General features: G+C 34.2%; 1 protein-coding gene across 4 annotated transcripts; it reads left to right on the top strand.

The window, feature by feature from the left end:
- Positions 1-7,910: 7,910 nt before the first annotated feature.
- USP45 (ubiquitin specific peptidase 45) lies at positions 7,911-89,258 on the top strand. Of its 4 annotated transcripts, none has more exons than XM_074310224.1 (18): positions 7,911-8,026; positions 17,860-17,969; positions 34,402-34,571; positions 35,514-35,617; positions 36,336-36,436; positions 48,445-48,593; positions 49,259-49,354; positions 51,143-51,273; positions 65,721-65,808; positions 71,851-71,932; positions 74,238-74,329; positions 75,815-75,871; positions 76,142-76,285; positions 79,661-80,351; positions 83,706-83,803; positions 85,933-86,019; positions 86,733-86,883; positions 88,051-89,258. In XM_074310224.1, exons 2-18 carry the CDS (start codon positions 17,870-17,872, stop codon positions 88,179-88,181), a joined length of 2,472 nt encoding a protein of 823 aa, XP_074166325.1. In that variant the 5' UTR covers positions 7,911-8,026; positions 17,860-17,869; the 3' UTR covers positions 88,182-89,258. The 4 variants fall into 4 exon arrangements, with proteins under 4 accessions (XP_074166325.1, XP_074166326.1, XP_074166327.1 ...); XM_074310225.1 differs by having other exon boundaries at positions 34,405-34,571; XM_074310226.1 differs by lacking the exons at positions 7,911-8,026; positions 17,860-17,969; positions 34,402-34,571; ... (3 more) ...; positions 49,259-49,354; positions 51,143-51,273 and adding an exon at positions 59,847-59,928.
- The last annotated feature ends 39,933 nt before the right edge of the window (positions 89,259-129,191 follow it).

Genomic DNA, 129,191 nt, shown 5'->3' on the forward strand with positions numbered 1-129,191 from the left:
ACACACACACACACACACACATCTTGTTTGCACATATTTGTTGGCTGATTGTCTCCCCCATTAGATTATGAGCTCCTTTATTGTTGGGGATTGTCTTTTCCTTCTTTTCTTTACCACAGAGTTTAGCAGGGTACTTGGCACATAATAGGTGCTTAATAAAGTTTATTGACTGATTCCTTTTCTTCAGTCCCACAATTATCCAGTTTGTCCTTTCTACATTACAGTAGCTATGTTTCTGACTCCCTATCAAAGTCTTTGCTTTATGATGCATCTTCTCGACATCTAGCCTGGGAAATGGGCTCGTGGGAAAGTCATGGGATTTCTTCATGAGCAATGTTCTGTAGGCCCTAAATATCATGAAAAATGAAATCCTAGGGATGTCTCATCATATAAATTAACACCAGCATAAAATAATTCAGTCCTACAAAAAGGTGAACTTGTTAAGAAAAAAATCAACTATTTTCTTTTTCATTTTTTTCATTTTTTCATTTATTATCCTCAGTTATATGTTAAGCTACATTTTGGGGAGTTTATACATGTACATTCATTTTTTACATATTTCCATAGGAAAAACCATGAGAAGAAAAAAAAAAAAAGGAAAAAAGTGAAAAAGGCATGTGTTGATTTACATTCAGTTTCCATAGTTTTCTCTCTGGATGTGGATGATATTTTCCATTCAAAGTTTATTGAGATTGCTTTGGATCATTGAACCTCTGAGGAGAACCAAATCTATCATAGTTGATCATTCAGTAATCTTGCTGTTGCTCAAACACAACTTTCAAGAAAATATTAAAAACTAAATATGTTGCTAACTACAAAATTAACTGCAAAATAACTCTTAAATATAGAGATTCAGTGTGAACCAAACTCAATAAATATTCTATAGAAGAGTAAGAATCTAATAGTAGAGTTCATAAAATATACTATTCTAATCTTTAGTTTGGTCTTCCACAATCTTCTGCAGCTGTGAAATTTTGAGACTCAATAGTGGATGATTTGGGGCTTATGGAGAGTTTCTCAATGCATCAAAGACTAGAAAAGGATTTAGGAGAAACTTCTTATTAATTTTAAAGTCAACAGAATCCCAAGGCAATGTAGTTTAGTTGCAGAAGTTTATTTTCAAGACACTGCAAAGAGTGTTTAAGATTTATTGGAAGTATCCATGAACATTTTAATAGATGATAAAATTAATAACTCATAAATCAGTAGTTCTCAAACTTTTGTTCTCAGCATCTCTTTATATTAGTAAAAAATTATTGATCTGTCCAAACAGTTTTTGTTTATATGTGTTATAGTTACAGATATTTAATATATTAGAAAAAATTAATTTTGAATTTGTAGACCATCTGAAAGGGTTTCAGACATCCCCAGGATTCTCTGGACCATCACTATCAGAGGTAAATATGTGCATCATATGTTCAAATGTATGTAAGACCCCATCAAAAAAAACCCTCAAAAAAATAAGTGATGCATAGCATTCTACAGTTGTTTTAGAGTTAACAAATATTTAATTTTATTGACCTTTTTTTTTAAGTTGATTTTTTTTTTATAGTTTTTATTTACCAGATATATGCATGGGTAAATTTACAGCATTGACAATTGCCAAACCTTTTGTTCTAATTTTTCCCCTCCTTCCCCCCCCCCCCGTCCCAGATGGCAGGTTGATCAATACATGTTAAATATGTTAAAGTATAAATTAAATACAATATATGTCCGAACAGTTGTTTTGCTGTACAAAAAGAATTGAACTTTGAGATAGTGAAAAATTAGCCTGTGAGGGAAATCCAAAATGCAGGTGGACAAAAATAGAGGGATTGAGAATTCTGTGTAGTGGTTCATAGTCAACTCCCAGAGTTCTTTCGCTGGGTGTAGCTGGTTCAGTTCATTACTGCTCTATTGGAATTGATTTGGTTCATCTCATTGTTGAAGATGTCGATGTCCATCAGGATTGATCATCATATAGTATTGTTGTTGAAGTATATAATGATCTCCTGGTCCTGCTCATTTCACTCAGCATCAGTTCATGTAAGTCTCTCCAGGCCTTTCTGAAATCATCCTGCTGGTCATTTCTTACAGAACAATAATATTCCATAATAATTCATATACCACAATTTATTCAGCCATTCTCCAATTGATGGGCATTCTCTCAGTTTCCAGTTTCTGGCCACTACAAAGAGGGCTGCCACAAACATTCTTGCACATACAGGTCCCTTTCCCTTCTTTAAGATCTCTTTGGGATATAAGCCCAGTAATAACACTGTTAGGTCAAAGGGTATGCACAGTTGGATAACTTTTTGGGCATAGTTCCAAATTGCTCTCCAGAATGGCTGGATGTATTCACAATTCCACAAACAATGTATCAGTGTCCCTGTTTTCTCACATCCCCTCCAACATTCCGCATTATCTTTCCCTGTCATTCTAGCCAATCTGACAGGTGTGTAGTGGTATCTCAGAGTTGTCTTAATTTGCATTTCTCTGATTAATAATGACTTGGAGCATCTTTTCATATGGCTAGGCATACTTTCAATTTCTTCATATGAAAATTGTCTTTTCATATCCTTTGACCATTATCAATTGGAGAATGGCTTGATTTCTCATAAATTAGAGTCAATTCTCTATATATTTTGGAAATGATGCCTTTATCAAAACCTTTGATTGTAAAAATGTTTTCCCAGTTTATTGTTTCCCTTCTAATCTTATCTGCATTAGTTTTGTTTGTACAAAAACTTTTCAATTTGATATAATCAAAATTTTCTATTTTGTGATCAATAATGATCTCTAATTCTTCTTTGGTCATAAATTCATTCTTCTTCCATAGGTATGAGAGGTAAACTATCCTATGTCCCTCTAATTTATTTATAATCTCATTTTTTATTCCTAGATCATGAACCCATTTCAACCTGATCTTAACACTTAACAGTGTTAAGTGTGGGTCAATGCTTAGTTTCTGCCAAACTAATTTCCAATTTTCCCAGCAATTTTTGTCAAACATTGAGTTCTTATCCCAAAAGCTGGGGTCTTTGGGTTTGTCAAACACTAGATTATTGAAGTTATTGGCTATTTTTTCTTTTGAACCTAACCTATTCCACTGATCAACTCGTCCATTTCTTAGCCAATACCAAGTGGTTTGGTAATCACTGCTTTATAATATAATTTTAGATCAGGTACAGCTAGGCCACCTTCATTTGAATTTTTTTTCATTATTTCCCTTGAAATTCTTGACCTTTTTTTTTTCCATATGAACTTTGTTGTTATTTTTCCTAGGTCACTAAAATAGTTTTTGGGGACTCTGATTGGTATAGCACTAAATAAATAAATTAGTTTAGGTGGTATTGTATTGACCTTTTTTTTTAACCTTGATATTTCTTGACCTTTCTATAACATCTGACACTGTTGATTACTTCTAAGTTTTTAATGACTGCTTTCTTATTATTCCTATCTTTCCAATCACTCATTCTAGCTCTCCTTTGTTGATTCCTCATTATGTCACAGCCTCTAACTCAAGCTTGTGCCCTGGACCTCCATTTCTTTTCACTTAATACTTGAACTCATCAGCTCCTGTTGGTTCAAGTATCAAGGCCATGCAGATGATCCCCAGGTTTATAGATAGCCCTAGAATCTCTACAGTCATACATTCCCAGCTGTCTCTTAGGTATCTCAACTTGTATTACTGGCATCTTAAACGCCATATGTCCAAAACAGAACTTATCTTTCCTCCCAAACTACCTTTCTAAACTTCCCTTTATTGACAACATCACTACTTTCCCAGCCACCCCATGCCGAAAATCTCGTTGTCAATCTCAAGTCCTTCACTTTCACTTGGCCAACATTGCAAAACTGGCCCTCCATAGCATCTCTGGTGTATCTCCTCTTCTCTCCAGTCATGCAGGCATAATCCTGGTTCAAATGCTGGTAATGTCTCACTACTTCAATAGCCTTCTAATTGTTCTCCTTGCTTGTTTCTCTCCACTCAAATACATCTTTCACTCAAGTACCAAAGTGATATTTTTTCGTCTGACTATGACAGCTCCTTGTTCAAAGAACTTTAGTTGTTCCCTGTCACTTGAAGGATCAAATATAAACTCACCTGTTCAGTGTTTAAAGCTCTTTATCATTTGGCCCCTTCTTAACCTTTTTAGCCTTCTACCATACTCCCCTGCATGCACTGCGTTCCAGTTCCAGTAGCCTATTTGCAATGTTTGAAAATGGTACTCTATTTCCTCAATCCCGTCAACTTTGCCTTTTATTTTCCCTGGCTTCCCTTAAGAGTTGGTAAAATCCCACTTTCTACAGAAGGACCTTACTGGTCTCTGCCCCATCTCCCTCCAATTACTAATGCCCTTTTCAAATATTACCTTAATATATTCTGTATATATTTTCCATGTACTTGGAAATTTATACATTTTCCCCCCAGTAGAATGGGTTTTATGCAAAGACAAGAATCATTTTTTGGTGTGTATCCAGGACTTAGCTCAGTGCCTGGACTGAGAATTAAATATTTTTTTATCTAAATAAATAAATAATAATAAATAAATATTTATTAAGTATTAAATACTTAACAAATGCTGCTAACTGATTTAATTACTATTATATTTTCTATAATGGATGATATCTGTGGTTCTACTTTTTCTTACACACATAAGGATATGGTTTTACTTCTTAGAATTTTATAATTTAAGGTGCTAACTTGTAGTTTTTATCCTGAGTAATATAAATCAATCAATATTTCATTCTACAGAATAGATATATAGTATATAATATATTCTCTCTATCCATTATGGAAATACTGATGAAATTAATGTCTTATTTTCTATGAGTTAACATTACCAGGTAGGTGTGTACTAAACACTGAGTAAGCCACAGAATAATGCTGAAAAGGAGTCTGCAATAAGTCACAGTCTTGTTCACTCCCAGATATTTTTATTGATGTTTGCTGGCTGACATTGCTGAACTGTGGCTCCCACTTTTTTTTTTTTTTTAAAGCCATTTATTTATTTATTTAAAAACTTTTTTTATTATAGCTTTTTATTTACAAGATATATGCATGGGTAATTTTACAGCATAGACAATTGCCAAGTCTTTTGTTCCAATTTTTCCCCTACTTCTCCCCCACAACCGCCTCCAGATGGCAGGTTGACCCATACATGTTATATATTAAAGTATAAATTAAATTCAATATATGTATACATGTCCAAACAGTTGTTTTGCTGTACAATAAGAATCGGACTTTGAAATAGTGTACAATTAGCTTGTGAAGGAAATCAAAAATGCAGGCGGACAAAACTAAAGGGATTGGGAATTCTATGTAGTGGTTCAGTCATCTCCCAGAGTTCTTTTGCTGGGTGTAGCTGGTTCATTCATTACTGCTCTATTGGAAATGATTTGGTTCATCTCATTGTTGAAGATGTCGATGTCCATCAGAATTGATCATCATATAGTATTGTTGTTGAAGTATATAATGATCTCCTGGTCCTGCTCATTTCACTCAGCATCAGTTCATGTAAGTCTCTCCAGGCCTTTCTGAAATCATCCTGTTGGTCATTTCTTACAGAGCAATAATATGCCATAATATTCAAATATGTAGCTCCCACTTCTTACCCCTCCCTCCAAAAGAAGAAAAAAACCCAAACTTATCCTAAACCAGCTTTGTGCTCACCTATTCCTGCAAAACATTCTGTTTCTGTGTCTATCTGCTCTCAGGAAAGATTGTCCATTCGTTTCCCCAAGTTTTAACTGAACCTCCCTTTGTGGTTTCCAAATATATTCTTGGGCATTCCCTATACCTTGTCCTGAAAGCCTCGGCACTAGTATCTGATTTTCCTCCTAATAAAATTTTTCTTCTTTCAACCCAGCTTGGACTCCTTTACATTTTGAGGGGTGGGTTTCACTGGACTGACAATACATATATATATAATAGGAGTTAAAACATGCAAGGAATGGCTTTCACCTGGTTGACAATACATATATGTAATAGGAGTTGGAGCATGAAAGCAATGAAAGTTGATAGAACTATTGGTCAGCCATCTGGGAAGCAATTTGGAACTAGGTTTCAAAAATTTTTAAACTGTGAATATATATCCCTCTAATCTAGGCCTACATCCCTGAAGAAATCAAAGGAAACTAAAAGAACTCATATGTATAAAAGTGGCTACTCCCATATTTTGTACATACAGGCAAAGAATTTGAAATTAAGGGGGTACTCAATAAATTAGGAATGGTTGAACAAATTATGGTAAATTAATATAATACAATACTAGTGTACTATAAAGACAAATTATTTTTGCTGTTATATTAGTAATTATTAAATTGGGACCCAGACTTTTCCTTTTTAAAATTTAGAACCTAGCCCTTTTAGAAGGTCAATTTGTCTCTGAAGGACAGAGCTAACTGATGTGCTCTTGGTCCGGATCCCACTTACTTAGCAAGTCTTTATTCTTTCCAGTAGGAGATGGATTCCCCTGTCTAGATTGCTGAAGGCCACAAATTTCTTGATCAAGTTCTCAGCAGGAGTTGAATATTCCTAGCCTATAATTTCATTAAATATTCATTAATTAGAGTTGACTTTCACTTTTTATGGTCATTATCTTTTAAGGCATTTAAAACATTCAGTGTCTCCACTGGGGGCCTTTGGTTATCCACTAACTATCTATTTATTTTGTAGTTAGTCTAATCAATAAATTGTTAATTACCAAGAAACTGTCTCTCAGCTTTTTTATTCATAACAGTAAGCAATAATGAGGGATAAAATTTCAGAGACAACTGGAAACATCTGTAGAACTGATGAAAAGTGAAGCCAATAAAATCAGAAAAATTTGTACAATAACTTTGAAAAGATTTAATATTGCCAATTAATGCAAGGAGCAACTAGGATTGATGAGAAAGTATACTCCTCATCTCCTGAGAGGTGATGGAATCAAGATACAGAAAAAGACAAACATTTTTCATAGAGCTAATTTGGAAATCATCTCTCAAGTCCTTACCAAAGGGGAGGGAGTTACGTGGCTGGAAAGGAGAGAAGAAACGAGGATAGTGGCTGGGTGATCTTGGAAGAAGTTGGTCTTGAAGTGGACATTTGAAGGCAGTGTAGGCCTTAGATAAACAGAGCAGAACAGGAAAGGCATTCCAACATCCTGACTTGCTTTATAGTCTCATTGGTGGCTTATAATTTGGCCAAGACATAAGCAGTATAAAAGAATTTAGAAGGGAAAAAAAAGGCGGATCATTTTAAACTCATTTCAACTTTGAGTGGCAAGAAAAGAACTATTTAGAGAAGGAAAACATTTCGTGCCTGTAAAAGCTGTCTAAAAGTTGAATGCGATGATGGGAGGTTTGGGGCTCCCCAACATTGAGGGGTTTCCGTTCAAGACTGACTGTCTATTGCCAAGTATATTGTTGCAGGATTCTCTTAATATGAATTGGATTCTGAGAATCCTTCAAAACTTCGCCCAAGAAGCCGCTCCTGATCCCACGTGGGTAGTGCCTCCCCTGCAAATTGTCTCGAGTTTATCGTGCATATCCGTACATAGTTTCCTTTCCTCCTCTTTCCTCTTCCTCAAGTGTGTTCCAAATATGGGGATTAACAAAGGCCTGAGCAAAAGCGCGGAAGCTGGAAATGGACTGCCAAGTTCCAGGAACCGTAAAAGGGAGCAAGAAGAGGAATGGGAAGGAAGAGAAGTGGGCTAGAGGGCCTGACTGTGGGGGGAAAACCCAGCTCCATGCACCGCGAAGCCTAAAGCGATTCCGTCAAGATTCCATTCTCCCGTCCGGAACACCGCCGCCCTCCTCAGCTTCCGTAGGATTCCCGAGAGCTCAGCAGGATTTATCTTCCCAAGGAAACAAGATCCCTGGGGACGCGAGGACGCGGAGCAAGTCGTGTCTCCTCCCCCTCCTCGCTCTCGCCCCACCCCCTGCCCAATCCAGCCCCGGCGTGGCGACGTCGACGTCGTCCCGGTCTCGTGTTCCGAGGGGCTGCGGCGTCCGCGGAGGCTTGAAGGGCTTTGAGCTGCAGCGGGCTCGGCCGGCTCTGGTGAGTTCGTTACACGGTCACTGTTTGTCCAGACTTCCGAAGTCCGAGCCTTTCTCGGTCTCAGGCTGGCCTCCCCTGGGGCCGGTTCGGCAGGCCGGGCTGAAGAAACCGAGCGCGGCGGAGTCTGGGGCCTGACCCCGAGCCGGGGACAGAGAGGCCCCTGAGCCGGCCGCTGCCTACCCGCCTCCGGCTGCTCCGGGGTCGCGGTCCAACGACTTTGGGCGGCTGCCGGACCAGGCCACCCCCGGGATGGCAGACGGGGCTTCTGCCACCAGGTCAGCCCCTGGTTTGCCTGGAAGAGGCCGCGGGCCGCTGAGCCCAATCCTGCGCGGGGGCCGTCCTGCCGAGAGTCGGGGCTGAGGGGCTCGCTGCCGCCGGAGTTGGTTCGGAGGTTCCCTTGTCTTTCTGCGTAACATATAGAACCAGGATTCCTTAACCCGGGATCTCGGAAGGTGCTCATGAGTAGATTTCAAGGACTCTTTGAATTTCTTTTGGAAAAATGAAAAAACATTTTTATCAGTTTCTAATTGAAATGGAGCTTCTCCTACGCACATAAACGAAGAACTACCGTAGTATTAAGACTCCATGAGAATGTCAAATTTTAAGAACCCCCTTGTCATAGTGAAAAGGCGATATTCCGAGAGTCTTTTAGTTTGGGTTTTTATGACCTCTTTTAAGAAACGCAAAAGCAATCTGTATAGGCTGACTTTTTTTTTTTTTTTTTTTTTAATTTAGTGTGGAGGCAGAAAATCTTAGTTATCTGAAAAAAAAACTACCCGAAAAATTCAGGTAGAGAAATTAGAGGTTAAAAACTAACCGAATGCATGTTTGGAACTTTAATAAAAATCTGACAGGAATTTCTTAAGTTTATTTACCCTAGAGGGCAAACGGGGGGGGGGGGGAGGGAAGGGGAAGGTAAAAAAAAGCTAGATGGGAATCATCAGGCTTTTCCTAATAAATAACTCGGGTGATTGGCTGAATTTTTTATATTCACATTGCTTAATTAGAAAATTAGAGGAGAAATAGTTCTGCTTGGTCTATTTAAATTTCAGCATTGCATTTGTTTTTAAGTACTAGTATTCCTTTGTAGATAAAATATCGTCATCTTTTCTAATTCTTGTCAGTCTCATGTTCTTCCTGGTCGGTAGTCAGCTCTCTTCTCTTTTCATGTTATACCCTAATTCCACCTTATTCAGCTATCACATCTCCACAAATCTGAAATTTTCTGTCTTTAGCTATCCCTGAGCTTCAGACGTTGTCCTCTGGACATTATCCTTTGAAGGACCTGTGGTTCTCCAAACTGAACACTCTCTCTATCTCTAAATCCAACAATGTTGCCTGTGGCCCATGCTGCTTGTCCAAGTCCTGATGCTTAAGCTTAGAATTCTGGTCCTTTACTGAATATCCTGCCTTGTTAGCCTTACCTTAGATTTCTCTCCCAGTGAAATGTGCTCTCTTGCCTCTTAGAATGTCTCAGCTCAGGTTCTCTGCCCTCTGAGAATTACTCTTACTCTTCCTAGTTGTTCGTGAACTCTCTCAAATTACATTGTATTTATTAACTGTAAATACTAGGTTCCCCCTAGGAGAATATGAAGTTCTTGCAGGACAGGAACGTTCCTTAGCATGACATCTTGCACTTATGTTTGTTGAGCTCAGTTGTTGAACACTACTATACAGACAGTTCTTACTTTAAGTCAGTGGGCCATTCTTCATACCTCTTTGTACAGCAGTCTTTATTTTTAATGCTAGTTTGCTCACAGCCAAGGAATAGAGAAGTTGCCATGGAAAGGGGGCTAGCACAAGGTTCATGGACATATTGGACAGGGACTGGAAAGGGAAAGCTGAAGGAAAAAGAATGGAAAAGAATGAGGGGAACAGCCATATGGGGGCTTGATCTGAACAGAAAGGAAGAAGGGTGGGGAGGGAGACACATGGGGGCTGTACTTGGACACAGATGGGAGAGGAGAGGACAGACACGTGGTACCCTGGCATGTACTGTCTGAAGACAGGTGGGTGGAATGGGGCTGAGGTCTCCTCTCTCATTGGAGGCAGTGGTGGTCTCAGTCTCTGATCTTTGCCTTGACTTGGAGGGTCGTTGTTTTTTGTTAAGGTTTTTTTTTTTTTTTTTTGAGGGGGAGGGGGAGAGGGAGGAGAGGAAGCAGATTGAGAGGAGAGGGCTCTCTCATCCTAGCAGCAGGATGAGAGAGAGAAAAACAGAGAAAACAATTTTTTTTTTTTTTGAAATGTACGTTTCAGAATCTTTCTGTAATGTTGGATATGCATAATGCAAATTTATGTAAAGGAAGAACATCCATACATACTATACTCTAACCAAACTATACAATCTTATGCCTTCACTGTGCTATTTTGCCTGTGTATCTTTTCTTTTGCCTTTTCTGAACCCAGATCTTCTATAACTTAACTTTATACTTCCCTGGGTCAATAATGATCTCTCTTGGTCCTTACGGAGCATGAGTTTTACACCGCAAATCTGTTTTTATGTCCTTTCATGTAATAGTCTTGAATTGATCTTACCATCACCCTAAATGCATCACCTTGATCAAGAATTCCCGTATTCACTTATCTCACATAATCTATTCACTTTTCAACTCTCCCTCTGCGTTCCCTTATCAAACCCTGTTCTTTGTTCACACTGTACCCTTTTATTCCTAGACCCCACAATTCTTTCCCAGGCCATTACCCTTGCACTAGTTAGTCTAGTCTTTTCTCCCTAGTAAACCAATTCAACTATATATTCTTCTTTTGAGTCTGATCCCTTAATGTATTGACAGTTATTCTTCAACAAATCTTATCTTTGAATTACTCCCATCATCCACTGCCTTCTCTTACCCACGTGCTGCTGAATGAATATGGAGAAAATCACACAACTGTTCTGACTGGGTCCATTACAAATTTATATTATAAAACCCCAAGGTGGGATCTTTCTGCTTATCAACTCTTTCTACTTTGACTTCTAAACTCTGTCATTCTTCCTTAACCCTTGCCTGGATCCTCCTTCCCCCATCCTCTTAGGTGAGAACCTTGACTTATATTTTACAGAAAAGATTGAGAATCAGTCTTCCCTAGCTCCCTCTTTTTTCTTCCTAATCTTGATCACTCATATGCTTTCTGTTACTATATTCTCTTTCATCTTTGTGTTATGAAGAAATTTGTGTTATGATAATCCCTCTACCTGAAAAAGATGTCTCATTACATCCTAATTCCTCTATCAGATTGCTGCCTCTGTCATCCTATTCTGTCACTTTATTTTCAATCTTTCCCTGTCTCAGCTGCTAACCTCCTGCTTACAAACATATCAGTGTCTCCTTGTTCTGGGGGAAAATTTCACTTGATTCTTCCATCTCCAATAACTATCCTGTATCTTTTCTGCCCTTTTAAGCTAAACGCCTGAGAAGGCTATCTAAAATTGGTATCTCCACTTTCTTTTCTCTTTTTCTCTTTTTAACCCTTCATAGTCTATTTTCCTGTCATCATTTCACTGAAACTTTTTTCCAACATTACCAGTGATCTCTTCCCTTTTCTTGGAAAGCAGTTGGCTTTAAGTGACTTGCCTAGGATCACACAACTAATAATTGTCTGAGACTGGATTTGAATTCATGTCTTCCTGACTCTAGGACCCAGTGCTCTATTCACTTCATCACCTATGATATTCCTTCCAGTGATCTCTTAATTGCCAAATCCACTAGCCCTTTCTCAGCTCTTTTATCATTCTTGATCTCTCTCTAGACTTTGACACTGTTTATCACTCATTTTTACATGATACTCTCCTCTAGGTTTTGGAGCACCAATAGTTCCTGGTTCTCCTCCTGCCTATCTGACCACTCCTCTGGTCAGTGGATCTTCATCTTGTCAGATCTTTATCACACTCTCTAACTGTAGGCGGTTCACCAGATTCTGTCCTTTGTCCTCTTTTTCTATACTATTTCACTGATTCATCAGTTCCCTTGGGTTTAATTATGATCTCTGTGCCGATATTCTCAAATCTCCTTGTCTTGTTTGACCTACAGCATACATCTCTAACTGTTTCAGACAACTTAAATTAATATGTTTTATTATCTTTCTCCTTAAATTCTTTCCCTTCTTACCTTTCCTGTTATTAATGACAACAGCATCATTCTTCTAATCCCACAGGTTCACAACCTACTTATTATCTCACTCTTTCTCAATTGCCAGGGCCTTTTGATTTCAACTTTGCAATGTATATTACTTCCTCTTTTCTCCCTGCTACTATTGTTAATTTGGTGCTAGCCCTCATCACCACATATCTAGACTATTGGAATAAATTTATGTTTGCTTATGTAAAATCTTCTCCTACTCCAGTTCATCCTCCTTTTTGCCACCAAAGTGATTTTCCTAAAGACAGATCAGGCCATTTTATCCCTTCTGCTCAATAAATCCCAGTGGCTACCCATTGCTTCTAGGATCAGATACAAAATGCTCTGTTTGACATTCAAAGACCTTTATAAACCTAACCCCATCTAGCTTTCCAGTGTTCATACAACTTGCACCCCATCATGCACTCTTCAGTCTAGTGACACTGGCCTCCTGGCTGTTCCATAAACCAGTATTGGAAGGAAAATGACAAGGAAATATTAAAGAAAATTGTTGAATTATTATCAAAGGAAGCAATTATTATTAGTGTAGTACTTAGGAATTTCAGCTTTCTAGAATATTGCTTAAAAACAATTTATGCTTCTGAATGGCAGAAATAGAGATCTCACAATCCATGAACTAAAAATTCATTTACTGTCTTAAAAGAAGCAACCTACTGGTCCTTTCTTAGAAACCTATTTTCAAGATAGTTGTAACAAGCTTAGTTTTTTGGTCTCTGCCCTCAGATTAAAAGTAGCACATTAGAAGAGAAGAGGAAGTGCAGTAAAGTGAAGATGCAGTGAGAGCAATAAGAAATGACCTTTACAGTGAACAAAAACAAGTTGTTAAAAAAAAAAAATATATATATATATATATATATATATACACAACACACAAGGGTAAAATAGTTAAGCCTTTTAGTGGTAGGGATAAAACAGTACAGCTAAAAAACATGAGACTACTTCTATGTGACAGGACAATGAAATATTTAAGTACATAATGAGAGTCATCATAATAAGTTGAAAAGGCAGTTTTGGTGTTATGTCAATATGGGGCACTCAGGAATTCCTTTCTTTTTGAGCTCATCTGTCTTAGAACAGAATAATATTCTATCATTTATATACCATAGCATGTTTTTCCATTCCCCATTTTATGAACAATCCTTCATATTTACGTTCTTTGCCTCAAAAAGCTATAAAAATTTTTGTACATTCTTAGTTTGTTTTGCTTAGTACAAATACATCCTTTAATCTACCTTCTCTCTTAATTCCCCTTTCTCTTTACCTATTTCTCCATTGAAACATATTTCTGTATCCAACTCTTTATTCATTTGTGTGTTCTCTTCTTTGACTGTTTCAAATGAAAATGTTTAAGTTTGTGTTAGCCACCCCGGCATACCTCTGCCTTTTTGTATAGATGTCTATTTCTACAGCCTGATTATGTGAAGTAAATTTCTCTAACCTTCCTTTCCTACCTCCCATTGTATTCCTTCCCCCCTCCCAAAGATTACAAAGATATAATAGAACCTCTCCCAAAACTTGTTTAATTCCACTCTTTGTGACTCCTTATGATAGGATTTAGAATGGACTTGTAAACATCTCCCTATATTTGAATTGTAAGCAGTTTATTTTTAAATATTTGACATTGTTCATTGCTGTTTACCTTTTCTTATTTCTCTTTATTTCTGTGTTTTAGTATCAAGTTTCTACACAACTCTGATCTTCTAAAATGTATGGAATCTTCTATTTCATTAAAGGACCCTTATTTTGTCATTGAAACATACTCAGTTTTGGTGGATAAATTATTCTTGTCTGTAAACCCCTTTCCTTTGTCTTTTGGAATATTGTACTGTATGCTCTCAGTTCCTTTATAATAGAAACTGCCAAATTTTTTGTGATCCTGACTATGTGTGGCTCCTTGATGTTTAAATACCATATGGTTACTTGCAGTATTTTTTCTTTGAAATTTGGATTTTGAAATTCAGTATTTTCCAGTCTTGAAGTTAGGAGGATCTGAGTTCAAATATGGCTTCAGACACTTAACACTTCTAGCTATGTGACTCTGGGCAAATCACTTAGCCCCAATTACCTCAGCAAAAAAAAAAAAAAAAAAAAAAAAAAGAGGAAGGGAGGGAAGGAGAAAGAAAGGAAAGGAAGGAGGGTTAGGGTTAGGGTTGGCATTGATGTTTCTGAGAATGTTGATATGGGGGTTTCTTTCAGGAGGTGATCAATGAATCTTTTCTGTTCCTACTTTGAAATCTTCTGGTTCTAGGAGAGAAAACTTCTTAAAATACAGTATCTATGCTCTTGTTTTGGTCATGGCCTTCCAGTAGTCTAATGGTTCTTAAATATCAGTTCTGTGTTTTGTTTTGTTTTTACTATGTAATACATTGTTTTCTTTCTTTTTTCATTCTTTGCACTTTATTTTAATATTTCTTGTTTCATGGAGTCCTTGTCTTCTATTTGTATATTCTGATTTTCAGGGAGTTTATGGCAGTGACAAAGTTTTGTACCTCTTGTGCAAAATCCACAAACTAAAATTTACTGTCTCAATAAAAGCAACCTAGTGTTTTTATTTTACTTTCCTTACCTACTTTCAAGACTCCCAGGCCCTATTTTTTTTTTTTTTAATGGGGTGAAATTATATTTTATTTATTTTATTTTTTATTTTATTTATTTATTTATTTTGTAGTTTTTATTTACCAGATATATGCATGGGTAATTTTACAGCATTTGACAATTGCCAAACCTTTTGTTCTAATTTTTCCCCTCCTTCCCCCTCACCCCCCCCCCCAGATGGCAGGTTGACCAGTTCATGTTAAGTATGTTAAAGTATAAATTAAATACGATATATCTATACATGTCCAAAGAGTTATTTTGCTGTGCAAAAAGAATCAGACTTTGAAATAGTACACAATTAGCCTATGAAGGAAATCCAAAATGCAGGTGGACAAAAATAGAGGGATTGAGAATTCTGTGTAGTGGTTCATAGTCAACTTCCAGAGTTCTTTTGCTGGGTGTAGCTGGTTCAGTTCATTACTGCTCTATTGGAATTGATTTGGTTCATCTCATTGTTGAAGATGTCGATGTCCATCAGAATTGATCATCATATAGTATTGTTGTTGAAGTATATAATGATCTCCTGGTCCTGCTCATTTCACTCAGCATCAGTTCATGTAAATCTCTCCAGGCCTTTCTGAAATCATCCTGCTGGTCATTTCTTACAGAACAATAATATTCCATAATATTCATATACCACGATTTATTCAGCCATTCTCCAATTGATGGGCATCCACTTAGTTTCCAGTTTCTGGCCACTACAAAGAGGGCTGCCCAGCCCTATTTTTTGACTTTAACTCCCTCTATGATTCTTAAAGACCTTAGGGAACTGAGGGGACACTTGTTTCTTCTCTTATTATAATGTCTACACTTCATTCCTTTACAGTTGCTTTAATATATTTTTCTTTCTGTGATTTCTCTTAATTCTTATTTGTATTTTTAAGCTTCTGTTCAGCTCTAGTATTTTCATCAGGAATGCTTAGAAATCCTCTATAAAAGTCCATTTTTTCTCTGTAGAGTTGTACTCAGTTGTTCTGGGTAAGTTATTCTTGAGCTTTCTTCTCCTCTCTCCCAACCCTTCTTCTTAGAATGATCATATTATAAAATCTGTGGTCCTTACTTGATAACTGTCAAATTCTGATAGCTGACTATTGTGGTTCCTTGGTGCTTGAACTTTCTATGTTTTTTGTTGACCTGGAAATTCTGGATTTTGGTTATTGTCTTGGGAATTTTAATTTTTAGGTTTCTTTCAAGAGGTTGCTGATAGATTGTTCACAGTTTCATTTAGCTCTTTCTTCTGATAGGCCTAGGCTATTTACATTTATGATATTTTGAAATGTGGTTCTGAGAGTCTCTTCCTAGCAGCCATGGAGTTACTCTTTTTTTATTGGGCTTATATTCTGGATAGTCCCACTTACATAAAATTTCTGGATTATTGATGTCATCTTCTGCATATTTATAATCCCAGCTTTGAGTCCTGAATTATAACTTTCTGTTTGGACCAGGTTCCAACTGTGCCTGCATATTTAAGTGGAATAGTGGGCCAGTTGGTCCTCATAATCATTGTTTAGGGTCTTGTTGTTGGTCCTGTCAGCAGAAAGTGCTGGCAGGTGCCAGGCTTCCCAGGATCTTTTTGAAACTGTACTGAGCTCTTCAAGGCCATCAGGGCAACTCATATCAGCTTGCTATACACTTTCAGAGTTCCCAAGTTCTGCCTGAGAGTCCAAACTTTACTAAAGCCAATAGTCCTAGAACTTCTTAGCTAGTACACTTTAGTTTCTTTCATTCCCTTCCCTCTGCATTACCATCTTGGAGTTTCTTGGCTGGAGCTGGAAGGGCACCCAGCAGTGAGCTCGCTTCATAGGCTCTTCTGACTGTACTGCCTTCTGGTTGAAGAAGTCCTGGGTGTCCTCTTTAGCCAACACAGACTTGAGTAAAAGTATTTTTTTAGTTTATTTCTTGTATTTCTTAATCTACTTTTGGTCTAGTGTTCATGTTTTTTTTGTTTTTTGTTTTGAATATGATACCCTGGATGAACAGAAAAAAGGGAAGGGAAAGGAGGAAGAAAAGGAAAAAAAAGGCCAATTCCACTTGGGTCCCCAGTAAGGCAGCTATTTGTCTTTGGTTTTCCAAGAGCACCATTATATCAGGAATATATGTATGTACATTGGGCTGTTCCCCTCTCATCTTGACTGGAAGTCAGGACAATTAAAAATAAAAACATTTGTGAATTGTAAAAAGCATAACATTTGTACCTTTTAAATGAAAAATGAAGACTAGGATCACTGGGATTTTTGTTACTCTGGAATTTTCATTTTGTAATTATAAATTAATATCTATTTGGGAGGTTGTTCTGGCCAAATAAATTAAATGTCCATTCTTTTGAAAATAAGCTTCTTTATATTTTGCTGTGCTGATAAAGGCTTTGGCAAGAAAGTATATTACAATGACATATCAAAGAATATCTTATAAAGATTGACTATAAATAACTTGTGTCTTGAAGCCTGATTTTTGAATACATTTATACTATATATTTAGAAAATATTAAATGAAGCAGTGTAGAAGAAAAAAGGGAAGGATATGTATCTTTACATGAATAATCAAATTCTAAATGAAAAATAATTTACATTATTCATTTTTGGTTTTATATAATGACAATAAAGTTTTTAGAAATTAAATACAAACTATTTAGATGCTGGAAGATGATTGAAATAAAATATTTTGATCAAAAAGTTATAAGAACTATTTGTGGCAAATTTTCAGAAAGTTAAAATGTTCTAAGGAGTTTTTAATCTGTAAAATTCAAAGTTTTTAAAGCTTTCATTTTAGCAAAATGGAATTGAAATATTCAGAATAACCTATAGACCCCCATATCTGCAGAGTGGAAATCTCATACATAAAGTTAGGGCATTCATATAGAGAGCATTTTAAAGACTTTCATGATTATAACTATTTAATATATGCATTAAAAAAAAAAAAACCTCATTTAGGGTATAATAACTAACCTCCATATTAATTCTAGAAAATAAGAGTTAATTTGTAATTGAACCCTACTGAGGCCTGACTAATAGGATATTATACATCTCAAAATTTTAACTCCTTTTTATAGAAGAGAAGAAATGTTGAATGTGGAGTAACTTAATTTTTTTCTCCCCTTCTCAGCAAGTAACAGATGCGGGTGAAAGATCCATCCAGGGCTGTTTCTGAAAAAACCAAAAGAAACAGAAGGCCTAATACTCCTCCAGATGAAGACTCTTCAGATGACATTGCTGGTAATTTATGACATTTGGAATCAAAGAATATTTGAGGGAAAGGGAAAGATATTATTTATGTTTTATTTTTTGCTGAGGCAATTGGGGTCTGTGCTTCCATCTGAACTGTTTTCTGTTCTCTACATTTTTGGAAGTGCTACATTGGCCCTCTTCTTTGGGAGGGTCACATTATAGCTATCAATAGAATCACTATTACCAGTTCCCTCCTCTTCAAATAAAGTGAAAGAAAGGAAAAAAAAAACACAAACACTTGTAACAAATAAATATAGCAAGAAAAACCAGTCTACACAATAACTGTGTTCAAAAATAAATATTCTCTGTACCTTGTGTCCATCACCTCTCAGAAGAAGGGTAACATGTTTTATTTTATCATTGCTTTAAATGGTAGGTCTTAAAATCTTTCAGAGTTGTTTTCTTTTATAATATTTTTTTCCTTGCATAAACCATTCTCTTGGTTCTGGTCACTTGGCTTACACTCAATTCATCCTATCTAAAACCTCCCTCTCTCCCTCCCTTCCTTCCTCCCTTCCTCCCTTCCTCCCTCCTGCCCAGGATCACACACCAAACAAATGTGTCCAAGACCAAATTTGAATTCAGGTCGTCCTGAGTTCAGGGCTAGTGCTATATCCACTGTACCATCTAGCTGCCCCGCTACTTTCTTTCATACTTTCTTAGGGCATAATATTATCCCATTATATTTACATATCACAGTTTGTTTTGCCATTTCCTAGTTGTCTAAAGAGGTCATCTAATGTGTCCTTGTGGATTCCAGTTCTTTTTCTTGCCTTTTTTTTAAAATTCCTCAGAATCAGGAAATTTATTTTGCTTATGACCATCCTCCTATATTTACTTCCTCTTCCCTACTTTGCCAGCTATTGAGTTTGATATATTTCTACACCAGACTTTGTTTATGTGTTCAGTCCTCATTTACACACTTTGGGATAGAATATGGTTCATCTGTTGCCCTCTCCTCCACTTCCATTTCCATGTTTGTATATTCTTGTGCATCCTATTTAAGAGAAATAAGTTTTATATCTTTCTATAATAGACAAACTTGTCTTTTTTTTTTTTCTCTCAAAACCTGCAGAATAGAATAGAACCCAGACTATCCCCCAAAACTTAGTTGTTCTTAATTAGTTTCCTCAAAATTCTTTGAAGACAGAGGGGAAAGGACCTACATGTGCAAAAATGTTTGTAGCAGCTTTTTTTTTTTTTTTTTTTTTTTTTGTGGTGGCAATTGAGGAAATTGAGAAGTCCATCAATTGGAGAATGGCTGAATAAGTTATAGTATATGAGTTTTATGGAATATTATTGTTCTATAAAAAATGTTGAGCAGGCTGATTTCAGAAAAATCTGGAAAGACTTACATGAACTGAAGCTGAGTAAAGAGAGTAACCAGGAGAATGTTGTGTGTACATAGTAACAAGATTATGTGATGATCCATTGTGTTAGACTTCACTCTTCTTAGCAATACAGTGATCCAAGACTTTTCCAATAGACCCTCTGTATGAAGAGAACTATAGACTCTGTTTGCTTTTTCTTTCTTGTGTTTTTTCCCTTTTGTTCTGATTTTTTCTTTCACAATGACTAATATGGAAATATGTTTAAAACAATCATACATGTATAACCTATATCAGATTTCTTGCTGTTTGGGGGAAGAGGGAGGAAAGGAAAGGAGGGAGAAAAAATTTGGAATTCAAAATCTTAAAAAAATGAATTTTGAAAACTCTTTATATACAATTGGAAAAATAAAATACTATTAAAAAGTTTAAAAAAAAAAAGCACACCCTCTTAGAAAACATTAAAGTTCAGGAGGGACACTTAATCTTCTCTTCCTGTTAGAATGTTGGCCCAACATCATCATTCAGTAGCTTTGAAATGCTTAAATATATTTACCTTTCTGGGATTATTTTAAGTTTTACATGTATACTTCAGAGTTCTCACTTGGATCTGGTCTTTTCATCTGGAATTCTTGAAAGTTCTCTATTCCATTTAAAGTCTTAATTTTTTTTCCCCCTATAACTATAGTCTTATTCTTGGCTTTTTAGGGTAAGTTCTTGATTCTGTAACCTTGATACTTGATATCAAGGGTTTGATATCACTTGATACTTGAACCCTTTCTTTCTAAGCTGCTGACAATATTTTTCCTTAGCTATATTTCTTTTAGTACTTTAAAAGGGTACTTTTGGTTCTTAGAAGGATTATGGGAAAGTGATTTGTGAGGTTTTTCTGTTTACTTTACTCTCTGATACTAATCATTCAGAGCAGTTTTCATTTTTGATATCTTGAAATAGAGCATCCAGGCCATAAGTCGAAAATCAGGGTTTATCAAGTAACTCATATTTTCTTACATTTTTTTCCCTAATTTTAGGATTTTTGTTCTAATGTTTCTTATTGTGCATGGAATGATTAATTTCTGTTTAATAATCTATTGTAGTTTTCAGGGAGTCCTGAATTTCTTAGGATTTTCTCAGGTTAGGTTAACACTTTACTTTCTAAGCTATTTAATCTATTTCTTTTCTCTGGGACTTTTATTTCATTTTTATCTCTTGCTTCATTATTTTCTAGTCATTTCTATAGTTTCTTTGTAAAGTTACTTTTTTCCTTTGAGGTCTTGCAGTTTTTCGTGGAATTATTATGTCCTTTATGGGGACTCTCAATTACAGTATTGTTTTTGTTCTGGTCATTGTCTTTGCTTCACTTTTATTTCCAATGTTAGTTATTGAAAAGGGACTTCGTACCAAGGCCAGGATCTCTTGCTACTGAACTTTTGGTTGGAGCTGGCTCCCCCCTCTCTGTCTTGCCCTGGGTCATCTCTATTCCTGCTCTGATGCCCTTATCAGGTACAGCTGGGATCTTTGAGGTTCAGAGGGTTTTCAGAGCACCTGGCATCTCAGATGTTGTAGGAGTTTGGGAACCTCTTAATTATCCTGGTCCATGCTCTCCCCACACTTTTTCTCTGTTCATCCTTGGGTACCATCTTACTGCTTCTGAATAGAGAAACTCTCAGAATACACATGTTTCTCCTCCTTTTCTGATTGATTCTGGAGGCTGTGGGCACTGGCCCTATTGTTTGTGGTTTGTTGGCTGACTTAGCATTGTCTCTGAAGAAATCACTTATTATTAAATGTCTTTATTTTTTGAGCAGCTAGATGGTATAGTAGAAGTCCTGTAGTCAGGAGGACCTGAGTTCAAATATGATCTGAGACACTTAACACTTCCTGGCTGTGTGACCCTGGGCAAGTCACTTAACCCCAATTGCCTCAGCAATAAATAAATTTATTTATCATTATTTGCTCTGATATGAATTTCAGTTTTTTTGATGGATTATGTGTGGAGAAGTTAAGCAAGTAACCATCTAGGCCAAAAATTCCCTTATTTCTTTTGAGAGCAGCAACATCTTCCTACCAATGCAATTTCTTTTTTTTTTAATTTTTATTTTTTATTTATTTATAATTTTTTTGACAGTATATATGCATGAGTAATTTTTTTTTAACATTATCCCTTGTATTCATTTTTCCAAATTATCCCCTCCCTCCCTGTACTCCCTCCCCTTGATCACAGGCAATCCCATACATTTTACATGTGTTATAATATAACCTAGATACAATATATGTGTGTAAATACCATTTGTTTTTGTTGCACATTAAGTATTAGATTCCGAAGGTATAAGTAACCTGAGTAGATAGACAGTAGTGCTATCAATTTACATTCACTTCCCAGTGTTCCTTCTCTGGGTGTAGCTGTTTCTGTCCATCATTGATCAACTGGAAGTGAGTTGGATCTTCTTTATGTTGAAGATATCCACTTCCGTCAGAATACATCAGTGTACAGCGCTCTTCTGGTTCTATTCATTTCACTCAGTATCAGTTGATGTAAGTCTCTCCAAGCCTCTCTGTATTCCTCCTGCTGGTCATTTCTTACAGAGCAATAATATTCCATAACCTTCATATACCATAATTTACCCAACCATTCTCCAATTGATGGACATCCATTCATTTTCCAGTTTCTAGCCACTACAAAAAGGGCTGCCACAAACATTTTGGCACATACAGGTCCCTTTCCCCTCCTCAGTATTTCTTTGGGATATAAGCCCAATAACAGCAATGCTGGATCAAGGGGTATTCACAGTTTGATAACTTTTTGAGCATAGTTCCAAATTGCTCTCCAGAATGGCTGGATTCTTTCACAACTCCACCAACAATGTATTAGTGTCCCAGTTTTCCCACATCCCCTCCAACATTCATCATTATTTGTTCCTGTTATCTTAGCCAATCTGACAGGTGTGTATTGGTATCTCAGAGTTGTCTTAATTTGCATTTCTCTAATCAGTAGTGATTTCTACCAATGCAATTTCAAGGATGAACTTTAGGATCATACCTTTTCTTTCATTTTCCCTCATGTATCCAAATAGATGTCATCCTATCTGGTTTATCTTTATAAGGTCTCTTGACTTCCTTTTGTCTTTATTTTTAGGGTTGCCACCATAGTTCATCCCTGATGGCTGCTTTTTTACTGGCCTAAATGTAATAACTCTTTAATTGGCATCCCTGCTCCTTGTTTTTCTTCTTTAGTATGTGCTTCACATATTACCAAATAATCTTTCTTTTTTTTTTTTTTTTTTTTTTTTTTTTTTTTTTATTTTATTTTATAATTATAACATTTTTTGACAGTACATATGCATGGGTAATTTTTTACAACATTATCCCTTGCACTTACTTCTATTCAGATTTTTTCCCTTCCTCCCCCAACCCCCTCCCCCAGATGGCAAGCAGTCTTATATATGTTAAATATATTACAGTATAATTTAGATACAATATATGTGTGTAGAACCGAATTTTTTGTTGCACAGGAAGAATTGGATTCAGAAGGTAGAAATAACAGTTTACATTCATTTCCCAGTGTTCCTTTTCTGGATGTAGCTGGTTCTGTCCATCATTAATCAATTGGAATTGGATTAGCTCTTCTCTATGTTGAAGAAATCCACTTCCATCAGCATACATCCTCGTACAGTATCATTGTTGAAGTGTATAATGATCTTCTGGTTCTGCTCGTTTCACTCAGCATCAGTTGATGTAAGTCTCTCCAAGCCTCTCTGTATTTCTCCTGTTGGTCATTTCTTATAGAACAATAATATTCCATAACATTCATATACCATAGTTTACCCAACCATTCTCCAATTGATGGACATCCATTCATCTTCCAGCTTCTAGCCACTATGAAAAGGGCTGCCACAAACATTTTGGCACATACAGGACCCTTTCCCTTCTCTAGTAGTTCCTTGGGGTATAAGCCCAGTAGTAGTATGGCTGGGTCAAAGGGTATGCACATTTTGATAACTTTTTGGGCATAATTCCAGATTGCTCTCCAGAATGGGCTGGATTCTTTCACAACTCCACCAACAATGCATCAGTGTCCCAGTTTTCCCACAGCCCCTCCAACATTCATCGTTATTTGTTCCTGTCATCTTAGCCAATCTGACAGATGTGTAATGATACCTCAGAGTTGTCTTAATTTGCATTTCTCTGATCAATAGTGATTTGGAACACTCTTTCATATGAGTGGAAATAGTTTTAATTTCATCATCTGAAAATTGTCTGTTCATATCCTTTGACCATTTATCAATTGGAGAATGGCTTGATTTCTTATAAATTAAAGTCAGTTCTCTGTATATTTTGGAGATGAGGCCTTTATCAGAACCTTTAACTGTAAAAATGTTTTCCCAATTTGTTACTTCCCTTCTAATCTTGTTTGCATTAGTTTTGTTTGTGCAGAAACTTTTTAATTTGGTGTAATCAAAATGTTCTATTTTGTGATCAATAATGGTCTCTAGTTCTCCCTTGGACACAAACTCCTTCCTCCTCCACAAGTCTGAGAGGTAAACCATCCCATGTTCCTCCAATTTATTTATGATTTCGTTCTTTATGCCTAAATCTTGGACCCATTTTGATCTAATCTTAGTATGTGGTGTTAAATGTGGGTCCATGCCTAGTTTCTGCCATACTAATTTCCAGTTTTCCCAGCAGTTTTTGTCAAATAATGAATTCTTATCCCAAAATTTGGGATCTTTGGGTTTGTCAAAGATTAGATTGCTATTTTTATTCACTATCTTGTCCTGTGAACCTAACCTATGCCACTGATCAACTAGTCTATTTCTTAGCCAATACCAAATGGTTTTGGTGACTGTTGCTTTATAATATAGCTTTAAATCAGGTACACTTAGACCACCTTCCTCTGAATTTTTTTTCATTAGTTCCCTTGCAATTCTTGACCTTTTATTCTTCCATATGAATTTTGTTGTTATTTTTTCTAGGTCATTAAAATAGTTTCTTGGGAGTCTGATTGGTATAGCACTAAATAAATAGATTAGTTTGGGGAGTATTGTCATCTTTATTATATTCGCTCGGCCTATCCAAGAACATTGAATGTCTTTCCAATTATTTAAATCTGACTTTATTTTTGTGGCAAGTGTTTTGTAATTTTGCTCATATAATTCCTGACTCTCCTTTGGTAGATATATTCCCAAATATTTGATATTATCGACTGTTATTTTGAATGGAATTTCTCTTTGTATCTCTTGCTGTTGGATTGTGTTGGTAATGTATAAAAATCCTGAGGATTTATGTGGATTTATTTTGTATCCTGCGACTTTGCTAAAATTCTGAATTATTTCTAATAGCTTTTTAGCAGAGTCTTTGGGGTTCTCTAAGTATACCATCATGTCATCTGCGAAAAGTGACAATTTGATTTCTTCATTTCCTACTCTAATTCCTTGGATCTCTTTCTCGGCTCTTATTGCCAAGGCTAGAGTTTCTAGTACTATATTGAATAGTAATGGTGATAGTGGGCAACCTTGTTTCACTCCTGATCTTACAGGGAAAGGTTCTAGTTTATCACCATTACATATGATGTTTACTGAAGGTTTTAAATATATGCCCCTTATTATTTTAAGGAATAGTCCATTTATTCAAATGCTGAGGAGACTAGGAACAGAATGTCCCCAGATGTATCCCCTGGGAGGGATATAAGCTGCTCCTCAATACAAAAGAACCTCATAGAGGAAATCAAAAAGGCTCTCACAAGAGAGCTGGAAGAGAAATGGGAAAAGGAAAGGGAAGCTTGGCAAGAGAGCCTGGAGAAGTCATCCCATGCATTCAAAGACAGAATGGATAAAGAAATCAAATCATTGAGAAACAAGATTAGTGAGCTGGAAAAGGTAAACAACTCCAAGGAAAACAGGATTAGTGAGCTGGAAAAGGTAAACAACTCCAAGGAAAACAGGATTAGAGAGCTGGAAAAAGAAATCAGCTCTCTAAAAAATAAAATGGATAAAATGGAAAAAAATTCCATAGAAGATAAAAACTCAATTGGACAATTAAAAGAGATATAAAAAAAGTGAGTGAAGAAAATACATCATTGAAAATTAGACTGGAACAAGTAGAAATGAATGACTCAAGGAGAAACCAAGAGGGAGTCAAGCAAAACCAGAGAAATGAAACAATTGAAAAGACTGTCAAGTACCTTACCAGAAAGACAACAGACCTGGAAAACAGATCCAGGAGAGACAATTTGAGAATAATCGGACTCCCTGAAAAATGGGAGGAAAAAAAGAGCTTGGACACCATTTTCGAGGAAATTATCAAAGAGAACTGCCCAGACGTTTTGGAAACAGAGGGTAAAATAGACATTGAGAAAATTCATCGATCACCTACTGAAAGGGACCCTAAAATCAAAACGCCAAGAAATATAGTGGCCAAGTTCAAGAACCATCAGACAAAGGAAAAGATATTGGAAGCTGCTAGAAAAAAACAATTCAGATATGGAGGATCCACAATAAGGATAACACAGGATCTAGCAGCATCCACATTAAAAGAACGCAGGTCCTGGAACATGATATTCCGAAAGGCTAAGGAACTTGGTATGCAGCCAAGAATAACTTACCCAGCAAAAATGAGCATCGTTTTCCAGGGAAGAAGAGGGACATTTAACGAAATAAATGAATTCCATCTATTTTTGATGAAAAAACCAGACCTACATAAGAGGTTTGATCTTCAAATACAGAACTCAAGAGACTTCTAAAAAAGGTAAAAAGAAATCTTGAGAACTATACTTCTGTCAAAAAAATATGTAAAGAACATATGTACAATTTGTCTTAGAAACTAGAGGTGGAAAGGAGATTGTATCATAAAAAAGTATAAAGTGGTGGTACTACAATGAAGAGGCAAAGGTAACCTATTATATCTGAGAGAAAGAAAGGAGGGAGATGAACATAGCGTGTATCAATAGACATATTCGATTTATGGTGAAACTTTTTCCACTTCATTGAAAAGTGAAAGGGAAGGAGTAAGCTAAGGGGAAGGGAATACAGTAATTTCGAGGAAAAGGGGTAAAATAAGGGGAGGATCTTTAAGGTGGGGAAGGGATCCTAAAAAGGGAGGGCTGTGAAAAGCAAGTGGTGTTTACCAGTTTAATACTGGATAGGAAGGTAAAAGGGAAGGAAAGGGGAAAAGCATAAGCAGGGGTTAATAGGATGGCAAGCAATATAGAATTAGTCCTTCTAACCATAAATGTGAATGGGGCAAACTGCCTCATAAAGAGGAAGCAGTTAGCAGACTGGATTAAAAGTCAGAATCCTACTATATGTTGTTTACAGAAAACACACCTGAAACAGGATGAGACATTCAAACTAAAAGTAAAAGGGTGGAGCAGAATCTATTATGCTTCAGGCAAAACCAAAAAAGCAGGAGTAGCCATCCTCATCTCAGATCAAGCAAAAACAAAAATTGATCTAATTAAAAGAGATAAGGAAGGACATTATATCCTGCTAAAGGGAAGCATCAATAGTGAAGCAGTATCAATATTAAACATGTATGCACCAAGTGGTGCAGCATCTAAATTCTTAAAAGAGAAATTAAGAGAGCTGCAAGAGGAAATAGATAGCAAAACTATAATAGCGGGAGATCTCAACCTTGCACTATCAGAATTAGATAAATCAAACCACAAAATAAATAAGAAAGAAGTCAAAGAGGTAAATAGAATGCTAGAAAAGTTTGATATGATAGATCTTTGGCGAAAGCTAAATGGAGACAGAAAGGAATATACTTTCTTCTCAGCAGTTCATGGAACCTATACAAAAAGTGATCATATACTAGGGCATAAAAACCTCAAAATCAAATGCAGTAAGGCAGAAATAGTAAATGCATCCTTTTCAGACCATAATGCAATCAAAATAACATTTAATAAAAAGCCAGGGGAAAATAGACCAAAAAATAATTGGAAACTAAATAATCTTATACTAAAGAATGATTGGGTAAAACAGCAAATCATAGACATAATTAATAACTTCACCCAAGAAAATGACAATAATGAGACATCATACCAAAATGTGTGGGATACAGCCAAAGCAGTAATTAGGGGAAGTTTTATATCTCTACAGGCCTACCTGCATAAAATAGAGAAAGAGAGGACCAACGAATTGGGTTTACAACTAAAATTGCTAGAAAAGGAACAAATTAAAAACCCCCAGACAAACACAAAACTTGAAATTCAAAAAATAAAAGGTGAGATTAATAAAATTGAAAGTAAAAAAACTATTGAATTAATTAATAAAACTAAGAGTTGGTTTTATGAAAAAACCAACAAAATAGACAAACCCTTAGTAAACCTGATTAAAAAAAGGAAAGAAAAAAAGCAAATTGATAGTCTTGAAAATGAAAAGGGTGAACTCACCACTAATGAAGAGGAAATTAGAACAATAGTTAGGAGCTACTTTGCTCAACTTTATGCCGATAAATTCGATAACTTAAATGAAATGGAAGAATACCTTCAAAAATATAGCTTGCCCAGATTAACAGAGGAAGAAGTAAGTAGTCTAAATAGTCCCATCTCAGAAAAAGAAATAGACCAAGCTATTAACCAACTTCCTAAGAAAAAGTCCCCAGGACCAGATGGATTCACAGGTGAATTCTACCAAACATTTAAAGAACAACTAACTCCAATGCTATGTAAACTATTTGAAAAAATAGGGATTGAAGGAGTCCTACCAAATTCCTTCTATGACACAGACATGGTACTGATACCTAAACCAGGTAGATCGAAAACTGAGAAAGAAAACTATAGACCAATTTCCTTAATGAATATTGATGCTAAAATCTTAAATAAGATATTAGCAAATAGACTTCAGAAAATCATCCCCAGGATAATACACTATGACCAAGTGGGATTTATACCAGGAATGCAGGGCTGGTTTAATATTAGGAAAACTATTAGTATAATTGACCATATTAATAATCAAATTAATAAAAACCATATGATCATCTCAATAGATGCAGAAAAGGCATTTGATAAAATCCAACATCCATTCCTACCAAATAATCTTTCTAATCTTAGACTTTGTCACTTCCTTGCTAAGAAAACTTTTAGGACTTTTCCATACCTTATAGAATGAAATACAGACTCCTCAGCCTGGTGTTTAAAGTTCTTTTTTTCTTTTCTTTTCTTTTTTTTTTTTTTTACTTATAGCTTTTTATTTTTCAAAATACATGCAAAGATAGTTTTCAACATTCACCCTTGCAAAACCTTGTGTTCCATATTTTTCTCCCTCCCTTCCCAGCAAGCAATCTAAAATAAGTTAATTAAACATGTGCAACTTTTTAAAGCATATTTCTACATAGAATGTTGGAAACTATCACTGCATGTGTTTTGAAATTAAAAAGCTTTATAAAACATAGGATGTTGAAAACTATCAATGCATGTGTTTTAAAAATAAAAAGCTTTATATTTTTTTAATTTTTAAATTAATTTTATATTTATAATATTTTTTGACACTACATATGCATGAGTAATTTTTTTTATAACATTATCCCTTGTATTCATTTTTCCAAATTTTCCCCTCCTTCCCTTTACTCCCTCCCCTAGGTGACAGGCAATCCTATACATATTAAATGTGTTACAGTATAACCTAGATACAATATATGTGTGTGTAAATCCAATTTTCTTGTTGCACAGCTTTATATATTTTTAAAAAATACCATAAAGGGAAAAAAAAAGAGTTGAAATTTTTTAGACTTTGGGTTTGTAGCACTAGGCAAATAAAATCACATGACTTTTACAGGGAAAAAATTTCCACATATAATACATTTTTAAAAATTTTTTATTATTCAGGCTGTCAGCTTGGTCAGGGTATGGGTGGGTGGTTCGAGGATTAAAGCTTATAGATCCTGGGGCAGCTAGGTAGAGCAGTGGATAGAGCACCAGCTCTGAATTCAGGAGGACCTGAGTTCAAATCTAATCTTAGACACTTACCACTTCCTAGCTGTGTGACCCTGGGCAAGTCACTTAACCCCAGCCTCAAAAAAAAAAAAAAAAAAAAAAAAAAAAAAGCTTATAGATCCTCAGACCCAGGAAAGCTGTTGAATCAATTCTCTTGACAACCATTTCCTTGCATAGCAAATAATTGCAATTAAAAGAAAAAAAGCTTTGGGAATCTGGTTGAGTTAGGCAAGCTGTCTTGTTTATTATCTTATAAACTTATAAAGTTTATTCTTAAGAATTTTTGACATTTTCCTTCCCACGTTCACTCTTACACCTAACATCTCTTTCTTACTACTAGTTTCCCTAGTCTTGTATCTGTACCTTATTTTAGTGTTGCTTTCTCTGGTCTGTTCCATTTCATTGACTAAAGGTTAAAGCATTTAGCTTTAACCTTTTAAAATTATGGGAAGATGGACAATTAGGTCAGAAAATTCCAATTGTTCCAGATTTTCTCCACAAACAAAATAACATTTTGCTTCAAGGCTAATGTAGAGGCAGATAAACAAATAACACTTGGGACAGAACTGGAGTCCTACTAGAGCAACCTGAAAAGCCCAGAAGACCTCAGAGAGGAAGCTCCCAGAACAGAGAATTAACTGGTGTGAAGACTTCTAAGCTGGCTCTGCTGAAGCAAGAGTCCTAGAGCTGGCTGGGTTCAGTGATGGTTCCAGACAGAACAACAGGAACTTTTACCTCCCAGACTGCATGGAGAGTCAGGAATCTTGAGTCCAGGAAGATTGAGGAAACCTCTGTTAGTAAGGAACACTAGAGCCAGCTGTGCTGCTGGCCCTGGGCAAGAAGAAACCAGCACACTTGGAGAGTGTGGAAACTGTGAGGCAGAGTAGCTACTGGCTCCATGCACTTATAGGAAAGCAGTTCTTGGTTTTCAGTTCCAGGTCAGAATGGAAAATGGAAGACAGACCTGAAGCCAGAGGCACCATTCTCCTTCCTCCCCCTCCTGTTCCAGCACACAATAATTCAAGAAGTAAAGAAAATTGTCTTGAAGTGATAGAACAAGAGGGCAAAGTAGAAATAGAAAAAAATCCACTGCTCACTTCTTCAAAGAGATCCTATAAGGGAAATATAGAAATATCATTGCCAAATTTCGAAAGCATCAGATCAAAGAGAAAATTTTACAAGTACCTACAACAACAAATCTACTTCAGATATGCTGGAGCTACAATATAAATTGCATAGGATTTATCAGTGGCTACAGTAAAAGTCTGCAGGTCCAGGAATATTATAATAACAATCAAGAGAACTAGGATTTTAGCTGAATGATAACATTATATCCAGAAAAATTAAATGTAATGTTAAATGAGGGAAAAAAGGACATTCAATGAACTTTCAGATTTTTTTAGGACTTTACCTTCAACAAATCTGAACTTAATGGTAAATTTAGTATAGAAGAGCCAACATCAAAAACTAATTTCAAGGGACTCAACAAGGACAAATTGTTTTATATTTTATATGTGAAAATGTAAACCGAATGTCTAAAATAGACATTAGTAATTTGGTAGTCCAAAAGAAAGATTGGAGTGGAGCTGAAACTGTATGTGACTATAAACAGCAAAACTGTCTAAGAAAAGATAAAAATTAGTTACTGTGCTATACAAATGAGGTGCAATAGCAAGAACCAATATAAAAGAATTAGATCAGGGAAGAGGGTTGGTAGTTCTGAAAATCTGGTTGCTTTGGGAATAGGTTAAAGAGGGAACAATAAAAATATACACCAAGAAGGGTATAGCACCTTCCAAAATCTATAAAGAAATGAGGGGAGAAGAAATAGAATAAGGTGGAGTACAGAAAGATGTTCAGATTAATTGGAGTGGGATAAGGTATGTAGATTAATAGTAATGTGTAAGGGCCCTTTAAATGGGCGGTGTCACAGCACAACTGGAGATTGGAGTGGCCCAGAAGTAATCTCTGTGGATATTAGGACTGCCCAGTGGGTGGGATCTTGGCCACATTGAGATAGCTTCTTAATGGGTGACTCTCTCGCTGATTGGCTGTGTGTGTGACCTCACAGGCCCTTTATAAGCCCACTGCAGACAGTAGTTGCGCTCTTTAACCTGGCTCCCTGAGCCAAGTGGATGGATAGCCCATAGAGGTAAGGATTTTGGTAGTGAACATGTGCGTCTTCTGACCAGGTGTTCACTAGGGAACCAACAAGTCAGGGCATCAAGTCAGGGCATTATGTGAGTAGGTATAATAAAGGCTTTTAAGATTACACGTGGCTGTTCTTGAGCTTGCTACTGGTTATTAAGCTATAGATTCAAGAGATTGTGGCTAGAGACCTTTGAAGGCCTCAGAGGAGGCGAGACGGGTAGAGTTGACACTGCAAAGGTCAGTGGTCAAAGGTACTCTATTGGGCCTAGGACAGACTGGTAATAGTAACTGACAGGAGTGCATGTTACAGTAATGGGCTAAGATGGGGAGGCATCAGGGAGGTGAAGTAATGACAAGGTAAATTAATAGGTAGAAGTAAAGTCGAAGAGTTAATAGGAATAGGAAGTAAGAGATATACAAAAAGTAATAAATTAGAAAATTAGTAGGAGTAGAAATCATTGATCTTAGATAAAGTCAAATTTTTAAAAAGATTTAATCAAGAGAGAAATCTATGTCAGCTATGTAATGTTTTAGATGTATATATGTACATACATATGTATATATACTTATATATAGATATGTGTATTGTATACATTTTTGTGTATACACATACATACATAAATATATTCATGCTTACCTGCAGCCTGCTTAGGGAGGTAAGGGGAGGAAAGGGGAAAAAAGAATAAAAAGTACACAATGGAAAACAAAAGAAAACCTAAAAGAAAATCTGCATAGTTATGAACACAATGAATTCTATTATTATATATACTTTCTTGAAATGGATATCTATTGTTACATATTTTGAATCCTCCCCATGTTCTTCTGGGCATATATCAATTTTTCTTTTTCCATCTTTTTCTATTTTTCTTATTTTTGTATTTAAGTTTTAAATAAATAAATATGTTTTTAAATACCACTTAGCTTCTTAGTGAATAAGAAAGAAAAATATTTTGAACTAGTTGGGAAAGGTCATTTGCATAAAACTTCTATTTCTTTATCAAATCATAGATTTCCTGCTAAGTGCTTAGATCTTTTGTTTAACATTAGTGAATAGTTTAGGAATTTTGTGATTGGGATATTAAATGAAGGGAATCCATGAGGAAAATTAAAATGTGATTTCTATTTAATAGCAGCATAAAGACTTGGGAGAAAAAGATACTAAAGAAGGGAAAGGGACCTATATGTGCCAAAATGTTTGTGGCAACCCTTTTTGTAGTGTCTAGAAACTGGAAAATAAATGGATGCCCATCAATTGGAGAATGGTTAGATAAATTGTGGTATATGAATGTTATGGAACATTATTGTTCTGTAAGAAATGACCAGCAGGATGAATACAGAGAGGCTTGGAAAGACTTACATAAACTGATGCTGAGTGAAATGAGCAGAACCAGGAAATCATTATACACTTCAACAATAATATTTTATGAGGATGTATTCTGATGGAAGTGGATATCTTCGACAAAGAGAAGATCTAATTCAGTTCCTATTGAAAAATGATGGACAGAATCAGTTACACCCAGAGAAGGAACACTGCGAAATGAATATGGACTACTTGCATTTTTGTTTTTCTTCCTAGATTATTTTTACTTTCTGAATCAAATTCTAAGAATCCAATTCTTGTGCAACAAGAGAACTGTACGGGCCTGCACACATATATTGGATCTAGGATATACTATAACTAATAAAGACTTAGGAGAACTTAATTAATCATATCTGTTTGTGGTTGGGAGCTAACAACCCATTCAGAATTGACTTTTTTTTTTTTTTAATTTTTATTTATTTAATAATTATAAAAGTTTTTTTTGACAGTATATATGTATGAGTAATTTTTTTTATAACATTATCCCTTGTATTCATTTTTCCAAAATTTCCCCTCCTTCCCTCTACTCCCTCTCCTAGATGACAGGCAATCCCATACATTTTACATGTGTTACAGTATAACCTAGATACAATATATGTGTGTAAATCCAATTTTCTTGTTGCACTTTAAGTATTAGATTCCAAAGGTATAAGTAACCTGGGTAGATAGACAGTAGCACTAACAATTTACATTCATTTCCCAGTGTTCCCATTCTTCAATTGATGGGCATCCATTCATCTTCCAGTTTCTAGCCACTACAAAAAGGGCTTCCACAAACATTTTGGCACATACAGGTCCCTTTCCCTTCTTTAGTATTTCTTTGGGATATAAGCCCAATAGCATCAATGCTGGATCAAAGGGTATTCACAGTTTGATAACTTTTTGGGCATAGTTCCAAATTGCTCTCCAGAATGGCCGGATTCTTTCACAGCTCCACCAACAATGTATTAGTGTCCCAGTTTTCCCACATCCCCTCCAACATTCATCTTTATTTGTTCCTGTCATCTTAGCCAATCTGACAGGTGTGTAGTGGTATCTCAGAGTTGTCTTAATTTGCATTTCTCCAGAATTTACTTTTTAATGTGAATAGGATCAAAGAGGGCCCTTAGGTAGCACAGTAGATGGAATGTCAGACCTGTAGTAAGGAAGACTCATTTTCAAACACTTAAGACATGTGCTTTATGCCCGTGAGCAAGTCAGTTAACCGTTTTTGCTTTAATTTCATCTGTTAAAAAAAAGGGGGGGGGGAGGCAATGGCAAACCATTCCAATATTTTTGCCAAGAAAAGAGATAAGTCTAAGAACAAGGATCAAAAAAGTATTTAGTTATAAAAATTTTCTGTAGATAACAAGTCTTATATCATACTATACCAATTGCTCACTTATCTCAGTTTTGTCATGTCCCATGATAAAGTCAGTAGATTTCTTATACAGAAACTTTCTTTGCAATGAAATTTTACAAGTTTTTTTGAATGGGGAGGGAGATTTTTCATTGTTTCAATCTTTAAATCTTAACCAACACAATATAGATATTTTAATTTAATCAACTTTTGCTTGTTGTGGAGATTTTATTTTTTTAAAATTACTCAAAGACCTGCCTTTGGAAAAATGTTTTTTAATATTCATATCCAATAAATATATTTCTTTTTAGCAGGTTTAACTTGTCAACATGTAAGTCAAGCTGTTAGTGTCCACCATGTGAAGAGAGCAGTAGCTCAGAATTTGTGGTCAGTTTGTTCAGAATGTTTAAAGGAAAGAAGGCTTTGTGATGGAGAGTCAATAAAACCAGATATTTGGTTGTGCCTCAAGTGTGGTTTTCAGGTGAGAAAAAGTTACATATATGGGAAGATGGTCTTTTATTTATTCTTTTAATAATTTGACAGATTATGTGGCATTTAGGACCTGTTCCTAGTTTAATGTTTCTATAAAAAAAAAAAATTTCCCAGAATAAATTCTTTAAGTCTAGAAAAACACTTTGGAATATGAAATGATAGGTATGTTTTTTTAAAATCTTAGAGGAAATATACTTATGATTATGTAATACTGTTACAGAGAGTTCCTCCCCAGGATTGTACCTGAAACAGAAGAATCAGACTTCATTTGTTTCTGTAGAGAAGGGATGGGGAATGTGTAAGGTCCATGAAAACATTTTCATAATTCAGGCAATGATAACCTGAAAGCTAGGCAGATCAGTTTCCCACTGATCGACTTCTATAAGTTGATAATTTTATATGGCCTGCGAATGATGTTATAAATATCCAAATGGCCCTTGGTAGAAAAAGGGTCACCACTCCTGCTCTAGAAGAAATCTTTTTCTTAGCTTTGTTTATTTAACTTCATATATCCCAGTAGATGGAATCAGCTTTTTCCACTTCACTATCTTCAATACTGAGCTCTAAAAATGTATCATTTGGCATTTATTTGCTTCTACTATATTTACTTTTGTGATAAGATTTTTTTGTTAAGGAGTTTGTAGTTAATGAAATTTGGAGATAAAGTTTGGAACAAATTTTAAATCACTGGCTATTTATATTTGGAGATTTAAATTGAACTTAACATCAAATGGAATAATCTTTGTTAAGCACTTAGCATAGTATGTGGCATATAGTAGGTGCTTAATACAGTAAGACTAATCTTTAGGTAAGAAATAAAGTTTAAATTGTATAAGAAAAGTTATCTTAATTTACATCTAATGGAAAGTAAAATTGATTTGAAGTCAAGACTCTTAATTCACATAATAAAATGGAATTCTTTTATCTTTAGGGATGTAGTAAAAATTCAGAAGATCAGCATTCTTTGAAGCACTTCCAGACTTCTCGAACTGAGCCTCATTGTATTATCATCAATCTTAGCACATGGATTATATGGTAAGTAAAGCTTAATGAGTATTTTAATCAAGCTTAAAGGAAAATAATGAGCCATCTATTGGTTTATAGAGTGAATCTGCATTGGTATTATAAAACCACAGGATTTAGAATCACAAGGGACTTTTGAGGTCTAGTCCACTTTCTACTGTTCGATTTTAAAAGTGAAAAAGCTGAGGGCAAAAAAGATTGAGGTCATACATATAGTAAGTACTGGAACCAGGACTTGTTATATGTTCTGACTTCAAATCCACTAATCTTTCTACTGATCTACATCATCTCAGTAAGTGCTTTTGCTTTGAATACTGAAGTTTAGATCAGGATTATAATAATAATAGTTATTATTTTGACATTTCTGGATTGCAAAGAACTTTACATCTGTTTTCTCTTTTGATCTCTTAAACAACTTTTGTGAGATATTTCCATTTTACAAATTTAAAAAAAGTGAACCCTATGAGATTAAGTGATTTGCCCATAGATAAGATAGCTAGAAATGGTCATGATCAGCTCCCAAATCTCTTTCTTTAAATTTAGTGTTTTTTCTCTCATAACACTACTAGGTTAGGATTGAAAGCACAATAAGTTCACTAATTCACTTGAGAAGACTTTAAAATGAATTTTCATTTTAAAAAGTAATTTCATTTTTTATCTATTTTCTCTTCAAATTACACAAATTAAAAATATTTTTATCAACTTCATTTTAAATTTTACATTTTTTCAGGTGTTATGAATGTGATGAAGAATTATCAACACATCGTAATAAAAAGGTTTTGGCTCAAATAGTTGATTTTCTACAGAAGCATGTTTCTAAAACAGAAGCAAGTAAGTTATGGATTATTATAGGGACTTGTGATGCAGTAACATGGTAATTCATACATGTATGTGACACCTTAGACACAATTATATGAATAATAATAATAAAGGATTGAATACAGGCATATGCTACCTAATGTAATTATTATTGTTCATTTTCATTCATAAGTATCGATTAAGAGTTATTTCTTCACTAAGAAATTCTACAAGTTAAAGTTTGACAAAAGCATAACATTAGGACCATAGATAAGTTCCACATACTGAAAGTTCCATAGAAGTAGATATGTATTCCTAAATGACTAAAATTTAGACTGTAAAAGTTTAAGATGAGTAACTAACAGAGAACTGAATGTGGAGTAGAAACCCTGGCAAAGAGCCACAAATTTACATTGTCTGTTTCCCAATTATATTTTAATCTAATCCAAGCTGTACTCAGTAATTTAATATGCTATCTTTAATATAATTTCTTGAAGCTTCTACTGTAAGATTCAGCAAAGTCAAATGTACACAAGGGAAGTCCATGCTGGACATAACACTATTTTGAGAATATGATAACTTGATTATGCAGTTGACTGAATAACAGGAGTAGAATTTCAAAATAATATAATAGAGTTTGGTTAATATGTATTAATGATGTCATAAAAATAATAGTTGTATGCCTCTGGGCATAAAGTCACTGATTCCTAAAGTGTAGTGTCATTTTTCTGTATATGTAAGGATGGAAATAAGACCTGAATTTCATTGATAAAAGCATCATGGAGCATATATATAGCATGATATATTAACCAATAGATTTACACTTAGAGGATACCTTATGGAATGGAATCTTTGTAGAAATTCTCCTTATTAGTGCTTGTCACCACTTCATCAGCAATTTATGGTCTTTGAGTTTTTTAGAGCAGAGCTACTGAAACTTTTCCCACTTGTGAGCCCTTTTCACCCAAGAAATTTTTATGTGTCCCTGGGGATATATGGGTGGGTATGTATGTGTTTAAATAATAGGCATACAAATCAAACATTTACTGGTAATAAATCATAATTTCGTGACAGTTTTCAGTTACAAGATCCCATGTGGGGTCATGAAGAAGATTTTTAAGAATCTGGGGCCTAGAACACTGAAAGAAAAGCTACAGTAAGTTAGCAGTACTTTTGGGAATTTCAAAGAATGTGGAGATTAAATATGATGTAACATTGATCTACTTTATCTAGGTGATAATAGAGCCTCTATAATGATATGATAAAATAATGGCCAAATTTTGTCTACCTAACTAGGAACTGATTTTTAAAAATAGCTTGTTATTGTTGTTGTTCCTTTTAAAAAACATAGGTTTCTTTGGCACCTGCTTTATCATTTCTTACAGCAAAATAGTATTCCATCACAAGGGTATATGCCATGCCATTCCACAATTTTGCTAGAAATTTTGTTTTGATTTCTAGAATTTGTTCATCTTTAAAATACATACATATATATATGTATACATATATATGTGTACATATATCATATTTATGAATTATATATACTAGGTCAGTTCTGGTTAACCTTTTTGGAAAGTCACAAAGGGTAGGATTGCTGTGACTATCTTTGAATTACTAAATTTTTTTTTTTTTATCAACATAGAAAATTCTGGTTTTGTTTTTCAATTATTTATTTTTTGTGCAAATTGCTTTTTGGATCATGTTTGGAGAGAAAAATCTGAAAAAAAGGAAAAGCAAAGAAAGAGGGGGGAAAAAAAACAAAAAGAAAAAAAGAAGTGAACATAGTATGTGTTTATTTACATCCAATCTCCATAGTTCTTTTCCCGATGCAGATGGCATTTTCTATCCAAAGCCTATTGGGCTTGCCTTGGATCACTGAACCATTGAGAAGAATCAAGTCTTTCAAGTTGATCATCACACATCCTTGCTTTATTGTGTACAATATATTCCTGGTTCTGCTTGTTTCACTCAGCATCAATTCATGTAAATCCAGACCTTTCTAAAATCATCTTGTTCATCATTGTTTATAGAACAATAATATTCCATTACCTTTATATATTTAGCCATTCCCCAATTGATGAGCATCTACTTATTTTTCAATTTTTTGTTACCACAAAAAGCTGCTACAAACATTTTTGCATATGTGGGGCCTTTTCCCTCCTTTATGATTTTCTTGGGATACAATGATAACATTTCTGGATCAAAGAGTATGCACAGTTTAGTAGTCCTTTGGGCATAGTTCCAAATTGCTCTCCAGAATGGTTGAACGATTTCACAATTCCAATAATATATTAGTGTCCCTAGTCTTTGCTTCTTAAAGGGAGAATCTACTACTTGTGGTAGCTCATTCTTTTGGATACTCCTTACTGTTTACAACAGAGCACGCTAGATCTTATTTGGACAGTTGTGCAGTACAATGATCCCAACCTACAATATTTCTTGAAACAAAATCTGATGTATTTAATACCAGTAGTCTTCCAGTAATGCTATATGGCAGTGAATCATGGAATAACACAGTCTCTCTCTTTTATTTGAAATATCAAGTGCATGTCAATGCATGGGAACAAAATGAAAAGATCATTTTTTTTCAGCAACATCTTAGCAAATAGCTTCCCCCAAAATTAGTGGCAATTACTTATTTGGAGTGGGCATGTTAAGGTATTTGCACTTGATAGAAGATAAATATAAACTTATAAGCTGAGCTTCTGAAACCTTCTCCATTGTCTGTTCTTTGAGTTTTATGTTAAGGACTATGATAGTTGAAGGAGCAGGTCAAATCTCCGAGATCCTCTACAGCTGTGGATCTACCCTTCTAAAAGAGTTGCAAAGCAGTTACTGACACAGGTGTTGCTTATGGACTGGGAATGAAATAAATTGGAGGCAGAGGAGAGGTCAGACAGTGCAACTGCCTCTCAGTCTCCTTGCGTCATCATCATCCTCTCACATGGAAGAGATCCATTCTACAGATCTGAGTTAGACCTTCAGCAGCCACTGGCAGGTGGCTCCCATATCACAACAGTTTTACCTGATGTTATTGCTAGTTTTCATTTGAATCCATAGAGAAATGGGACACAATTTTACTTCAGCTTCTTTGTAACGAACCCTCTTGATCTTGAAAATCTTATGGGATACTATGATGGAAACTACTAAATTTTGAATTGAAAAACTAATGGGGAAATATAAAGTAAATGAAGCCATAATGTATTTTGAATGAAGAATTGTGTATATGAAGTAAAAGGGGGTCTGGTAATGTAGTAGTAATAAGGGATAAACAGCCAGTGTGCTGTGTTGGTACCTACATTATATTTGGTGCATATTTGTTGACCGCCTACCAACCCCACTCCCGTGGAATATTTATAGGAAAACTTGGCATGAATAGGTTGAAATTTGGATAGATATTTCCCCAAATTATTTATCCATAAAGATGAAAAGAACCTGAATTACTAGTGTATAGCTTTGTGGAGCTTGCAGTTTGAAATAATATGAGAATTTAAGGAAGTAATTATTTGATTTTCTACATTATAGTCAAAATGACCATCATTACTGCCCATCATGGACTAACTATATTTTTGTAATTATTTTCCCTCTGCCTGGCATATCCTCCTCCTCTCTTGTCTGCAAATTCTACCAGTGAAGATTTAGCTTGAGCCTTCTTCAGGAATTACAGCAAACTTCTCAGAGGTAGCAGTAAGGACTATACTCTCACTACTTCCTTTAAGAACTTTTGTGACAATGCAGTATTTCTCATATTGACATTTAATAACACTTTACCTTGCATATTTTTAACTACTTCATGTTTATTTCATATCCTTTCCAATATAATTGTGAGGTTCTCAAGAGGCAGAAGTATACTGAGCATTACTTGCTATAAAATTTGAGTATTCTTCTTACTGAAGATATAGATGATCTTTGCAGGGATCATGTAGCCCTTTCATAGCTTTGTGTAACAAATGGCTTCTGGGAGCTCTTGTGACTGCTCTTGTGGAAATCATCTCCAAAGTTAGCTAGATACGACTTCAAATGAGTCTGTCTCTGGCTTATACTCAAAATCTTGCTTGCTATAGGACTTGACAAATCTTATATTTCACAAGAATTGCCTTTGAGAAACCAAGGTCACCTCTATGCCACAGTGATTCTTTATGGATTACCAGAAGCATGGTGTCATAAAAATATAACTAACTCTCTGTAATAGCAGTACAGTGCTGTAAACTTGAGTATGAATGCCAAAGTTTTCTGATCTAGTGTTTTATTTTTCTCCACTCTTATCACCCAATATCACACTCTTCTCAGCAATGGGAAAAGGAATTTCTCTGATTCCCAATTTCTACCATCAAGAGCTCCAGTAGAATGCTACTTAGTAGATTTGTTTAAAAGAATATTCTTGTTTTTATAATCTTAGTACTTTGAATTGGAACCAGTCATTTCATGGGTTGAGGAAATATCTTTCACTTGTATAAATCAACATAAGAAGCAAGACTTGAACCATTTCCTTTTTCTTTTTTTTTTTTTTATTAAAGCTTTTCACTTTTCAAAACATATTGTGAACAATTCTTCAGCATTATCCCTTGCAAAATCCCGTATTCCAATTACACACACACACCCTCCCCTAGATGGCATTCAGTCTTATACATGCTAAACACTCTAGAAATACATGTCAAATCCAACACATGCATATTCATCCATACAACCATCATGAAGCACAAGAAAAATCAAATCAAGCCAATTTTAAAAAGAGGGCTAGAGAGAAGCAAAATAAAATGCAAGCAAACAACAACAAAGTGAAAATGCTATGTTGTGAACTACACTCAGTACCCACAGTTCTCTCTTTGGGTGTAGATGGCTCTCTTCACTGAACAGTTGGAACTGGTTTCTAATACTGAGGTTATCTCTATTACTGTTATGCTGCTTCTTTTCTCTTTAATACTAATTAATTTTGAATTTAAAATAGATGATGCACAAAAACTTAAATGATAATTTTGTTAGGTTTTTTTTGCTAGCTTTTTCTAAATTGGAATATTGTTAAATTTCTTTTTATAAATTTATCGTTCAATCTGATGCTAAGTGAGCAGAACCAAGAGAACATTGTACATAGAAACAAAATTATGTGATACTTTTTTTTTTCCCCCTAAAAGTGAGGTGATTCAAGGCACTTCCAAGAGAATTGTGATGGAAAGTTCTATCCACATCCAGAGAAAGGACTGTGGAGACTGCATGTGAATCAAAACATAGATTTTTTTTTTTTTTTTTTTTTTTACCTTTTTTGTTGTGGTTGTTTTTTTGCTTGCCTTTTTTCCCCCCCTTTTGATCTGATTTTTCTTGCTCAGCATAATGAATATGGAAATATATTTAGGAGAATTTCATATGTTTAACCTTTATCAGATTGCTTGTTGTCTGGGGAGAGGAGAAGGGAGAAAGGGAGAAAAATTGGAAATGCAAGGTTTTGCAAAGGTGAATGTTAAAAACTATCTTTGTATATATTTGGAAAATAAAATATTTAAAATATATTTATTTCTTAAGAAGAAAACAATGACAATTTGAATTATTTATATTTAAATTTTTTCAGTAATTTCTAGTGGTATTTTTAAAAAGTATCATGATTAAAAAAAAAATTAAACCCTTAAGTGTTTTGATTTGGCAGTAGTTTTTGGTTTTTGTTGCCATCTCATTAACCTTAGTGAAATATATTAATAGTCAATTTTCTTGATGAAAAAATGTCTTTCATGTGTCTCCCAGTATTAATGACAGTCTTTTACAAAATGCATTTTAAAGTTTATGGGCATGCATCTGTTATCAGCCTTTGTGTTAAATTGCATATAAGTTGTTTTTAAACAAAGTATTTTATAGCATGATGGTTGATAAAATTAATTTTTAGAAAAAGCAAAAATGAAATTTTTATTTGCTACTAGCGTAGTAGAATGGAATGGCAACAAGATCACTGCTTCTTAGTTTCTTATAAAGACACAACTTCTCTTAAGCTGAAAATATGTACAAATTACATTAATACTACATGACTGATTTAGGTAATTGCATTAAGCAATTGAGATGAGCCCCAATGCTGGGTTCCCAAAAGAATGCTTGCAGCTGTGTGAATTTCACATCTGATCCTAGAATTTGTTATACCCAGCCTTTTTTTTTTCCCTGTGAACACATCCTGTGTTTAATATATTGTATAAGGACTATGGAAGATGATCCAAAGTCTGCAATTTTGAATTTAAATCTTATTTAGAGATGAGCTTCACTTATTTACTACAGCAGTATATTAAAGGATTACCTCCTTGTTGACAATTTTTGTTTAAGTAAAATTAATTTCAGACATGCCTTGGATTTAGAAGAGAGTGGGTGAAACTATTTTGTGCAAAATGAGATAATAAATTTAGAGCTAAAAAACACATAATGAAGGCCAATCCCCTCCTCTGAAGAAGGAATTGAGGTCCATAAAAGTTAGACATGTTACAGGGTTACTGATGGAAGAAGTAGAAGCTGCAATATTCAAAACTTTGCCTTCTCAATATATCACTCTTTTTTCCACTGTACTATCTTGTCTCTTACTATTTACTCATCTGAGCAATTAAATATAATCATATGTGGATAAAGGAGATTTGCCCCACCTTTAAAGTGATACAGGGCTCTGATTAATTGAATATGGTGGCATGTCAAGTATGGTAGATTGTTTTGTGAATTGTCCTAGCTAAGAAAGCAGAGACACGGTAGTTCAGAAAATAATTCCAGTTGTTTTTCAGGTACTTCAGACAGTTTGATAGCCTTTTTTATATTACTGAGATTTTTACAATGTGTATAGGAAGAGCATTTTGTAAATGGTCTGACTCCCAGCTGACTAAGCTTTTTTATTCCTAATTAATTCAAAGTCCAGTATCTGTATACCTTTTTTTTTTTTTTTTTAAGCCTGGAAGTTAACCTGTGGATTTATATGGTAAACTGAAAAGTAAAAGTCAAGCTATTAGCCATCTACCTATATACTTTTTCTAATTTTGATTTATATTTTTCATTATCTTATGTAGATACCATATTTGTGTCTAATGGTAACTTTCTGGTGGAGTGGGGGAAGGAGGGAGAAAAAAATAACAAGTGCACAGCAAAGAACAAAAGAAAACTTAGAAGATTGCACAGAAAAACAGAGTAACTTTGAAAATAATATATAGTATTTATTACATATAGGTTCTCCCCCCCCCAAAAAAAAGTAGTATAAAATTGAAAATTTATGGTTTTATAACGAATTTTCTTTTTATGTTGTACTGTGTACATGGAAATATTCTCTCTTTTTTTTGTTTTTGTACTTAATTTAAAAGTATTTTGAGGATTAATTTAAAAAAAATTTTACAATCCTGTAATTAAGCTGAATGTAATTATATTATACTCTTAGTATTACTCAAGGATATTTCTGGTTCGCTGTGTGAAAAGTAATATAACTTATTTCTGATTTTATTTGTGAATGATATGTGTGTGTGTGTTTATATCTAAACAATATCTGTAGTCTATAAAAATATGGACTTTTGGGCTTTTATATTTCAAGCCAAAACAAGAAACATGCTAAAGAAATAAAAGATAGAAATTGAATATAACTAAGCAAGTTTCTTATTGATAGGTCAGTCTTTTCTTTTAAATTATATTGCTGATAACTTGAAAAAATGACAGAAATAGAAAGACTTGTTGCTGTGCCTATTTAAATTGAAAAATTAATAATTTTCTCTTTAAAAGAAATATAGTTAAGTTTTTATGGGATAAACAATTATGGTCTGCTTTAATGAGAACAGTAGGTAGTTATTTTATTATAGTAAATGATAATGACATTATAAATTACTGTGTTTTTATTAAACAAGACCTACTTCAAAGTTGCCTCAATTATTTTCTGATAAACCATTATTTTTTTATGCCAAGATAATAAAAATTTATATGTATCTTAAGTTTGAATAAAGTGATCCACAGTCTAGTCTCTAACTCTTTAAATATTCAAACAACATGATTTCTACACTGGCTTTTAAGATGCTTGACATTATCCATTTGAAGCTTGTAATTCAGTGCTGCCTATTATATGTTAGTTGCTGTTGCTGTAATGGCAAAACATAAGCCTTAGAATGCAAAGTGTGCTGTGTAATATAATTTATTTGAAAAACATAGCAAATTCTTGTAGTCTTCTTGAATGAAGTTACTTTTGTAGGTACTCTAGCAGTTTTATTTTGAAAATAGGAAACTACTAAGAATTCTTTTTTAAAATACAGCACTTAAAAATTTGATTCACACAGAAAAAGCTTTACAGTCTTCAATAAGTGATCTCAAAAAATAAAATTTGTGAAGTCTTACAGATTAATTAAACTTGTATATTAATTTAAATATGAAGTTCAGCAAATAGATTCTTGGTACTTGTGTGAAGTTGCTACTTAACCATAAAATAAAATGCTTTCATTGAGTTTGCCCTGAAGATAAGGTCCACTGTGGCAGTGCTGTCCATATTTGGTGGCTGTGCATGGAGAGCCAGGTGGTGCTGAAAAGCATTGAACAGTGAAGCGTGCAGTTATCTAGATTTGACATTTGTCATCCCTTACTGCTAAAGGGAAAGGAAAAATCTGCTTTTCCATATGTTTATGCTTTTTTTTTTTTTTTTTTTTTTTTGCCTGCAGTTTTGTCCAGATGGTCTGGTGAACATTGTTTACTTTAAGATGCTATCCCAGATGTTTTTGAACACTCATATGTACACAACTATATAGTACAACTAATTCACAATTATTTGCACATTTTAATTTTAAAGATTTCTTTGCATGAATGACATGGAAAGTTGATAACTTTCTTCTAGAAAAGTTCCTAAAATAAATAACATCTGTACTACCACTCAGCTACTTTATCACTATCAATTTAAAATTATGAATTTGGTGATATCTAAACAGTTAGGTTTTGATAACACAGTGTAAAAAATATCAGATAAAGGACATAACTAAATAACTTTATAAATAGTTTATTATTTATGTATAGATTTGTTTGTATTTGATCTTTATTTGGAAAATATGCTATTCAGATGTTTAATTATTTCCACATGTGTCAGAGTAAGTTTTTTGTTTTTGTTTTTGTTTTTTTTAAGAGTCAAGTTATAAAGACAACTTAGGAAATATTTTTTAGGAAATATTCTGCAACAGTTCATTCAATAGATATTAAAATGCTGAGATATTAAAAAAATGAGAGATAAGAAGGCATATTTTACTAGCAGTTACATAAAATTAAGCATGATTTCATAATAAATCATGAAAAACTTATTGGACAGACACTAACACATGCAAGCCACCTAGCAAAGCAGCCTTTTTTTTTTTTTTTTTTTCCCCCTGTGTAGAGTATTGCAGGTTGGGGGGATCTAACTTTGTATAAGACTAATGGTTTGGACTAGATGGCCACTAATATCCTCCAACGCTTCTAGATCTAAAACTTTTTATAAAACAGTAACATCACTATTTGGTACTATTTAAAAACAGAAAAAGAGATTGATAGAACACAGATTAGACAAGAAAAATTCTACTATATGCCAGGTACTATACTAAGTTCTGTGAAACAACAATCCCTGTTGTCCAGTATTCACAGTTTAAGTGGGGAGACACCAAAGCAATATATAAAATAAAGTATATGCAGGATAAATAGGAAATAATTGTGAGAGGGCAATGGAAAGAAGAATTAAGGAAAAGCTTCCTGTAAAAGATGGGATTTTAGTTGAAATTTAAAGAAATCCGGGAAGCTAATAGGCAGAGATGAGGAGGAAGAACATTCTAGGCTTGGATGATGGTCAGAAAAAAATGCCTGGAGGGGGAAGGAGGGTGACATGATAGGACCTGTGCTTTAGGAAATTCACTTTCATATCTAAATGGAAGGTAGAGGTGTTGCAAAAGTAAAATCAACAGACCTTGGTAGCAGATTGGATGTGGGAGATGAAAATTAGTGAGGAGCCAAGAATGATTTCTAGGTTGCTAGGTTTAGGGATTGTAAGGAAGGTGTTGCCTTTGATAATAATGGAGAAGATAGAAGACAGATGAGCTCCATTTTCTATATGTTGATTTCAAAACATCTATTAAGCATTCATTTTGAGTGCCTAAAAGCAGTTGAAGATTTGAGATTAGAGCTCAGCAGAAAAATTAAGGCAAATAGATAGGTTTGCGATTTACCAGAATAGAGACAGTAACTAAATCTTTGGGAACTAATGAGATGCCAGGTAAGATAGTATTGAGAGGGAAGAGAATAGGGCCCAGAACAGAACCCTGTGGGACACCTATGTTTAGAGATAATGATCTAGAGTAGGGGTTCTCAAACTATGGCCCACAGGCCAGTTGCAACCCTCTGAGGACGGTTATGTGGCCTGCTGGGTTATGGCAAATGGGCTGAGGGGCAGAGACAGAGTGTGAGTTTTTGTTTTTACTATAGTCCGACCCTCCAACAGTCTGAGGGACAGTGAACTGGCCCTTTATTTTAAAAGTTTGAGAACCACTGAATTCTAGAGGAAGATACAGCAAAGGAGATGAAAAAGGACTGGTTGAATAAATAGAAATACCACTAAGAGCAGTGTCTCAAAAACCTAGAGAGAAAAGAGAACTGAGAAGATAGTGATCAACAGTGGCAAAGACTGCAGAGATATCAAGGAGAATGAGGATTGAAAAAAGGCCACTGGATTTGGCAATTAAGAAATCATTGGTAAGTTTGGAGAGCAGTTTTGATGAAGTCATAAGTTTGAAAAGCCAGATCATAAGGGCTTAAAGTGTAAGAGGAGAGAAAGAAGAAATGGTGGCAAAAAGTAAATGAGTGCTATAAGACAAGGAAGAAGGGGCTCATGGCAAATGGCCTCAAATTTTAAAAAAGTTGTCCTTTACATTTTTCAGTTTATAATTTTTTTAATGTTTTCTTGTGTTACTGGTCTTGGCCAATTTGGAATCATAAATTGTATTACAACAAAATTTACATTCTCCTTTTGGGCAACGACTAAACTATTATGGTATATATGAATGTGATACAATATTATTGTGTTGTCGTAAGAAAGTATGAAAATGAGGGGCAGGTAGGTGTTGTAGTGGATAGAGAACCAGACCTGAAGTCAGGAGAACCTGAGTTCACATGTGGCCTCAGATACTTAACACTTCCTAGCTGTGTGACCCTGGGCAAGTCACTTAGCCCCAATTGCCTCAACCAAAAAAAAAAAAAAAAAAAAAAAAAAAAGAAAGAAAAAAAAAATAAGTATAATTATGGACTCCAGAGGGAACTAGGCAGATCTTTATGAACTAATTCATAAGTGAGCAGACGTAGAAAAATAACTTAAATGTTAACATGGTAGAAGAAAACAGCATTTAAAGACTTTAGAAATCTGATCTTTACTTAAATATACAAAAGAATTCAGTGTAGTGAAGATGAAACGCATCACTCACTTCCTAGCAAATAAGTGACAAACTTTCTGCAGAATGACATGCTTTTTTCGACATGGCCAGTGTAGTGATTTATTTTGTTGGATTATATGTATTAACTTGGGGGGAATGATCCTTTTTTCTTTTCATAAATATTTAGGGAGGTATTGAGGAAATAAATACTCTTATAAATAAACAATTTTAGAAAAATAAGTTTAAATCTAAGTATTATAAAAGGACAGATAGGGGAAAAGTATAGCAATCAGTGAATTAGGTGATATCCTTTCTAAAGTATCTTCATTTTAAAAAGAAAATCTATTTTTTCTCTATAGAATTTTACCCCTCTCCTTTTTCCCTTCATCTCTAAATATCAATTTAATCTATTTTTTCTCTGTAGAAGTTTACCACTCTTCTTTTTCCCTTTATCTCTAAGTATCAAGTTAATAAACATTTAAATGCCTACTATGTCCCAGGCACCATATAATTTCACTGTTGGTTATGTACTGTCTTGTGTAGTTTAATAGTTTTCTTCATGTGAGTTATTTCTCCATAGATTTATCACTATGCCCAAAAAAGGCCTATGAACTCTATGTTCAACTTAATGTGTTTTCTAATTTTATTATATACATCTTAAATAATTTGTGGATTTTATTCTTGTAGGTTCATTTTCCAAAGTAATAAGGCTTTGTGAAGAAAAATGTGAAGCAGGTGAAATATGGAAAGGAAAATGCCAAATCAGCAGTTTACCAGCTTCTGTAAAAGGAATTAATAACTTGGGAAACACTTGCTTTTTTAATGCTGTCATGCAGGTAAGATAAACATTAAAAATTAAAATTTTAAATTTAATTTAAAATACTTTAGAATTATTTTAATATTTGCTTGTTTTGGGGAAATGATCTTTTCATGAAATGGGAAAGAAAAAGTAACTGAGTCCAATTATCCAGAATAAAGTGAATGTTCTTAATAAATTTATGTTAACAGATACAAACTTTTCACGCAATATGATTATTGCCATTTTCATATTTTGAAACATGCCAAGTTTGCTTTTAGTTCCAAATTAACAGATCCTTTTTATTATTAATTATTTTAATTTATTATTAATTTATTATTAATGTGGTAATGACATGTTACTGCAGTGTTCTTTGCTCAGATATTGCTGAGTAAAAACATTTAGCATACAGAATATTGTGTAAGTTGTCACAGACATAAAAATGCAATAGCATCTTTGAGATTTTTCTTTCACATGAATTTTTTAGATGTACTGATTATTTAAGTTTGGAAAAATATTGTGGACAAAATCAACTTCAAAGGAAGTTTGTTTGCTTTTTCTGGTTATTGCTAAAGTAATACTTTTTGTTCAAGCAGTTAATTAGGCAGTAGTTCTCAGTCAGAATTAAAAGTGAAAAAATCATATGTTATATAAGTTAGTGATAGGTTTCTTAAGGAATAAGGGTTTAATTTTGTTTTCTTTTAGAACTTGGCACAGACTCACATGCTCAGTGAACTGATGTATGAGGTCAAGGAAAAGGGGACAAAGTTAAAAATTTTTCATACCTCAGACCCTCAATTGGTAAGTAAATATATCTATATAAATCATAGTTATATAAGAATGAGCCATCTTCAGAATTCCTTACCTGAGATAGGAGACAAATGATAAGAAATTAGTTTAAATTTAAAATACAGTTTGAGCTTAGAACATATTTTTTGTTGTTGATTAAAAAAAAGATTTTTGTAAAACAAAATAAAACACAGAAAATACCCAATTTCTATAAAAGCTTGTCCAGTTTGGGATGTTGAAATTCAAATATATCATAAAATTAGAAAATAGCATCTTATGGATGGGTACCATATGTGAAGTATTTGTGTATATAGAGCTAAATAGTATGACTAATTTTTTAAACAAAATATTACACAACTGTATTTCTTTTTTAACATATGTTTATAGCTTCATTTTGACCTTAGGTGATATCCTTTCTAAAGTACTTCTTTTTTTAGAAAGAAAATATATTTTTTCTATGTAGAATTCTACCCTTCTCCTTTTCCCCTTTATTTCTAAGTATAGTACTTGTTAATATTAGGCTAATAGATTTTTCTTTTTTCTGGGCTGTTCTGAGACCAAAGTAATAGCAAAACATTTCAGGTTAAGTCACTTACCACACTGATAAATAATTGAAAATTTACTTTTTCTTTGTAAGTTAAAAGTAATTTCAAAAGTCATATAGTAAAAATTCGGCAGTGGCCCAATTGTTTATTTGAGCTGTGGGAGAGTTGAAGCAAATTACTAGCTGTATGACCCTGAACAAATCACTTAACCCTGTTTGCCTCAGTTTCCTCATCTGTAAAATGATCTAGAAAAGGAAATGGCAAACCCTTCTAATATCTTTGCCAAGAAAACAGAAACCACTGAAACAACTGCACACCAACAAAAAAAACTTATCACTGTTCTTTGAAATGAAGTTATTTTCCAGTATTTTACTTCCTTGGAAATAGTTTCTTTACCCTCCTTGCATTGCCCCCTTTTAAATAACTTATTGAAAGATGCATACTTACTTTTACTTTCAAATTTATAAGTTAAGGGTTTTTCTCCCATAAACTTCTGAAGTTTTTAATCTGTATAGAAGAACGACTTATGTATTATAATTTGTTTTCTAGGATCTTAGAAGTAGCTCTCAATTTATATTGTTACGATTCAAGTGGAAAGCCTTTTTCACATATAAAAATTCTGAAGAAAAACAACTTGCCTTTTCTAATATTAGCCTAGCAGTAGATTTTCTTACACTTACTTTATATGGGTAATGCTAATAATAATCATACTTCCCTAAAATGGTATGATTACATTTTAAAAGTCATATTTTAAAACTGCACCACGTTTTTTCTTGCTTTCCTCCCTCCTCTTGATCCCTTGCCCTCAGTACTTCAGATGATTATCTTGACTTTTGAATAAATTTAACCTATGTTGGTAATAGTTAACTGAATTTTTTGTGACTCAATTTGAGGTTTTCTTGGGAAAGATATTGAAGTGATTTGCCATTTCCTTCTCCAGCTCATTTTACAGATGAGAGCCTGAGGCAAGTAGAGTTTAAGTGATTTGCCCAGGGTTATACAGTTAGTAAATGTCTGAAGTTGGATTTGAACTCTGGAAGATGAATCTTCCTGAGTCTAGGCTGAAGACTCCCCACTGAGCCATCTAGTTGAGAAAATCATTAATCAATAGTGTTCCAAAAGTCTCAGCACAGTTTTAATCGTAGTAGTTTAAATTAAGCCAAGCAGCTTAAACAAACCAATGTAACATTTTTTTTTATTATGTTCATTATTGGATATTCATTTTATTGAAAGAAAATTAAATTTCTTATTACAGGATCCACTAGTGGTAAACCTGTCAAGTCCTGGAACTCTGACATCAGCTATGTTCCTATTCCTTCACAGCATGAAAGAGCCTGGGAAAGGCCCACTTTCTCCTAAAGTCCTCTTTAACCAGCTTTGTCAGAAGTAGGTACAAATATCTTTGCTGGTACTACAAAAAAAATACTGTCAGAAGAACACACCTGTTATTTATTAATTTAAATAGCTTCTTCAAACAGTAATGTGACTGTTAATATATAGTATGTTAAATGCTTTACAATCATAGCATTTTAAAACTAGAAGGGATCTTAAATATAATCTAATTCAGCTTCATATTATAGATAGGGAAACTGAGGCACAAAGGAATACATTAAAATAACTCCTATGACTTTAAGAATAATAAGCCACTTAAGGAACCCTACTTGAACCTTTCTATTATTTCATTCGAGAATAAAAATGATTAAAATATGAAATTGAATTACATAAGTATACAAAAGGTTTAAAATTTTATACTCAAAACTTATTTTGTGTATAAGGTTATATTTAGTTTGATCCTAAATCAAGTTACTGTGACACTTTTAAATGGGATTTTATTTTATTTTGGATTTTGTCAATCTCTGCTTTTTTTTTTTTTTTTTTTTTTTTTTTTTAAACCTTTGTGAATCATTCTCTTCTCCTTGATGTTCTTTCTTTAGATACTTGAGGAACTCTCATTATACTGCTTTCTCCTATCTCCTCTCCTATCTGACTAATGCTTTTCTGTTTCTATATTTGATCTTCTTTGAGGTTTAGCTCACAAGTGGGTATCTTTCAGTGCTCTGTCCTGGATATTCTTCTTTTTTCTCTTTATATGTACTCTTATAACAGCTCCCATGGGTTTAATTATCATTTCTTTGTAGATTCCTAGTTCTATATATCCAGTCTTAATCTCCCTCCTGAGTTCATAGTCTTATATCACCATTATTTTTTTGGAAATCAAATTGGATAGCTAATAAACATTTCAATATCAGCACATCAGAAATTGATTTCATATTTATCCTCAGATATTCCCCTCTTCTAAATTTTTCTGTTGAGAGAAACATCACTTTTGTAATATCAGTATTACAATTTAAGGGTCATCCTCAACTTTTCACTTATATTTACTCATATATACTATTTATTCCCAAAAGTTGTTTCTAAATTCATAATCTTTCCCATATACATTCTCTTTTCTCCACTTATGTAGAAATTGTATTGTTGCAGGCCCTTAAACATAAGGGAAAAAAAAAGATAAATCTCATTACAAATAATTAGTGCATAAAATATCTGGAGATTGATCTACCAAAGTATATATAAGACTTGTATAAATTCAAGTACAAGTGCTTTTTTAAAAAATAAAGAACAACTTAAAATAGGAGAAATAATCAGTGCTTATGGTTAAGCCATGCTAATATAAAAATAACAATATTTACCTTCACTTTTAATACTATATCTGTTACTAAGGGGACACTTTGTAGGATTTGATAAGATAATACAATTAATTTGGAAAAAAGACAAAATATCTAAAATATCAAGAAAAATGATCAAAAGAAATAAGGATGAAGGAGGAATAGTACTTCCAGACCACAAATTACATTATAAATCAACAGTTGTTATTACCATCTGGTATTGGTTAAAAAATAGTTTAATGGAACAAATTAGAGAAGAGAAACAGTGGAACTGAATAATTAATGTCTTGATAAAGTGGAAAACAAATAACCTAGGTGAAGAAACTCCTTCTTTACACTATATTTCACAATACATTCTAAATAAATGTTACTACTAAAGATCACCCTATAAAAAAAATTAGAAGAAAAGCAGGACATAATACTTGTCATAGATATGAGTAGGAAATACATTCTCAACCAAACAAGAGCTAAAGTTAGTTTAAAAAAAAACATAAATAATTTGATTTCATAATACTAAAAAGCTTCTACATAGACAAAATTAATGCATCTAGCATAAGAAGAAAAGTGGTTGAATGGGGGGAGGTTGTTTTAAAATTTCTCCTGATAAGCATTTAACGTCTATGCCATATTAATACTTAATTTATGTGACTAATAATAGCCATTCCCAAAGGATATGTGCAAACTTCTTTTTTACTTTTTTATTAAAGTTTTTTTATTTACAAAACATATGCTTGGTAATTTTTCAATATTGGCCCTTGCAAAACTTTCTGTTCCAAATTTTTCCTTCCTTCCTCCCACCCCCTCCCCGAGGTGGGGTAACATATATTAAAATATATGTTAAATCTAATGTATGTATACATATTTATACAGTTATCTTGCTGCACAAGAAAAATCAGATCAAGAAAGAAGGAAAAAACTGAGAAGGAAAACAAAATTAAAGCAAACAACAACAGAAAGAGTGAGAATGCTATGTTGTGGTCCACACTCAGCTCCCATGGTCCTCTCTCTGGGTGTAGATGGCTCTCTTCGTCACTGAACAATTGGAACTGGTTTGAATCATCTCATTGTTGAAGAGAGCCACTTACATCAGAATTGATCATTGTATAGTTTTGTTGTTGAAGTATATAATGATGTCCTGGTTCTGTTCATTTCACTTAGCAACAGTTCATGTAAGTCTTTCCAGGCCTCTCTAAAATCATCCTACTGATCGTTTCTTAAAGAACAATAATATTCCATACCATTCATATACCATAATTTATTCAGACATTCTCCAACTGATGGGCATCCATTCAGTTTCCAGTTTCTTGCCACAAAAAAAGGGCTGCCACAAACATTTTTGCACATATGGGTCCCTTTCCCTCCTTTAAGATCTCTTTGAGAAATAAGTCCAGTAGTAACACTGCTGGACCAAAGGATAATCACATTTGATAACTCTGAGCAGAGTTCCAAATTGCTTTACATTCTTATATCTTACTCCTTCCTTGCTATCCAGTGATAAAGACATTATTGGTGTTTGTCACATATGCCACTGTTTCTTGTCTGCAGACAATTTCCACTAGTTATCCCCCATGCCTGAAACTCTCTGCTTTCTTATCTCGACTTTCTGACTTCCTGGTTTCCATCAAGTCCTTCCTCTAAATACATCTTCTACACGGTTTCTTTCCTTGAATGCTAGTGCCTTATTTCTGTAATTATCTCCAATTTATCCTCTACAGATCTTGTTTGTGTATTATGGTATACTACTTCTTTCCCCTGTTAGATTATGAACTATATGCAGGATGAATTAAGCAGAGCAAAGGAAAATTATACATAGTTAAATAAAATTTAAATGAAAAAGATGAAAAGTGAATGTAATAGTTAAGCAAGGTTTTTTTTCAGAGTTTGTCTTCTGATGTATAGCCAGCATTTAACACTTGATCACATAATAAACACTTAATAAATGCTTGTTGACTGACTGTACTCTTCCATATTGGGCTTGACCCTTCTACTATTTCTGCACTTTTATGAATGGAGATAGGGTGAACAACATAGGAGGAGCTCTTGGCTAAAAGGGCTTGCACCCAACACTTAAGCATTATAGCTGTGTGCTTTTCTTCTTGAATCTTCTGTGTAATTCTCTAAAATCTTTAAGTTAGAAGCTATTACATTGTCCTATCATTCTCTCCTTCTAATCTTTCTATCCCCATGTTTTTTGTTTTGTTTGTTTTTTAATTTCCTTGAAAGATTGATGTTATGAAGAATAGATGATGAAGCATACTTCCTTTATATTTGGAAAAGGGTTGGTGACTTAAGATGGCAGAATGTTGCATGCCCTTTTTAAATAGTTACATCTGTTCCTTTTTAAAAATTTTTCTTTTTAACAAAGGAATAATTCTTTTAGTAGGACATAAAGTATGCCTGTAGCATGAAAAGCAAAAATTTTTTAAAATGTTTTTAAAGAAGTATATATTTTCTGGATACACCAGGCACTTGGACATAGGCAGCAAAATAGTGTGAAATGAATATAATACTAGATTTGAATACCAGCCCTGTCACTTAGCAAGTTTTTGATTTGGATCATTTATTTATTTCAGTATCTTCATTTGAAAAATGGAGGTAATAATACCTGTACTCTTTGATTTATGAGGCTGATTATCAAGTGATAATATTTTTGTTTGTTGTAGAGGAATGGGTAAAAATTTTGTCTGCATTTTCTACCAGAGAATAAGGAATAAGAAATCAAAATTGCCTTATTTTTTTGGATCATGATAATATACTTAATGAAAAGACTTTCTCTCTCTAGCTGAAATGGTATCAGAGATGTAAAATAAAGGAAATCATAGAGAATCTCACTGAATACAGGAACCAGTATTACCCTGGAATATTTCATGGAGTAGGAAGTAGACAATTTTACAGTATTAGAACTGTTGTTAATTTCCTCAGCATTCTTGAACACTGATTATGTCATTATTTTTTATAATAATAAAAATGGAAAAGAATCAATGTAGATATTTAACCAACTGCTTCAAACACAAGACCACTTGATTTTTATATTTCTTGCTATCTGTAGAATTTCTCTTCTTATAGTTCTGAATCAGTCAGTCAAAATTAATCATGTCATATACTTTGAAAGAAAAAAGGGCAAATAGAATTTTAAATAGCAAGCAATAGTATACTTAGTAAGTAACAAGACAAAGCATTTCATGTCTGTTCTCCATAAGCTTAAACATTTATAGTGTTGGATTTTATAAGTTTAAACATTTATAGTGTTGGATTTTATACAGGATGCCCCAGAAGCCCCAGGACCATTTTAAGCTACTAAATCTATGTAAGTTACTAAAGCTTAAAACTGCATCAAGATTTTGGGGTACCCTGTATATAATATCATTAGCACAGTCCCTGTCATCCCTATGACCTCTTTTTGTCACTTTTTTTGTGGCACTTGTTTTTTGACATGTTTCTAAAGTGCCTCTTTGTAGCATATGCTGAATTACATATACGGACAAGAAATATAAGGGAACTTTTTGAAAGGAAAAAAAGTAATTTTTTTGCAAAACAACTGCTTGTTGTCTGGTACTAATTCATCCACTGTTAATTTTGTTAGTGTTGCAGCTGTCAAGCGTTTGTTGGGCCAGATTGTGAACATAGCTACAGGGGCCTTCTGTTTGTTTTCCACTATTCTGGATATTAAGACCACAGACTTTTGACTAACATGAAGACTTTGTGTACTTTTATTTTTCTAATTTCTAAACACATGTAAATATTGTTTTAAACATTCATTGTTTAAAAGACTGTGTTCCAAAATTTTCTCCCTCCCTTCTCTACCACCCTCCTAGAGTGGTAGATAGGAAGCAATCTTATAAAGATTAAATTATGTGGAGATTTTGTGACTGACCAAATTTTCTGCACTAAAAGAATAAGTCTTATTTTACACTTGATTGATTTTAACTTTATATGAGGAGCAATTAAGTTGTCAGTCATTAAGCATTTATTAAATGCCATTATACTTCAGGTACTGTGCTTTAGTGCTAGACCATCAGAAATATGAAATTGAAAGCAATTTTAGAGTCCAATATCCACAATTTATAGATGAAGAAACTGAGGCCCATATAGCTTAAATGAATTCGCTAAATGAAATCACACAGTTAATGAGTTTCAAAGCTGGCTTTCACATTCAGGTCCTGTGGCTTTAAGTTCACCATATTTCTACTTTATTATGCTGTCAATTAATAGCCATTAATTTTTTTCCCCAAATGTTGTAATTCAACATGGATTCAAATTATAAACATATACATTATTTCTGGCATTGAAGTTTGTTAAAAACTTATAAATGATTCCAAGCTTTTTGTTTTTAAATCCTCTTAATTGTTTTGCTTGCACTTTATAGGGATTTTGATTAATTCCTATAAAATAAACAATGTAAAATGGATAAATACCTCTATCTTAGTGGGTGGAGGTGTATTAACTTGATTCTGAGTACAACCTGAAGAATGATGTTGGCTTAGAAAGAGATTACATGTGTAAGTATATACTTAGGGCCCAAGTCATGAAAACATTAAATGAAGAGATAGAGAGCTAATGACACATTCCCTAGATGATCCTTTTGCCATATCTTCCTTATAAGTTAAATATGCTGCAGTTTACTTAGTCTTAGTCTTCAATGTTCTTCACATCACCTATAATTTTGATGCTTTAGAGAAGTGATCCTCAAACTTTTTAAATAAGGAGCCAGTTCACTGTCCCTCACACTGTTGGAGGACCAGACTATAATAAAAACAAACACTCACACTCTGTCTGTGCCCCTCAGCCCATTTGCCATAACGCAGCGGGCCGCATAAACATCTTCAGCAGGCTACATCTGGCCCGCGGGCTGTAGTTTGAGAACCCCTGCTTTAGAGGATTGTAGAGTTATGGCTGAAGAGCTAGAAAAGAAAAAGGCGTCAGAGATCATTCCAACTCATTTTACAGATTTGGTAACTGAGGCACAGGGAAGGTAACTCACTTTTCCAGTATTGCATAGTTAGTAAATGTTGGAACAGGATTTCAACCCAGATTTTCCTGATCCAGTTCTATTAACATATCTGCAATGTTACACTCTCTGCCATGATCTTGTAATTCTATGGTATTCCATTAAAGAGAGTAATATATTAAATGTGACATTTGGAGCCATAACACCAATAGGAGAGTATTGATGTTAAAACGATTGTATTAATAAGCATTTTGGGATAGTTGAAATTTCTGTATTGTGCACCTTTCTCACTCTGTTATTCCTCTTATACCACTCATAAAGTATCAATAGCTTACTATATGTCAGGGAAATATAAAGAATGAAATAGACTTGAAGGAAGCTTAGTCCTAATTTGAAATGGCAATTAATTATTAAATAATAATACTGGAGAAAGTATCCAAGAAGAGATGTTTGGTCCCCAGTATTATATAAGTAAGAAGGTTGAAAACTGAGAAAAGATTATCAGGTCAGGCTATTAAAAGATCATTGGTAACTGGGGAGGATATTTTCATTTGATTGATGAGGTTAGAAACCAGATTCCAAACAGGTTATGGATTAAGTGAGAACATTAGAAGTGGAGGCCTCAAGTATAAGCAGTTTCTTCAAGGTCTTGACTGAGTAAAGGATGAGAGGTCTATAGGACATTAGCTTGAGAAGATGGTTGATTCTGCTGAAGGGTTTTGTTTTGTTTTGTTTAGATGGAGGGTACTTGGACATTTTTAAGAGGGAATTAAGGAAAGAGGTTGAAGATTTGATAGAGGTAGGGATGGTTGAAGATGGAATCTGCTGGACAAGGTGAGAGGGGAAAGTGGAAGTTCAAGTATACATATAAAGAGGTTGACCTTGGCAAGAACAAGGGACTCCCCATTGGCAAAGATTTATTTTGAATAAAAATAAATAATGTAGGGCTTATAAACTAGGAAATGCACATACAAAAAAATCTTTTAGCTTCAAATGTCTTTCAGAAAGTTGAGATTGAGGAGGTTAAATTGAGCAGTGTACATTCTATAGATGTCAAAAGTTGGTTTTACTGTCTTAAATACCATTATAAATGAAATCCATATACTTTTTATTATATCTAAAGTTACTGCTTACAGCTGTTGAACTGAACAAAGCTTGAACAAACTTCACTTAGGAAAGATTAAATCATGTTTTGTATATGTTAGACCCTGTGCAAAATGCTAAACAAAAAGCAAAAATGAAACACTCCCTGCGTTCTGCTAAGGGAAAACATTAATATAGAGAAGTAAATGCAGGTATATAAGTTATTTTTAGGAGGATGATATTAGCAACTGATTGACGATGTTAATAGGAAAGAATCAATTTAGGTGATATTTCTTTAACAGTTTTGAAGGAAAGAAAAGGAGACTAAAAGGTAACAGTGAGTTACAAGTTATTGTAACTATTGTAAAGGCATAGAATTTTAGATGGAATGCTGGGTGAAATATGTGTGAGAAATGGGAAGACCAGTTTAGTAAACTGTAGATTGCCTGAGGGAGAGTAATTAGTTAGTAATTAATAGAAAGGTTTTTGAAGGATCAAGGATGTAAAGAACTATTAAAAACTAAACAGAGGGAGGGGGGGTAATTTGGAAAAATGAATACAAGGGATAATATTATAAAAAATATATATATATAATAAAAAAATTAAAAAAAAATCACAACTAAGCAAGGGAAAAAAAAAACTAAACAGAGGAATTCATATTTTATCCTTTAGGTAATAGAGAGGCATTGAAGTGGTTTATTGAATAGGGAATTTATATTGTCAAATTTACACTTTAGAAACATGATCTTAATAGCTTTATAGAAGACAGAAGAGAGAAGTTTGAGGGAGAAAGACCAAGTAGGAGTTCATAACTATAATCTTTTTGAGAGATAATAAAGAGTAAGGGTGGTGGTCATGTGAGTTTAGAGAAGATGCAAACTTTTGTGGAAGTAGAAATGGCAAAATTTGACAACTAATTAATATTTAGGTAAAGGTGAATGAAAACTAGAGCATGACAGTGTTGTTGCAAATTTGGGCAACTAGAAAGGTTGTAGTGCCCTCAATATAAATAAAGGAGTTTAAGGAGTCTGGGTTTGGAGATGGGGTTGGAAATCAGTTTTGTACTTATTGAATTTTAGATGTCTATAAGAAATTCAGTATGAAATATTTAATAAGGAGTTGGAGAAGTACAGCAAGTATGCAGGAGAAAGACTAGAACTAAGCATAAAGATTGAAGGTCATCTGCATATGTTCAATAATTAGTCAACAAGAATTTATTTATTAAGTGTCTGCTTTTTTGCCAGGCACTAAGCTAGATGCTGGAGATACAAAGAACAAAAAAAATGAAACCATTTCTACTCTCAAGGAGCTTACATTCTATCAGGGGAGACAGTATGTACATATGTAAGTATTTACAGAATAAATACAAGGTATTTAGAAAGGGAGGACACTAACCATTGTCTTCAAGAAAGGTGCTGTTTGAAGTGCATTTTAGTGGAAGGAAGGGAGTTTATAATGCAGAAGTGAGGAGTGATGGCATTCTAGACATAGGAGAAGCCCAGAAAGACTGAAGGTAAATTGTCTGGAGTAGAGAGAAGGCTATTTTGGCTAGATTGCAGAGAGCAGAAGGAATTGGTCCACTGAAACTAGAAAGAGGTTGGGGCCAGCTTGTATAAGACTTTAAAAATTAAACAGCAGAAGAGTTTATATTTTATCTTAAGAGTTGAGAAAGTTGAAGTTGATTACATAGAGAAAAGACTTGGTTATATTTGTACTTAAGGAAAACATTTAGTCATTAAGCATTTATTAAGCACTTGTATTCCAGGCACTGTACTGAATGTTGGGGATACAAAAAAAAAAAAAAAAAAAAAGACAAAAAATAATTCTTTACTTTTAGATGGGTTTGATAAGATAGTTTAGAGGGAAAGGTATTAGAAGCTGAAGGGACCTAGGAAGACCTAATCTGAGGAAATGGCAGTAGAATTGAATCTTGAGGAATAGCCAGGGATTCTAAAAGGCAAAGGTCAAGAAGGATAGCATACCAGATGTGGAGGACAAGTGCAAAAGCATGAAGACATGTGTGAAAAGAGAGTTTCATGTGCGATGACAAAATGATCAGACCACAGAGTAAGAAGAGGTTATGTTGTGAAGCAAGGTTTAATGTCAAACAGATCAGCACATATATGATCCTGAAGCAAATAGGGAACCATTGATAACCAATGATTACTGCTAGAGTGGGGAGAAGGGAATGTGAACAAGAGATGTTGAAAATGTAGAAATGTTGCTTTTAAAATGTAAAACAAAATTATTTTGTTTACAAAGTCTTTATCATTTCTAAAATGAATTTTGGTCACCTATAAAGTGCTACATAAATGTGAATTCTAGCTCTCCCATCCTCCCCCCTACTTTTGTTTTTTGAAATGTAACACTCTACATATTTCTCAGAAATTCTCATATAGTTCTAAAGCACTATTTCCAAAAAATTGAGAGCAGTTCTATCATTTGTAAAAAGTAATCTTATTGATCTTTCATTCCTTCCATTTTCTTCCCACTCTTTCCTCACCTCTCACTGCTTTCCCTTCCTCCTCCACAAAAAAAAAAATCTTGTAGTTTTATCTTGAAAGTAAAGCATTATTATCAGGAGAAAATAATAATTATAAAAGTAAAGAAAAAATTAGATCACATTGATCATATAAATCTGACAGCTAAAAGATATTTTTATCGCTTTGAAAATATGCTTCTAGCAAAATTGGGAGGACTCAAGATGGTAAGTTGTGTTGACCATTCACAGATGTGATGACATATGGAAACTAGTCCTAATGTACAGAAACCTGTTGTATGGTGCCAGCAGTGAAGTATGAGAGCAGGTTGAATTCTGTAACAGTCACAAATAGATAATTATAGCTAAAAAAAATTTTGTTCAAATCATGATGTGATAAAAAGATACTCTAATTCATTGGATTTTTTTTTTTAATGTCATCTTTCATTTTTATCTCGATTCAATTTCTAAACAAAGGATTTTTAAAAAGAAAGCAAAAAAAGCAGTACAGCAAAGCCATTCATACTTCAACCAAGTCTGATATGTTCCATGCCCTTAGTCCTTGATTCTCTGGGTCATTATAATTACAGTATTCAGTTTGTTATTAATTTTCTTCTCTTTCCATTTACAAGTTTTAGTCAATCAACAAGCATTTTTTAAATGCCTACTATGTCTCAGGCATTGTGCTAAGTTTTAAGAATATATAAAGAAAGGCAGAAAACAGTTCTTTCTCTCAAGGAACTCACTGTCTATTGGGGAAACAATATACAGGTTACTGTAGAAACAAAGACATGTATGTTGGAGATAATCTCAAAAGAAAGCACTTAAATTTAGGAGAATTGGAAGTGGCTTTATGAAGAAGGTATATAGCTGAGATCTGATGGTAGCCTCACTGTTAAGGATGAAGGAAAGAATTCTAAGAGTGAAAATGCCTTGAGACAGCTGTTTGGAACGAACAGCAAGAAGGCCAAAGTCCATGGGAATGAGTTAAGAGTTAAGAAAAATGGTAGGTTAAGAAGGACTTATAAAAGCCCAAACGGAAGATTTTATGTTTAATTATGATGGCAGGAGGAAGTCAATGGAGTTTATTAAATGGTATGACATAGTTAGGCCTGTACTTAAGGATGATCATTCTGATAGCTGAGTGGAGAAGGGGAGCAGGGCCTTTAGTAGGTAAGGTATGCCTCCAAGGACATAGCATCAACAGAGGTGAGAATGGGATATAAGAAGCAAATATTATTAGAAAGGTGGAAACCATGGCAGCAGAGAGTTGTAAAAAGAGAATGAGAATAATCTCTAGATGGAAAACCTGAATGACTAGGAGGATGACAATACCTTTGACACTGTTTATATTATTTTCTAGCTGTGTAGTTATATCCCACTATATTCATGTAGTCACTTAAACTTGATGAGTGCCTTCTTTGATTTTAATTCTTTACCATTACAAAGTGTTACCATGAAGATTTTGGCATATATAGGACCATTTCTGTTTGTTGGCCGCCCTGGAGTATATATAGAGTGGGATCTTTAGTTCAAAGTATAAATATTTTGTAGTTTTTAAGAATAATTCCAAATTGCTTTTCAGAATATCTGAACTAGTTCACAACTTAAACAGTATTATTGATTAACCATTTTGTTACTGTCTATCTTTAATATTTCACACTTTCAAGATGCTAGGTTTTAGATAAAACCTAGGTTGTTTTGATTAAATGAAGGTAGAGAAAATCACTTCACCATTTGAACTGTATCACTACAAATTTATTGCTTAAACTTCAATTGGACCCTCAAAGCTACTAGGCAATCCTATTATATCTTTATCAATTCACCACCCAACTTTCTACAACTACTCTTCCAAACTTTTTAATCCTTCTTCAAACATATTATGATTTCCCTTCTCCCTCCTCTCTCAGTTGAGAACCTTGCTTCATATTTTACTGAAAAATTGAAGCCATTTGCTCCATCTTCTCCACTCTTTCTCATCTGCCACACAGGTAACTTCTGTCATTCTATTCTGTCTCACATGATGAAGTAGCCTTATTCCTCACCAAGACTAACTCTTCTACTTATTTAAGCAATTATGTTCCATCCCATCTCTTCCAGAAGATTGCTTCCTCTGTCGTTCCCACTTTTTCATTGATTTTTAATATTTCTCTCTGCTGGCTTATTTCCTACTGCTTGTATACATGTTCCTGTCTTCCCTATCCTGAAAAAAAAACCCTTACTTGACCTTTCTATCATTCTCTATCCCATCTTCTTTTTGTAGCTAAACTCCTCGGCCTGTCTAAAATCTCTTGCAGTCTGGCTTCTATCCTCACCATTCCAATGAATCTACTTTCTCCAAACTTATCATTGATTTCTTAATTGATAAATCCAATGGCTTTGTTGCAGTTCTCTTTATCCTCTCTCTCTCTGCAATTTTTGGCGCTTTTGATCATTCTCTCTTAGATACTCTAGATTTTGGGGATACCACTCTCCTGATTTTCCGTAACTATCTGACTGTTCATTCTTTCCTTTGCTGACTTTTTCTCTAGACAATGGTAGGTATCCTTCAGGATTCTGTTCTGATTCTTCTTCCTCTGTTCTATTTTGATTAGTCATCTCATTAGTTCTCATGGATTTAATTTTCGCTTCTGTGCTAATAATCTTCCTTTCCTGTCCCCATGTGCTGAACTTCATTCTCTCATATTCAGATGGCTTTCTACATCTTAAATTGGATATCCAATAGTCATCTTAAACTCTCTATGTCCAAAGTAGAACTCATTATTCCCTCCCCCCCTCCAAATTTTCCCTTTCTGCCTTCCCTACTACTTTAGAGGTAACATCATCCTCCCAGTCCCTTAGGTTTACACCCAAGGAATCATCCTTGATTACTCAGTATTTCCCACACTCCAGCTCCCACTTCCTTTTGATTTTACTTTTATAGTATCAACACACCCCCTTTCTCTTCTGATACTGCCACCACTCAGATACAGACCCTCATCATCTAAATTATTTCAATGGCCCACTGTTAGGATCTGCTTGCCTCAACTCTCCCCATCCCAACCCATCCTCCATATGATCACTAAAGTAATTTTACAAAAAAGCAGGTCCATTCATATTACACCTAACCTCTCTTTCTTTCCCTGTGCTCCTTAATAAACTCCAGTGGCCTCCTATTGCCTCCAGGAGTGAATACAAAATACTATACTATGTTTAGTATTCAAATCCCTTTATAACCCAACCTTTCCTATCTTTCTAATCTTCATAGACCTTATTTCCTGTATTCTTCAGTACAGTGACATTGGCCTCCTAGCTATTCTATGCACAAGACTCTTCATCTCTAAACTCCAGGTATTCCCTTTGGTTGTCTCCCATACACAGTGTGTTCTCTTTCCTGGACTCTTGAGCACTGACCTTTCTGGTTTTGAATTCCAACTAAAATCCTAACTTCTATATGATGTCTTCCCCAATTCTTCTTTACTCCGGTTTCTTCTACTATTCCTTATGTAGCTCACTTTGTATACATTTGTTTCATTGGCTGCCCTTATTCAAATGTAAGCTCCTTGAGGATAGGGACTATTTTTTGCCTTTTCTTATGTCTCTAGTATTTGGCATAATGCCAGCATATAGTAGACACTTAAATGTTTATTGATTAACATTGTCTTCTCCCATTAAAATGTAAGGTCCTTGAGGACAGAGATAGTCTTCTTTTTGCTTATATTTCTATTCCCAGTAGAACTTAAAAAAAAAAAAAATCGGCTTCTTAAAACATGTGCATATTACAGACTATAGATGTTCTTTGGTAAGTCTAGATGGGCAAATTATTCCAGGCATGATATCCAAAATTTTCAAGTTCTTGTGTTTATGCAAATTCTTTATTATTATAACTGTATTCAGAGTGTCTATGACTTTAATTCCTGAGCTGCCTAGGGAAACAATTTTACATTTTAACAATGGAACCTCTTGAAAATATTGCACTCTGATGAGTCTATGCTTTGAGACTGCTTTTTAGGTCCTTTTTGTTAATTTAAGCAAGCTAAAGCACATTCCTAGACAAATCATTATAAGGAGTGTTAGCAGTTTTGAAGAAAATATTTTCATTGTGCAACAGATTTATAGAGACATTTCCATTCAACAAATATCTATTGAGATCTATTGTTCAGAGTACTATGCTAGGGGCTGGACAAGAAATGTAACTTAAAGTACTATCTTTGCCTTTTTGGAGTCTGTAGTATAGCAAGCTTAAAGTCATAATTCTCTCTGGGTACTGTAAAATTTAATATTATTCATTTTTTGTTAATGTATTTTATTGGTTTCTTATTTATTATAATATTCGTTATGTCCCCACATTTACCTTTATGTGATATCAAGGAAAAGTTTTGAGTCAGTATGTGAAAAGTGTTTTTGTTTGTTTTTTGCTGAGGCAATTGGGGTTAAGTGGCTTGCCCAGGATCACACAGCTAGGAAGTATTAAGTGTCTGAGGCCAGATTTGAGCTCAAGTCCTCCTGCCTTCAGGGCTGGTGTTCTATCCATTATGACACCCAGTTGCTTCCAAGTGTTATATTTCTTGAAGCTTTTGTTTTGTGCTATTGTTATTTTCAAGTGTTTTTATGTAATATTTACAAGTTCTGCTTATCATTTTTTTCTTTTTTCTTTTTTTTCTTTTTTATATCATAGGGCCCCACGATTTAAAGGTTTCCAACAGCAGGACAGTCAGGAACTTCTCCATTATTTACTGGATGCAATGAGAATAGAAGAAACAAAGGTGAAATTTCTTATGATTATTATTTTAAATATAATGCATATTTAAATATCAATATGCCTGTTTTCCATAAGTGACTTGCAAAGATAGAGTATCATTACAGATGTTCATTTCAGAAGAGCTCATGTTTATAAATGATTCTTTTCATTTCCTTCATCCAGATCATTTTTCTAGCACTCTTAGAACAATTATGTAATTTCTGGCCATAAAGCAATCCATTGATTTCTCATAATTTTAGTATTAAAAAACCTGCATTTCCGTCTCTCTTTTTTTTTTCCTACTTCATTCATATAGAATAAAATAACCATAAGAACTAATATTTTTAAACTAAAAACAGCATGCAGTAAAGCAGCCATATCCTTCAAAGAAAAACTCATTGTCCCTTAAGCTTTATACCCTTCCATTCTATTGTTGTGAACTGAAATACTGCAGCTCTGTCTCATAGATATAAAACATCTTCAGCTATTTATTATAAGATTCTGCCTATGTATCTATATGCAGACTTTCTAATTTACCTGTTTTCTGTTAATAGTGTCAAGGCAGTTAGCTGGCACAGTTGATCATTCCTGAAGTTAGAAAAGATACCACTTCATGAGCTTAAATTTTACTTCAAAAATTTGCTTGGGCTTAATTCTGTTTGTCTGTTTCTTCATCTGTAAAATAAATTGGAGATCACTCCAGTGATTTCACCTTAGTGAAAAATACTCCTTAATTCATTCTTGCTTTTTTTTTTGAGGCTGGGGTTAAGTGACTTGCCCAGGGTCACACAGCTAGGAAGTGTTAAGTGTCTGAGACCACATTTGAACTTGGGTCCTCCTGAATTCAGGGCTGGTGCTCTATCCACTTCGCCACCTAGCTGCCCCTAATTCATTCTTAATACACAATATTTTGTATTCTTGGTATCTATCATATTCTGCTGTATGTTGTACTATAATTCCTTATTTCCTTTTTAAATCTTTTCCTCATTAGATCACAAACTACTTGAGGATAGATTTTGATATTTTTATTTCTGCTAACTAGCTTGGTGTCTTACACATAGTTTAAGTGCTTGTACTTGAATTGTTTGTTGAATCGAATGACATGGTGGGGATTCTATAACCATTCTATAATTGTTAGACACATTACTTTTATTTAAATGGATTAATAATATGGATCTAATTGGTTGGATGTTATTTAAATGTTCTGATAATAAAACAGAGATTTAGAAGAATTATAGTGTGCATTTTTTCCTAACATTAAAAAAATCCTAATCAAGATTTGTATTATTTAATATGCATATTAAATTATAGTTCTTAGGAATATGATAACTTAAATAGTGAGTGGAAAAATAAAATAGACTTAGAATCAAGGCCCTGACCCATGCAGAGTATTAGTAGTGTCCTTGGGTAAGTCATTAATCTCTATGAGCTCCTGTGTTCTTATTTATAAAATAGGGTGACTGAAATTTATATCTCCTAATGTTGATGGAAGTGCTTTGAAAACTTTTAAGATGTTAGCGAGTCATTATGTGAGAGACAGCATAATGTAGAAATAGAACTAAGCCACGAGTACTAGTTTCAATAGTATTGAAGCCAGAAGAACTGGATTCAAATCAAGGATCATACATTATCTAAACCTCAGTTACTTCTTCTACCAAATGGAGATAATACCTATAGTAAGCTAACTTACCTGTTTATATGAGGCTAAAATGAGATAATTTGTCTAATATGCTTTTGTAAACCTTAAGGCATTATAAAAGTATCAGTTACTACTCCTCTTATCATCCACATATTTCAAAGTGGAATGAGCAACAGTAAATAGGTCTTCAAGTTTATTCTCACTGTGCTTTCCACACAGTAACTATTTTCTTCTTTTTAAGCCATTTTTCAATCTTAATGAGTGAGATTTTTAAACTGCAATATGTTTAACATATATTGGATTATTTGTTGTCTAAGGGAAGTGAGGGTTGAGGAAGGAAGAGAGAAAAAATTTTGGAAAACGTTTTGCAAGAATGAATGTTGAAAACTATATATTCATATATTTTGAAAATAAAAAACTAAAAAAAATTAAATGTGCAGTTATTGTAAGTATAGGACTTTATTATTAATATTTTATTACATAGAAGTTAGCAATCAGCAATTTAAAGAAATTATCTGATAAAGCATGAAGTCTGTCAGAGTAAAATTATTAACTATAGTACTGTACTATATTTTGTAATTATTGTAACTAATATTGGAGGAAGGATAGCTGAATGAGATATTGTGAAAGTTAAGCATATCAGATAGTCAAAATAATGTCTTCCCATAGATAATAATCTACTTCCCCATAGATAATGAAATTGTTGGTTAAAATAACATTAATTAATATTTACAGAAGGAACTGTTGTTCTTGGTTTTATAAGTGCACATTTACTATATGTTGTCAGGTACTTCAATTTAAATTACAATAGCTGATTTACTTTTAATTTTGAATGTCTATCTCTAATACACATATCAAAATACAGATACTTATTTCTGTTCTTTGTGCTTCTGGATTAATGAACTTTGGTCCAATCTCCTTCTGCAGTTTAACAATTCCTCTTTTATTATTAATGATACATGTATGAATGGTGTGTATGACTTAATCACCTCAAATAGTTTTCAGTAAGATTACTAAGAAAAAGCTTTTTTTTCCATCTTTTCGGGCCTTTAGCTAGTGTGACAAAATTGGAGTGTCAAGTCTGAGGATCTATTCAGCCTTGTGAGCAATGACAGTTGTGCCAGTCAGATACAGTGAGTACCCAAGCAGTAGTAGCATTGTCTAGCCTGGGAACTCCACAGCTGTTAATCGCACTATTGTTATAGAGTGTCACTACCATGTGTTTTCTGATTGAAGAAAGCCTACAGCAATATGTCTGCCACCAGAATCCTTTAGAAATAATTACAGCTACAGACCTTCTTTCAGGCTATTTTTATAAAATGTTCTCTAGTAAATGTAAAATTTAGGAGAGTAATCCTGTTGAATACAAAGTTAAAGTGAATGTTCCTGCATTGTAGGAAGAGTTTTTTGGAAAATAATTGCACAGAACAATCTAATCATATATTCATGGAAAACCTTTTCTTTGGCTTAATACTTCTAAAAACCCTAATATATAAACTGTATAATTGAAGGAAATCATTTATGGCTTTAAAATTAGTAGTATATTGGAGTATATTGAAGTTTATTGAAAAATTTTACTTGCTATCTTTTTAATGTTTTCTTATATTTGAAATTGTCAGGGTTTCATGTTAAAATTTTTCTTTCAATAGGAATTTAAATTTTTCTTCATTTGTTTTTTGATTATAGATGTAATTTCTTTACCAGCATTGTTTCAATATTTCTATATTTTCTGAAAGTATGTGTTACTACAAATGAATATTTTGTAGTCAGAAACTGACAGTTACTCAGTTGAAATTATGCTTAGCAGTTATTCTGTTGCTTGAATACTGTTTAAATTCAAGGCTTTAAAATAATTTGAATCCTGTTGCTAACAAATCAATGTGTTAGAGTTGTTAGGAATACTTTGACCGATTTATGTCCTTTTTAAACTTAACTTTCAAAAGCATAGATGCCCAACAAAAGGGGTTGCTTATAGCCCTGTGAACGTATTTATAGCATCTAGCTTAGTGAATTTCCTATTGATTAGAAATTTTTGTGTATAATTGATTTTTAAAGATCAGAGAAGGGAGTAGTAATTAAGTTTCATGCTCAAGAAATAAATGTTTTAATTTGAAATTATTTCAAACTTTAGATTATTTTTATTTTTACATAGCTAAATAATTATAAGATCTTAACTAGTTCTTGATAATTAATATAATGGACATTTTGAAAAATTAATGAGTAGTTTAAATTTTAAAAAGTATTTTTAAGTGAGGTTTTTACTGTATTGAAAATTTCTTTGACATAGGGACTTCTCCAGGTAGTATAATAATATATTCAGAATTGTGTTTAAATAGGCCTAGAAATAGTTATGAGCAGGGGCAGCTAATTGGTATAGTGGATAGAGCACCAATGCTGAAGTCAGGAGGACCTGAGTTCAAATCTGTCCTCAGATACTTTACACTTCCTAGCTGTGTGATCCTGAGCAAATCACATAACCCCTGTTGCCTCAGGGGAAGGAAAAAAAAAAGTTATGATCTTCAAGATACTTCTGGGGAAGCTAGTAACTGAGATTTATGGAGTTTATATTTATAGAGTCTTGTTTTAGGTTATTGACTGCAATTCATAAATGAAAAGCAATTTCACAATAAGAAGAAATCCTTCAAGATATTGAATAACTGCTATATGAGAAAACATGGTCCTGAATTGCCCAGGATAAAGAGTAGTAGTTGTGAATTGCTAGGTATTGCATTCATTAGTTGAGGAGAATGGGTTAGAAAACCAGTTATTAAGCACCTAATGCTAATAAATGCAGAAGATATATATGTATATAAGTAAGCAAATAATTTTTTCTTCAGAACTTACATTGCAATAGGGGAAACAATGTATAAAGCAAAGTGGTAGTCAGGAACATAGAAATATAAATATGATTGGGAAGAATCATGGTGTAAGCTACATATGATGATTGATCGAGCACTCAGATATCAAAAGCTCAGAGTGACAAGGAGGGAGGTTGGAATGCCTGTGTAGGTGAAGGTTGAAGGCCAGAGTGTAATTGTATGGCGGCATAAAGATGATTAATTTGGATTCAGGCTAGGTAATGTAATAGAAATGAACCAATCAGACCAGGTTTCTGAGGCAGGAGCTTTAAGTATCAGATCAGAGATGGAATAACTAAACTAATTAAATAAAAATATTTTTCAAGTGTGAAAGTAATTTTGAATTTCACAAATTTATATTTTATATCAAACCCTTCCAGTATTTTCACATTAATATCTGGTCTAGAAATTAGCAGAGCTATAATTATGTAAATTGGTGGTACTGCTGGGACTTGATCCAAGGGCCAACTTGGAAGTGTATCATAGACCAGCAAAGGGATTAAAGAAATAGGCTGTTCTAGGAGGGGGAAGAGTCTTATTATGTACCTCATTCAGTCAGAGTTCTTGGTTAGTTTAAGAACTCCTTTGTCCATAAGCCAGCCAAATGCCTTATCCTGAGAGCTTTCTTCTCACCTGGACCCTGAACTAGAAACTCCTTCATATCTCTCCTTCTCCCTCTCCTTGTCCCCCTCCCCTTCACCCCCCTCTCTTTCTCTATATAGAGTTTTTAATGCCTGAAATTGATATATTAGTGTGGAAACCTGTGAAATGTGTAGAAATTTAAACATTATTGTTTTTATTTGATGGCCAGCAATAGGTTTAATTAAGTAGTATATCTCAACACCAATAAGTGTTTATTCATGATTGTCAAGTATACACTAAATCCTGATTAGTGAAACTTTTAATTGTTCTTTCTTTTTATACACAGTTGATATCCTGTTCTTCACTTACACTAATCAGCATAATAGTTTGAACATTGTTTTAGGAGAATTTATATTGCTAGGAATCAAAGTGAAGAAATTCTAAAATAACTTCTCAAAATGAATTAAAAATTTTTTTTTCATCATATATATATACATGTACATATATTTTCTTTAGCCATTATTGAAGAATGATAAATTACTTTAAATATTGAGCCCAAAAGTTATAATTTAACAAGAGAATGTGTTTCTAGCTTTGTGGAACTGCCCTGACATTTTTAAACCAGAAGGAAACTTAAATTATGTTGTTTTTAGGGCCTGAAAAAATTGGGGTTCATGGAATTTAGAACTCAAGATTCACTTTAGAGATCACAATGTAACTTTTATATTTTGCAGATAAAGAAATTGAAATCCTTAGAGGTTATGACTTATTTTTTGAGACTCTTTTTACTGGATGGGTGAAAAATTTAAAGAGCTTATGGATCTCTGACATATTTGACATAGAATGATGCCCTTGTGGAGAAATATATTTTTATTCAAAAGAAAAAACTCTGTAGTACAACAAACTAAATTGTATCTTATTTCAGGAAATTCAAGCCTTACATTTTATCATCTTATTAAAATTAAAATAACTTCTTTAATTTTTACAGAGAATACAAACTGGCATTTTAAAAGCATTTAATAATCCAACTACTAAAACTGCAGATGAGGAAACTAGGAAAAAAATCAAAGGTATGTTCCCTCTTCTACTGACACATTCATATAATCTATAGCTTTAATTTGAAAACAATTAATTCATTCCTCAGAATTGCTTTTTTTTTCTTTTTTTTTTAATTTCCTTTTAAAATTATTGTAATGATCACTATACACTTCAACAACAATACTGTATGAAGGTATATTCTGATGGAAGTGGATATCTTCAACATAAAGAAGATCCAACTCACTTCCACCTGATCAATTATGGACAGAAATAACTACACCCAGAGAAGGAACACTGGAAAGTGAATGTAAATTGTTAGCACTACTGTCTATCTACCCAGATTACTTATACCTTCAGAATCCAATACTTAATGTGCAACAAGAAAATTGGATTTACACATATATATTGTATCTAGGTTATACTGTAACACATGTAAAATGTATGGGATTGCCTGTCATCTAGAGGAGGGAGGGGAAAATTTGGAAAAATGAATATAAGGGATAATGTTATAAAAAAAATTACTCATGCATATATGCTGTCAAAAATTTTTATAATTATAAAATTAATAAAAAAAATAAAATTATTGTAATGACTAAATCTCCATATTATCTGACTTGTGTTAGAATAGTGCCATCTAGTGTATGAATAGAATAACAGACTAATTTTTTTTAGTTCATTTTTTACTGAAAATTTTTGTGTTCTTAATAATTTTTTCTGAATTCTTTTATGTTACACCTTTAAAACCCATAATATCATCATCATCTTCACATTTGAAATTTAATGATGATGAATTTCACAAGTTTTGAGATAATTGTTCAAGTAATTTTAGATGATAGTTTATGAATCCTCTACTGTCAGTAATTTGGTTTTCTCTTTCTTTCTTTCTTTCTTTCTTTCTTTCTTTCTTTCTTTCTTTCTTTCTTTCTTTCTTTCTTTCTTTCTTTCTTTCTTTCTTTCTTTCTTTCTTTCTTTCTTTCTTTCTTTCTTTCTCTCTCTCTCTCTTTCTTTCTTTCTTTCTTTCTTTCTTTCTTTCTTTCTTTCTTTCTTTCTTTCTTTCTTTCTTTCTTTCTTTCTTTCTTTCTTTCTTTCTTTCTTTCTTTCTTTCTTTCTTTCTTTCTTTCTTTCTTTCTTTCTGTCTTTCTGTCTTTCTGTCTTTCTGTCTTTCTGTCTTTCTGTCTTTTTTTTTTTTTTTTTTCCCCTGAGACAATTGGGTTAAGTGATTTGCCCAGGACCACACAGCTAGGATGTGTTAAGTATCTGAGACCAGATTTGAACTCAAGTCCTCCTGACTTCATGGCTGGTCCTCTATCTAGCTGCCCCAATTTTGGTTGTTTTCCAAACATTTATCACTTCTTTCTTTAATATTAATTTATTTCCTAAATAAAATGACTTAATTTTAAAAATTCAATTTAGATCATTAGTTTCCCACATATTAAAGATTGGTTATAGTAGACCTCATTTTATTAACTTAATTGTATATATAAAAAACAATGTTATAGTGAATGTGATACTGTCAAACTCAAATAGAAACAGATTCCTACAAATTGTGTGTTCACTTAGAAAACCATAAATTAACATTATCTCTGTTGGTATTTTAAAAACTTTATTTTATTAAATATTTCTCAGTTATATTTTAATATGGTTCAGAGTACATTGGAGAGTGGGATCACTTCCTTGTGGCCCTGTATATCTGTTTCTCTTTGTCTCTACAGTTACATGTCTGTTTTTTTGTATGTCTGTCTACATAAAACATGTATATATGAGATCTATTTTTGGATAAGTCTATCATGTAGCACACATAAACTGTCTTCTTTATTCTGAGTTTTCAAAGAATTATCCTAAAAGTAAGCTTATTTTCATGATATAATATTGTTTTAAAGGTTTATGTGAAGTTTGGAGGGCATGAGTCCTGGAAAAATGGAAAGATAGGTAAAGAAATGTGCCTATAATAATTATTTTTAATGTGTAGTGCCTAATAAAATAGTAATTGTACTTGAGTATTTTACTACTTAAATTGGAAAATAAAGAATAAATTCAGAAATTTTGGGAATAGTGAGTTAGATATGATAATAAATAATGCGACTGATCATTTTCAGCAAATAGATTTAATTAAATATAGTTTGTAATCTTTTGTCTGTTGTAACTAACCCAACAAAGGTTTAGGATTCTCTCATAATTGAGGGGAGAGAGCAAGTATGGGAGAAGAAAGTATGTATCATATGTACTTAGTATATAAAGTAAATATCCACTGTTCTGATTATATTTAAATGAAGTTAAATGTTTCATTTTCATTATTGATGTTACATGTTTTCAAATTAAAAAACACTGTTTTTGCAGCATATGGAAGAGAGGGTGTGAAGATGAACTTCATAGATAGGATCTTTGTTGGTGAATTGACTAGCACAGTCATGTGTGAGGAATGTGAAAACGTAGGTATTGGAATGCACTTCAATATGAAATAGTAGCTCACAATCACATATTGGTTTTGTCATTGTTTTGTTTTAAAATATAACTTGGCAGAATGTATTAAAACAAGAATAACTTCATAATAATAATTTAGTTTCTTCTAAAATGTGGTATTATCCACTCCTACATGCTTATCTTATTTTCTAGAGGATAAAATCCTTTTTTTTTTTTTAATTTAATTTTAAATTTAATTTAATTTTAAGAATCATTTTAAACCCATAGAAACACTTGCTTTTTCCTTAATATTATATAACTTTATATGTAATTTTCATTTGATCCTCAAGACAAACCTATAAGGGTAGGGAAAGTAAATACTATTAACTTATTTGTTGGATTGCAGTGGGAAGAATAGTGCATGAAAATAGATCTGGTACTATTGTAATAATCTAAAATGAAGTATTAATTTAAAATAGTAATATTAATATAAAACATTAATTTCAAAGTATAATGTATTGATGTTTTCTTTCTATTGAAGTATAAAATTCTATTAACTTATAACAAGCACTTGTTACTGACATAAAAAATTGTTTATTATTTCAATCCAACTTAACTGATTTTTTTTTTCCATTGAATTCCATCACTTGGATTTGGTATGCATTTTCATTTCAAATGCTTTATTTAGTTTTTCATCTGGGAAATTTTGATTAAATCATCTAATAGTCTTCCTATTGCTTGCTAATTCTTATTTTAATATCTGGATCTGTTTTATTGCTATTGTGTAACTTTGAAAAAAATGCTGGTATATTTTCCCATGTGTTTTCTCTCTACCTACTTTTTAAAATATATTATGTTTTTTATCCTGTGATATTCTATCACATTTAAGTCTAATGTGATATTATGGTAACGTTCTAAATTTTTAGTATATATTTTATGAATGTTCTTGAGAAAGAAAAAACAAATTGTCTTAAGTATTTATTTATTTATTTGTTTGTTTATTTTTCCTATGCTTTCTTTGATCCAAAATACATTTCTCTTTGCTACAATTTTGATCAAGGGCATTTTGAATTTTCCCACATAATCAATTTTATTAAATGTTATTTCCTTTGAGATAGCTTCAGGTATCATTAAAACTTTATGGTGCCATACATTTTAAACTTTTTGCATCATTTGAAAAAGTTTTTCAGTTATATTCTGATCCAGCATTCTGAACATATAAAGATAATTTTTTAAAATTTTAATTCATTTCAATAGTTTTTGGTTTTTTTTAGGCTGGGGTTAAGTGACTTGCCCAGGGTCACACAGCTAGGAAGTATTAAGTGTCTGAGATCAGATTTGAACTCGGGTTCTCCTGAATTCAGGGCTGGTGCTCTATCCACTGCGCCACCTAGCTGCCCCCATTTCAATAGTTTTGATGACATAATTTTAAAAGTTGTGTTTCTTTAAACTTCATGGTAATTTTACCATATTTGTACTTTGTTTAGTCTTCTCTTGCTTTTCTTTTCTCAAAGATCTCAGCTATGAAAGAGCCTTTCATTGATCTTTCACTTCCTATAATAGAAGAAAGGGTAAGAAAAAATAAAATTATTACATTTCCTAAGTATCATTTTGTTATTGAAGTGCCTAAAGGAAATAATAATAAAATAGAAGCTATGTTTAAAAAAAAAAAACTTTGTCTAATAGCTAAGGATTTTAAAAAAACCATTATGCTTGTTATTTAAATTATTGGAGTTGGTGTGTAAGAGAAGGGATAATTTTGTTTCAAGTTAATATAAAAAGAAAATGAGTATTTTTTAAAAGCTATTTGCTATAGTTTCTTTATATGTGGATTTACATAGGTGTCAAAACCTGTTCCATTGGGGAGAACGAATAAATGTAAGAGTTTACAAGAGGCAGACCTAGATCAGTACAACTGTACTACTGCTACTACAATGAATAATCATCTAAAAAGTACTAGGAAACATTCCTTAACTAAAGATAAGGTAAGTTAAGGTTATGTGCATTTAATATGTAGATTTTTATTGTTCACTTAAAATCTGTCTGAATTATTATAGGAAGTTATTTTTATTAATTTTGCTAAGCATGCATATTATTGGATTTTATCTATTCATAATTTCATGGTGTACTGTACTCTGCAGGGCTGGAGGAGGGATCCACAGCGTTGTACTTCATTCCAACTCTCTCGTAACAATAAGGCATTTGGTACTGTGCAGGTTTCAGGAAGGCCTGGTTGACCCTAAGCAAGACCCTTTGTTTCTTAGTCCCTTTCCTATACTGATGAAATCTTAGGTTCTCTCCCTCTCCACATCTGTTTAATGCACCATGCATGGACCTTCAAAGTTGTCTTTTTTCTTTAAAAAAAAAAAAAGAAAGAAAGAAAGAAAGAAAAAAGAAAAAAAACCATCAAACCCTTATTGATCTCTTATTGAAATTTTCATTGATATCTTTATAGTATGTGGAATATAGTAGATAAAGTGTTAATTATAGGAAAGTTTTATATCTTTAGATATGCTTAATAAAGTTACTCCATATAGATTAATAATTTGATGACTAGTGCTACTTCTTAGCCCTCCAAGTTGTATTCATAATTATAGGTTAGCTAAAAGAGGCAGCACTATTTAGTTGTAGGGGGCCACAGATAGTTGTAAAATCAGTATTTTATATTTATACATGTTAACTTTGTGGTGTTGATCTGCTGATTATTGTTAATTTGCCTGATATTGTAAAAACTTTTCATCTGTGTGTATGTGTACGCATACATACATACACATACAGTTTAAAATATGTCTAACTTGAGAGTATGTCCAATTAAGGTATAAAGTTAACACATTTAATTAAAGTTCATGTAAATAGAAATAGGTTCTTTTTCACAAGTTTCCTCCAATACAATAATTTATTAGGAGGCAGTATCCTACAGTAGAAAAAGTACTGGTTCTGGAGTCAGGATTGAGAGTCAAACACTGCCTTTTTTGTTCACTACTATTGACCTCAAGATAAGTCACCTAACTACCCTGGGCTTCAGTTCCTTCACATGCAGAATGAGGGAATAGAGTTGGACCGTGTGGTCTATGAAGTAACTTCTAGCACTTGATCTATGACTGTATAATAGGAAAACTAGTAAAGTAACATAAAGAGATCATTCTCAATTAAATCAGCAAAGATAAACCACAATTATAATAAAATATCACAGAGTTTAAAAACAAGGGGAAAAGATTAATTTCTAAATGGTTACCTCTTAACCCAAAGCTTTTAAGAAAATTGATTACAACTTAACCAGGAGTGAAGAAGTCAAACAAAGAAGTAATCTAACAGAAAAAATCTTTCCTATACAATTTCCTAGAAACTCAGAAATCGGATTAAATTACATTGTCCAATAAGAATTTTAGTTTTGCTTTTTTTTTTTTGACTGTGACTTTACTGACTTAATTAAGTTTTTACTGCATGTCTTCCTTATGAGGGATTATGTTTTGAACCTCAGTACCTCTCTCTTAATGTGGAAGATGGTAATAAAAAGAGATGCCCTAGTGGATAGACTGCTTATTATTCATATGCTCTTCTGACACATACTTTCTTCTCTGTTTATCCCAGTGAGGTCCTTGATTTTTTTATGCCACAGACAACTTCCTTAATACTCTTTTACTTGTAAATCAGTTGTTATTTTGTATTGGTAGAGTACGTTTCTTCACTAGGAATTTACTCTACTAATGAAATTCTAAGTCTAGACCAGAAAAAAAAAAAAATTATGAAATCACATTTTTACCTTTTAGTCTACTTGGTAATCTGTAATTACCTAAGAAATCTCTGGCAGAATTATAAACTATCTATATTTAAAGGGATATTTATTTCAAATTAAATAATTTAAATATGCCTCGTTATTTTAATTGACCAATAGCTATTTCTTCCAATTCTGTCTTTACAAATTATGTAATTCTGGTAAGAAAGAATATTTATTTTTGTTATCTCTAGACTGATAGTTGATGATATCTTCTCTGGAATGCCTTAAAAAATCCACTTAATAATAGGAAAGAATTAAATTTCTTGTTGTCTTTTAAATTTTTTTTTTGTTGTTAACTTCATAGATTTCAAATACTTATTGATTTTAGACTTATTTAATTACTTGGCAAAGATTTTTTTCTAACAACTTAAAAAATTAATAAACAGGACAAATATTTTTCATGGTTAGATTTTTTTTTAACTTCCTAAATAGATTAGTTTTTTTTTTAACCTCCTAAATTTTACTACAAGTTTTTCTTTTTAAATCCTATGAAATCTAATATGAAAAATTGACAAATTGGTTAAAATGAAAAATATGACAAAGAAGTATCAACAAAGAAATACACAAGAATAATTGAAGCCAAGCTAGAAATATAAATATATGAAGAAGGAAGGAGAGGGCAAGGGAGGGGAAAAAAGCAAGTGGAAAGGTAATTGAAAGAAAGGAAGAAGTACTTCCAGGATAAGAAATAAGTACAAAAATAGCAAAGGAAAACCATTTTTAAAAATTGGAACATTCTTTTAACTGGAAAATGGTGTAAGGCAAAAAATTAATAATACAGAATAAGAGATAGAGAAATAAACATTGAGGCCTAGATTGAACATTTACCACAATTGTAGAGTTCCCATTCACTTTCCCCTTTTTCATGAAAAAAAAAAAATCCTTATCATCAGTTTATTATTATTGTTTAGTGTATTATAATATATTCCTTCTAGAATATTTATTAACTAGAATGCATAAATATGAATGCAACATTATAGTGGAAAAAGTACTATACTGAAACATCCACATTAGAATATGTTCAGTTTATAGATTTTCTTTATCCTTTCATTGTGAGATATTTTATTTGTTTTTTTATATGTCACAATGCATAGTCATAGATTAGATCTGAAAAAAAGAAAAAGTCAATGAAATGGGTAAAACCTTTGGTTAAATACATTTTGAATTTTGAGGTAGATTTTGCTGCTTCTATTCCTGTCACTCACTGCCACAGTAAACAAAATTGTTTTTCATATTCTGGGCCACATTAGTAATTCATTAGCAAAACTTGAAACAGATACAGACTTCTCTCTGAATTCTGTCAGTCAGCAAGATTTTGTGATTTGGATTGGAACTAAATTGTTGTATATCAATATTTTGCTGACTTATGCTTGGTAAGTTCTTATCTATCTTAAAATGATAATATTGAGCTTCTAAAAAATCAGGGAATTCAAATTTAGTAATTTCAGTTGCTGCAAATGGTATTTGTTGGAGAATACTAAGATGTTAGCAGATAATTTTAGAGAGTTTAACTAGTACTGGTACCTAATTTTTAAGTCCATTTTTTCCTTTCTTTCTCTGAAAACATCATATCAATTTATAGAATCAGCTAAATTATGAAAGAAGACTTGTAAGAAAATCATCATCTGGGGAAGAAGAGAAAATTCCTGTTATCATGCATCAGAAAAATGGAAACCTTGAAATAAATGGGGATTCTTCAATTTTGTCCATAGGAGACACAAGTAGGGTGTCTGAGACTACAGCAAATGCAAGTCAGACTGATGGAAGTGAGAAAGAAGTCAGCCATTCAGAAAGCAGCGTTGATGCTGACAGTGAGGCTTCAGAATGTGAAAGTGCTTCAAAGCAAACCACTTCTGTTAGACCCAGTAGTTTATCTTTTTTGCATGAAGGTATACCTACCCATTCATCAATAGTCCCTGAACTTCCATTTGCAGTTGCCAATGAGAGTGGTAAGGAAATGATCACTGAAGCCATTGCCAAACTCAGCTTAAGTGACACTGTCACTAGAGGTACAGAACTTAACAATGAACATCAGCCATTAAATTTTTCAAGTAATTCATTATGTTCAGTGGAGAAGTATACATTATCCCATGGCCCCCAGAATGCTTTCCAAACTCTTTCTCAGAGCTATACAACTTCTTCCAAAGAATGTTCAATTCAGTCCTGTCTCTACCAATTTACATCTGTGGAATTACTAATGGGAAATAACAAGCTTTTATGTGAGAATTGTACCGAAAAGAAACAGATGTACCAAAAGAAAATCAATTCTACAGGTAAACTCTTGATCTAATTATTTCCTAACATTATTGTCTCCTGCCTGTACTAAATGACAAACTCCTTGAAGGAAAAAAAGAAAACATTATTTTTTATATTTGTCACCCCTTCACTGTATAATTAGCAGTTGTCAATAATTTTTGAAACAAATTAACTTGAATTACTTTCATTAAATAGAATGAACATGAAGACTTGTATACCGAATCAGATAATATAACATATATTAAAAGATAAGAATCTATATATACAGTAGAGTTAGTTGTCTACTTCTGGGAAGATACTTATAAGATAACCAAAATGGGAAATATATAAATAATCACCTTAAGGTACCTCCCAAATCTTAGTAAGGTAGCCAATATAATTATAATGAATGGAAAGAACCCTATATTTGAAATCAGGACACCCAGGTTTAAATCTTGGTTCTGCTTCTTGTTGACAAGCAATTTTTTGTCTTTGGGTTTCTTTGTTCTCATTTACAAAATGAAGATTTGGGACTGGATGACATTCCATTTCTAGATTCTATGACCCTTTTAAGCTATAAACCAACATAAGAAAACTTTAAATCCATAAATTACAACAAATCTGAAAAGTGCAAGTCAAATTAAGTAATAACCAAACATTTTAGTGAACACCGAACAAAAATTGAATAAGAACTTGAAAATTAAGAATATTCAGTGTGTTTTCATCACTGAGTAGAGAAACTATTCTGATTCTAATTGACTGGCACTTATATTTTTAAATATAAATATCTTTCTAAATTTTGTTATTGGATTTTCTGATTTTCTGATTGCATCAATTTACCAAAAATTTGGAGATGCCCCATGCAAATGACAGTGCATTATTGATAAGAGGATATGTGACTGGCAAAATAGGATAACTGGAATTGGCCATTCTTCTAATAAATCTCTTAGGAGTTTAGTTAACATGAATAAGTCTGTGAAGAATTTAAGGACTCTTGTCTGAGTTGCTAAAAAATAAATTTATAAACTTGGATTATTAAGTATCAGGTCCCAGGTATGGCTGTTCTATTGAAGTACAGGCTAAAATGTACATTGCGATTACTCAGTATAGCATCATCCTCTAAATACATTAAACAATCCCTTATAAACACATTTGTGTTTGTATAACCTGAACACAAAAATCAGTTTCCACTACAATTTCTTTATGATTTCTCTGTTGATAAGCCTTAGGCTCCATCTAGCCATTTTGAAAGAGATGCGTCTTCTGTATTACAGATTTTATTAGCTGCTTATTGTGTAAAAGGCAGGAATCTCAAAAGAGGAATGCTTTCAGTTCACAATTTTATTTTATCTTCAAATTATTTTCCTATTGCATGTAAAAACTTTTAACATTTTTAAAAATTTTTGAGTTCCAAATTCTCTTTCTCCTTCCCTTCCCTCTCCCATAAGGAGAGGCAAGCATGCCATTTCCATATTAATCATGTTATGAAAGAAAACAGATTCAAATTAAAGAAAAATTTTTTATAAAGTATCCTTTGATATACATTTAGACCTTATCAGTTCATTCTCTCGAAATGGATAGCATTTTTCATTGTTGAGTCTTGAAATGGTCTTGGATCATTGTAATGAAGAGACTAGTTGAATCATTATTCATGGTTGGTTATATAATATTGTTTTTACTGTATATAATTCTCTGCTGTTTCTGCTCACTTCATTTTGCATCAGTTCATGTAAGTCTTTACAAATTTTTCTGAAAGCAAGAGTTTTTAATATTTTTTATTTATTAAGTAATAAATATGTGCCAGATATTGTGCTGTTAGAATATACAGTATTTTGAAGCCAGAGAATTTTGTGTTGCATAACATTAACATTTAGATAGTTTGAGATAAATCAAGCAGTATGTATTACAGTTACATGTTCAAGGTCTCCAGTGGACATAAGAGTTCACAATCTTTAAGTGTTGGTAAGAATACACAACTATCTTGACTCGCATGTAGTTTCAAGCTGTACTAGATCAGTGGTTGGCAAACTACGGCCCAAGAACTACATCCAACATTATCTATTTTTGTAGGCCTATGAGTTAAGAATGTAACAATGCAATGAAACTTTGTTTTTCAAAATAAAGGTATTTTTAATAAATTTAAACAAAGCCCTTACACTATAGTTTGCTGACTCTGGTACTAGATGTTTGGACCTTAAGACTGTAGGCATAGTTAAATTTTTCCTGATCTTTTTGGGGGACTAGAATAAACTGATATTGATTGGAGTTTTGTATAGATGTATTTAGTTTCATATTGAATAGCACAAAAAAGGTGGAATTTTCAGGAGACGGTGGAATTCAGGTAAGAAATATTACATTTCTGAAAATGTGTTAAACAATGATTGATATTATTATTTCAAGATAAAATTAAATATTGCATTGTTTTAAGAGAAAATTAAAGGTGAAATTTATAAAATGTTCTGTGAATAGTTTTCATCCTGAGTCACAGTGAAACATTTGGATATTTGTAGAACTTGATTTTAAGTGTTTATTGCTGGTGTTACTTAATTCTCTTGTGTTTGTATTTTTCTAATTTTTTTATGTATTTTATTAACATTAATTTTAGAAGCAACAATACTCCCATAGTTCCTTACCATAAAAAAGTTAAGCAAAGTTATCTAATAAAGCAGTTTTTATTTACAACACTTTACTTTCTGTTCTTAGAGTTCATCATTTCTTATTTTTTATAATAGCTTTTTATTTTCAAAATACATTTCAGTATTTACCCTTGCAAAACCTTGTGTTTCAAATTTTTCTCCCTCCCTTTTTCCCCACTCCTCTCCCCTAGACAGCAAACAGTACAAATATGTTTAATGTGCAGTTCTTTTATACTCATTTTCACAATTATGCTGCACCAGCAAAATCAAATCAAAAAAGAAAAAAAAATGAGGAAGAAAAATAAAAAGCAAGCAAAGAAGAAAAAAAGTGAAAATATTATGTTATGATCCACATTCAGTCCCTATGGTACTCTTTCTGGATGTGAATTGTGTTCTCTGTTACAAACCCATTGGAATTGGCCTGAATCACCTCATTGTTGAAAGGACCCACATCTATATCAGAGTTGATCGAGTTCATCATTTCTTAAAAGAAAGGAAATATTTTAATCTCAATTAATCTGGGATTAAGACAGGCTGTTGTATTTGACCTGAATTCTGTTGTCTTATTGTTTTTTTAATTTACGTTTTGTTTATTATGAATTTTACTCTTTGGGTTCGTAACAATTGTATCTTTCCAGTTCCCATTTAAAATTTTTGTTAATGTAACATAATATACAACCAGTGCAGTTGATAATTATATGCTATATAGTTTGATGCAATTTTACAAACACATTTCAAAAATTATATGTCATGCAGAAAAGAAGCCAGAAGGTGTGTATACCAATGCAAGGAAACAGTTGCTCATTTCTGCTGTTCCAGCCATTCTTATTCTCCATCTTAAAAGATTTCATCAGGTAAAAGTCCACATCAATGTAATTAGTTGCACTACAAATAGAAACATTAAACTGAAAAATAGGTTATGGTCATAATCTAAACTTTGTAAAAATCCACAAAACATTTTGTACCTTTCTTATTGCTCTTTGATTGTGGTATTTCTCTTGGGTGTCCTGCAGATTATAAATTCCATGAAGGCAGATCATTATTCTCTCCCATCATGCCAAGCACAGTACTGTGAAAAAAATATTTTCAATTGAATGAATGAAATAGTGAATTTTCAACATTTTTTAAGTGGAACCATGTGTTATTGCCAGAGATTCTGCAATAAAACCAATAAAATCATATACTTGCATGACAAATAAATTAACCTTTTTATAATAAATTGTTTTAAAATATCTTTAAATAAACCTTTTCAGTAAAAATATTTTACATTTTATATTTCACATGTAAATGCCTCTCTCTCTCTTTGCCCCACACACCTGAAGTCCAGACCAAAAAAATTGAAGTTCTCTCTAATTAGGAGAAATGGTTAACAGGAAGGAAGAACTGAAGACAAAAACTGTTTTTGAAAACATAAATCAGAAATAAAGAATACATCTGTCTTGAACTCTTGTTATAATTTAGTGTTTTTCCCATTAAAAAAACAGCAAAAGTTAGAAGCAAATTTGGGGGTCCCAATATAGTTTTTCCCCCTTTGGCCTTCCCATGGAAGCCTAATATCAAGAGACCATTAAATAGATCCATCCTTATTTCTCTCAAATCTTGATTATACTAGACTCATAACTTGCTTTTTCTTGGCACTTTCTTGAGAATTTTTTTCCTCTATAATAAGACATTAAATAGAGAATTTTACAGTTGAAGAGGGCTAAATCATCCTGTGAAGTATACCCGCTATTTTACAGAAGAAGAAATTTAGTTGTTTACAAACTTGGCCAAGGTCACACATGTAAACTAGAACCCTGGATCTCCTAATTAAAATTCCAGTGTTCTTTTTATTAAGTAATAATATGGGTTTAAAATTTTTTTTTAAAGCATTAAAATCACATGCTTATTTATATTCATTTTTTTCCCCTGAGGCTGGGGTTAAGTGACTTGCCCAGGGTCACACAGCTAGGAAGTGTTAAGTGTCCGAGACCAGATTTGAACTGGGGTCCTCCTGAATTCAGGGCTGGTGCTCTATCCACTGTGCCACCTAGCTGCCCCCTGTCTTCATTTTTTAAAAAACTCACTAATCTGTATAAATATCTTTGCAGTAGCACCTTCAAGTATAGATATTAAGTTAATCAGATGCCAGTTCTGGAATATTTTATAAGTCACCTTACATTTTTTACTTTTCTGTTTTTTGCTCTGGCCTCTAATTTCATTATAGGGGGCCTCCCAATGGGGAAAACTCCCTATGTTAATGAATAACAATTGCACAACTTATAGTCTTGAGTGTTGCCTAGGAAACTTAAGATATTCAAGATTTATTCAGGATCACTGAGCCATTTATCAGAGTTGTAACTGAAATCCATCTTTCTGACATAAAGATTGGGCCTTTATCTACCTCTCCATCTTGCTTTTCTACATTTTTTGTATTCTGTAGGAAATTAGTTTTGTATGATTTTACTTTTTTTCACTTTTTGGTTTTATGTAATAAAGTACTGTGATTAAGGTCAGCAACATTATTAAGATTTATTACATGCCATTGTTCCTAGTTGGGGAAATACAATCCATGCCCTCAAGGAGCTTTCATTCTAATGGGAATGAACACATAAAAAGCTGGGGCTGTAGTGTGAGTTGCCAATTATGGAAATAAAGATGCCAGATTCAAAACAGTGGAAGAGCAATAAACCGGGCCTGGCCTGACCCATCTCCAGAATGGTAGCTCTTAGAAGGAACCTCAGCAGTGGGAGGAGGGGCCAGCCTGGCAAAGGGATAGTCTTAGATGAGAAGACCCTACATACTAAGGGAAGTTGTAGGATAAGAAAGCAGTTGAATTGAGGCAGCAAAGCTGCAAAATCTCATTCTATAGATTTCAACACTTTATATATATATATATATATACATATATATATATATATATATATACACACACACACACACACACACACACATTTATTTATTTATTTATTTGTTTGTTTGTTTATTTATTTGTTTGTTGAAGGCTGGTTTGAGTCTCCGAAAAGTCAACAGACACGTGGATTTCCCACTTGTGCTAGATTTAGCACCCTTTTGTTCTGTTACCTGCAAGGTATAGTATACAAAATTAACTGCTTTTTTTAATGATAATAACTGTCAAGTATAATCTGTACACTGTATTTGTACACTTTTTTAAAAAGGCATATTAAATCCCTGAAGCAAATACATAACTACTTAATAAAATCAACCTATCAGTAATATTGTTTTCTATCCTCCCTCCTTTTATCTTTGGTAATTATTATTCGTGACATATAAGTATTTACAGCATCTCCAAAAGTAAAAGACAATGGTCAAGGTCTACAAGGAATCAAGCCACCCAATTATTGTTGAAACAAGGTTTTAGCTTTCTTTCCTTTGTATCACATGATGACTATAAAACCTTCAGGGTTATAAGTAAAGCCACAGAGAAGGTCATATTAAGCAGTGGACTTAAATTTAATGATCCTATCCCCCAAATTGGTTTTGCATTGACAGTTGGGTCTAATTTTGGTACAGTTCTTTGTATAATCTAAAAGGACAAGCTGTTAGATATTAAAATAGCCTAAAAATTTAGGATTTTCCATATTATGTATTTCTTGCCAGTTTTGTTAAATGAGTAGATTTAATCCCTGTTTTACATATGCTGAAGTTCTACAATAGCCAAATTTTATAATATATTTAGTGACTTATTAGGAATTTAATCATCCTTTCGAACTTTCCTCAGCATCCTTTACTACTACAAAATACTAATTTGGATTTTTTTGTTGTTGTTTCTTTGAATAAAAGAATGTAACCAGTGGGGAGAGAGTTCTCTATGGTCTTTATGGAATAGTGGAGCATAGTGGCTCAATGAGAGGAGGCCATTATACAGCTTATGTGAAAGTCAGAACTTCCAAGAAATCACTGGACCATGTTGTTGGAAATAAAAATATCCACGGTATGCTATAATTAATTGCTTCTTCTATCCATCAAATGTTAAAATTACTCCTTCATATGTATATCAAATAAATTGAAATCTAGTTTCTTCCTTTTACTACTAAGTAAAAATACTCCTTTAAAGGGGAAAATTCCTAGCTAGATAATCATTTTCGTTAGAAATAATGGACAGTGTCCTTCTACTTAAATATCCTTGGTTATTAAAGGTATGTTTCTTGGATTGAAATAATGCTGGACTTGATGACACAAATCTTTTTCAAGAGTGTATAATAATATGTCTACCTTATTACATAGATAACCATTTTATTACAGTTACCATAATATCTTGAAAAAGTGCAACTTGGAAGATGCCTTACCTAGGAAGGAACTTGTTTATATGCAGCAATATCTAGATATATATATATATAGAGAGAGAGAGAGAGATAAGTGGTGGTGGTGCACAGAGTTGTTATTTAATTATGTTATAGTAACCAAATATATTATTCATCTTTGGTATGAATAAAAAAAGATAAATGTTTGGAAAAGTGTCTTGACTCAGTAAGAGAAATTGTAGCATCACCTGTTAGAAATTTTAAGAAAGAGAAGAGAGACTCCTATTCCAATAATAGTCTATAGATGAAAGTAAAGGGATATCTCTATGTTAATGGTTTTAGAATATAACCTGTTGGATTAGGAACAAAAGGATCTCAAATTATTATATCCCAAAAACATTTTGTCATAATGTGAGTTCAAAATTCCTATTTTCTTTTTGTCAGCTTTGAATTTTAAAAACTTTAGTAAATGTGTAAAATAATATCTGGTTATCATTTTTAGAAGTAATTTATATACAAGAATTTATTCCTTACAATAGTGGATTCCTATTGTAAACTTTATAGGCTTTTAAAAAAAATTATTATAAATAAGAAGGTTTTCAGATATTAGAATAGAGGTCAAATACTGGTAATTTAAAATATTTAGTGCAGCTTAAAATCATGTGTTTTTCTTAATGTTTTGTGGTTTTTATTGAAACTATCAAAATAGCATTCTCTTCCCCTTCTCCTGTATATATATTATATAAAAAAAAAAAAAACCTCATTCTTTATAGATATCTTAGTCCAAAATTTGAATTATTCTTTGAGCTGACAGAAGAATTTAAATGTTTTAAATATTATTTATTTTTGTATTATAGGTTTAAAAGAAACAACGGGAGCATCAACAGGACAGTGGGTGCATGTTAGTGATACTCATGTACAAATGGTTCCAGAATCCAGAGCACTTAATGCACAGGCGTACCTTCTTTTTTATGAAAGGATATTATAGTGATCATTGTTCATAATTGTTTAAAAAAAAAAAAGTTAATGATTATTTAGACCACATTTATTTAAATGCTGCAGGGGTAAACTGAATATGTAGTGTATTTTTATTATGTTTTTTTCTTTCATATAATTTATTGCATCCCTTAGATAGACCTGAACTTCTAAAAAGTTTGCCATTTATTCCCTTTTAAAACAAGTTTTTTTTTTTTCCCCTCAAAACTTTAATGTTCCATCTCCTTAAATCCATAATACTTGCTTTTTCTAAAGTTATGTTTTAAAAAAAAAAAATCAATTATCCTTGGTACCTGCAGCCCTTGAGTTCGTGGGTAGTATAATTTAATGATATTAGAATTTGTTTCATTATTACATAGATATAGATTTTTGCAAATTACTATATCCTAAAACACAGCTACTAACAGTAAAATCTAACAAACAACATGAAGTTTAGATGCCTTTTTGCCAAATCTTGTATATGGTTTCAACTTTTTTTTTAGTAGTGGGTTTATTAACAAGTAATTGGCTTACTGCTTTGATATTTTTTGAGAAGTAAAAGTATAGGAAAAAAATTTGTCCAAGTTTATGTTCTCAGCCAACATGTGATAGATGTTGAAGAATATCCTATACGTGGATCACCAAGCAAAATTTTATATGTCATCAATTTGTAATGGATTCCCATTGGATAGTTGTCAGTTCATTTAGTACCACAGGAAAATTGCTAGGTTACATTTTAAAGTTATCAGAATTGTATTCTTTATAGTATTCTCTACAAAAATTTTGTAGTCTTATATTTTAATAAATATTGACTTAGGCTTTTGGCAAGAGGAGTTATGAGATCATAATTCCTTTCTTTACTCAGTATGTCATATACATTCAGGTTGGGCTAACTTTAATTTAATTAAATTTAATGTTAGCTTTTCTGATTGTTTCTTATATACAAGTATTTTGGGAATAGTTTTTTCTTTGACCTTGTGACTACTGGGAAGTATTGCATTTTTTCTTCTTTTTTATAAATGCAAATAATAGCTATGTCAAAAAGAAAAAAGAAAACATAAGTAAAACTAAATCTGTTTATTGTGTCCTTGACCTGAAAAGTATTAAAAATTACTTCTCAGGGTTAGTTTTTTTTTTTTTTTAAGGTACTCAGGATACTTTTTTTTTTCCAACCACAGGAATGTTGTACACAATTTTCTTTATTACAAATGAGCCCATAATCATCATTTAACTATAAAAATTTATTTTCACTATCACTTAAAAATTTATGACTAGAAGGCATTCATTTCCAATAAAATGATATAAGAGTAGAGTACCTTAATCAGATAGATAAGGAATTAATAGCTGTCACTGTCCAAATAATCAGTTAAATGTTCATCTTCTAAAACATTCTCTTTATGAGAAAAGTAGGAAATATTGAGAAATATGAGTTAAAAAGTTATAGTTATGAACTGGACTGCTACCTCTTTAAACCATGACTCTCTGACAAAGAAATATGAAATAGACCTTTTAGTAACTTACTGACTACTAAAGTTACGATTAATTTTTAAGCTTTGCATAGAATCCAAGATACGGGACTTGAATAGTACAGACTTTTAACAATTTGATTTTTCTTATAAAGCATTAACAATATTTCAATTACATCTTTATGTTCTGAATTTTTAGTCATTTGAGAGGTATATATACACATGCTAATATTTGGTTGGGGGGGTAGGAGAAAAGGCTGCATGCATAATCTGGAAAAGCTAAGCTTTTTTTAATTATCAAAATTATGATCCAGTAGAATACATCCTAATCCAAGGAGATACTAAGAAAGTGTAGTGGGTTCATTTAGTTTAATTATTAGTACGTTATCTATTTGCTGACATAGCTATTTCTTTTTGATGATGCTAAGTATCAATTATCTCTGTTTCTAAACCTATCAGACCATTACTAGCAATTGCACATTTCTCAGAGATAAGTGACTCTAGAATTTATGTTGAAAAGTTATTTCCTACTATGTTAGATTGAGTTTAAAAAAAAAAAAAAAAAACCAGAGGCAATCTTTCTTACTTTATATCTGTTCACTTATACAAATGAAGCCCAAGATAATAATGGATTATCTCAGGAAGGTCAAAAGCTAAAAGAAATGAAGAATTCTTCCCAGCCAGATGAAGCAAAGTAAGTACAGAGAATAAAAAATGTCCAGCTCCTATTTAGTATTAGTGATTAATTCATCAAATAGCTTCTCAAGCATTGATTTGATTACTATTGCATACATTTTATAATCATAGAATTTTAGAGCTAAAAGAGGTTTTAGTGATTTGATCCATGGTTTGCCAAGGCCATCATAGATGTTTACTTTTATGCAACTTTTAATATTTTGACTCATACAGGCAAAAGCCTTAACTATTAGGAATAATGAATTACTTAACTTAAGAATTTTATATTCCATAGCCCTTGAGGGGAGAGATTGTGGAATCATAGTGTCCCAAAAGGAGCAGTTACTCTAAGGAGCTCTCAGTAAGGCTCTCATTCAACATAGGAATGGAATGGGTAGGATTTGCTTTTGACTTGACACTACCTGTAATTCCTCCTGTCTTATACCTCATTCCCTCAGAGCCAGGTGCTCTCTGCCTTTGACAGCTACTTTAAGAAATTTGTACAGATATGCTAATGGGAAGAAGTTTTAGGAGTTCTCCGTTGACCATCTTCCATTTAAAAATGTGTAAACTGCACATGAAGTTGGTGTAAAATCTCTGACATCAATTATTTTTAAAAAGTTATTTTCTAAAAATAAAAAAGGCTCTTTTCCCTTAAAAGGGTATTGATCCCTGATATAGTCCAATCTACTTAATTTACAGACAAAAAAAAAGAGAGACTGAGAAATTAACTGATTTTAATTGATTTGTTCTGGGTTACTCTTCTTATACAGAGAGAGCTGGAACCAAGACCTAATTCTCATGACTTGAATTCCCAATGATCCTTTCTACTCAGCCCTGTTGCATGTTTACCCATTTCTGGGTTTGACATTTTACCTCAGTATTCTGAAAACTGCACTAGTTTTTTTATAGTTGACTTAGCAGATATTTTAGTATACAAAAGCCCAAGTGGGTTTTATTTATTATTCCAGAAATAACATGGAAGAATAGTAGTTCGCTTTTAATTTTCTTAACTTTTAACTGATTATGAAATCTTTAGTCTGTGTGACCTTGAGTTTAGAAGCTTTCTTTTTTTATTATGCAGAGTCCAGAATATTCAACTTCTGAATAGAAAAGATCTTATTTTACTAAGAATATAATATGCTGGTAATGTTTTTTATACAGAGAAAGCATGTATTTATTCTATTTATCATACATAGTACATATTTAAATGTAATTTTTCTTTTGAATTTTGCCAAAGTTTATCCCATGCAGTCTTACCAATTGAAAGATATTTACCTTCAAGGATACTTAAGTAAAAGTGGAAGGGCATTATGATAAGGACATCCCTCTCTGTGCCTCACCCCCCCCCCCCAAAAAAAAAAAAAAAAGGACAGGACTACTAATCGGAAATTTTAGAGATACGAGACTCAACTGCCATAATCTAGAATTTAGGATTCTGCTCTTAGCTGAATGAAAGCCTCAGTAACTGAGGTTAAAAATTAGTTTATAATATATGCTTGACTATGCTTTTATCACCCTCACCTAAATTTTTTTGGTATTTCAGTGGTAAAATTATGACAGTATCAATTACATATATTTGCTAGAAAAAAACTTATTGCTTACTGTACTCAAGATTTTACCATTTTAAAATAAAACTTAAAAAGATATTTTCTTCAGACATTATTTTTTTAGATGACCAGAAACAGTGGTGAGTTAGAAGATGGATTGTGATAAACCATACACACAAAGAATAAGTTTTCTGTGAATTTGGATTTGAAAACAACAATTTAGTTGTATATTTGATAGCTTGCATCCTATCTGTGATTATTGACACCAGGACTCAAATACATACATCTGAATATAGCCTCAATATATATCTTAATGTGAGAAGTAAAAATTAAGCTAATGTCTGATTTTTTTTTTAATAGTGTCCTTAAGTGTTCGACCTTCTAAGTTCCTTTTCACATAAATTATCTCTTCTGCATGATCTGTTATTGAATAACCTTAGCAGAATTTGTATTTTATGTGCAATAAAACTGAGCCTTCAGTTTAATACTTAATACATCATCAAATTGATTGTATTTTTAGTTATTTGAAATGCTTATTGTTATTGTAAAGTTGTCAAGAGGAAATGTATTTATAATACAACAGACAGATGAGATGAGAATATATTTTTAATTTAAAAAATATTTTAGATTAGTAATAAATTCGTATCTTTCATTATACTTGTAATTTAAAACATTCTGCAGTGTTTTATAAAAGGTAATCATGCATCTGATTTACATAATGATTTTATTGGGAAAAACATGTACATTCTTAATAAATATTGGTTAATTTGATATGTTTTAAGACTGATGGAACATATTTGGATTTGCAAAGAAGATTGTTGGAAATATTTTTGGCTACCAGTGTTTCATATTTGTTATTAAGGAAGCTTTTACTACTTTGGTGGATCCCTAATTTCATCACTGTAGATAATTTTTTTTCTACTATGATCACAAGCCCAAATACATTATTATTCTTCATTATGTGTGATTCTGGTTCTTATCTTTTAATAAATCCTCTGTAGTAGTATCCATACAGGACTATATCATAGGCCTTTCACTTAACCTTTTTTTTTTTTTTCCTTCAAAAATCTATGGGAATACTTAACCTACCCTTGAAATAATCTCCATTTTAAAAAATTCATAATGTGTTTGATTGTTTCATATAATTGGAGCTAGTATAAATCTTAGAGGTCATTTAGTTCCATTTCTCACGTGGTACAGGTACCCCCTCTAACATATCCCTAAGAAATGATCATCTAGTGTTCAAGTCTTTATAATGATAAAGCATTCAGTCACCCCTTTAGGTAGACATTTTAAACAATCACATTAGGTGTGATTGTTAGAAAAATCCATTAGTCTTCTCTTTTCAAGATTAATCATCCTCAGTTCCTTTAACTATGTAGTGGTTTTCAGATTTGCCAGTGTCCTTCCAAAAATGTGATGCTGGGATGTGGGTATTATCATCTAGATATAGTTTGATGGGTTCAGAGTAACAGTTAATATTCCTTCCTTTCAACTTGACATTATGCTTTTAATATTGCATATGAGAATGCATATGTTTTTCATAATGTTTTTCCTCAGTTGAATTTAGTAGGTCCTTCACACATAAATTGTTAAGTCAGGTCTTCCCCAATCTATATTGATGCAATTGATTTTGAAACCTAAATTCAATACTTCATTTGTATTAGATTGCAGCATTTTAGTTTCAGCCCATCATTACTATATGTTGCATTCATTCTACTTCTTGCTTTTAGCATTGATTACAAAAAAGGGTCAGGAATCTAAAAAGTGATATTGAGGGTTTGAGCTTCCTTTTCTAAGCTGTTGATTTTTTTCCATAATTCTCCTACGTAACTCATTTCTTTTCCCAATTTTCCTTCAACTTCTTTTTACTTGATTTTCAAAGTAATCAAATTGCGTGATTACTTCTTTTACTTGATTTTTAAAGCCCTTTTTGAGTTCTTCTGAGAAGACTATTTGGGCTTGAGACCAATTCATATTCCCCTTTAAGGCTTCATATACATACTGGCATTTTGACGTAATTCTCTTTTGAGTTTGTGTTTTAAATCTTCCCTGTTGTCATAATAGCTTTCTGTGGTTAGATTCTTTTTGTTTTTATCTCATTTTTTAAAATTGAGCTCTGATTCTGGGACATGGGGCATTGTCTCAAGTTTGTTTATTGGGGGCCAGGGCCAGATGACTGGGTTTCCAAGACGGGGCCTCAGGTGCTGGCAGCTTGCCCACTATGCTGGGGTGGCCTGGCCTAATTATACCTATAATGCCAGGGTTATGGAGCTGACACTTTGCCTTCTGGACAAGACTAGGGGCCTCATAGCTAGCCTGCTGATCTGTGTATGGTGAAGAGCCTCCCACCAGCTTACCTGGACTGTCATTATCTTAAACTGGAAAATTGTTTCACTATGTCTTTTTGTGGGTTCTTTTGCTCTAGAATCTGTTTAGAGGCTTGATTTAATACTCTTTCCAAGGGAAATTGAAGAGTTCAACTTCCTGACATTTTGGACTTGACTAAAGAAATTCAGAAGGAACTGAAAAATTAAGGGAGAATGATAAATTCAAAATGGATTCAAGTAGAGAAACCTGAGGAGGAGAAAGGCTAAAATTGAAAGGAAAAAAAAAATTAGCCTGAAAGAAGAGCCTGAGATGAAAGACTCAAGAACATACTTGTTAAGTCAGGTACTTCAGTCTATGGCTGAAACTGAATTTGAGCAAATAATAATAATAATAATAATAATTCCTTTATGGAAAGCAATAGATCTTTAATATGGGTGCATTTTAATATACAAAAGAAATCTTGTGGCTTGAAATGAGACAACCAAGGCCATGAAGAATTAGTAAGTGAAAAAAAAAATATTAAGTACTTAATTTGTACAAAGTACTGAGAATATAAAAATGACAGCCCCTATTCTCAAGAAGCTCACATTCTAATGATAGGGCAAATACATATAGGTTTCAGCTGCAAGTAAGATGGAAAGGTCCCATGGTCTTTAAAGTGCAATAATAAAGCAGATGGCAGGGCCTCTTTAACCACTGATAACATGATGGCAATTTCTGATGTTGAATAATTACAGTTCAAAGGAGAAAACTTTTTTGGATCTTCAATAGATGAGATTATATGACATAGTATCAAAGTTGCCAAGCTATTTCACCACAGGAGTTGCTTTCCAGAGTAATTAATGGCTCAATACTGAAAGCTTTGCATTTCTCAGGGCTTTTGGGTTCAGAACTCTGAGCTATCTGAAGATCTGAAGGGATCTTCATCTAGTGATGAAGATGGTAGTGATTGTTTAACTTGTCTAGCAAATGATGCTTCCTCCTATCACTCCCTCAGGGTGCCTTACTACTTCCTCACCTAGGCTTTTTTAAATGCTCTGTAAGTGACCCTTTCTTCACAGTTAGATGTGAAAAAAGCACAAGATCCTGGAAACCAATGAGATGAGGATATAAATAGAATCCAAAGGAAGCAGGGATAGATAATCTGGAGCCTTGACTATAGTGATCTTGAGATCATGGCAGAAAGGGGAAAAACAATCAATGATCCTTTGAAAGGGACCTCCCTTACATGACACATGTTAATAATAGGCTCGATTTTCTTTCCCCAATGTGACTGTTAGTCACATTTTGTAGTAAGCAGAGTTTCACAAGACATAGCTAAATTGGGTTTTTTAACCTCACATTGTAACCAGTAGAATTTAGTTAGTGAAGTTTTATAAGAAGTAGAAATTTTCAAGCCATTCTCCAATTGATAAATGTTCAAAAGATATGAACAATTTTCAGATGATGAAATTGAAATTATTTCCACTCATATGAAAGAGTATTCCCAATCACTTGATCAGAGAAATGCAAATTAAGACAATTCTGAGATACTAGTATACACCTGTCAGATTGGCTAAGATGACAGGAAAAGATGATAAATGTTGGAGGGGATGCAGGAAAACTGGAACACTGATACACTGTTGGTGGAATTTTGAATACATCCAGCCATTCTGGAGAGCAATTTGGAATTATTCTCAAAAAGTTATCAAAGTGTGCATTCCCTTTGATCCAGCAGTGTTACTACTGGGTTATATCCCAAAGAAATATTAAAGAAGGAAAAGGGACTTGTGCCAAAATGTTTGTGGCAGCCCTTTTTGTAGTGACTAGAAAATGGAAAATGAATGGACGTATATCAGTTGGAAAATGGTTGAGTAAATTGTTGAATGTTATAGAATATTATTCTGTAAGAAATGACCCAGCAAGATGAATACAGAGAGGCTTGGAGAAACTTACATAAACTGATGCTAAGTGAAATGAACAGAACCAGGAGATCATTATACACTTCAACAACAATACTATATGAGGATATATTCTGATGGAAGTGGATATCCTTGACAATGAGAAGATCCAATTCAGCTCCAATTGATCAGAGATGGACAGAACCAGAGAAAGAACACTGGGAAAGAACACTGTGGACTGCTTGCATTTTCGTTTTTCTTCCCAGGTTATTTTACCTTCTGAATCCAATTTTTCTTGTGCAATAAGAGAACTGTACAGATCTGCACACATGTATTATATCTAGGATATACTTTAACTTGTTTAACATGTATAAGACTCTGCCATCTAGGGGAGGGGATGGAGGGAAGGAAGGGAAAAGTCAGAACAGAAGTGAGTGCAAGGGACAATGTTGTAAAAAAATTACCCATGCATATGTTCTGTCAATAAAAAGCTATAATTTAAAAAAAAAAAAGTAGGAATTTCTAGCAAAGCATTCCTAGCAGATTTCAGAAAGAGTGGTTGTAGATGTGACAAAAGCATGCATAATTCTCTGCCACTTGTGCAAATGTTGCCCTGACGATTAACACCAAGAAAACAGGTCTCTGCTAGCCAACACTACACCAGCCATATGTAGAACTATGGTTACAGCAGATAGATAAATTTTGAATGTTTTGAATAAATTCAGTTACCTTGGCAGAAAGTGATGTCCGTCTAGATGTTTACCACATAGTGCTAGAGCTAGTACATCATTCAGAAATTCCAAAAGAATGTTTGAAGAAAGAGGTATTATGCTATCATATTGAAGCTCTAAAGAGGAGTTATTATGCTGACCTCATTGTTTCCCTGTGAAACCTCGACAGTATATCAGTGCCATGCTCAGAAATTAAATGGCATTTATTTTAATTGTCTTAGGAAGCTTTTGAAGAACCTGGAAAGATAGCATACTGAAGTTCTTTCTGAAGCTGAGCTGCCAAGCATTCAAATTCTACTGCAAAGAGCACAACTCTGATGGACTGGCCTTGCTGCCTAAGCCATTTTTGTGGAGAATTCATACAAGGCAAGCATTCAACACAGTGGTCAGAAGGAGGAATACAAGACAATATCAAGGTCTTTCTAAATAATTTTGGCATTAAGAGAACATTAGGAACAGTTAGATGGTGCAGTGGATAGAGCACTAGTTCTGACATTGGGAGGACATTGAGAGTCTCAGACACTTGCCACTTTCAACTGTGACCCTGGGCAAGTCACTTAACCCCAATTGCCTTGCCCCCCCCCCAAAAAAAAAAAAAGATTATACACAGCAACAAGAATATGTAATGATCAACTCTGATGAACGCAGCTAATTCCAAAAGGTTTGTGATAGAGCTGTCTGCATTCAGAGAGAGCACTGTGGGGTTTTAATTAATTTTTTTCCTTTTTGATGTGATTTTTCTTGTGCAGCACAATAAATGTGGAAATACATATAGTAAAATCACATATTTAACAGATTACTTGCTGGCTAGAAAAAGGGAATGGGAGAGGGGAGGGAAAAATTTGGAACACAGGGTTTTGCAAGGATGAATGTTGGAAACTATCTTTACATGTATTTTCAAAATAAGCTATTAACAAAGAATTTTGGCACAGATTGTAAATATGGAAGACAGTGGCACAGTTTTTAAGATCTTGTGCCTACATCAAAGAAGATGCTGTGTTTTATGAGCAAAGCAGAATTTCAGTAGCACAGGGGGCCGGAGCCAAGATGGTGGAGAAGAAACACATGACTCTGTGAACGTCCTTACTCCCTCACAACCAATTAGATAAATCAGCCTCAGAAATAGCGCTGGACTGATAGATACCACAAGGACTGGAAGCACGACTTACCAGCTGAAGAGAATCTGGAGTTTCAACAGAAAAGGTCAGTTCCCAGGGGAGGAAGAAGAGAGGCCAGCACAGAAGGCTGGGTGCTAGCATACTGAGCCAATCGCACTGGGAGGGGCTCTGGGATTAGAGAAGCCACTGAGATAAAGGAATCTGGCACAGGTTGTTAGCTCTTCTCTGCTTATAATACAGCAGTTCAGAAGAGAAATCTAAACTACTTTAAAAATTCAAAGATAGATTAGATCTTCCCGGATCCTGGAGGTGACTCAGCACATCTCGGCACTGGGGGGTGTGTGGCCCCTAGCTCCCACCTGAGACTAGTTAAGAGATTGAGAAGTGGGCGGATACAGCCCAAGGCAACACACACTGCCTAGCTTAGCTGGAGGGAGTGGAACTCAGCTCCGGAAGTCCCAGAGAAGCGGAATCTTTGAACTAGGGACCGCGGTTTCTGGCAGACACTTCCAGTTTGAGTGCAGGGGCTTTTCATGGTAGCTGCTGACATCCACGCCCCACCAGGACGCATTGGCTGGGCTTTGTGTCGCCTTTACTGTTCAGTCTCAAACCTCAGGGAAGCCGCTAGAACAAAGCGCCCTCAAAACACAGCAGTGCTAGTCACCTCTGAGGCACTTCCAGAGAGGGGGTGGGGAACTCTCTCTCAGAGCTCTCTCTTAGCTCAGGCCCAGGAGCCGCTGCATCCATCTGGTCTGGGAGGAAGCTGGTAAAGAAGTAAATAATTTCCTACCCCAGGGGCAGACCCCCAAAAGATTTTTCAAGTATGAGCAAAAAGCCAAGAAAAACCATAGATTCCTTCTACACAGAGAAAAAGCGGGTATCCAACCCCAAGGAAGTTAACAGCAGAGAGTCAGCAGATAACAACCTAAAGGGGAACGATCCCTGCCCCCCATCACATAACTCTCTCCTCGAAGAGACTATTAAAAAGTTAAGAGAGTTTGAAAAAAAATGGGGAAAGGAAAGGGAAGCTATGATAGAGAATAATAACGTCCTGAAATTGGAGTTGGAAAAAATAAAGAATTCACAGGAGATGCAGGGAAACAAAATTTGTGAATTAGAAAAGGTTAAAAAATCACAGGAAAGTAGGATTTCTGAATTGGAAAAGATAAAAAAGTCTCAAGAAAATAGAATTTCTGAATTGGAAAAAAAATAATTCTCAAAAAAAAATTAGGGAAATGGAAAAAAATTCAATAGAGCAAAATAATTCATTTAAAAACAAAATTGGGCATTTACAAAAAGAACTAAAAACTGTGAAGAAAATAACTCTTTAAAAGTCAGGATGGAACAAATAGAAATGAATGATTCGCAGAGAACCCAAGAATCAGTCAAACAAAACAAAAAAAATGAGAAGCTGGAGAACAACGTCAAATACTTACTGGGAAAATCTATAGACCTGGAAAATAGATCTAGGAGAGATAATCTGCGGATCATTGGACTTCCCGATTCTAGAGCCTAGATTCTATTTTACAGGAAATTATCAAAGAGAACTGTCCAGAGATAATAGAAACAGAAGGGAAAGTAGATGTGGAAAGAATTTATCGAACTCCTTCTGAAATAGACCCTAAAAAAAGAACACCACGGAATATTGTGGCTAAGCTGCAGAATTACCACACAAAGGAGAAAATCTTGCAAGCAGCTAGAAAAAAACAATTTAAATACCAAGGTGCCACAATAAGGGTCACTCAAGATCTGCCTGCCTCCACATTAAAAGATAGAAGGGCCTGGCACCTGATATTCCATAAGGCAAAAGATCAAGGACTGCAACCAAGAATGAACTACCCAGCTAAGTTTAGCATCTTTTTCCATGGAAGAAGATGATCATTCAATGAAATAGAGGAATTCTATATGTTTCTAAGAAAAAAACCAGACTTAAACAAAAAATTTGATCTACATCCACAAGACTGAAGAGAAACAGAAAAAGGTACACAGAACCCTTGAGAACTGTAACTCTGTTGTGGGTATATAAAAAGTACTCATGGATAATTTGATTTTACTGATATAAAAGAAAAAAAAGGGGGGTGTAGTAAAGGGAAGGAGGTCGTTTCAGAAAAAGGGGAAGGAATGATAAAAAGAGGGAAACTACATCCCAGGAAGAGGCATAGAAAATACGCCATATCTGAGGGAATTTAGTGAGGGGGAGAATCATTGTGTGAATCTTACTCTCATCAGAAGAGGCTCAAAGAGTAAATAATTGACATTTGTTTTTCAGAGAATTTTCTCTCACCTCATTAAAAGGGGGGAGAGGAAAAGGGAAAAGGAAAAGGAGAATAAGTGAAGGGACTTGGAGGGAGGGGGGAGGGATACTAAAAAAAGGGAGGGCTGTGCCTCACAAGGGGGGGTCTGTAAATATCAGGGAGAGGGATCAGGGGGGTCAAGGGAAAAAGCATAATCTGGGGATAATATGATGGCAGGAAATACAGAATTAGTAATTTTAACTGTAAATGTGAATGGGATGAACGCTCCCATCAAACGGAGACGGATAGCAGATTGGATCAAAAATCAGAACCCTACAATATGTTATCTGCAGGAAACACACTTAAAGCAGGGAGATACATACAGAGTAAAGGTAAAAGGTTGGAACAGAGCCTATTATGCTTCAGGTAAAGCCAAAAAAGCAGGGGTAGCTATCCTTATCTCAGATCAAGCAAAAGCAGAAGTTGATCTAGTTAAAAAAGATAAGGAAGGAAACTATATCCTGCTGAAAGGTAGCATAAATAATGAAGCCATATCAATACTAAACATATATGCACCAAGTGGTATAGCATCTAACTTTCTAAAGGAAAAGTTAAGAGAATTGCAAGAAGAAATAGACAGTAAAACTATAATGGTGGGAGATCTCAACCTTGCACTCTCAGATTTAGACAAATCAAACCACAAAACAAATAAGAAAGAAATTTAAAAAGTAAATAGAACATTAGAAAAACTAGGTATGATAGACCTTTGGAGAAAACTGAATGGCAATAGAAAGGAATATACTTTCTTCTCAGCAGTTCATGGATCCTATACAAAAATAGACCATATATTAGGACATAAAGATCTCAAAATGTAGGAAGGCAGAAATAATAAATGCCTTCTTCTCAGATCACAATGCAATAAAAGCTACATTCAGTAAAAAGTTAGGGGTAAATAGACCAAAAAGTAATTGGAAAATGAACAATCTCATCTTAAAGAATGACTGGGTGAAACAGCAAATTATAGAAACAATAATTTCATCCAAGATAATAACAATGATGAGACATCATACCAAAATCTGTGGGATGCAGCTAAAGCAGTAATAAGGGGAAATTTTATATCTTTAGAGGCTTATTTGAAGAAAATAGAGAAAGAGAAAATTAACGAATTGGGCCTGCAACTTAAAAAGCTAGAAAAAGACCAAATTAAAACCGCCCAACCAAAAATTAAACTTGAAATACAAAAATTAAAAGGAGAAATCAATAATATTGAAAGTAAAAAAACTATTGAATTAATAAATAAAACCAAGAGTCGGTTTTATGAAAAAGCCAATAAAATAGATAAACCTTTGATAAATTTGATCAGAAAAAAGAAAGAGGAAAATCAAATTGTTAGTCTTACAAATGAAAAGGGGGATCTTTACACCAATGAAGAGGAAATTAGAGAAATAAGGAGTCACTTTGCCCAACTTTATGCCAATAAATTTGATAACTTAAGTGAAATGGATGACTTCCTCCAAAAATATAGGCTCCCTAGATTAACAGAGGAGGAGATAAATTGCTTAAATAGTCCCATTTCAGAAAAAGAAATAGAACAAGCTATTAATCAATTCCCCAGGGAAAAATCCCCAGGACCAGATGGATTCACATGTGAGTTCTACCAAACATTTAAAGAACAATTAGCCCCAATGTTATATAAATTATTTGAAAAAATAGAGGATGGAGTCCTACCAAACTCCTTTTATGACACAGACATGGTACTGATACCTAAACCAGGTCGATCGAAAACTGAGAAAGAAAATTATAGACCAATTTCCTTAATGAATATTGATGCTAAAATCTTAAATAAGATATTAGCAAAAAGACTTCAGAAAATCATCTCCAGGATAATACACTATGATCAAGTAGGATTTATTCCAGGAATGCAGGGCTGGTTTAATATTAGGAAAACTATTAATATAATTGACCATATTAATAATCAAATTAATAAGAACCATATGATCATCTCAATAGATGCAGAAAAAGCATTTGACAAAATCCAACATCCATTCCTACTAAAAACTCTTGAGAGTATAGGAATAAATGGACTATTCCTTAGAATAATCAGGAGCATATATTTAAGACCATCAGTAAGCATAATATGCAATAGAAATAAACTGCAACCTTTTCCAGTAAGATCAGGAGTGAAACAAGGTTGCCCACTATCACCATTACTATTCAATATAGTACTAGAAACACTAGCCTCGGCAATAAGAGCCAAGAAAGAGATTCAAGGAATTAGAGTAGGAAATGAGGAAATCAAACTATCACTTTTTGCAGATGACATGATGGTATACTTAGAGAACCCCAAAGACTCTGCTAAAAAGCTATTAGAAATAATTCAAAATTTCAGCAAAGTGGCAGGATACAAAATAATCCACATAAATCCTCGGCATTTTTATATATCACACAAAATGCAACAGCAAGAGATACAAAGAGAAATTCCATTACAAGATATATTCCATTACAAGATATATGCATGGGTAATTTTTCAGTATTAACAATTGCAAAACATTTTGTTCCAACTTTTCCCCCACCCCCTCCCACAGATGACAGGTTGACCAATACATATTAGGTATGTTAAAGTATAAATTAAATACAATATATGTATACATGGCCATTCAATTATTTTGCTGTACAAAAAGAATTGGACTTTGAAATAGTGTACAATTAGCCTGTGAAGGAAATCAAAAATGAAGGCGGGCAAAAATAGAGGAATTGGGAGTTCTATGTAGTGGTTCATAGTCATCTCCCAGAGTTCTTTCTCTGGGTGTAGCTGGTTCACTTCATTACTGTTCTATTGGAACTGATTTGGTTCATCTCATTGTTGGAGAGGGCCACATCCATCAGAATTGATCATCATATAGTATTGTTGAAGTATATAATAATCTCCTGGTCCTGCTCATTTCAGCATCAGTTCATGTAAGTTTCTCCAGGCCTTTCTGAAATCATCCTGCTAGGCATTTCTTACAGAACAATAATATTCCATAATATTCACATACCACAATTTACCCACATTCTCCAATTGATGGGCATCCACTCAGTTTCCAGTTTCTGGCCACTACAAAGAAGACTGCCACAAACATTTTTGCACATATAGGTCTCTTTCCCTTCTTTAAAGTCTCTTTGGGTTATAAGCCCAGTAGTAACACTATTGGATCAAAGGGTATGCACAGTTTGATAACTTTTTGAGCATAGTTCCAAATCATTCTCCAGAAAGGCTGGTGTATTCACAATTCCACCAACAATGTGCGATACATTTCAAATTGAAGTGAGTTTCTTACTGTTTTAGAATTTGCTATTGCTATTACTGATTGTTCTAACATCCAATTCTTGTTGCATCATAGCATCTACTTTAATTTGATGTTGAAGAGCCTCAGACATATTCTGAACTAAATTATTAGCAAACAGCAATTTGTACAGAGGTTTATAAAGTAATTAGAAAGTGAAACAATAATAGGAATTGTGGCTATAATTCCTACAATTAAAGTGGCAAGAAATCTTTTTCTTCTAAGTTTTACAAGACTCATTTCCCATATCAAAGACTTCTTCTCCTTCAGACTGATACCACTTATGTGACACTTTTGTTGGAAACAAGGCATAACTGGGTAGTTTTATAATCAAAACTATAGGTCCTGAAATGGGATCTATACATCTAAATAGAGAGCACTTCATACAATATATCATACAAGATATATTAAGAATTTGATTATAATATTTTTGAACTGACAAGTTGCCATAAAGAAACATTTAAGGGTTTTCAATACAGGCTTGTACATAATGAACTTTGGAACTAAATAACTGTTCCCAAACTTGTTTCTGAGTAATTATAGGACCTAATGCTGCCATAACTCTCCAAAGATCTTCAAATACCTTTCCTGATTCTGTTATAATTGTGTTCTCTGTGAGAGAATCTATAGATACATCACCTGAAGTGTCAGACCATACAAACAATGTAATCCTCCCCTCCCCCAATCCCTACAGATTTGATTAAGATGAACAATACATTTTCCCCAATGTGCAAAATAGTGCCATGTAACATTATTAGTGAGAGAGCAAGTATGATAAGGAGGTCTAGGAATTTGTGACATAGACATGATTTTTCTAGTGTGAGTATTATAAAAACAATTTCTGCACTGACCACCACTGCACATATTCAAAATTTGTGCTGTCTTGTTTTTAGGAAAAAGACTATGGCCCATGTTGTTCTGTTTCCCATCACTTGTCAAATTGATACTAGAAAAACATACAGGGGCTCTTATTGCTAAATAAGTCTTATTTATATTTACAATATGTAAGTTTGCACTTTACCTGCAGGGTAATCAGTATCATTTACAGTTATCTGGACCAAATTGTCATATCAAGTGACAGGTTTAATCCAAGGTGGGTAAGGCATGCAAGTCCAATGTAATAGTTTCTCCATCCCATAAGCCCCCATGATAGATATCATTGTGAGGAGACAAATTAGTATACTAGCACCCGTTTTCCACCGTGGTCTTGTTTTGCTCTTCTGCCTGTCCCTTCTTGAAGGACGCCACAGTTACTCAGGGTCTTCATCCTCATGGCTAGTGTGTTGACATATGCCGATGTTTTTCTCAGGAAAATGGTTCTGCATTTTCTGGAAGAACATAATCATAATCCTGAGTCCATATTAATAATTTTACTGGACCAACACAATTACCTGTTTTGGGATCCTTCCATATTACCATGACATCTGGTTGTTTGTCAAACAACCTATTCTGTTGTCTTGCAAAATGTTTTTGTGCAGAAGTATGTCCTTGATCGTCTAATGCCAAAAATTTATGATATATATTACCTGATCCAATCTTCTTATGCTATTCTATATTCCCCTTTTTTCTGTTTGTCAAGGTGAATCTTAATATTTTTATTGCATCTTTTGACAATAGCTTATCCTATACGGGAGGCCAGTAGAATGAGTTATATTATAAGTGAAACAAAATTGTATAAAGTTCTTAATAGGATCGGTAGGACCTTTGTCAGTTTTAAGGCATCTCAGAATGTGAAAAATACTAAAAACAGATTATAAATGATCAATAATATGGTTGGCAGATTCTCCGGATTGGGAGATAGCCATAGTAAACCCTGAGGAGGTATTGATGGTCACATATATATGGTGAAGATGCCCAAAATATGAATAATGACATCCATCTGCCATATGTCTAATGGATGAAGGGCCTCTTGGATGGTGGATTACTGACTTACTAATCTATCAGACAATCAACTTGAATCAAAATTCCAAACAATATTAATTATAATCTCAAGAAATTTCACCAATTAAAGATTCAGGTGGATTTAGCTCTCAAGGATCACACATTTTAATATTGCATTGATAACAGTAAAAGATTCATCCCCGAAAGTTCACGGCTTATTTTGATATCTGAGTAGATGGTTTTAAGTCCAACATTACACAAATAGTTTTGCTTAGAAATATATAAAGATAATTCCAAATTATAGTCTATAGTAAAAACATGTTCAGTTATTAACTATGTTCAAAGGGACAAAGGCAAAGACTACTATTCTCAGAATCACTTTAAACAATGGTAAAAGATACACTGTATACTTACTGCTCCCTTAAAAATGTTGAGGTGTTTATAACATCTTTAAGGAGGAGAATTATTACTAAGATTTCAACCTTTTCTGCTGAACTGTAATGAGTTTGTAAGACATATTTCTTATCTATATAGTATCCTGATTTCCCTGAACTGGAGCCATCGATTCTATGCAGTAAATATAGAATCAATAGGACAGTTCTTTATTATCTTTGAGAATATCCATAGATATTTTTCAAAAAAGGTGAGTAATTTTATAGAGTCTATGATTATTTATCTTACCACTGTAAGTAGAAATAAAACCTTTCCATTCTTCATTCTGAAAAATTAAAGACATTACTTGGGATAATGTATATGGTTGATAGATGATTTAACAATGAAAAGCCATGAGTTGGAGATGTCATTTGTTTAATTTATTAAACATGCTACCATTGTGTTAAGTTTCCAATTTTAACACACATACCAATTTAAAATTATTTTAAAATTAACCAATACTTTAGTTTGTGAAATGTCCTAAAATCTACCTAGATATTCCATTCAAACTTCTTTTCTTTAGTAAATCAGTAGAGTTAAGTGCCAATTTTTGATTCATGTGGGTTTTTATCTTGAGATTCTTCCTGGCATGATTTCACAAACTCAAATTCTGATGACAAAGTTATAGACTCCTTTCTTACAGGAGCTTTTAAAGTGACAGCACACTGCTCTTCCATTTTCTCAAAAGTTTCCAAACTTTCAAATCCCTTTCAATCTATGCTTTTCTCATTCTTACATGCTTAAAATTTCTCATTTCACTATATTAGATATATTTTTCCCCTTCTCTCCCTCTTTCCTGCAAAGCTGCTGCAGTCAGTCAGAGGCAGAAGGAGAGAAAGAGAAAAAAATTATCTTTTCTTGCGCTATCTTAATCTTGAGAAGCCCAAAATTAACTCCCAAATTACCTTATCATGATCAAAAACCAATACATTCTGAGCCACTTGGAAAGAATTACAACTCTGAATGAATTCCAATTCCAAGAATTCAGTCTGATATTTTTCTAAGCCTGCAACACAGAGGCTGAATTCTTATCTCTTACAAGCTTGCTAACTTTTAACATAGAACACAGAATGCAAAGCAGACATACACACACAGACACACGCAGAACTCTATTTTCACCTTTTACATATAGATTTAAGACTGATATATTCAAATAATCCTGCAAGCATCCTCCCAGTTTTCTTCCCTTGATTCTTGATTACCGATTTCAGAAAGAGGAAAAGTGGGGGGGTGGGCTTCCATTTTACTACCATGAGGTGTCTTTGGATTCTTCCATTTTTCAAGGCAAAGTCCAAATCCAGAGCCAAATATGAAAGCTACCAAAAGTTGCAACTACCAGAAACCTACCTGCTTTAAGGTTTGGATCCCCAAGAAAGGAGTTAAAAATCCCAGATGAGCCCCATCTGTTTTCCTATTATTTCCCATCTCCTAAATCTCAGGTCCCTACTTTCAGGAACTAGTGGTGTAGAAGGGGCTTTGAAGCTTCTCTTTATCATATACTTCATTTTAAATTTCTGTATTCCTTAACATTTCCACTACTTCCTTCTCTGTAGTGCCACAGGAAGCTTCTATTTTAATTACTTTTGTGGCCAAAAGCACCTCTTCTGGTTTTTAATTAATATTAACAACTGTTTACCTACTGTTTCCCATTTGTCCGGGATAAACATTGTTCTACTCTGTCTAAAAATTCAGCCAACGATTCTGAAGTGATTAATAATCTCCTGTCTCTTCCTACTAAAGGTTTTAACACTTTCAAATAACATTCTGTCTTTTCTGTTGACAAGTTGTACTTCGTCTTAATAAATTTTTATGGGAGCTGCTCAACTTGTGGATCTTCCTTTCACTTTAAATTGGAGAAACCAAAAAGCATTTTGTGTTCTCCTTTAATGCCCACTTAACCTGGTGAACTAAAACTACATGTGAAGAAATTATCACTATGCTTTGCTAGCCACCATCTCTAGATGACTGGAACGCCTTTTTTTCATCCAGAACCACTCAAAAGGGGGAAGCCTTCTTTTTAAGTCCCTATTCAGGCGCCACTTGCATGAGTGGCTTACCAGGGATGCCTATGTCTGTTGGCCATGATTTAATACTGGCTGAGTGTGAAAAAAGAAAGAATCACGCAGGTCAGGTGGGAGAGGTAAAGAACAATCTCCCTTTATTGATCTGAGGGTAAAAGTTTTTATATCTTTAGACACAGTCATAACAAGCAACTTTCTCATGAGAACTGTTTTCTAGCTTCCTAGTTATCAAAAAGATAATTCGGTTCTCAAGAGATGGAACAGAGGAATGGTGAATATCCTGAGGTCATACAGCCTTTGGATTCCAGATAAGCTATAGGGAAACCTAGTCTGGCCTTAGTCCTCTGACTCCTCAGGACTGGCCTTCCCTTCTAAATTTGTAGACTTCTTAGTACTTATTAGTCCTCTGATATCCAATGACATTGATCTTACTGATTTTTATACCAAATAGATTCTCCCCTCTCCAGATTTTTAGCTGTCCCCTATGCCTTGAACTCTCTCCCTCTTCTTGAGCTTCTGGTTTCCCTGGCTTCAAATCTTAGCTAAAATCTACAAGATGCCTCTCTCAGTCTTCTTAATGCCACTTCTTTTCTCTGTTATCTCCAGTTTATCTTAGAAATAATTAAGAGGAAAGGTATTAGAATTAAGAGGGATTGGGAAAGGCTTCCTGTGCAAGATGATATTTAAGTTGGGGTTTCAAGGAAGTCAGTAGGTAGAACTGAGGGAAAGCATTCCAGACATGAAACAGCAAGAGAGAATGCCCAGAACTGAGAAATGGAGTGTTTTATACATGGCCAGTGTCATTGGTGAGAAAAATATGTTTTGGAGAATGAGGTATAAGAAGATTCTAAAGGTAGGAGGGGGTTAGGTTATAAAAGGCTTCAGATGCTCTTTGATGCTGGAGGTGATAAAGAGTTAGTTATTGGAGTTTATCAATAAGGGGAAGGAATTGATGTGGTCTGTGATGTGGGGTTTGGCACCAATAATGTGGTTCGAGGACGAAAATGATGTAGGTAATGTAGGCAGCAGATGATGGTAGGCACCAAAGGGTTTGGTCATGTAAATTCACAATAGCCATTCTCTTTGTCAAGAGGTGGATATATTTAGGGGAACAGGTTATAGACAAAATGAAGGGATACAATAGACACCAGGAATGGTAAATAAGAAATAGAATTGGGAGAGCATATGAAAGACAAATTCCTGAAAGGGATATAACACTCCCAAAGAGTTAGTTAGATATGAGAAGTGAGGTTGGGAAGCATTAGTGGAATTAGGAGAGATGGTGATATAGGTAAGAGGAATGGAAAAGACACAAGGTAGTATTGTTGGACTGATCCAAAGGAAGGCAGAAACCAGGAGATGGCCTGTAAGTAGATTTTATAGGGAAAATTTAACCTTAGAGACATAATTAGGTGTTCTGACAGAACATGGCAAGATGAGATTGCTCAAGACCTCTACAGAGAGTGGGTCTTAGGAGTTTGACATAAGTTGGATTTCAGACTGGAAGGCCTCCCCAGAGGGTAGGACAATGGAGCCAAACTGATCTCTATCAATCAGAGCCTTCTTCTGCCTGCCTCAGGGATCAATTCCTCTGCTAACCACACCTGACATTAAAGACCTCATCAGAATCATATGATCAGATCAGAATTTTAGGAAAATGACTTTAATGGGGGAGACTTAAGGCAGACAGACCCACCAGCAGGGTATGTAGGCATGAGATTATAATCGCCTCAGTAGAGGGGAAGCAGAGAGTAAACCAGAAAAAAGTGACTAGCAAATAAGAGAAAGGCTGAAGAACAAAAATCTAAGGTAAAAAAAGTAAATGCTTCTCTTCAAAGCAGAAAACCTATAACAAAGATGCACAATAGCAAAATATATGTATATATACATATATACACATGTGTGTAGATATATACATATATCTACACACATACATATTTAAGAGACACAATCTTTAATAGGTTAGAAAACAGATATAGCAATACAGAATTAAGGAACATAACAATGTACATAATTTAGAGGCAGCTAGCTGGCATTCTCATCCTGGGCCTGGAGTTCTTGAAAAGTCTCATCTTCCTGAGTTCAAATCTGGTTTCATTAGCTGTTGGTCATTTAAACTTGTCTCAGATACTCACTGGTAAAATGAGTTACGGAAGGAAGTGGCAAACCATTCTGTATCTTTTCCAAGAAAATTCTAATGGGACCATGAAGAGTTGGACATGATTGAAACATCCAAACAGGAAATACATAATTTAGCACTCACTCAAAATGGAGAATTTCTTAAGAAGTAGAGACATAGAAATATTTGGGAATACAAAGTTTCAGAAATGGGAGAAGCTTTTGCAGAAGAGAAACAAGGTAACAATTTTTTTTTCCTCTCAATAGTATTTTATTTTTCCAATTACTTATGAAGATGGTTTTTTCATTTATTTTTATAAGATTTTGAATCCCGATTTTTCTACCTCCCTGTTATTTCCTCCTTTTCCAACAGTAAGCAATCTGATACAATCATTTAAAACAAATTTTCATATTTGTCATGTTAAGAAAAATCAGAACCAAAGGGAAAAACACGAAAAAGAAAAAAAAGAAAAAGGGTGAAAATAGTATACTTTGATCAGCATTCAGTCTCCATATTTCTCCCTCAGGATGATGCAGATGGCCTTTTTCATAAAGGCAACAACTTTAAAAGAAAATGAAAAAATAATTAACAATGGATTAATAGTTTAAAATTAATGCTTCTGGGTTCTTTTTCAACTTAAACTCACATATTTGGTTCCAAAAGTTAAATGACTACTATTTCCCTTTAGATAAAAAAAGTTGTTTTTAAGACTTCACATATTCATTATCAATCAGAACCAATTGACCTCTACCAGCTTTTACAAATAAGATTTACTGAGAGATCATGCCAGAAGTTACAAAATCATTCTTTCCAAAACCAGGAGCATACACTTACCCCTTGTAGTCTACTCTAGGAAGGGATACTAGTCGAGTATTTCCACAGAATGGAAGTGAAAGGCATCAGTGGATAAGGGAAATCAATATTATACATCTGAGTGAGATAGACAGGTGCAGCTTTCTCAAGAAATCTATGAGACTAGGCCTAAGTTATGTGATCCCCATTCCCAGAGCCAAAAGATCAGGTCTTGGGCCCAGGTTGCAGGAAGTCACATGATCCCTAGGCCTAGAGATCACTAAAGGCCAAGACCCTAGATCAGTGGCAGGAAGTGATGTGACCCACAGGAAACAAACAACATTGGTGACCATTGGTCAAGGATGGTTACTTTTAATCTATCCAATGAAAAGGCTTGAGTCTTTTACTATTTTACAGGGTGTTCTGCTTTCAGCTTGTCAGGTCAACCAGCACATGTTGGGAGCTGAGATGTTTCTCAGGTGTGCTTGGAGCTCTACTTGCAGGGACTAAATAAATGCTTTCTTTTTGTACCTGAAGATATTTCTGATTTAACTGGGGAAGGGGGTCTAGCACTCATCCCCCACACACCTATTCACTACACTCATCCTAATAAGATTGCTATGGTAAGTGGACTCAAAACTCAAACTGAAAAATGCAAAGATATTGAGACACATGATTTCTAGCAGTTTTCCCTTTATAGAAAGGTTTCCTTTTGGAGTATCTCTCTGCTAGGCTGAGAGGACTGATGTCTTTCTGGAGTCTGTAACCAATACTTCTCTACATCACAGAAAGCCAGAGTCCATGAAATGCTGTCATCCTTGCATGACAACTTCTGCAGGCACTTTTCTCTCTTGCTGGCTATTAATTTTTGTGTATTGAGACTTCTGATGACATATATCATAGTCACTTGGATCCTCTCTATTCAGAATCTATATTTGTATAGACTAGGAAAGAATAAACAAAAGAAAACAGGTGCCAAGTGCGTATAGAAACACCTTTTCTATACTTCATACAACTATGTAGCTTTCCTTACCTCGTAAAGCCAGAGAAACTGAGGCTCCAAGCGACTGGGATAGACTGAGGCAGGGGCAGAGTCAGAGCACTGAGAGCTGGAACGGACTATCAATCCGGTTCTGACAGGGTGGGGGGATGCACCTGACATTCTGATAAGTAGGGGAAGGTCTGGGGTCATGATGTCTAAGATAGAGGATCTTTCTCCTTATCTGGATCAAACATCCGGATAATTTAGGAGGGGAGGGGGTGTTGCAACCAGGGGAATTGAGGCAGAACTATTCAGGAAAAGTGAGGCAGGACCATTAGAAGGGAACTGTGGCATAACCCCTTCCTGTCATTTAATTTGTTATTTGTCATTTTGTTTATGGGTGGTCTCAAAGTAGACCAGACTTCAGGAAGGTGATATCTTGACTTGCAAGTGAATTGGATTTAAGTGAGGCAGAATTATGCCAATCTCAATCTCTCTCTCTCTCTCTCTCTCTCTCTCTCTCTCTCTCTCTCTCTCTCTCTCTCTCTCTCTCTCTCTCTCTTTCTCTCTCTCTGTCTGTCTCTTCTTTCTCTTTCTCTCTCTGTCTGTCTCTGTCTCTCTCTTCTTTCTCTATCTCTCTCTCTTCTTCTCTTTATCTCTCTTTCTCTCTCTCCTTTCTCTCTTTCTCTCTGTCTGTCTCTGTCTCTGTCTCTGTGTCTCTTTCTCTCTCTTCCTCTCTCTCTCTCTTCTCTCTCTCTTTCTCTCTCTTCCTCTCTCTCTCTCTCTTCTCTCTCTCTCTTTCTCTCTCTTCCTCTCTCTCTCTCTCTTCTCTCTCTCTCTGTGTCTCTCTCTGTGTGTGTGTCTCTCTCTGTCTGTCTCTTCTTTCTCTTTCTCTCTCTTCCTCTCTCTCTCTCTCTTCTCTCTCTCTCTGTGTCTCTCTCTGTGTGTGTCTCTCTCTCTGTCTGTCTCTTCTTTCTCTTTCTCTCTCTCCTTTCTCTCTCTCTGTCTGTCTCTGTCTTTCTCTTCTTTCTCTGTCTCTCTTCTTCTCTCTCTCTCTCTGTCTGTCTCTCTTCCTCTCTCTCTCTCTCTCTCTGTCTGTCTCTGTCTCTGTCTCTCTCTGTCTCTCTCTGTCTCTCTCTCTCTGTCTCTCTCTCTGTCTCTCTCTCTCTGTCTCTCTTCCTCTCTCTCTCTCTCTCTCTCTCTCTCTCTCTCTCTCTCTCTCTCTCTCTCTCTCTCTCTCTCTCTCTCTCTTTCTCCCTCTCCTCCAGAGCCATCTGGTCTGGTGGCAAGTATAGATCAAGATAACTGGAGATGGCCTCAGATGCAATGGGAGATCTTTTTAAGGTCTTTCTGGATCTCAATTTGCCTGAGACTATATGCAATCAGTAAGTAAGACTGGGTAAGAAATGGTGAAGAATGCCTCTTTTTCCCTACTCAAAAAAAAAAAAAAATCAATCTAGGAGGCGAAGACCCTCTGGATTTCTGGCCAAAACAGAAACAATTGGAATTTATATTCACTCTGAGCATCAAAACCAAACAATGACCAAGTGAGGCTGGGCTGAAACCTGTTGTTAGGTAATCTGTGAGAGCCAGAGTGGTTTAGGTTTAAAGCATGGCCAGATAGTTCCATTTGAATTCCAATGGGTTTTATGGAAGCCTGATTTTTTCCATAAATCATAAATGAAATTGCATAAGTCAAAAGAGTTAATTAAGAAAAATTTTTGATCATAGAATAAGTAAGGAAGAGAAAAAAAAATCTAACCTGTAAACAAAATATCTTGTGAGGTTTCAGCGATTGAAATTAATATTCCTTTGAACACAATTTTATTTTATTTTTTTATTTTTTTTAATATATCAAAGTCTTTTAACTATCATTTTTAATTAAACTACCACATTTAAAATTTAATATATCACAATTTCTCACATATTACATATGAATAAGTAGTTTTTTAAAATTAATTTTTATAATTATAACATTTTCTTTGACAGTACATATATATAGGTAGTTTTTCTTTTCTTTTTTTTTTTTTTAACAACATTATCCCTTGTACTCCCTTCTGTTCAGAGTTTTTCCTCTCCTTCCCTCCACCCTCTCCCCTAGATGGCAGGCATTCCCATACATATTAAATATCTTATAGTATATGCTAGGTACAATATATATGTGCAGAACTGAATTTTTTTGTTGTTGTTGTTGCAAAGGAAGGATTGTATTCACAAGGTAAAAATAATCTGGGAAAAGAAACAAAACAAAACAAAAAAAAAAACCAAAACAAACAAACAAACAACAAAAAAAAAACCAATGCTTTCAGTTTACACTCATTTCCCAGTGTCCCTTTTCTGGATGTAGCTGATTCTGTCCATCATTGATCAATTGGAATGGGATTAGCTCTTCTCTATGTTGAAGATATCCACTTCCATCAGAATACATCCTCATACAGTATCACTGCTGAAGTGTATAATGATCTCCTGGTTCTGCTTGTTTCACTCAGCATCAGTTGATGTAAGTCTCTCCAAGCCTCTCTGTATTCCTCCTGTTGGTCATTTCTTACAGAACAATAATATTCCATAACCTTCATATACCATAATTTACCCAACCATTCTCCAATTGATGAACATCCATTCATCTTCCAGTTTCTAGCCACTACGAAAAGATCTGCCACAAACATTTTGGCACATACAGGTCCCTTTCCCTTCTTTACTATTTATTTTACATATAATCCCAATAACAGCAATGCTGGGTCAAAGGGTATGCACATTTTGATAACTTTTTGGGCATAATTCCAGATTGTTCTCCAGAATGGTTGGATTCTTTCACAACTTCACCAACAATGCATCAGTGTCCCAGTTTTCCCACAGCCCCTCCAACATTCATCGTTATTTTGAACACAATTTTAAAAAAATGTTCTGGTGGATATTAAAAGCCAGTACAATTTTAGTAAATAGAAAGCAATGCTTAGATCTTGAAGGTGGGGGAAGGAGGAAGGGATAATGGAATGGGGAAGAGATAGAACTCTGGATAGAGGAAACAGACCTCAGATACCAGCTGTCTCTCTTGTCAAGGTAAACACTGTTCCTTTATTCCAGAGTCTAAGCACTGCTCCTTTTCCTTATTCTGGGACCTGAGAACATTTCCAATGTCCTCTGCCTTCAAGAAGCAGCACTGCTGCAGACATAGCAATTGTACTTGGTAGGGTGCAGCTTCCAGGGGAAATGTGCCACTTGGCCTTCGAAGTGCAGTAGTTCTACAATGTTAGCTGTCAGATCTGTTGGTCAGTAATAAAGTTTCTAAAATAATAATGAGGTATGTACCAAATCACTTTTCAACTCCACCTCTTAAAACCACTCCTCAATTCTACCTTTAAGCCATAAAATTGGCCTATCAATCAGTGACATGAAGCACCTGCTCTCTTTTTCTTATAAAGTTATCTTCTTGATGGGGTATGAGAATTGAGGGCTGAGAGATCCCCTAACAGCAATGGGATCCCCTTGGCCGTTTGCAGGCTTTGAGAAAGAATTCACAAACCCCAACGAATACAGGTGAGAGAGGTTTCTTGCAAAGTGTAAAGTCTGGGCTAGCTCCCTGCAGGCCTCAGGGACATACAGAGTCAGGATAAAAGTCTTTGGTCTTTAGGGAGAGAAGTAAAAGAGGCAGGCAAGCAGAATCCTGGATCCTGGAGTCTAGAGTCACCAACCTCTCTTCAACTTTTCCTGCTGCCAAGTGCCTCTGGCCTCTCCCCTCCCTTGCCTACATTTTAACACCAAACATTCAGCAGGCACCAATGGTGAGAAGAGCCATTATTCAAATATATGCTAATAGAGTCATTATCTCACATCGAATAGTAATTGGTCTTAAGTGCTCTGGTCTGATTCAAGCACACCTTTTTGGAGTTTCAGCCCTCTACAGCAAAGAATGGGTTTATTTAGGCTAACAAAATAGTACACTAAGAAAAGGCTTTCTTAGGGGGCAAACTTCTGATTAGGAATTAGCAGAGATGGATTGACAGGCCTGCAGTTTTATCTGGTTTTCCCTGGCCCAAGCTGGGATTAATCTTCAATTCAATAATAGAGAAGTTGACCATGCCCCAGGCCGAGAGATTTCCAATTGAATGAGATTACTTACCTGGAAATTATCCTCATGAATGGGTGTGGCTCCTCCTAGAGGCTGGGAGGGTTTTAGAGTCCGGAGCACCCTTCCCTGAAACGTTCCTTTCCTACCCTTCCCCCCAAAGGAGGCACAGTTTACAGCAAGGCCACCCCGCAAAAAAAAAAAAGATTAAAGGGGACACACTTTACGTCATTCTCACTTTTGGTTCTTTGCTAAATTGTTTTGGAACTTGGCCTGTTTCAATTGGTGTTACAATTACAATAAGCTTTTCCCCTTGACTTGGAGATGGGGTTCAAACCTGCAAATTCTTTTAAGATACCTTTTAAGATACCCCCGTGACACTGATTGGAACCCCCAACCTTTAGGAATCCCTTCTGAACCTCAATATCGTGGCATGAGATCCATTTTCCTCTGTTGCAAGCTGGACATTGACAATCTATGGGACCACCTTTCTTTGCCAGAATCTGAGTATTGTTTCCCTGTGCTGGGGCAGGAAGACTGGCAGAGGCACTAATACTGATGGAATCTGAGCTGTTTCTCTGCTGGCTATATATTGACTTATTTAGGGAGGCCTCATATTTGATATCTCTGCTCCTGAATATACTCAGGGGTCTGTCACTAAGGGATATAGTGTGATAGAAGATAGGTACCAGTATTTTGTCTGCCACTTGAACTGGACTGGTTAGATACGAAATTACAGCATTGTCAGCTTTTGGTTTCCTTGCTTTGCTTGTTGAACCTAAAAAAGACGATGTTGGTTTCTCATGAAAACCCAAACTTGGCCTCCTCACACTATAGATCAAAATGACAACTATAAGAATGTCCCTTCCCATTCCTATTTTCTGCTGGTTTAGTTTATCACACACCTGCAAGGTGTTTAATAAAATAAAATTAATCATTGTTCTTTATAAATTACTGACCCTAAAAAGTTCTCTTAAACCTATTCACATCATTAAGTCCATTATAAATTCTGTTATTGCTTTCATGCCCACCATTTTATACATTCCAAGCCCATTTCCTTCATTTTATGAGAAAAAATATTTTTCTTGTATAACAACTATCTGATGATAAGAAAATTACCTAACTGCATTCTTTTTGCTTCTGTTATCACTTGCTTGTTTTGCTAGTTACACTCCTATGTATGGAAGGAGTGAAAATAGAAGCCATTTCTGATTTCAGAAATTATGCAAGGATCCAGTGTGGAATAAAGACAAACCCTAGAAGCATATAAGAAGCAGGGGGGGGTGGGAGGGGTTAGGCTCCAGCATAGCCAGAGCCAAAGGCCGAATACTGGGCTGTCCTTAAGAACACAAGATAAACTACAACTCTATTACTCCAAACCCATAGCAGACTCTCAAATTCAGCCCTTAGACCCAAACTGGGGATTTCAGCTGAGGAAAGAAATTAGGGAATTTGGTCCAAAGGTAATCTTGCTTTTCTTTTTTTTTATTTATTAATTTTATAATTATAATTTTTTTTGACGTACATATGCATGGGTATTTTTTTTTTTTTTACAGCATTATCCCTTGTATTCACTTTTCCAAATTTTCCCCTCCCTCCCTCCTTCTACTCCCTCCCCTAGATGACAGGCAATCCCATATATAATAAATGTGTTACAGTATATCCTAGATACAATATATGTGTGTAAAACCAAATTTCTTGTTGCACGGTAAGAATTGGATTCCGAAGGTGTAAGTAACCTGGGTAGAAAGACAATAGTGCAAACATTTTACACTCCTTTCCCACTGTTCCTTCTCTGGGTGTAGTTGTTTCTGTCCATCATTGATCAACTGGAACTGAATTGGATCTTCTCTATGTTGAAGATTTCCACTTCCATCAGAATACATCCTCATACAGTATTGTTGTTGAAGTGTATAGTGATCTTCTGGTTCTGCTCATTTCACTCAGCATCAGTTCATGTAAATCTCTCCAAGACTCTCTGTATTCATCCTGCTGATCGATTCTTATAGAACAATAATATTCCATAACCTTCATATACCATAATTTACCCAACCATTCTCCAATTGATGGACATCCATTCATTTTCCAGTTTCTAGCCACTACGAAAAGATCTGCCACAAACATTTTGGCACACACAGGTCCCTTTCCCTTCTTTAAGATCTCTTTGGGATATAAGCCCAGTAATAGCACTGCTGGATCAAAGGGTATACACAATTTGATAACTTTTTGGGCATAATTCCAGATTGCTCTCCAGAATGGCTGCATGTATTCACAACTTTACCAACAATGTATCAGTGTCCCTGTTTTCCCACATCTCCTCCAAAATTCTGCATTATCTTTCCCTGTCATTCTAGCCAATCTGACAGGTGTATAGTGGTATCTCAGAGTTGTCTTAATTTGGATTTCTCTGATTAATAATGACTTGGAGCATCTTTTCATACTGCTCATCATTTCTTATACAACAATAATATTCCATGACATTCATAAACTATAACTTATTCAGCCATTCCCCAATTGATGGGCATCCACTCAATTTTCAATCCTTGCCATCACAAAAATGCTGCTACAAACCTTTTTTGCACATGTGAATCATTTTCCCTTTTTTATGAACTCTTTGGAATACAGACCCAGTAGTGATATTGCTGGATCAAAGGATATGCCAAGTCTGATAGCCTTTTAAATATAGTTTCAAATTATTCTCCAGAGTGGCTGGATCAGTTCATAACTTCACCAAAAATGCATCAGTGTTTCAAGTTTCCCACATCCCCTCCAAAATTCATAAGTATTTTTTCCTATCATCTTAGCCAATCAGATAGGTGTAAGGTGGTATTTCAGCATTGTTTTAATTTGCATTTTTCTTTTTTTTTTAACTTTTTTTTATTAATTTTTATAATTATAACATTTTCTTTGACAGTACATATGCATAGGTAAAAAAAATTTTTTTACAACATTATCCCTTGTACTCCTTTCTGTTCCGAGTTTTTCCCCTCCTTCCCTCCACCCCCTCCCCTAGATGGCCAGGCATTTCCATACATATTAAATATCTTATAGTATATGCTAGGTACAATATATATGTGCAGAACCGAATTTTGTTGTTGTTGTTGTTGCAAAAGAAGGATTGTATTCACAAGGTAAAAATAATCTGGGAAGAGAAACAAAACAAAACCAAAAAAACAATGCTCACAGTTTACACTCATTTCCCAGTGTTCCTTTTCTCGGTGTAGCTGATTCTGTCCATCATTGATCAATTGGAATTGGATTAGCTCTTCTCTATGTTGAAGATATCCACTTCCATCAGAATACATCCTCATACAGTATCATTGTTGAAGTGTATAATGATCCCCTAATTCTGCTCGTTTCACTCAGCATCAGTTGATATAAGTCTCTCCAAGCCTCTCTGTATTCCTCCTGTTGGTCATTTCTTACAGAACAATAATATTCCATAACATTCATATACCATAATTTACCCAACCATTCTCCAATTGATGGACATCCATTCATTTTCCAGTTTCTAGCCACTATGAAAAGGGCTGCCACAAACATTTTGGCACATACAGGTCCCTTTCCCTTCTTTAGTATTTCCTTGGGATATAAGCCCAGTAGTAGCACTGCCGGGTCAAAGGGTATGCACATTTTGATAACTTTTTGGACATAATTCCAGATTGCTATCCAGAATGGTTGGATTCTTTCACAACTCCACCAACAATGCATCAGTGTCCCAGTTTTCCCACAGCCCCTCCAACATTCATCATTATTTGTTCCTGTCATCTTAGCCGATCTGACAGGTGTGTAGTGGTATCTCAGAGTTGTCTTAATTTGCATTTCTCTGATCAATAGTGATTTGGAACACTCTTTCATATGAGTGGAAATAGTTTTAATTTCATCGTCTGAAAATTGTCTATTCATATCCTTTGACCATTTATCAATTGGAGAATGGCTTGATTTCTTATAAATTAAAGTCAATTCTCTGTATATTTTGGAGATGAGGCCTTTATCAGAACCTTTAACTGTAAAAATGTCTTTCCAGTTTGTTACTTCCCTTCTAATCTTGTTTGCATTAGTTTTGTTTGTGCAGAAACTTTTTAATTTGGTGTAATCAAAATTTTCTATTTTGTGATCAATAATGGTCTCTAGTTCTCCCTTGGACACAAACTCCTTCCTCCTCCACAAGTCTGAGAGGTAAGCCATCCCATGTTCCTCCAATTTATTTATGATTTCGTTCTTTATGCCTAAATCTTGGACCCATTTTGATCTTATCTTAGTATGTGGTATTAAATGTGGGTACATTATTCTATGGATTTTTTCAACTGATATTTCATTTTCAAGGTTCAGAATTCTGAGCAATTCTTTCTATCATTTTCTGCCAGTGTGGTGATAAGGATTTGTGTGTGTGTGTGTGTGTGTGTGTGTGTGTGGTGTGTGTGTTCTGTTTTGTTTTTTCTGGGAGGACTTTGGTTCTGTTTGTCTTTATGCATCTTATCTCCTCGGAGTCATTATATCTTGCTTGTATAGTAAGGCATATTTTCTTTTACTTTTCCATTTGCATTCCCAATCTACTGTTCTCATTTTTGTTCCTTTGATTTGAATTGCCATTGCAGATTCTAGGTTTTATATTCTGCCTATTATTTTTTTTTATTATATAGGATGCAAATTCTGCTATTATAATTCTCATTTCTTTTTAAATCACTCAAGAATAGCCTGTTTTGGCTTATCAAGTATTGGATCATTTTGCTTTGTTTTGCAGTATTTATTCAAAGACACTTAAGACTTATTTACTAGTTCTGTATGTCATATTTCTTTCTGCTGTTAATATTTTCCTGGCTGATTTTTCTGCTTACATTCAAGGGCTATGAATTTTCTTCATGAAATCTTTGTTCCTCCCCCCTCCTTCTTTTCCCCTATTTTTCACTATCTGAATCCATTCTATCTAATGATTGCTTTTTTTTTTTTTTTTTGAGGGGGGGCTGGATCTCAAAGTGTTTCAGCCTCCTACACAGCCCATATAATTCACAATCCAATATCCTAGGTCACAACCCCAAATGACTTTTCAAGGAACAGAAATGACCCCTGAAGGATCTTGAGGTTTTTCCTTTAGGCTTAGATCTTGAGGTTTTTTCTTCAGGCTTAGTTGAGTACTGCATTGCTTCTCTAGGAGGTGGAAATAAGGAGGAAGAGCATTTCAGGAACTGGAAGACAGATAAAGAAAATGCCTGAAGCAGAGAGATGAAGTGTCTTGTTCATGGAGCAGCAAGTAAAATGAGATTGAAGAGTATAGGGTAGAGAGAAGACTGGGAGACTAAGTCTGTAATGTTCTCTTCTCTAAAGATAATCGTTCTCTGGGAGCAGGTTTCTTGGGGAGCTTCTGGAGGCTGCCTTAGTTTCAGTTCAGTTTCAATAATCACCTCAAATGCAGCCAGGAGTTAAAGTTCAGATCCTTTATTATCTCCTTCAAAATCTTTAATCTTTCCCTGGGGCTTGATTAGCTTTAGTAGAGGCCTATCTCTCTCCTTGGTTCCAAGAACTCTTGCCACTAGTTCTTTGTCTCTTCCAGCTTCAGCCTCTAGTTCCCTCCCAATCTCCATCCAGCACAAAGGTGGAAGATGGAATGAATCTTGACTCCTCTTCCAAGAGAGTGAGCTTGTGGGTTTCTGACTTGTGAATCTCCTGGAAGTCCAAGAGTGGGCTTGTCCTTTAGTGGGTTTGTGAACTCCTCTTTATATATGCTCTCTAAAGGTGTGTATGTGTGAACTAACGTGTGAACTCCTGTAAAGGTGTGAACTAAGTACATAACCATTAGCACCTTGTTTCAAGTTCTGGCCCATAACATCTCCCACTTTCTTTTGATTTAGAACATAAGGTGGTTATGACCTCCCTGACTTCTCAAGGAGGTGACAACCCGGAAAAAGAAGGTGATCATGCCTTTCCTGACTGCTCAAAAAAGGACTGAAAACACCATAAAAAGGAGGTGATCACACCCTCCCTGGCTTCTCAGGAAGGGGCATGAAAACACCAAAGGAAATGGGAAATCAAATCAATTAGTGGGTTTCTGAAAGGGGCTCACTTGAAACAGGTATACATAAATCCATCAATATGGGATATATTATACATAATTATATAAATTACATATGCACATAACAATATAACATAGGCTAATAGTAATGAAACAAATAATATGAATCAACATAAGGAATTATACATGTCCTTAAGTCCTAGAAATAGTCCAAAAGGAATCTATTGTCCATTAGTTCATGTGCCAGGAATCCAATAATTCCTGCAAGCTTTGAAGTCCTGTAATAGTCTCATTAACAATTTTTCATCTCAAGGAATCCAATGATTCCTGCTGGTTTTCAAGTTCTGCAATCTCATCTTGTGTTAGGGAATCCAGTGATTCCTGCTAGTTTTCAAGTCCTGCAACAGTATTTATTAACAATTTTTTATCTCAAGGAATCCAATGATTCCTGATGGTTTTTAAGTCCTGCAACAGTCTCATTATCAGCCATGCTCTTTCAGTGTCAGATGTTTGGTTTTTTTTTTTAAGGTCTTCTCCTTTGTTTTGAAGTTTTTCTCCTTTTCTGTCTTTCTCCAGGTGCTCATTGCCATCCGTTTCCTTCTCCGTCTGTAAAAATACAAGCAAACCCTCTTTCCCAGGCAGTTAACCTATCTAGTCCCTTCTATTTACCACTTTCTAAATCTCTTCTCATCATCTGGCAATTACATTGGAGCTGTTTGTACTGGACATTGCCCTGTTGGTTTAAAAGGCCTATATTCCCCCAAAATGTAATCCCTTTTTGCTATCTGATTGCTTTTCTGTTGGTTGATCATGTAATCGTTTTCTGCCATGTGATTGCTTTTTGGCTGATAAATCACATCAGAGTCCTGACCTTCTAAAGACTCTCTGGGTGTAAACTCAGCTGCCATCATGCCCCACCTGTCTTTTGTATGATATCTTGGGGCTGGGTCCTGCCTCTCACTTTCCTGAGTTAATCTACATTCTGAGGCCCAGTGAAAGCTCTTGTGTAATTTTGGACATGGGGTTTTAGGTCTTCTCTCAGTATGTCTTCTCACTCTATCTCCATATCTACACAGGGCTCTCAGATGTCCAATCTTTCCACACTGAAAACATCGACGATTTTCTCTAGAAGTCCCTTGCCTCAAGAGGCAACCTGTCTTCCCATGTTCATCTTAGTCTGGGTATAATAAGCATTTGTGCCCACTGTGGTACAAGATCTTATTATTTCCTCTAATGGAGCATCTTTGTGTAGTCCCCATATAATTATTTTGCAAATCTCATTGGCATTTTCCTTAGCCAGATGTCTAGTCATTATTTTTGTAGCTGTATTTTCTCCAATGGTTCTTGTGACAGCTATTTGCAGATGTCCCACAAAATCGGCAAAGGGTTCATTGGGACATTGCTCTATTTTTATGAAGGCTTTACCTTCATCTTTTTCTGGGAAAGAACCCCAAACTTTTATTGAAGCCTTAGAAATTTGCTCATACACTGTTATGGGATAATTAATCTGTGCTGAATTCTCTCCATACTGAACTTCATCTGCTAGTTGGTCAAAAATGACTTTTACATTAACTCCTGTTTGTGTATTGCTTCTGGCTTGAATCCTACACAATTCATGATAGTCTGAAAGCCATAATTAGTTTTGTCCAAGTTCTAACCATGTCCTTGCTATGGATTTCCAGTCACTAGGGATTAGGATTTCATAAGACAAATTATCTAGTACATCTTAACATAAGACAGTGTAGTCCCATTAAGAGTACAACATTTTTTAAAATCCTTAATTTTTTCCAGATCAAAAGGAGTGTATCTTCTAATTTTTGACCTAAAGAATCAAGCTCTTCAATCACAGGGTATGCATTTATAAAATCAGAAAGATCCTGTCCTTCATTTTTTGCCTTGACCAGTGCTTTTTATAATCTTGTCATAGGCTGCTTAATAGGTGATTCTGCTTGTGTTACTGCCTCTTCCCCTCCTCTTTCTTCCTCTACTCATGAAGGATTGAGGGAGGAGGAGATAGGAAATGCTCCTGTTGTGAAGTGTCATACTTAAAATTGTACTTAACTCCATTGTGATCTGATTCTTCATCCTTTTCACCTAGTTTAGTTGGCACCTCCCCCTCCTGCTCTTCCTTCTTTTTCCTTATTCCTATAACATATACTTTCCTAAAGCCAGTAGTATTAAATTATATGTATTAAGTGTGTCTTTGGAAATTGAGTCAGGTCCATTTTTATTGTAGAATTGACAAAGTTGATCTCCTACTAATTTCTACTCTTCTAGATTCAATTCTTTTCCCATAGAGAGTCAAGAAGATGTGTACTGTACAGTTTCTAAAAGTTCAAAAATCTGCTCCCAAATTATAATCAAACCTTGGCTTTTCATAACCCTGACAATGCTCTCTACATATTTTCCTTGAAGAGAAACAGAAAGCTGTTTTCTAAACATCTGTCCCATTTCAGCTGAAATTCTACTTTAGCTCTTTAACAAAGTTTCCTTGTTATACTCATCCTAATTTCTGGGTCACAAATGAAGGTTCTTAGTCCCACATTCAGGTGCCAAAATGTAATGTTCTCTTCTCTAAAATATAATCATTCTCTGGGAGCAGGTTTCTTGGGGAGCTTCTGGAGGCTGCCTTAGTTTCAGTTCAGTTTGAATAATCACCTCAAATGCAGCCAGGAGTTAAAGTTCAGATCCTTTATTGTCTCCTTCAAAATCTTTAATCTTTTCCTGGGGCTTGATTAGCTTTAGTAGAGGCCTATCTCTCTCCTTGGTTCCAAGAGCTCTTGCCACTAGTTCTTTGTCTCTTTCAGCTACAGCCTTTAGCTCCCTCTCAATCTCCATCCAGCACAAAGGTGGAAGATGGAATGAATCTTGACTCCTCCTCCCAGAGAGTGGGCTTGTGGGTTTCTGACTTGTGAATCTCCTGGAAGTGCAAGAGTGGGCTTGTCCTTTAGTGGGTTTGTGAACTCCTCCTTATATATGCTCTCTAAAGGTGAGAATGTGTGAACTAACGTGTGAACTCCTGTAAAGGTGTGAACTAAGTACATAACCATTAGCACCTTGTTTCAAGTTCTGATCTATAACATAGGTCATGAAGGTTTTTGAAAGCCAAATTGAGGGTTTTTGTATTTGCTCTTGGAGGAGAAAAGAGACACTGGGGTTACTTAGTAGGGGGTGAAATGGTTAGACCTTATAGTTAAGAAAAATTCACTTTGTAACAAACTGGGAAAACATTTTTATAGTTAAAGGTTCTGATAAAGGCCTCATTTCCAAAATATATAGAGAATTGACTCTAATTTATAAGAAATCAACCATTTTCTAATTGATAAATGGTCAAAGGATATGAACAGACAATTTTCAGATGATGAAATTGAAACTATTTTCATTCATATGAAAGAGTGTTCCAAATCACTATTGATCAGAGAAACGCAAATTAAGACAACTCTGAGATAACACTACATACCTGTCATATTGGTTAAGATGACAGGAAAAAATAATGATGAATGTTGGAGGGGATGTGGGAAAACTGCGACACTGATGCATTGTTGGTGGAATTTTGAATGCCAACCATTCTGGAGAGCAATCTGGAACTATGTCCAAAAAGTCATCAAACTGTGCATACATACCCTTTGATTCAGCAGTACTATTACTGGGCTAATATCCCAAAGAAATATTAAAAAAGGGAAAGGGACCTGAATGTGCTAAAATATTTGTGGCAGCCCTTTTTGTAGTGGCTAGAAACTGGAAAATGAATGGATGCCCATAAATTGGAGAATGATTGGGTAAATTATGGTATATGAATGTTATGGAATTTTATTGTTCTGTAAGAAATGACCAACAGGATGAATACAGAGAGGCTTAGAGAGACATCAACTGATGCTGAGTGAAATGAGTTGAAGCAGGAGATCATTATATACTTCAACAACAATACTATATAAGGATGTATTCTGATGGAAGTGGAAATCTTCAACATAGAGAAGAGCTAATCCTATTCCAATTGATCAATGATGGACAGAATCAGTTACACCCAGAGAAGGAACTCTGGGAAATGAGTATAAACTGTTTGTATTTTTGTTTTTCTTCCCAGATTATTTTTATCTTCTGAATCCAATACTTCTTATGCAACAAGAAATTCGGTTCTGCACATATATATTTTACTTAGGATATACTGTAACATATGTAACATGTATGGGACTGCTTGCCATGTGGGGGAAGGGGTGGAGAGAAGGAGGGGAAAATTCGGAACAGAAGTGAGTACTAGGGATAATGTTGTAAAAAATTACCCATGCATATGTACTGTCAAAAAAAAAGTTATAATTATAAAATTAATTTTTAAAAATTAAATTTAAAAAAAAAAAAGAAAAGTTCACTTTGGTTGCTGAATGAAGGATGGATTGAAGTCGAGAGTTATTTGAGGCAGGCAACTTACCAATAGCTATTGTAATAGGACAGGCATGAGGTTATGAGGGCCTTTACTAGAATGGTAACAGCCTCAGAACACAGAAGTGATAGATTCAATAAATTCTGTGAAGGTGAAATTGATAATCCTTGACAAAAGTTTGGATATAGAAGGTGAGAAATATTGAGGTGTCAACGATGATATTTAGGTTGCCAGCCTTAGGGCCGAGAAGGATGGAATTGCCCTCTAAAGTATTACAGAAGGCAGGAGAGGTTAGGGTTTAGAGGAAAAATAATGATTTTGGACATAATGAGTTTATGATTCCGGATATTCAATTTGAAATGTCTGAAAGGCAAGTGGAGATGTGAGATTAGAGCTCAGCAGAAAGATTAGGGTAGGATAGGTAGATCTGAGATTAGCATAGAGATGGTAATTAAGTTCATAAGAATTGATGAAATCATCAGTAGCTTATATTCACCAAGAAAGGGAAAAGTGGGTCCAGGACAGGAACACTGGGTCACCTATGATTAGAGAGCCTGCATGGTCTGGATGAAGATCCAGTGAAGGAGACTGAAAAGCAGATGCAATAAAGAGGAATAACTGGTGTCTCAAAAATCTAGAGAGAAGCTGGTAGAACAAAATGCACCCTGTGCTACTCTTTACCACATGGTGTGTCAGGCATGAAGACACACGGATTTTCCTTGTTTGTCTCTTTGTTCATGCCTAAATCTAGAGAAGAGGTTCTTTAAAGGCAAGTAGAAACCTAGTAGCTCTGACAAATATATGTCTATACACATTCTAGCTCTCCAAGTCTCTATGACTTGGTAAGAGGGGGTATGGTAGCAGAGGCATGTGGTTCAATAGAAAAGAGCACTGGATTTCAGAATCAGAGGCCTGATTAAAAATCTTGTCTCTCTTAGTAACTCTGGCAAGACATAATCTTTTAAGAACTCAATTTTTTAATCTGGAAAATGAATACTTTTTTATATCAAGAATGTAGCATGGTATAGTAGAAATATAGCATTTATTACTTTTGTTGCTTTGGGCAAATCCCTTAACTTCCCTGGTTCTGAATTTCCTCATTTATAAAATGAGATTATTCTGGATAACACATCAGATGTGTATAATTATATGACCTTTGACCCTCCTAGGTCTTAGGCTAGCTAAAATTGCCTGCCCTTATTTTGTAAAGCTTTCCTCTTTATAAATTGAACATGTTTAACATATATTGCTTTACTTGCTGTCTAGGGGAGGGGGGCATGGGGAGAAAAAACTTGGGAAGACAGGGTTTTGCAAGGGTAAATGCTGAAAACTATGTTTGCATGTATTTTGAAAATAAAAAGCTCACCAGCACTGAATTCAGGAGGACCCGAGTTCAAATGTGGTCTCAGACACTTAACACTTCCTAGCTGTGTGACCCTGGGCAAGTCACTTAACCCCAGCCTCAGGAGAAAAAAAAAAAGAAAAAGAAAAAGCTATTTAAATTTTTTTCCTCTTTAGACTTTTTAAAGATTTTTTTTTTCAAAGAATGTTACTTTCTCCCATTCCCTCTTTACTACTACTGCAATAGTTTATTAATTGGCATTCCTATCTCTAGTTTTTTTCCTCCTTCAGTGTACTCTACATAATTAACAGATTAGTTATCCTAAAGCATAGCTTGTATTCTAATAATCTTCCTATTCCCCCCTTAATTTTTTCATAATTTCCTCATGCTGAGTAAGATCAAATTTTTCAACCTATTGATCTTCCATAATTTGGCCCTATTATTTTCCTACTACTCTAACGAATGTGCTATTACAGTAGAATAAAAAAGGAGGGCTGCTCTAAAGGTTAGCCTAATTACTATGGTTAATGGTTGCTCTTGCTGCCAATAGTGTAAGAAATTGTCACAACAGGAGCCCTACTTTTTGGCTTAGGCTCTTCTCAGCTCAATTTAAGATTTAAAATGTACAAAATCATAATTGTATCATGATTGTCTCTTTTTTTCTTCTTTTGAGATTTAAGTCTTCCTATTTTACTGGAAGTGCATTGGCTGCTCACAAGTCCAATCCCACTACTGATCAATAGTTTTGATATGCCACTTCTGACCTGGGGGAGTTTGCTCCTCCTTAAGCATCTTGGTGTCCCCTTGCTCCTGGAAAGTTACTATAATCATTCTGGACTTGGTGCAGATCAAGATTATTTTAGTCCTAATATAGTTTAGAACTCCCAAGCTCAAACAGTCCACCAGCCTCAACCTCTCCCATAACAAGAATTGGAGCTATGTGCCATCAAGCATCCCTCTCTCCTGATTGGCTTGTACTGTTTCTACCTTATGCCTTAGGAGAATTTCCAAAAATATAATTCATGATTCATTTCACATTGGATGATTATTTTATTCATTTCACATAATTAAAAAATATCTTACATATAGAATACAATATCTTCAATACAAGAAGGAATTGCAAAAAAAAAAAAAAAAGCACTCAGATTTAAGTTTGGAAGTTTTGGCAATCCATACTTCTTTTAAATATTTTGATGAAAGGGTTTCACTTTTCAGAGTACAACAAGTATATTATAATGTAAGGATTAAATAGATATTCTTGCCAATGAATATAAACCATCCCCAACTGCAATAATGAATTTTTTAGTTTTTTCCTTTCAAATATTTGTTTTCCCAAACATTTTCTTTTGGATTCCAGATATTGTGAACAAATCCAAAATACACTAGAAGCAGCTCTTTTTCTCCTTGCAGTGAACCGAACTAGATTTGGGATTGTAGATTTAGAGATAGGACTTTAAAGGTAGCTAGTGCCCCTCTCATTTTACAAAAAAGTAGCCAAGGTTCAGGGAGGTTAAGTCACTTGGTCAAGATCACAAAGTAAGAGAATTCACATCCAATTCTCTAGTTTTTTCCATTGTTCCCCATTGCTTCTGCTCGCTGCACAGGGAGCCAAGTAGCTCAAACTCAAGTACTATATGGTCAAACCAATTCTCAAGTATTAATATTACAAAGCCCATTTCGTTTAAAAGG

The sequence above is a fragment of the Sminthopsis crassicaudata genome, chromosome 4 (assembly GCF_048593235.1).
Source record: "Sminthopsis crassicaudata isolate SCR6 chromosome 4, ASM4859323v1, whole genome shotgun sequence".
Lineage (NCBI taxonomy): Eukaryota > Metazoa > Chordata > Mammalia > Dasyuromorphia > Dasyuridae > Sminthopsis > Sminthopsis crassicaudata.

Excerpts from the sequence above, each read along its gene's own strand:
- USP45 (XM_074310224.1), top strand. The coding sequence starts at position 17,870 with ATGCGGGTGAAAGATCCATCCAGGGCTGTTTCTGAAAAAACCAAAAGA. Across the intron at positions 48,594-49,258 it reads TTTTTAATGCTGTCATGCAG|AACTTGGCACAGACTCACAT; the intron begins GTAAGATAAACA and ends GTTTTCTTTTAG. Across the intron at positions 83,804-85,932 it reads ATCTTAAAAGATTTCATCAG|GCTGGTTTGAGTCTCCGAAA; the intron begins GTAAAAGTCCAC and ends TGTTTGTTGAAG.